The sequence below is a fragment of the Vidua macroura genome, chromosome 7, assembly GCF_024509145.1.
Source record: "Vidua macroura isolate BioBank_ID:100142 chromosome 7, ASM2450914v1, whole genome shotgun sequence".
Taxonomy (NCBI): domain Eukaryota; kingdom Metazoa; phylum Chordata; class Aves; order Passeriformes; family Viduidae; genus Vidua; species Vidua macroura.
In genome coordinates, this window is record NC_071577.1 from 26,649,459 (window position 1) to 26,792,906 (window position 143,448).

Consider the following 143,448-nt stretch of genomic DNA (forward strand, 5'->3'; position numbering starts at 1 on the left):
CTCCTGCATTTCAGTGACAGTTTGTGCTGTTGATATGGTATTCTGGTGATATAATATCCTTTGTGTGATTCCAGTTGGCCCATGTGTTCTACTGTAGCTATAGATGGGGATAAACTGGCCTGTCCATTTGAGTATATAATTATTTCTGATTTTTAAGATATTTTAATAAATAGTTAAAGGCTTCCAGAATTCTCAGAATATTTTCCAAAGGAAGCACATTATTCACTTGCCTGTTCCTTGCTGACTGATGATAATGAAAAAGTAAAAACAAAATAATTTCATATTTGCTAAATCCCTTCTTTTCCTGCACAATAGGGTACACAGAAATTTTGATAAGCTTCTTGGAAATATATTTGTGCAAAGCTTACAGACCATTGCCATTCTTTACTCACTTCATTTAATAGTGAAGGGTAGCTAATCTGTCACAAATTCGGGGCCAAAGATCACTTTGTAATGGCTAAATCCATTCAGGCAGAGAAAAAAAAAGTTGCATGCATGTGTATCAAGCACCCAAACAGGTATGTGGATGGAAAAGAAATACACTCTGAATTTTGAAATGATGAAAAATCTGCCAAAGTTTGGAGGTCCCAGTAAGGCACATCATGAGCACCACATAATTCCCTAGAATTCAAGCAAGCTTGCAATCACAGGACAGTTTTCAATGAGACATGAGACAAAGTTTTAATGTCATTTTATTTCCTGCCTCTCCCTGTTTCTGAACAGGTGAGTCTGGACTAGATGGGCAAAGCTCTCAGCTTTGGAGCCTTCCCAGTGCTATAGTATTAGGTTTTTTGGCCTTTTTTGGGGGTGTTTAGAGCACAAGAAGAGTAACTTGGGTATCATCTTCTGTTTCCCATAAAAGATAATGGAGAGATTCAACAGGAATTGAGTGTCTGAGAGGTGTGGGAGAGAACACCTTCAGACACTATTTTTAAATCAAAGTTCTTTCATGTCGCTCTTGTTTTAAAGGACAAGCAAGTTCTTAACTATTATTTTTATGACAGAAACTTCCTGATTCTTCCCTGCACCTTTCTTTTGGAGAACAAAAGGAGAGTTTGCAAGAGAATATAGTCAGTCAGAAAGGAATTCTAAGGCAAACTGGATAATGGTGAAGTTGATAACCAAATTATCCTTGACAATGTTATCAGGTTAAAAGAAAAGACAGAAGTCACCTTTGCAAGCTCTTCTGGAATGCTGTCCCAGAAGAATGCATGATCTGCAATGGAAAGAAAAAGGTGGGCAAGGTTGGAGTTAGAACTTGATTAGATTTTGCTACATACTATATTTAGTGCAATTTGTTGTTTTCAAGATGTTGGATTTAATGTCTCAAGTTAGTCCTTCCACTGACATCACTAAAGCCAGAGAGTGGTGCTGGCAGGGAGTGAGGCCAACTGACCTGTAGTGCCAGAGTTAGAACAAAACTACAGATCCAAACAACGAAGTTGTTTAATATCTGAACTTCAGCTTTGAATACTACAAGAAACTGTGATTGAAATAGACCCATTTTGCATCATATGAGTACTTGGGGTAAAGGGCTTTAGAGTTCTTCAAATAGTTTACTGCAAATATTATTTAGTATAAATATAAGAATTTAAAGAGTTCCATAATGAGATATTTCTATTTTCCATAAACATTTAATTAATTGAACTCTACTAAATATTTTCTAAAAACTGTAATTATACACTTAAAATCAGAACTCCTTCCGAAAAGAAACAAAACTCAATTTAACTGGCTTTTAATCTTCTTTGTAACTGCAACAGAGAATATATACTTCTAGTTCCATGAATAATAGAATCCACTACTGCTGTAATTTTAGAATTATTTTATTTAAATTAATTGTATTATGAAAGATTCTGCCATGAGTAGCAGGGAAGATTTTGATTATCACAGCTTGTAGTTTTAAACACATAAACTACAATTAAAAGGTTAAAGTCAGAAAAAAAAATAAAAAACAGGTGAATGGATACATTGCTGAAATCACTCTTCTAATCATGAAGAAAACATCCTGCTCCCATATGGACAAAACTGGCAAAACAGGAATACTAATAATAATGAAAAAAAGAGCTGGAAAAACAATTTGTGCAATGAAGGGAATAAATTGTACCTAAGCTACAAAATAATAGACTCCAAGCCAGTGAGCATTTAAGCATATGTTTAATTGTAAGCAGGTGAACAGTTCATCTTCCTTTAATGAGAAAACTGAGAAGTGAAATGCACTTATGGGGCTGGGGCCTAACATAGTTATTATTGACTAGAGCATTAATCAATTAAGAGAGCCATAAAAAAGCAATGGTGGGTATGTACATGCTAAATATGCCTGTTTGTGCTGGAGTGTTTGACAGATTTGCTTCTTCCCTCTGAACTGTGGCAATGAGTCATCCTGTCACCAGGGAGATGGACTACAGGTGGGTTTCATAACCCATCTGGTTTTCTTAACTTCAGCTATCTAAGCTATCCCGCTAATCTCCCTCTGTAGCTCAGGGGGAAGTTTTTTTCTTTCTGGTTTACCCTTCCTCACCTTTGGAGATATGGATTTCTCTTTTGATTATAAAAGGAGCCAAGGTGACTCAGCTGAAATTAAATATGTTTAGCTGGCTACAGTCGGGCAAAATGAAGTGCTCTGGGGTCCAGTTTTAGAATAGATTAGACAGCTATGCACATATTGAACTTAATGTTGTTGCAGGTAATACTCATAAGCATTAAGTTTGATTTCTTTTAACTTCAGTTGTGCAGAATCTGTCAGTAATGGTTTCCAAAAGGCTTGACATCTCTGTCACACGATGACACAAAGCATAAACAAATATAAAAGCATTAAGTTACTAGCCTGTATATTTCTAACTACATAATTGCACTGCAGTCTAATTGAAATTATTTACATTTATAACCCTGTAAAGCACAGTAAGCTTGAGATCAGAACAATGGTGGATAGATATGAGACTGAAGCCTTTCTTGTTCACAAAGGCACAACCTCCTGTATATATTACCTGGCTGAAATGGCTTACATGGTCATTCAGTTGCGTGGCCACTCATAATATGTGGGTCATGCCAGGGGAATACCTTTTGCAGCATACCTGGAGCCCAGCAAATGCTTTGCAGCTTTGGTGCTGATCCAATCAAGTACAGAAATAACTGGGAAATGACTCATGCTGAGAGGTGGATACTTGCTGTTAATCCCAGCTTTTAAAGTGTACACAATTTGTCATCATTTTTCATTGTGGTGAGCATGTGTGTCTGGCTGCTTTTGTTTCACAATTGTCTGATGTTTGCTGTGAGCTCTCTTCTCAGCTAATTTGCTTTTCACTTGAAAGGACGTAATCAGACAAAAATCCCCTCAAAACCAGTTCCACTGAAGAAAAGACCTAAGCGGGAGAAGCAAATATATGAGGTAGGGTAGAGAGGAATGTGTTCTGACCCTGAAACATCTGCTCTTTTAAACGTGATGTTACAAATGTTTAACCACATGTGCATCTTTCAACCTTAAAAGCTCAGCTAAGACGGGGGAGGTGGGGGTGACAGAAAAATTACAGATGATACCCAAGAAGAAAAGTAGTAAGAAAATAACTAGTAAGGATGAAATTATGGAAAAAATCACATGCATTTGGAACAAATACTACAGAAAATGAATACTAAATTAATACTAAATGCAAATCATACAGATAGATGAATATTAAATGTAAAACCAGGAAGGAATTGAATAAGTTTGCAGTTTGCAATACAGATTGGCATCATGAGTAGTCACACACTGAGTACGTCCAGTATCACTGCACTTTTCTTATACAGACTTGGAACATGTGCCCTAGTATTTTTTTAAATGGGAATAGTATGTCTACTAACATACTTGAAGTATACCATGGATTTAAACTAGATTCTGAATGGAGACTTTGTCATTAAAAAAAGCCATTGTCAAAGCAGGCAAGAAATGCAGAGGCACTGTCTCATGAAGCCTTACAAAGAGGTGTTGACAGCTTCTCTGCTTACAGTTTCTAAGGGCTCTGGCAAGAAAATTGTTTTTATTTTAATTGTTTTTATTTTTATTTTCTCTTCTGAATGAACAGAAATAGTACTGAAGCAGAAATGGGAAACCATAAATGACATATATGTTGGAAGACCTGGCCTAGCTCTCTTAAGTTATACCTTCGACATTTATCTGTTGCTTTACACTGCAGTAGTGTGTGCTACACTATTCCTGTGTGTGTGAAACTGGAGATAACAGTCTTCATCTGGAAAAATAATGTCTGTGTGAAATGGTCCAGGGACACATAGAGCTTTTGGTCCAATCATTGAATTAAAATAGATGTTTCCATATTAAATAAAGGTAAATGTATTGCTAATTGTTATATTCAATTGTTATATAAAAGGTAATTGTTATATGTCTCAATTTCCTGCAGAGCACTGGACTGGTTGGTACTGTACTGGGTATGGAGTGCACATAGTCCCAAGCTCCCACAAAGAACTGGGATGAGTGTGCAGAAGCAGGATAGGAAGGAAGGAAGCTTCCACACCACTCACCCAGGCCCTGGTGTGCGGTACTGAGGGAAGCTTGGGGGCTAAGTATTAGGATGTGAATAACAGCACTGAGGTGGCTTCCTGTATTCCAGGAAACAGAACTCTGTCCTGACATGTAAAGAAATAAAGTTTCACAAAAGGTATTTGCCCAGTAGGTCTAGCAAAGCAAAACCAAAGCCAGGTGGCCAGGAAGGCCAATGGCGTTGCGCTTAATGGCATCAGAAATTGAATCAGTGTGGCCACCAGGACCTGGGCAGTGATCATCTCCTTGTACCTGGCACTGGTGAGGCCACACCCCCAATCCTGTGTTCAGTTTTGTGGCTGCACAATTCGGGAAAGACATTGAAGTGCTGGAGTGGGTCCACAGAAGGGGAATAAAGCTAGTGAAAGGTCTGGAGCACAAGTCCCATGAGGAACAGCTGAGGGAGCTGGGAGGATTCTGCCTGGATGAAAGGAGTCTCAGGGGAGACCTCATAATGTAGGTACAGAGTTTGTGGTAATTGGAGTGGGGCTGTGGCCCAGCTTCGTCCCCAGTGGGTCCAGCTGTGAGAAGCAGGTGAGCAGCACTGACAGCAATGAGCCATGGAGTGCCCAGGGGCACTGACCAACCACCAAAGGAACAGAGGGCACGCGGGTGTAAAGCATGTCAGATGAAGAATAGAAAAGGTTGGGCTAAAGAACAAGGAGGGCAGATGCTTGGAGCCTTCTGATGAGGTAAGGTCTTACTCTGTATGGGTTGAAGCCTTCTGAAATTGTATGGTGATACTCTGTGTATCGTAGTTGTCTCAACTGTGACATTATAATTCTCTGTACTCACCTGAAAAGATATTGCAGCAAGGTGGAGGTTGTTCTCTTTTCCCAGGTAACAGCTGGCAGAACTGGCTTCAGGATGTGCTGTAGGAGGTTTAGATTGGATATTGGGAAAAAATTTCTTCACTGAAACGGTGGTTAGGCATTAGAATATGCTGCCCAGGGATATGGTGAAATCACCATCCCTAGAAGTGTTCAAAGAGTGGGAATGTGGCACTTGGCAGTATGGTTTAGTGGTGAACACAATGATGATGAGGTAATGGTTGGATTCAATTACATGAGAGGTCTTTTCCAACCTTAATAATTCCATGATTAAAGGTTGGAATCTTCTGAAATTTCATGTCACCTTTTAAAATCAGGGGTTTGAGTCACTTCCAGGTGCCCTTCCTTAAGGAATTAAACTTCCCCTTTGTGCTTGTGAAGATCCAGGAGTAATTTGAGACGTACCTTTGTCCTATGAATTTGAACAATCGGCGATAACAATTAGTGGTACAGATCTCTTAAAACAAGAGTGTCGTTTTGCTGCGGGATGAAAGACGGCAGCAAACTCATTCCACCACCTAAGATGAATCCCTTGCGATGCTTCCCAGACTTTCCCACCCTGTTGGCTTCTTCTGGGACAGGCGGCGGCTGGGACGTGCAGGAGGCAGGCTGGGTTGGGGAAATCCGTCCAAAACCTGCCCCCATCCCCGTCCCTTTAAGGCAGCACTATCCCTTTAAAAGGCGGCCGGCGGGCGGGCGGCGGCGGTGACGGCCGGGGCCATCGCCTGCCCGCCGGGTTTTCCCCCCCTTCCTGCCGGTCCGTCGCTCGCAGCCCGTTAAAAAGAGGAGGCAAGATGGCCGAGCTGGGCAGCAAGGGGGTCACAGCTGGGAAAATCGCCAGCAACGTCCAGAAGAAGCTGACCCGGGCGCAGGAGAAGGTAGGGGAGACGGGGGGCATCCCCGGGATGCGGGGCCGGGAGGGGGGGACGCGGGTGCCGGGGATGACAGCCCTCCCCGGAGCAGGGATGCGTCTCGCAGTGGGTGCTTGCGGGGGGTGGCAGCTGCCTTCCCTGCCTGCGGAACTGGGGCCCCTTTGCATCCTGAGAATGCCGAGTATCCCTGTCGGAGCGGTGAGGGTTCACCGTCCGCCTGCGGAAACATGGCATCGGCTCGGCCGGGAGCGCCGGGGAGGACGGAGCGCCGCACGCTCGTGTTGGATCCGCAGATGCTTATTGTTTCAACAGGAGGAGACCTTTCCTCGTGGCTTTTAGGTTGTGCTTTATGCAGCATTTTCGAGAGCGGTTCTATATTTTGCCACAGCGCTAAATGCGTAACCTCAAAGATGGTGAGGGAAAGGAGCTGGATCCTTGCCCCTTATCTTCCAGCAGCATCGCGTGATAGTCGCTGCTTGCTGTACTGACCTTGAACTCCTCATTTTGGAATGGTGGCTCAGCCGAAGCCATACGGCCTTTAAAGATTGTGCCGATCTGCTGAGAGAGAGGGGGGGGATTTTTGAATCCCGGGAGCCCTTTCGCTGTTCTCCGCCCACCCGTGTGCCAGCAGAAGGTGCCAGGAATATGCAATGGATACTTTTCCTGTTCATCTCTCTGGCATGCTGCATCTGATGCCAGATGCTTGCTCTGTGTAGGGATTATCGGGCGTTTTACGCAGGGACATTGATCAGCTGCTTTTATTGCAGGCACGCTCGTCTTGGTTTTCAGTGGTTTGCTGTGAGATGGCATTGACTGAATAAGGACTGGCGCATCTTTGAGGGAGGGCGGGCGAGCAGATCTGCCCACTGCTGCTCGTGTTCCCTGGGAGTTATCTTTAGCAGCTAGATTTAATCTAGGAGGGTTGGGATTAAATGCGGTGCTAGCCTGAGCCTTGTACCCAATCTCTGACACTGCTCAAAAATGCTGCTGGGCCAGAATGGCAGCACAAACCACTTGCATTTGATTTTGCCCATGCTGCATCCACTACTTTTAGCTCACTTACTGAGACTAGGAGCATCCCTTGAACTTGTCCGACTGCTCGTAAAAAAACCCAATGACTACCAGATCCAGTATGGAACTGAAGCAGCAAGGTCCTGGCTTCACTCTGTACACAAGAGTGACCATGGCCACATCTGTGGCTACTGTTGTTCCAGAGGGGACAGGCCAGGGAATCTGGTCCACCTTGAACTCATCACAGATGCTAAACTTGATTCTGTGTTAGCCACCAGATGGCAACCATATTTGTAGTTAATATTAGGGGAGGTGGTAGAGGCTGAGCTCCTGGACTTGCTGAAGGAGTTATTGTATTTAGCAGCTTGGAACAAAGTGTGTCCTGCCAAGCCCTGCCCTGTCTCTTATCGAACATACACAGGTTCTTTTCCTAGGAAGGATTTTCCACAAATTTCTGTCAACTGTTGATCTAGTTCACTTCCTTGCTCACGCCCTGGTGGTGTTTGGGGACATGGGAATGACAATAATAATCGAGAGTTAGCTGTGTATTGCAGGCGATTTGCACGATCTGAGAACAGTTGTTTGTCTCTTTGGGAAGAGAAAAGCACAGCTTGGTTTCCTCTAAGGAGGAAAGGAAAACAACTCCAAAGCACTTGCTAAGGCAAATTTTAGACCCTTCAGCTGTTGTAACCCTGATGCAAACAATACAACTTTAATCTCTGGGCTCTCAGAAAAAGAAAAAAATGGCATTGCTTGCTTTGTCATCTGACTTGCTTCTTCATACTGTTACAGGATTGCTTGTAATTCTTTTGTGAAGCATTCAGTATTTTACCCATAAAGGACAGACTTTCACTGAGGAATATAAGTTAGTGTTAACTTTCAGGTTGTGAGGAGAGATACAGCTGAATATGAAGTGATGTGGAAGCACCAGTGGTTATGGCACTCTACACTTGTGGTATTTAGTTATAAACTGAGACACTGTGTTTAGCAGGAAAGGTGAACCGTGGGTTAGGAGATAAGGATCAGGTGTTAAATAATAGGTAAGCAGAAGTGTGCAGAGGTGGATCTGGTAACAACTTAAAAATGTGTTAGATTTCCGTGAATATATTTTGGCTAGGGTTGAACTTCTCCTTTTTGAGGCTTAGACAAACTGAATGTTCCTTTTCCATATCATATTTTGATTTGAATCAAGGATAAAAAAGTTCTTCCCTTGAGAATATTTCCCTCTCAGCTTGAGCCCTGAGGCTTTGACCTCAGCAGTTTTCTTCCTGGTGAATTTCAGCCTTGTGCTAAGCAAAGAATGATGTCTTTTTGTTCAGTGCAGAATTCACACTGAAACACTGTACACATCCTTTTTTCCCTTCTGAGATGCCTATTATGTAAACTATGTAAGATATTCTTTCAGAAGTGCTATTTGTTTTAAGCCTTTCAGCAAAACTGTTGGCTATTTTTGGAAGACACTTGAGCAATTCCACAGGAAATAAATGATGGAATGGTCCACTGTGCTTTTTACAAATGGGATGGACACCTGTTTAACCTCCATCTCTACTCAGAGGTAGCCTCAAGTAGAGTACTTGGCAATAACTTACCAGTTGTCCAGTGAAATGTATCGAATAAGTTGATGCTGCTATCCAGAGGAACACACCTTGCAGAAGGAACTCATGCAGCTGTTTCTAACTCATATCACCTTTTTCAACTGATAAGGATATTTAGACTGGAAATCCTCATCTATTCCTCCTAAATTTAGCTGAAGGATTTTCAGACTGAGATGTTGAGCTCTGGACTTTTCTTAATTCTAAACATCTTAAATATGAGTAAAAATGTAATGCCCCTAATGTCATGGTGTCTTAGAGGGAGCCTAGTGTTTGCAGCTCTTTTAAACTTTTCCAGTGAGGCTATGAAGTTTTTTTGTTCTTTATGTCTGTAATCCATTATCTTGGTTAAAGTTTGTGTTTTATCTTAACACTTTTTAAAATTTAAAAAATCTTCCCAGTTTCCACAATTCCCATTTTCCTCTAATAATGTCCTGTTTCTGCATGGGTCTACCTGCACGTTTCTGCTTTGAACAAATTCAAACAGCATCTTGGTGACTTGATGTTATCCTGGGGTGAGGGTAACTCCTCTGTGAGGTTCGAGCTGAGGGAGCTGAGCTTGGGAAGCAAATGAGTTGGGATTTAGCAGCTTGGCTGGCACTGAGGGTCCTTGTCACAGGATCAGACTCTTTGTTTCCTTCTGCATGTTAGGCAGAGGTTCAGTGTGTAAAGATGTTATTGGCTGCATGGGCACCAACTGTTGATTTAAGGTGCGTACAGATTGATAGCTTTGTCTGAGGAGATGAACTGTAAAATTGACATCCGAAAGAAAGATTTCTTTTTTTCCCTTGGGAGCTTCTTTTGTGGAGAGGCATAGAAATGAATGAGCTTATTTTTACTTAGACTGAGTGTGGGAAGTTCTTATCCTCTACTAGTGATGGTCTCTCACTCTCTTTTTGTTACAAAGCTGGGCAAAATGAGGAGTCTGTGTTCTGTGACATGAACAGACTGCTGTATTTTGTCACGGCTTTCTTCTGATGTACCAACAAACCAAGGCACCCCCTTTTCTCCTTTTCCATCCCTAACCAAAGGGGAAGGCTTTGTTTTCCACGTGGGACCTGGTAAAGTTTAGCTTGGAAATCCGAACTCCCTTGTGTTAGGGCATAGACTGCCGTTTATAGTCGCAGACTCTGGCTTGCCGTGTTGCCACGAAATGTCACTTCTGTTTTCTGTTCTTGGCTTTGTTAATTCCACCAATGTTTACCCACATGTTTGAAGTTTTCCTGGTTAAACCATCTGTCAGAGCAAAATTCTGCTCTCCTGTGGCTGCACAGTCCAAGGAGGTTGGGCTGTAGTCTTGGTGTCACAGATTGTGGTTTGGGTGGAACTGGGTTTGCAGGAGGCATGGTTTGCATTTTGAGTTTGCCCTGATAAGACATTTTTCCTCCTTCTAAGTCAAGCTCCAGTAGGTGGAGCATCACAGGAGAAAACACCTGGAATAAAATTTCAGCCTTATTGAAGCAGGTGAGAGTCCATATTAATGAGCAGTACCCAAGGACCTTAAAGCAAATTTAAATACAGCTGTTATCAGGATTCACCTGGCAGAGGCTCCCAGCTCTGTAGAAACTCTGCAGGTGGGGAGGGAGTCTTTCTATAAAAATGGTAGATGAAGGAATCTCTCTTATTGAGAAGTAATACATCTACCTACTTGAGAGAAGTTCCTTATTGGTTTTCCTTCGGGATCCTTCTGTCACTGCAAAGCTTCTCTGTTTTTTTCATGCCTTTGCATGGGGTAGGATGGTGTGGTGGCAGTCTGCCTTGTTGTGCCAGTGAAGAACAAACAGCCTGAAGAGCTACAAGTATTGTTTGCCTACTGATCCGGCAGGAAAATTGACTTTTTTTTTTTTTTTTCCTGGGGGACTCCCCAAATGACAAAGACAGGGCTTTTTACTTTATGGCTGTTAGCTTGCTTTAAGAATGCAGGGTTTAGGGGATGGGTAGAGTCTCAAAGGTACTTCATGCCTAAAGGTTGCTGGAAAACAGGCACTGGATACAGCAGGAAGATCTGAATTAATGCCTCTAACGTTCAGATGATTCCAGTATGAGCTCAGACTGTATTACTGGTATCAGATCATCTGCATGGTACAGGGAGGAGGTGAAATAGGAAACCAGGCTCCATATGTCTGCTTGCCCATGGAATGGTTTGATTGGCAGGGCACTTACAGTGCCATGCTGAAGGTGCCCTTCTGTCTGGCTATTGGCAAAAGATTTCTTATATGAAGCAGAATCTCATGGATGGATGCATTTTCTGATTGGAAAAGGCCCAACTCTATTCCTTGTCACTTTATCTTCCATGGAAGTTTTTGTCTTGCAAACAGTCCTCTTCAGTGCAGTTCTTGTGAGATCAAGTTTATGAAGCAGGATCTGGAAGATCTCTTTTCTCTGTGAACTTTTAAAGAAGCTCTAGGCCATAAAGAGTGTCACCGACCTCATCTCTCAGGGGGTGACATCAAAGCTTGGCTGGCCTCTCCCTCCATCCTGTGTGCTCTTAGGCAAGGTTTGTATTTCCAGGCACAGATGTTCGTTTTCTTTCCAACATCATGATTGCTCTTCACGTGTGATTAGCAAATGACATGGCTGTAGCCAAGCCATTGGGGAAAGCTGGGTGCAGCCTGAGATGTTCAGCATCTAACTGGACTGGGCCTTTGGGAATAACACACATTTTCCTTTGTTTGTGACTCTTTAGATAGAGATACAAGACCTTATTGCTTGGGTTCAGTGTATAATAAAGCTCTGGTTCTAGAAACATTTGGAATGACAAGAGGGTCCCTTAGGTTAACAGGTATTAGAATGGCTATTTTTTTCTGCTGTTGCACTGGTGACCAGACACCTGAGCTGCCCCTGGTACAAGTTCTGCAACTTTGCAAGGATCATCTTACAGTCCTGGCTGCCTACCTGTACATGGAGGGGTCAGCCTGTCTTCCCAGACGTTCTGTGCTGGCAACCTGACACGATCACAAAGCCAGACTCAATTTGCCAAGCAGAACAGGCAGGTCTGTCACCCTGAACTGGCCACAGCTCAGCCCCCTAAGTGATGCACTCAGGGTGTGCAGACCAGCAGCTTCTTATGGGGGAAAGACTGTATTAATGTTGACCAGGAGACTGTGCATTCTCTACCCCCAAGCAATGAGATGGGAATGAATGTTAAAATATGAATAAAGTTTCCTTGGAGCACTGCTGGCAGGTAGAATTGCAGAAAGAGGTCCATTCTGACTTCAGGCTGTGTTTTAGCCTTCTCTTGAGGGATTGTATATTTGGGTTTCTCTAGCAACTGCAATATTGAATGCATGAGTGCCAGCAAACCTGTACCATTCTGGCATCCCTAATGCTGAGCTAAAAGGGGACGTCTCTCACTGGAAGGGGTTGGGGGAGAGAAGAAAGTAATTTCATTGTCTCACTAGTCAAAATCTATTTTAAATATGGTATTAGTTGTGTACTTAATACTCTCAGAACAGGAGAGAGGAACCTCTGCAGATTTGCCCGAGCTATTGGCAGTGGCACAGGGGGTGCATAAATCTTGTCAGGTGTCTTCTCAGCAGGTGCATCCAAGTGGCTGGTGGACCTCAGACTGTTCAGGTTCCCCTGGGCACTTTCCTAGCCTCTGAAGCCATTTGATCTTCACGAGCTGGCAAGTACTGCAGGGTAGGTCCTGTGCCACGTTCCTGGAGAAAAACTTGAAGTGTATATATTAGCAGAAAATAGGGGGTTTTTTTGGTGGGTTTTTTTTTTGGTTATATTTTCATCATGCCAACATGCTTGCATAGTTTTGTTTCTTAGCTGCTACTCAGAAAGTACCTCTCTGTAGATTTTTCTCTTTAGATTGTGTAGATTTGTGATCTGAAGGAACAGAAGGGAATAGAAATTCTTCAACCTGCGGAAGTTGTACCAGTTGTTTAATTTATTTTTCTCCCTTTTTCTCTCTTTTTAATTTTTTTTTCTGGGTTTCTCCTTTATTATGTTGAGAGCTTGCATTCAGGAAGGGTTTGCCAGAGCAGGGAGTTGCATTTTGTGACGAACTTGGAACCCAGAGCTTGGGGCATTCACAGACCTGGACAGAGGTTTCACAGAATCACTATGAAGCAGCTTTATGAAATGAGAAATGGGTACTATGTTTGCTCAGATCTCTGCTAGTACACATGTGCAACATAGACTTTTCTACTGTTTAGGCTGGGTTAGAGTGAGCTTTACTCAGACCTGTGGCTAGGAGGTTGAAGTTTCTGAAAGTCAGCATTTCCACAGAAGTGCTGTTGGAGAGTCCTGAAAACCAGACAGTGTTGCCTTTCTTTGTCCCATTCTTTACGAGAAAGAAGTCTGGATGGCTCTGTGTTCTTAATATAGGCTGCCAGGCAGGATGGAGAGTGCAAACTTCACCAATAAGGAGAAAGCAGTGCTTAACAGCAGCTAATCCCTCTGTGAAAACCATGGGCTGTATTTAATCTCTTGATATGCAGAAGTGCTGCCCTCTCTGCAAGGATTTGACAGGTAGTTTCAGAAAGCTGGTAACCTGTTCTGAAATTCTTTGTTTTTTGGTAATTCTGCACTGATTGTATTTGGTTTGTTTATTTTAAATAGGTTTAGAACTTTTTGTTATACTTGGTTTAAGAGCTGCATTAGTTTCTCAGTTCTTTTCAAAGTTAGCTCTTCAGGAGGGAGATTAGAAGTTGATACAGCTGAAGTGCAAACATTTTTCACTTGGCAATTGCTAATACTCTGCTTTGGAACTGTATTAGACAGAGCTGAATGCTTGTTTGCCAGCAGGGATGGAAAGGGAACTTCAATGGTACAGAAACTGCAGTATTTGAAAACACAGCTAAAAGTGTTTACACTTTTTTTTTTTTCTCTGTACTACTTAGCTTGATTGCACATTTTATCAGGCCAGAAACAATAATGTGTAACTTAACTGACTCAGAACTGAGTTGGATGGTGTTTGCAGAGTGAAATAGCAATTCTTCCCATTGGATTTACTTGGAATGGTGCCAACAACAGATGCAAACTTATACTAAGGAGCTATAAAGACTGACATTTGAAGACAATGTAGATCTCTGCATCTCTTTATTGAACAGATATGCTGGTCTTGTAGCTCTCCAGTACTCTTGCAGGTGAGGTTAACCATTCCTGTAAGTTATAACTACTTGAGTTTTGAGTGTGGAAGGACCAACCTTATTTCCTTATTCCTGCTTCTACAGTCATTGTGGGGGAAAAATGGGGAAAACCTTGAGGAGGGAAAAAAGTATGCTTTAAAAAATACAGGGAATTCCTGTCCTGGAATTTGAACATTCAGCTCATTAATTTTGAATTTTCAGGCAGTAAAGTGTTGTCTTGGAGAGCGACTGTCTGTCCCCACTGTGGGTGCAACATGACCCCTTGGTCCAAGTGTTGAGTCTGTGTCATGAGGCACAAAAGGGGTTTGAGTAATTGTACTGAAGGACAGCATATTTCAAAGGTTGCTTGAAAATATGTTTTTGGAAAAATTCTGTTGAGAGAGATGGCAGCTTCCATAAGAGGAACAGTGCTCAAGGAGAGTGTAAAAACATTCAGACAGGAAATATACTTGGGTTCTGACTAAAACACTCCTTAAGGTACAGTTTCCTCAGCAGAGGAGTGAAATGGCCATTCTTCAGTGTATTGAACTGACCTCTGCAGTAGAAGGATACTAGGGATTTTTTCTTTTTTTTGGGTCTGTTTAGGCTGGACAAGGCCAAGCTTAATTGTGTGTTAATAAACTTGAGCTATTAAAAGGATGTACTCACTCTGATAATATTTCCTACGTCATGCATTCAGTCAGTATGATTATTTGTTAGTATCTGCAGTGTGATTGCATTATGTATTGCCAAAAAAGGCCATTCCCAATTCTGAAACAATTCCAATATAAATATGGGACAGTCTCAGTTAATAAAGATAATTCTGGTTTGTTTCAGTAAAAGTGTATTCCAAAAGACTTAAAAGGGTTTTCAGATATTTTTGCAGAAGTTTGATGTGAATTGTTTTGTAGGCAAAGGCTCAGGACTGTTTTTGAGCAGTAAGATTTTGTGGAAAAAGAGATTGTCTGTCTTTCTTTGGAGAGGAAGAACAGTTTATGTGCAGGGCTGGGACAGTAGGGTTTGGACACCTGACTGTGGTGGGAGTCAGAAGGTCAGAGGGGTGACGTGATCCATAAATCGTGGAGCTCTGGAATGGTGTGCTGCACCCAATTGCTCATGGTCTGGGACTTCTCTGTGATGGATATCAGAGTCAGTTGCCAGACTAGAACTTTTTGCCAAGCTGGAGGCTTTTGCTCTCCTTATTCCATGACCCTTGGTGGCCATAAATAATTCAGGGAGGAAGTGTGCGTTATCAGGGCTGGGTGCCCTTACCATGAGGCTGTGGATGTAGTAGGTTAAAAGAGGTGCTTTGTCATGCTGGATGAAGGTGACTTGGAGCTGGAATGTCTCCTGAGCTGGCAGTCTTGAGTGTCCAGTTGAGGCCTTCATTTTTGAGGATGCTCTTTGGGGAGCACTTTGTGGTGATTTTCCTCTCCAAAACCAGTGTGGCCCAGATTCTTAACAAGTGCTCTGGCAAAGAAGCTGATGGACTTTACACTCATTCACAGCCAGAGGACTTGCCCTATCAAGCCTGGTTCTCTAATTTGCTGTTCCTTGCCCTTCAGCTCTGCTGAAGGAAAAGCAATCCTCTTGGGTGAAAAGGAGAAGAGCTGTGCAAAAGCTGCTAGGGAAGAACCAAGAGCTGATCATCTGTTGATCCATATGTTCACACTTTGATGGGACAAACCACATTCTGTAACTCAGCCTGGCTCTGGAGGGCACTGTTCCTAAATCCCCCATGGCTGATCCCTTGCAGCTATCACCTTCCAGCTCAGAGAATTGTAATAGCTGATCCAGATGCCCATGTCTTTCCTGTGCCCCACATGTTCCAAATCTGTCCTGCACTTGAGAAACTCTCACTGTTGTTCAGCAAGGTGGTTGTGAACCTGTGAGGGAACTTTACTGGCCTCTTAAGGGCTCTGCATCCAGCCTGTCTCTTCTAGAGTCCTCCTCTAACATTGTTTTGCCTTGTAAGAGCTCTTTGGCCCCCTCCCTCTTAGCATGCACCTGCTCCTTTATGTCTTTCTCCAGCTCAGTCATGGCCTCAAATGCCTTTTATGTTTTTTCCTGATTTGGTTACTTCATTTTGCATCAGGGCTTGTGTAAAAATAAAAATACTTCTTGCAAAAGTATCAGCATTTAAAGTGAGTGCTGCAGAGGAGGAGGCAGAGGAATTGAGAAGGGGAATTCGTGCAAACAACGCTATTTATACTCTATTCCTCTTGCTAGTGTTACTGTTGGCTATAGATAGGGTTTAATTAAGCTATGTTAAATGCCTACCCAAATAATAGACATTGATGTTGTTGAAGTCCTGTTGCCTGGAATGTCACATTGATGCCAGCTGAATTAAATGATGCCGTTTGGCTTTATTAACTACAGAGCTGTGATGTAGTGACTCTCTAGCTCCACAGTTGTGACACTTTTTTTGGCCTCTATTTGGTGTCTGCTTAAGGCTGGGGCAGACAGAAGGGAGGGTGGAAATTTACCTGCTTTCTCGAGACTGAAATTTCCTCCTCTTTTATCTTCAGGATGTTGATAGATACATATTCTGTCCAGTTTTTGCTTTGTTGAATAGCATGAACTCAGGAATGCAGTGTTTTTGGCTGCCTGCTTTGAATAAGGTCAAACCAAGTAGAAAAAAAATGCCCCCAAAATTATGAATTAGGCAAACAACTGCATATGGTTCAGGTGGCCAGGTGTCACCAGCACACCTGAGAGCTGAGGGGTCACTGGTCTGTCTCTGGGGCAGTGAAGTGCCCCAGGCACAGAGTGGTACCTGTGTGTGGTTTGTGCAACCCAGACTTGACAGACTGAGGTTGGCTCTCACAGAGCCTGTGTCTCCTGGTGGAGCTGTGTTTTCAGCACCTCAGAAATTGGACCATCTGCTTAAGGTGTCAAGATTAAAGCAGTCAAAGTCTGAAAACTCTGGTGTAAGCTCTTAAGATTCTTTATCTCCCACACTTCTTGAGGCAGGTGCCTGATTCTGGCATTGGGTTTGTTCTGGTGGGAGAAGTGACCACTTCAGAATAGTTATCTTGCCCTGTCTTCTGCTGCTGGAGCACTTTCTTCGTCTCTCCATCTGCCTGCCTTAAATAAAGTCTTGCCTTTACAGACTGAAGTTTAAACTGACCCAGCTACTCCTGCTGGGGCAGCTGTTTCACATCACTCTCAAACCACCTCTGCCACTGAGATGTCTCATCTCTAGCTGCACCTTTTCCTCCTCTATTCTGCATTTTGCTGCTCCATTATCAACCCTCTGGTTGTGTTGCTTTACCTATTTTTCTTTCAAATCTTTCCTCTCATAGGTAGATTTGATGGTAAGTTCTGAGTGGGGAACTAGAGGGCAACAAAAAGTGTGGGAACAAGGAAAAACCTAGCAGTCCACAGAACCACAGGGCAGTGGGATGGTGCCTGAGCTGCTGCATTGGCCTCTGTCCCAGCTCAGCTCAACCAGACCTGTAGCTCAATCAGACCAACTTCTTAATTTTGTTTTCTCTTTAGCTTATTTTTGGCTCTCTGAAACCCCTGACTGAAGGCTATAAAATAGGTGAAGAAAAAATTGGAAGTGAAGTTTAAATCACATTTTTCAGGATTTGTTTTATTCTCAAAAGCCTGGGTGATGAAAAAGGAGGATATTTTCATGTCTTTAAAGATAAATGGAGAAGGGGGAGTGTGAAGAGTAAAGGATAGAAGAGGGAAATATCTATGTTTTTTTTTAATTGCTAAAATCTGTAGAGGAAAAGATAAATAAATAAAACCCAGCCAGTACTTTTTTCATAATAAGCTTTTATTTAGCAAGACAAGCTTGTTCATTTATAGAAGGGAAAAAAAGTCCACTAAATAACACAGTGAGTTAGACCTGGAGGCAACATGACCTATCAGCTGAATATTTGGGGATGGTTGGGGGGGATGGGAACATAGATATACTCAAGAAAGAAAAAAGCAAGAAATAACTCTTGTTTCAGTTTGTTATATAATGTTGGTTATAACTGAGATTTCATGCTAGAGTACAAACACAGTCCTTGGGCTGTACCTGCAAGGCAGACATAATGCAAAATGACCTAAAGCAATGAGAGAGAGAGGAGTAACAAGATAAATCAATTAATGTAGGAGGAGTCTTGAAAAGGAACCTGCTTTTGAAAGTGCTTGAGTGGCCTCGGGGTAGGCAGACACTGAACTGCATTGCAAGTGTGTAAGGGTAGCACAGTGTGACTGCAGAGACCAAGCATCCTGCCAGGGAGACAGGGAATTGCTTTTCCATACTGTCTGTCACAGCCCCACTCCTGCTGTAGCATCACTTAATTTAGACCTGACTGACGGTAGGAACTAAACTGCAAAAACTGTGGGTAAAGAGGGAGGGAAAAGCAACCTAAAATGTTGACCATAGTGAAGGGACAACAATCTTCATATAAGAAAATTCCTTGGATGTCAGGACTTGTCAGTACTAGATGCACACCAGCCAGTTCACCATCTCGAGGCTTGTCTTGTTTCTAAGTGCCTTCCGTGGGAGAGGAGATGCTTGGTTTGAGCCTGTGGTTATGTAGGTAAAAGAACCTTTCATCTTAACTGATTGGCCAGGTGCAAAGAGTGCTTGCAAAACATCTGGAGAACCGGGGGTTTATTTGTATCTTTCTGTAAACATGCTGTAGATTGCTTTGAGGAAAATAATTCTTGCATCCTGGAGATCTGTTCTTGTGTTTTCCTAAGCTGTCAGTATGGCTGTTTTCTAGAGAAAAGTGATCCTTATAAAGGCTGATATCAGACATATAGAAGGTGCATTAATTTTCTCTTATGACAGCAAATACAGACTTTAAGATAGATCTTTGCTTCTACTCAGGTTCAGTTTAGGTCAAACTACTACTGTTCACCTATTTCCAAGGCTGGCTTTTTGTTGCATGCTGTTGGGCCAGTCTCCCACTTGCATTGGCCTTTTTGTTGTTGTTGGAGCAGTTTCAGAGGTTAGTGCTACATCTCAGTCACTTCTGAAAGTCACTTGAGGTTTTTTTTGTGTAAGAAGCCACATCCTTAATGTTAATGTCATAACCTAATTTGTTTTGGTTTGTTTTTAATGTCAAATGACAGCAAAAAATCAATTTTTACTTTTGGGTGAAAAACTTTATCCTTGATTGTTGAATTCACTGAGTCTGAGCTTCTCAGGCTGGCAGGAATGGGTGAGAAACCTGCCCCCCTTCCAGGTTCATGAGTGTGGTGAGCTGACTGTGACTTACTGCGCAGAAGGGGGAATGAGGGATGAGGATACAACTGCCCTGATTGATGAAATCTGACTGGCTTTTTTCCTGGGACAAAAGAGTGAATTAAATGATGTTACAGTTCCCTGCCACCTTAATTCCAAGGTATTTGATAGGTGCTAGCAGCAGCTTTCCATTTCTGCTGGTTCATGGTGCACCAGTTTGGTTTCTCCTGCGATGGGTGCCAAAGCCTCCTTCTTTCAGTTCCTGATCCAAGGTCAGGGGGTCAGAAAAGCAGATTGTTGTGATGGTGAAGAGTCCCAGTGTCTTCTCCTTTGGTGTTCCAGTGCACTGACTTTTTGACAACTGCTGTATAGTGTGGCTGCTAATGACCTGGACAATTTACCAGGGAAGGAGGGGAAAATCGTGTTGCCAGCTCTTCTCAAGATGATTTTCTTTCACACAGACAGAAATGATTCATTCAATGTCACTCTTAAATTAGGTGAGATGTTGTCCAGGGTGGTTGGAGGAGGGGAGGGAACACTTTGTTTTAGGACTGCAGTAAGTTGCTGTTTAGCCAGGTGTATTTGAGTATGCCAAGAGACTCAGCAAAAGTGCCTTTTCTGCAGTAGTCATGTCCTGATCTGGGGGCCCCTCTCCACAAATGGATTACTGGGAGGCTCTGGAGCATAATATTCCCAATCACATTACCTGCAGGGTCACCATGCCCTCTAACACACCTTGCAGACAGAGAGTGGCTTTGCCCTGCGTTACGTGTTTAAAGAGCATTACTCTGATTATCCAGGAGGGTGGATTAATGGGAATTAATGGATACTTGAGGAAGGAAAGAAGGGAGAGGTGCTCAGGAGGTGAATTTGAGCTGGCAGACTTGTTAGCAAAACAGTGCAGTTCTGCTTGGGAAAAAGTCAACCAAAGAAGCAGCTCTGGGGCCCTGCTCTGCCCTGAAGAACTTGAGGAGACAGATATAAAGGTGCTTGTGTGGGAAGTTGTGTCATTAAAACTGTCACCAGTGAGTTGTGGTGATGTGTTTGAGGCACCCAGTAAAGTCTTCTGTAATAAAACAGGAGAAAAATAAAAGATCCTTCTGCCTTGCCGAATCTTGGAAACTATACTGGAATTGCTCTAAAACCTCTGTTTCCTAGCTCCAACCCTCTCCCATGGTGTAAGGAGCAGAGTCCTACGTGGTGGGACACCAGGATCTCTGATGGGAGGCGGTTGGATGCTCTGCCATCCATGGGTGGGCAGGCTCGGTGAGGAGCTGCCGGTGTCTGTGGTGGGCAGAAGGGGGTGAAGGAGTGGCCTGGCCATCAGAAACCTTTTGGTGCTCAGTGTCTGAGAGCAGCACACTGTGGTGGGAGTTGCACAGGCTGCTGAGGTAGGGAATGGAAATGTTCTCCTTGTCACAGGAGATCTGATTGTGTAAAAGGAGCAAATGTGTTTTAGGGAGCTGAATAGAAAAACAGTGGTCCAGCTGCACCAGGGGTAATGAAGAACAGGAGAGAGGGCTGGAGTGGGGCTTCCAGGGGAGGAAGTGAAGCTTTGTGCTTTAAGGGAAATGGCACTAGTGCCAGCTCTTAGCTAAAAAAGTGCTGCTTTCAGAAGGACAGGAAAGAAAAGGTTTGCCAAAGAAATCCCTAGAGTGTGATGATCTGCCTTGTTTTTCTGCAGCAGGTGTTGGTGGGGGCTGAGTCCTGCTCTTGAGCAGGTTCTTAACCCCACTGCTGCCCTGGCAGAGGCTGCCTGTGCAGTGTGCCCTGTGCCTGTCCTCAGAGCCCTGCAGACACAGATCCTGGGCCCCAGCAGCAAGGAACAGCAACACAGCTTGGTTGCCTGGGTGAGTTAAGGTTTCACCATCATGAATGGAGCTGTTAATGAAAACCAGGATGGGACAGTGGAGTGGCAGGCCTTGGAAATAAAGCCCTCCTTGAAAGCCTGCAGTGTCTGCCTGCCAGCCTGCAGTGATGGGAAGGAAAGGACAGCTGACCTGTGTTGAGGGAGGAACCCTGCAGCACATTCTTGGAGCCCAGGGATGGTGTGGGCCCGAAGCCAGTCATGCTCTAGGTATGGAAGGGTATCAAAAGCCTTGATGGATATTTTTAGCCAGAATGAGTAGTGGCAAGGGTTGAAGGGGCCAGAAATAAAAAGAATTATTCCTGTGTTTTTTTGTCTCCTGGTGCTGAGGAACCAGGTGTCCGTTTTAAGGAATGACTAATTCCTTGTTTCATGGAATGGAGAACAGAAAAAAAGCTTTTTTTTTTTTTTCTCATCAGGTGAAACAGGTACTTGTTTTTGGAGATGAAATTTTCATGTTTGGAACCTGCTGCCTTCAGAGCTTCCTCCTCTGCTCTTCCTTGAGCTGTTGGTGGATCTATGGCACTAAGACATGACTTTGTAACATAAAAATCAGCTCCCTCCCACATGGAAAATCAAAAGACTTGAGTAATATCCCTTTCTTTTTTTTAAAAAAAAAAAGTAGGGTTGGAGGGAAGGCTGTTCAAGCAAAGAGCATTGTTCATTTTGCTCTGGCCTGTTACTGTAGGGTTGGTTATTGGTGCTGGGCTGTTTGTAAGTCCTTCCTGTTCCCTCCCTCACCTGTCCCCCTTCACCCCTTTCCTTCCTCCCATCCCTTAAGATTTTTTTCTGTGCTGAAGCTATTGGGGAAGATGCAAAAAAGGGAAACCTGGATTCTGAAAGATGTGCAGACTCCTGTGCATTGCTTAAAGCACTCAACTGTAGAGAGTCTCTGGATAATGGGAGATTAAAATGTGGAAAACAGGCTGTATGTTGAGACAAAAAACTTGTCTTTAATTTCTTCCTCCTGCTGCCTCCCTTAGTTTTCTGACTATAGTAACCTTCTGATGATATTTTTATTCACAGGATATTGTCTCCAGTACTGATGGTAGCCCTGCTACTCTTAACCCCACGTGCCTGTACCAGCCCAGATGGATTTTTAGTGTGTTATCCTGAAACTGTGGCCAGGATAAGCAGGGATGTTAACAAGTGGTTGGAAACATGAGGAAAATGTATGAAAACAGAATCTGTTTTCGTGGTGACAGGCTGAGAGATGAAAATTCATGTGTAGTGCTTTCTGCTGCCTTTGCTGTCTGGCTCTACAGCTTCCTTACTAAAACCCATTGATCTGCTTTCTGTTTGTTGCTGTCATTCTCTCTAGTGTTCCTTCTAGTCATCAGTCATGCTTGGATTGATTTTGCCATTTTTGTAACGAAAAGAAAGGTACAAGTCAGGATATCCTTTGTTCAATCAACTGTGACTTCTCTGGGAGGATCTTGCAGGGCTGAGAAGAGGAGGAGGAGATGATGTGAGGTCAGTCAGTTCCCCTGTCCTTGTGCTTTGTCCTTGGGGCATGTTGCACCAGTGCAACTCCTTTCTTTGGGCTTCAGAACTAGTTCTTGCTACTAACATGTGGGTGCAGGAAAAAAAGAGAAGGGTTGGAGTAGCTGTGTTTATTTACCTGTGTCATTATATCTTGGGACCAATATCTGTGCATCCTGGATGCTTCAATCCTGTCTTGCCCAAGCAGGAAATCTCACTTTGAGAATGACCACTTGGGAATGTTCTTTTGAACCCTCTAGACTGGTTTTCACTTATTTTTACTTGATATCTTTGCTTTTTAGAAGGAAAAACCCCTCTGTGGCTGAGATGTAGCCTATGCAAAGCTGACTCAAGGTTGCAGAAGTAAACAGTTTTTTGTTCTGCCCTCACCATTACCCAGTGTTTAAAACCCGGAAGGCTGAAAGAGAGCCAGGAACATAATCAATATCTTTATCTCCTTCAGCAGGAGCTGAAGAAGCCAGCTAGGCTTGTCTACCTGACAGAAATCTTATCTTGCATGAGCTTAGTGCTACCATACACAATGGCCCCAGCAGTGGTAAGGGAAAATGCTTGGAATTCTTAAATTAAGCACCTGATTTTTTTTTTTTTTTTTAATATATCATGCTTCCTCAGAGGCTGTGTGAGAATACTGGCCCCCCTGTGACAGAAAGGAAAGGTAATGATGCAGAAGGGCATCATTGTACAAAACTAAACAGTGCATCTATGACAGAGGCAGTTTTCAGTGCAGATTTTCCTGGGTTTGAAGGGAACTGTGACAGTTTCTCCATTCCTTCTGTAATAAATGTTGCTGTTTGTTACTGACCTACATGTAATTTAGAGTTATTTTGTAGCACTGTTGTGTACTCCTTGTACAGCTCTGTTACTTGTACTTGTTCTCTAGAGGTCTCATTCTGACACCTTCAAATAATGGAGAGGAAGTGGTTCTGTGTTAGTGTGAAAAAGTCTTTGAGCACACGTGTGTGCCAAGCCTTCTCACGTAGCCTGCTCTCCTCCTGGCACTGCTGCTGTGGTGTGGGTGAGACTGCACTGCTCTCTGCAGCAGAAGTGTTCTGGATTTGTGTTGTCTGTGCTGGTGAAGATTGGCAGAGACAGACTGCCTGCTTTCAGCAAGCATCTTTGGTTTATTTGTGTCCCTGCTCTGAAGTCAGACATGAGAAAGAAAGTATTTTGTGCTTACTCTGGGGCAGTACCAGTGCTGTTGTGTGATGTGCTTGTTTATTTTGATAGAGAAGAAGGTTCTATGTTTGTTTCAGAGGAAGATGTCCAAGCATTTTATACTCACCTGCAGGTGCATGTGGAAAAAAAATAGCTGCAGCTGGATCCTCCCCTTCACAAGAAACTGGTGATCAGCTCTGATTCTGCATTTATTTCTTCTTTTCATCTGCTTAGCAAAGCACCTAAGGCCTAGATAGCATCAGCTGTGCATCGTTAAAGTTCCTGCTTCCAATCCCACCTTCCTTTCAATCCCATATGGTAATCCCCAGCCATCTCCATAGGTGGCAGACAGCCAAGTGCTTAAGGCCGGGATGCCCTCCTCAGCTAGGGAGAAGGGCTTTCCCCAGAGAGCTCCAAGGGAAGCCCTGGGAGCCTGTCTGTGCTCCCAGCTCCTTTTTGGTGTCAGAAAGAGTGCCCCTGCTTTGACTGTGTTTTCCTGCTCTTGGAAAACCTGAAGCTGTCATATCAAACAACTCCTCAGAGCTTTCTGTCCTCTAATCATAGACCAGCCAAAACACAGGCGACCCTTCTTCTTCCAAGTTAAGGCTTGTGTCTCGGGATCTGTGATGTTCCACACTAACATCTATTTACTTGTTGATCTGGATCCTCCTTGTTCTGTTTTTCCCTCTCTCTTCCCATCATCTTTAACCTTTGCCTGTGGCAGCTGTGCAATCAGACCAGAATCCAGATGGGGCTGCCTCTTTGATCCTAACCTGCATTTAATAATGGGGCTCTGGTTCTTACTGAAGAAATAACATTACAAGGTGCATTGGCTCTTCTTTAATTCAAAAGTTTAATTAGTGATTTGGGTAATATACAGTCATTTTAACCTCTTAACTGCTTTCCAGAGTTCATCCTGAGAGTAGCTACCACGATTGAAGAGTGGCCTCATCAGCCTGAGAAACTGTCTCAAAAAGCTACATAATTTTAAAAATAGATTTGATATAAAAATATTTTTGCAATAGTTTAGATGGTGTCTTTAAAGATCTGATAGTAATGAAGTCTTGGAAACCCAGCGCTCAGTTTCTTGGGAGGTTTGTCCTGACTGGACAGCAAGACCTACCCCAGAAATTACATGAACTGTGAAGATATGTGGTAAAGTTGGTTTGGAGCTTTACCATTACAGTTTTATCTCCATAATATTGGGTCATACTCTATTGCTTAGAACAGTAGATTCACACTTTTTTTTTTTTTTTAAACACTTGAATCTCAGCGAGAACTTCAAGTGTTACAGAAGATATGTAAGTGCTGAGGTTTGGAAATTTCTCTTGGTGAGCAAAGCCAAAGTTTTCAGTCAATAAACTAGTTCCTAAACCACTGAATTTGAATGAGTTTGTCTCAAATTGTGGCTGACTTATCTGCATCTCCCTTGTATAATTAAGAGTTTAAAGAAATTTGAAATGCTGAGACTGGAATTCAACATCTTATCTTGAAAAAAGAAAAAGGCTTGGCAGTGATTCTCCCTCTTTAGGAATGGGTGGGAAATGTTTAGTGTTGAAATGCAAGTTTATACAAGTTTAGCAAGTCTAAAGCTTGGTGTTTTCCAGAGTGATAAAACGGGATATTCTGCTGAAACAGCCCAGCCTTTCTAGTCCTTCAGCCCAAAATCCACCCTCACTGGTGTGATTTAGAGAAAACAATGGCCCAACAAGAGGGCATAAGTGCTGCAGTGCTACTTGGAAAATCAATTCCACCCCTTGTGAGCCAGGCTGAGACATTAGAAACCATTGGTTACTTTCAACCCGACCTATTGCTATTTTGAGTTGAGGTTTGCTTGTCAATCCTGTTTCAGCATTTAGCTCTCGCATTCTTGGGGAAGCACAAGGAGGGACAGTGATACAGAGGCAGGAGAGAGAGTGGGAAATGAGGCTTTTTCAGTGGCCTTCTTGGGAAAGCTTTTAAGTATTCATGAAACTATGGCCTCTGCAAAGACTCCTCTGTGCTTTGGGCATTTCCCCAGTCCAAAGCAGATTTTCTCTCTATCCCCTGAGCAGGATAGTTCCATTTTGGGAATGAGGTGGAGGGGATGCTGTATCCATCTGTGCTGGAGAATGAACTTCAAAGGAAGGTCCTATTGTTTCTTGCAGGAGATGAATTAAAGCAGAACTTTGACTCTGGAAACTGCTACCATCAGATGTCTTGCCTGGAAGTGATTAGGTGGCAGTACTTTTGAATGATTTGTGTATTTAAGCTGTTTACAGAAGATGGATCCTATGTCTTGTATCAAGTGTCTGAAGGCTTTTAGGATGGTACTCTTCTTAAAAGCCAGGTTCCTTTGATATGCAGCCCCCCCCCCCCCCCCCCCCCCCCCCGCCCCGCCCCAGTGCAAGTCAGAGGTGAGCAGAAGGTAGGAACAGCCCAGCCTATTTTTTCCTGCCCCATCCTGTTTCCTAGCGCTGCTGGAATCGATCCCTGTTGATTCTGGCACAGTCCTGTGAAAGCCACCAGGGGACAAAGGCTCCTTTTGTTGGGAGCTGCAGCCCGGGGCATGGACGTGCTTCTCAGCACTTGCCTCTTGCCGGGGCATCCCGCAGCGATTCCAGTGGGATCTCAGAGCCTCCTGGGATGCACGTGTGTCTTGGCTTGGAGTCACCACACTGACCAGAGAGTGTTTCCTATTGTATTCTGGGAGAGGAGAAAAAGCATGAGTTAGGTTGAGGTTTGCACAGGAGGAAGGTAAATATTGGGTGAATGTGACCCTTTGTGGCCAGGTGCAGGTAACAAACAGTGACTGGACAGTGACAAACAGACATTCCCTGTTCTCTTCTTCCTTCACTTTTTAAGATACTTTATGCTGCTAATCTCAGTTGTGTGTTTGTTTTGGGGTTTTGATTTGTTTTTCAGTAGTAGCATTTAACTTAGTAGTAACACTGTTCAGTAGTAGAATTTAACACCATTGAGAAACTCTGCAGGCTGCACATCATTGAAACTAAAGTGTGGTGGTTGGTGGGGAGAGGTGTTGGAGGATCAGGTTGGGACTTGGAATGAGCTGGGGAGCACCCACCTGTTAAGAGAAGTTCTCCTCCCTTCTCAGGTTTCTGTTCCCCTCCATGGGAGCACTCCAGTTCCTGTCCTTGCTTGGCTGTTGTCACGCAGAGCTGTTTAAGGAGTGGGAAGTGAAACCTGTGGCAGGATAGGATCTGGCAGGGAGGTTTTGTAACAGTGTCCTGTGCCCATCAGATATCTGCAGCATTGTCCAGTGTCGTGGGGAATGGAGCAGCTGCTGCCAGCAGCCTCAATGCCTACCCTCATTCTTGCAGGTGGCAGCGGAAGTATTTAGGTGATGGCACTTGCCTTGTGGGAAGGAAGGCACAGAGATGTGTGCACATTCTGTTTTTGTTTTCCTGAGCTACCAGTGTGGATAGCTGCAGCCATGGAATGCTTGCTGGTTGCTGTCATGACTCATTTTTATTAAAACCACGCTGAGCCAAAATTAGTGTGTAGGAGCTGGCCAGGAGGCTGGTGTGACTGTGCTGGAAGGACACCCGTGTGAGCCAGCTCGTGCTGGTGCCTGCAGCACCCAGGGCTGAGGTGCAGTGACCACAGCTGTGACACTGGTGTGGCTGGATGTGGCTGAGGCAGGAGCCTTACTGGATACCTGACTTAGGACAGCTGTACTGGCAGGCCTGGCATGGCTCTGTGTTTAAAGACCAAGAAAGAGATATTACTTAGTTCTCCTTTCTTCTGCTTGGGAATTACAGAAAACAGAGAAGACTTTATAAGGTTTTTTAGCAAGAAATCTTATCACTATGGTTATTTTGTTTCATACCCCACTCACTTCAGGTCTAAGTCTTTATTCATAATTGGAGCAGATTGTGTTGTGTTAGTCTTAATGAGGCTTTTTGGTTTTTTTTTTTCAGACACACCAGGTACTGGCTCCTGTTGGAGGGGTTAGACCTGGAAGACTGTGAGTTGTGTCTAAGGTGAAGGAGGTTTTTTTACCATTCCCGTAGCTGAGTTTTATGTGAATGTGTCAGTGGTATTGAAGGAGGTTCCCTTAAAACCATGGAGTGGAATGTACCTCATGAAAAAAAGTCTCATCCATGTTCTAGATGAGCTAGAGCAGGGCTTCAAACCTTTTCTTGGGTCATGGGGCCTTAATTTTCTTTTCCAGGGATTTGGCCTTCTCTGTAAATGCCAAATATACAGCTTGCTTTCCATAGTTGTTCTTCATTGGCCTTGAAGTCTGCAGACCACATGCTGAAAATCACGCGACATTCTTTTGTGTTTATTGCCAGATCTGTAATTTCAACCCAGGATCTTCTGGCTTTGCTGTCTAACTCCCTGTGCTGTTTACAGTTGGGGAAAAAAAAATTGAACCACCATCCCACAATCTAGCATGACTGCTGCAGAGTAAGCTCAGACATTTATTTTTTTCCTAACATGGTCTCCTGTATCTTGAATCCTGTGCTGATGTAACAGTTTGATTGTGGCAATGGTCTGAAAACTCAGTGGGGTTTTCTCCCCATTCTGAAGAAGCTGGATGAATGGCAGTGTACCTTCCATGTGTCCTTTGTATTCTTGGGGTACTTCTTAAGTAAACCCTGGCAACCCCTACCCATGCTGTGTTGAACCACTAGAAACACAGTATGTTGGTGAGAGGTGGACACTCCCATCCAAACATGAGCAAAGTAAAACTGCCTGCTCAGATCTGGCTCCCAGAGTGGTGAGATGGCTTTGCACTGAGTGCCTCCCTCGTTGATCCCCTTGTCTCTTCTGAGAAGGATGATTTTTGGTAATATATGGTGGAGGTTGTTTGGCTGATGCCTGTGTTTGCCTGGCTGTCACTGTTCATTGCACGTCCTGATGGACAATTGCTTTCATGGATAATCAGAGAAGGAGTAACTTCTACAGCAACTCCCATGTGGCTGCTTTCTGATGCTTCCTACAGTGCCAGATCATCTGTTGTGGTTTCTGCCTTACTTCATGTATTGAGCCTTTGCCCTTCCTGTTCCCCTTGAGCATAGATCTACACTCTCCTCTGCAGGGTTTGTTCTCTGGGAATTTCATTTTCTGGGTAGGTGAACAAAACCTTCAATCACTCTAGTCACTGAAATCTTAGTTCCCTTCTTTTGCTTGATTCTTGCTCTTCCCTCACCTCAGCAGCAGCAAGAACAGAAGCAGGCTCAGGAACCACCTGGATAAAGGGGGTGGGTCTATGTCAAAACACAAGTTTATCTTATGTTACCTATGGAAAAAATCTACTGCAAGGAGCTGGGCAAATGGAAAAGGCCTCTGTTGTATTTTGTGTGTGGGATTAAGAAGGGCAAAATCGCTTGCATGTAATTATCTGGAATAAAAATGCTTTAGATGTTGACTTTATAGTAAAGATTCAAACATGGCTCTATTCCAGAGACAAGCTTTTCAAAAAGCTGTTTGAGAGACTCATCATTACTACACAAAGTTGTACATGACTGTCTGGAGATGGTTAATTTTTAAATGAGTCAGGTTTTAGATAACTTGTCCTGCTTGTTGTAACAAAGCATTTAAATGTATCCTGTGGGACAGAAGCACAAAAGCTTGTTTGGTCCCTTCTTTTTATTTGTGCAGCAGAATGAGTTGAATGGAATGCTGTCATGTAAGTGTTCTTACAGTGATGAATCTACCTGAAGGTCACAGCTTGGTGCTTTTGTCACTGTGGTGGTGACCTGTACTGACAGTAACTCGGATCACAGCCTGACTGGTTACTGGACAGGGCTGTAATGAATCAAAGTATGAGTTAGAAAGTATACTATGCCGAGTTTTTTCTTGTTCCAGTGTGTGCAGCCAGCTTTTTGTCTTTTTTTACAGTGCCATTGAGTCTTGCAGCAGCATTGCATAGCCAGCACTGAACAGAAAAGGACTCTGGCCACTTTGCTCTGAGGGCATAGTTGCTGCAAGGCTGGGACATACGTGTCTGTACTGCTGCAGAGTTGAGTCCAGGACTAGAGATGTCTTAGGAGGTTCTTTGGTCCAACTTCTTAAGTAGATTGTGCACTCAAATCCTTCCTGGTCATCCAGCATAGCACAAGGGTGTCTACTGCGTGTCAATTCAACAAGTTGAATATGAAATGTAATGTAAGAGGATGTGAATGCTCTTAGATACTGGCAGGGGCTTCTTTGTTCTGTGTGTGTGACTTAAAAGTGTGTAAGGTGGGGTTTCAAGGGACTGGCTCTTGGTACTTCAAAGGCAATCCAGAAAAAGTTTGTGAAGTACAGAAATTTTGGCATAGAAGATTTAGTGACTTTAGACATAAAGATGTCCTGATGGTGTTCTTGCAGGCCATGTTGACTGTTAGGGGGGACTTTACAAAGTTGTGCAGTTGGTGGTGGCATAACTAAAGGTGAGCAGCAGTGAATGTGCATGAGATCTGAACAGGAGTGATGTGGTTAAATAGGCTTGCTGTGATCCAGAGACAACTTGAGTTGTATCTGGACTTGCTGGCTCCTGGTAACCCTTTACAAATAAACTCTTGGGCAAGAGAGATAAAAGCAACTAGATGAAGTTCCAGCCTTCCTTTTGTGAGTGCTGCTAGCAATGGAATAAGTGTGCTTTAACCACAGAAGGTCAGCGAGGCCTTTGGGCTCCAGACAGACATTATGATTTTATTGTTAGCCTGTATACCAAGATTAGCACCAAATGACTCACAGAACAAGCCAGGTGGTCTTTAATCTTCTGTATCTGGGTTGGTATGAAGACATTTTCATTACCATGACAGATGTTGTGGCTGAAAACTTTGACAAAATCAGGTCTTCAATGACAAGTGTTTTCTGTGGGAACTCTCAACTTTATTAAACACAAAACATTGAAAGATTGTTGGGTAGGTTTTTTTTTTGTGTGTGTTTGTTTGATTGTTTTTCTTTGTTTGTTGTTTTGTTGTGGGGTTTTTTTCTTCTTTTTTTTTCCCAAAAAATGTGAAAACCCATGGAGTTCTTAAAATTTTTGGTGGAAGAGGAACCTCTGTGGTGAATCCAGAGGTGGTGCTGAACTTCCTGACTGAGAGGGCAGTGGATATCACAGCTGAAGCTACAAGTTATGAGATTTCCTTCCGGAGTGCAGGTTCCTTTCTGATTGCTGGGATGTTTTCACTTGTGTACCCTCAGATTGCAAGCTCTTAGTGATAGCTCCAGCATGATGTAATGTTCATAGTATTAAAAATTAGGTGACTCTTCATAATAAATGAAGTTTATGCTAAATAAAGTTTATGCTAAATAAAGTTTATGCTTTAACAACTGAGATATTCCCTTTTGTATTAACTGTTCCTGTGATTGTGGCTGACCTTTATGCTGCAAGACCACAGGGCACAGCAGTTTGCACCATGCAGGAGTGAGCTTGGATCCAGACTAGACTATCTTTATTTTGTCTCCATTTCAAGCTTCCTGTCAACAGCACAATTGACAAAGTCAAAGGAATAAATCAGAACCATCCTGAAAATATCAGTTAATATGTCATGTTGAAACTATTCTGGCATTTTCCTTATGTTGAAATGAAGCTAATCCCATCTTTTTAAAATGAGAAACACCTTTGTAAATACTGGGTGTCTTTTGCTTATCAGATACTGTGATGGGAGTTGTATTTTAAAAGCTGAGATCTTGTGTTGGTAATGAAAATACAATTGGAGTTAATAATTTCTGGCAAGGTAACTTGTCCTCCTTGTAACTGTACATACTTCCCCTTTTGCTTATTATCTGGGCACAGCAACTTTATGGCTCTTCATTGTAATAGCTCAAGAGGTTTGCAAAGGACTTTGATTTGCACATTTTTTGTGGGAGTGAACAGAGAAACCCAGACTGACTCCTGAATTTCCAAGAGGACCCTGAAACGCTTTTTGAAAGTGTGCTGAGGGCGAAGTCAGCTGTACAGGAAGGCTGAGAACTGTGTGCTTGATTCCTCTTGCAGGAGTTGGTGCCATTTGGAGCTGTGGTGCCAGATGTATACAAAAAGCACGTGAAGATGCTGAACAGAAGAACACAAGCAAGAGGGAGGCCAGGACAGCGTAGCAGGGGGGCATCACTGGGCATGTGGGTGTCTTAGCAACCATTATGATTCTGACTGATATTTGTATCACTTCAGTTATGACAGAGGATTGAAGGAATGGTGATCACGTTTGTAGACATATACAGGTGCTTTTTAGTGGATAAACAGGAAGGTAAGTAATGTGGTGGGCAGGGGTGCTCAGGCACTGGTGGCTGTAGTTCCAGAGATATACATACCTAGGGACCAAGGTGAGGGATGTAACTCCCCTCCTTTAGGTATTGCCCAGCTTTGCTCCATGCAAAATGCCACAAATCATATCTTCCTTCTGGTTACTCTGCTTTTTCTATAGGTACTGTCTCTGCTCTGCTTTAAAAGGTCTGTATTGGAAATTTAAAGTCTGTTGTGTATAACAGGACATCCCCTTCTTTGCACTCATATCCTAGATGCAAAACAAAATGAGTGGACCTGGTTTTGTCCACAAGCACTGCCACAAAGCTGGCATCAAATAAAAATGAGGGGGTTTGCTCCCAGATTACCGAGTATTCACCAGTTTCCTAGAGAATCTTAGATTCTCAGTGAGCCCCTTTGGAGAGATGAGAGACTGTGAGTGCCAGTCTGCCTCCGTGTCACTCTGTAATAGGATGTGACTGGGATGGTGCAAAGCAAATGCTGGTTCTTTGTGACACGCCCCGAGTGATGATGCAGGTGAACTGAGCCTGTGCTTGGCTCAGTCCACTCATGTGTGCTGTTCTGTAAACCAGGGGCAGCTGCACTGATTCATATATAAAATGTTCTTGTTTTCTGTGAATCCACTTGAAATTTCAGGCCTTTCCAAGTGAGGCTGTAACATCAAGTGGAGGCATGTGGAGCTGGGCTTTGGGAGAGCTGCGGGTTGTTGACAGTTCCCTGGTTATTAATGGCCACAGCAAGGGCTCTCAGATTCTGAGAATAGACCCTGTGTTTGCTTTGGGGGAGACAGCTGACAATGGTGTTTGATACAGCAATATGTCTCTGCCTGGCTTTTGATTGACAGTAACACAAACTTGTTCTCCTCCCAGCCATGGCTTAAACCCAGTGACATTTACAGCAGAGTTAACTTCTCTGGTCTAAGTTTAGGCGGTGATTTTGTCTTTGTCTGCATGTGTGTGCTTAATAAGGTACAAAAAATGAAAGTGTAACGGGAATTTCAAACCATGGCTGAATGTGAAAGAGGGAGGTGTTAAACCTTCATGGATTTTCATGGACTAGTTGTCGTAGGTTCTCATTTAAGATACTGGAGTGTTGAAAGATTATTACCTATTTTGGGACTTTAGGTTTGCTCTCCTGAAGTGTGTGGTAAATAACTCTGAGGCTGTCAGTATGACTGTGTGGTTTTGGGTTTTCTGGGTAAGCTGAACTTAGAGTTGGCTGGTAGCTGTGGCGCCCCACCTGTGCACAGCTAATGATGTGTTTTGTGGGTGTGTGTCCATAAGCCATCTGGAAATAGCATGTGGTCTTAGCTGACTGCTGAGATTTCATTTCTTGCCTTGCATCCCTGTTACTCTTTCAGAAGAGTCTCCTGTTAATGAACCTTGTTGCCAGATAAAAATTCTCCTGCCTCCCACAGCAGGCTAGACCAAAAGAACAGAGGTGGCCTTGAAGGATGAGGACTATCAGGGGAAGCCTGGTCTGTTTGAATCTTCAAGCAAGTGGTAGCACAGGGAGAGAGGAGCAGATCCTTGGCCAGTGATGGCTGAGCCAGAAATGTCCTGAGCTAATGCATAGTTTGACACCATTAAATGATGCTTGGGTGAGAGCACCTGTTGGTCACTATTGCATAGAAGGCTGTTTCTTAGTCTTCCTTCCTTACCTTTGGTAAGCTTTCATTCTTTCAGGAACATGACTTTCTTCTGTTGCTGTCTTCTCCAAGGCCTGGTCTGGCAGCAGATGTTTAACCCAAATAGAAATATCTGTGTCTTCAACTAGGCCCTGATGCTCCATAACCTCCACTAGATGTGTGAAGGATTTGCACCAATGTTCCCCTGACATTGCGGTGAAAAATGTATTATAAAAGCTGGTGGAACTCCTTAACCCTTTGTGAACATCATGAACAACTTACTGGCCTTGTGTTTCTGGAGAGTTGACCTGTCACTTCAGACAGTGCTGACAGTTACTTGGGCGGAAGGGTGTGGTTTGGAGGGGTGTCCAGAGAAGCCATATGCATAAACCACGTGAACTGAGAACACCAGCATTTAGAGAAGTAATTTTGTCCGTTCTTTATAAGACAGGAAAGCTCCTGGGTTTGGCTCCTTTTTGTCTAAAATGAAGATGCAAATGTACAATCAGGGTAGAGGGACTGGGTTGCATCAACCCCCTCAGAACTGTCATGTTAGCAGTCCACACGTCTTTGTATCTACCTTACCTCACTTCTGTGCTCATGGTCAGAAACAATTGGATGCTTATGACAGGTGGGAAAAATTTATTGGAAAGGATTTCTTATAATTCCTTTTCCCCTCTGTTTCCACTTCTTTCAGTCCTTGTTCTACAAGTTTGGAAAACTACACATAAGCAGTGCTAGCAGTGTTATCCATTGTCACTTGATATTTGTGGAGTGAGCTGCATCTTTTGTCTGTAGGAGACTTGAGGATTTTCAGTTATGTATGCTTTGCAGCCCTTCTGCCCTTTGCTAAGCTGGACACATGGTCCAGTTTCATTCTTGTTAGTGTGATACTGCATTAGTACTGCAGCACTTCTGAAGAGTAAAGCTCCAGGGTCAGGATCCCACTATAAACAAATCTGGAACAAGAAAGGCCTTCTGCCTTGAGGTTGCATACGATGAATGATGATACTAAGCAGACCAAGGTTTTGCAGCTGTGCTGATGCTGTAATCAGTAATCCTGGTTGCCTGGATTTGGGATTTTCTGGCGCATGGAGTACCAGGGTGAGAGAGAAGAGTTGGTCCATCAACACTCCTGTGATTGAAAGGTACTGAGTTTTGCTGGTTGATGAATCTTGTTATTTCAGTAGCTATGTATGGGATAGTACCAAAATCCCTAGGCATTCTATGTGTAATCAATAAAGATATGAGTGAAAAATACCTACATCTATAGATACAGATATCTACGATATCTGTCTGTCTCTAAAGATATCTACAATTGGTACTGCCTTTCTTGGACAAAAAAAAAAAAAAAGGAAATACTTTTTCTTTCCACCACAGTTCATCAAATAAAGAGATGCTTTGAGCCATTTCTAGCTATGTAATGCTCTCCTTGAAGTACTTTGCAGCAGCTTTAATTTGTTGTTGCTATGTTGTTTCATGGACCTGTTTTAATATTGATGAATGTATGGTGCACAACAGGAATAAAAACAATCTGAGGATCTTTTAACAGACCCCCCCTCCAACTGATTTATAGTGACCAAATTTCCTCAGTGTGCCTTTTACTTCTCCTTAGGGAGTGACAGCTATGGTCCACTTGTTCATAATATATTCAGCATCTGTCGACACCCTTCCAGCATGAAGCTGAGCAGAGCCATCTTGTCCAGGGCTGGTAATTGAGCTCTGAGATTGCTGTCAAAAATAAAAGCTGCTGAGCTTGAACCAGATCTGGATATCTGAGAACTGGAAACTGTGAAGGACAGAAGTGACTGAGTTGATAACTCAGAGCACAGCATGCTTTGCCATGTACCATGTTTAAGGATTTAGCAAACAATTGCTGCTGCTTTAGCATAGGAAGGAGCCTTCTCTCTTTAAAAAACAGCAAAACAAAAAAAGCAGAAGCACCCTGAGGTGCCTCTCTCACTCTAGCTTCATTTGCCAAACTCACAAGATGCAGACACTCAGCAGTCCCTGCTGTCTGGTGCGGGTGTGACAGAACCTCAGCACAGCACCCTTGCTGCCCTGTGCAAATGTCAGCTGAGCTGGGATCTCTCAGCAGCTCTTGGTATCTTCTTCCGTGAAAGAAAGACACTTGAGAAGTCTGCACAGCTCTGTGTTGAGGACATAATTGTGATCCTTTGGGAAGAGGGGGCAGCTGAACTCATGTCGTTGCCTGCTCTGGGAACATACGTGACTGGTAGCATGGGGACAGCATCTCCTTCCACACTGCTGGAAAATCCATACCTGATGTAGGCAATGAAATGTGGAAGGGCCCTCTTCTCCCCAAATAGTGCAATCAAGAAATGTCATTTGTATTGTACCTGATACAGGTGTGGTGAATGTCCTTCACCTTGATTTGTGTGTTTGGGAGAAAACAGTGAAGCATTCTGGGTGCAGATGTGTTCACAGGAGCTGTTGCTGGAAGGAGGGAGCTTGTGCTTGGCAACCTTTTCTTAGATGGAAGAACATCTGGAGACTGGTCATATGACTTTAAAAACTTGCTAATTTGTTCAGAAATGTCTTTTCACTATTGACCACTGAGACAGTGTTACTTTAGGGTCTTGAATAAAAAAAATAAGGCTCCTACACTGTCAGTTTTAAAAATCCTTGCAAGCAAATTTTAAGCTTTTCCTAGGATAGCTAATAACAAATGCAGGACATGCTACTGTTAAGGGAGCAATTATATTTGTGGCTTTTTCCTTTTCTTTTTTAAAAAAATTACTTTGATTAACACTTTAGATGGAATAATGAGCTTGGGGTGGAGCTTTTAAATATATCTCAGTGACTGGGGAGCTTTTGAGTTTGTGGTTTTGGTTTTAGGTTTGTACTTTTTTTTTGTTTGTTTTGTTGTTGGTTTTTTTCTTTAGAACTGGAGCCATTCAAGAGAAATATGAACAATTTTTTTCCCACTGAAAGTGCTTGTCTGAAGTAAAAGCGGGGGAGTGCATATAGAGCTTGCCCATTTCTTCAAAGAGTTAGTTATTTATAGGCTTTTTGCCAAAGCTGATGCTGCAAAAAATTGACTGAGCCCCTGAGCTTTGTGTACACTTGAATGCCATCTTTATCTTTTTCCTTAATGAGTCTGTATGAGACTAGAATCAGCACAGATTAGCTGTACAGAATTTACTGTGCCTCTTGGTTTAGAGTTCTGACCTGAACAAGTCCCACTGCTGTGTTCTGGGAAGCCAAGGATTGACCCATCCCACGTAGATACTGTAGCCCAGTTCTGTGGGAATTAGCAGTGAGCCTTGCAATAATGTAAAGGACCATGAACAGTTTTTTCAAGTGTTGCACAGTTAGAGACAGTGTTAGCAGATAGTGAAGGCTTCCCAGAGTGGGAGTGGTATTGAGGCAGGGAAATGTCAAAGCCCATTTTAGCTAAGTGATTTGATCACAGCATGGAGGTTGAAAGTGATTGGTACCTGCTTCAGGAAAAACTGAGTATTGTCAGTAGGATGGGGATGGCCTGGGGAGAAACTGTTGTAGGTCCTACTCCAAAAACAAAGATGCTTTTAATGTGGGTCCTCAGGGACATTGGTCTTGCTGAGACAGAGAGTGGGGTCAGCAGGTTCTGAGAGCAGTAGAAAGAGGAGAAGAGGTAACCAGGGAAATGAAAATCATCCTGGACTTTTTCCTAGGGCAGAAAATTTACTGGGCTTCTGGGCCCATGTCCAAGAGGGCTTTTTATCTTGGGCACAGGGTTCTGCCTATGGATATAGCAATTTTGACCAGCCAGGCTGGTCAGGAGTTCTCCAACAATAGCATGGAGGACAGCGTCTTGGGCTCCAGGTGCAGGAACAGCCCGAGATCCACTAAACCCATGGAGGTAGTTGTGGGAGGAATGTCCAAAAACTGGGGTTAGACCTGGTTCTTCTCATTGTGGTCACCTATGATCTTTGCACACTCAGTGTCCTGGGTATTTTAAGATGCTGACTTCAGCCTGGTGAAACTTGTTGCCATGAACTTTCTCTTGAGACTATTATGGGGAAGCAGGTTTTCCAGGAAATAATTCTGAGTGAGAAAACTGGAACTTGAGTTTTTCCTATATTGACTGCAGAGTGAGAGAGGAGGATGAAGCATGAAAGACCACACTGAGTCATGTTAAACTTGAGAGGTGTGTCCTGAAGGTGCAGGTCATGGTGAGGCTGCTGTATAACAGATGTCAGAGGCAAATGCTTGAGATGAGCCTTCAAGGCAATGCAGCATGAACTGGCTCCTACAGAATTTTTTTAATATAGTGCTATTTAGGGAAGATGATGGTTCTTTGACACATACATGCAGTTTCTTTGGCTGTGCATGTTGTTCGTATCTAGTCACACTTGGGTTTATGTTACACTTCATGTTGTATGGAAGAAGGAATGAGATCTTTTTGAGTAGGATATTTGTTTGGAGATGAAGTGATTGACCTTCATTGAAGTTGTCATCTTCTGGATTTGGGAAAGAATAGCTTTGGAAGGGCCTTACAAGGTCTGATCCCTTTGTAGAGTGAGATCAATCTGGCTTAAATCACAATTGAGATGCTTGTCTTAAAGTCTTTCATTAGCAAAGGACTTTCATGCAATCTAGCCTAATGATTTAAATTCCTCACTGGTAACATATTTTTAGGGGATGTGTACAGAAAAGTGTCTTTTTAGTAATTTGTGTTTTAGAATATAGCTCGAAGCATGCAAATTCTCACATAGTTAAACTATAGGGACACCTCTGAAAATCAGCGTGCCTTGAGCTGAGCACTGAAAACTGGTCATCTCATTTCTCTGTTCCTCTTTCCCATTTGCCAGCTGGAAATGCTAGAGATAAATTTGGTGCCTCTGACATGCTGAGCAAACACTCCTTACAGCTGGATGGATGTGACATTAGACATGGCTTTTCCAGGTCATTCAGGAAGTCACTAACAAAATGCAGTATTGGACCCTCATTTCCCATCAGTTAGCTCTGTAGCAGAGGCAATGTCCTGTCTGTGGGATCTATTGAACCTTGTTAGCAAGTAAGAAGCAAACAAGTACTGCTCTGTCTGTGCCAAGTTTGACATTGCCCTTTCCCATCTTCCGGTGGTCCAAGGGCCTTGGTGATTGCTCAGCTATGGGAATAATTTCCTCAATTTAAAATTAAACATTAATATGTTTGGAGTTTCTTCCTCTCCACCCCCATCTTCCTTTGTCCAGTTGTTTGAAAGAAAGACTTGATTGTGTCAGGCTTGCATGAGGAAAGCCAGCTGTCCCCAAAACCAGCCTGGAGTCAGGCATGGAGGGCAGGAGGACATGCCCTTCTCCTGGAGAGGGCTGGAGGGGGAGTAGATTCCCACTGCTGCTCATGCTTTTCTCCCCAAATGTGAATGCAATAACCAAAGTATTCCATGAGCACAAATCTACTTAAGTGAACAAGTTACATTGCATCTGGGCATAGAAGAAAATGAGGCTTAAAAAAGCTTATGAAACTTCCTTTGTTTGTACCTTATTCAGTTACATGGCTTTGTGCTTTCCATCTGACTTGGACACTATTTTCTTCCTCTTCTGAGTAGAATGTCTTCCATGGAATAACAGGCAGCAGCCTGAGATCAAAGGTTTGTTTGTTCTGTTGCTAGTTGACCCATTGATATATGCCAATTTATTGCAATTCAAAATTAGTCACAGTAGTTACTGGCTGAGTGCCCATTTGGTACTTGGACACTATGCACTGGAGTTGGCAGACACAGCAACAGTCAGAGGTGTTGTTGATAAGGGGTGGAGAGGTCAGGAGATGGAGTGATTTGGGGGCAGTGGGCCTATGTCAGTATCATGTAAGTGCAGCCCCTCTCTGATACTGTGGGGGGAGTAAGATGTGGACTTGTAGGGCAGAAGTTCCCTGGCTGTGGGCTTAATGACTTCCCCTTCATCAGGGCTGGACCACTCTAAATCCAGATGTTTCAGAGCCAGATTTAGCTTTGTTTGAGATCTACAAAATGAATTTACTTTATAGCCTTCCTGCTCGTCACTTGTATTCCCTAAACTGGTATTTGGCCTGGGTGACCCATATGCCATGGAAGGTAGACTTTTACTTGGTTATTGGCTCACATAATGAGTCTACATGGGGTTTGTGGAGAATATTTGGGGTTTCAGGGCTTTTGTTGTGTTGTGGCATTGATATTTCAAAGGGAGTGAGGGAAGGTGCTGACTGAGAACTGTGGCTGCATTAAGCAGCTGGCATATATTTCTTTGTTAGAAAGCATAAATGTGGTTGCAGTTGCCTTTATGAACAAGGCAGAACTGCATTTCAGTTGGTCTGATACTTCTTGATGCTGACAGCTGCTGCACTGCCAGCAAGTATCTGTCCTCACTGGGGATTGCTGCTCTGTATCAGAATTTGGTGGTCACAGGGCTGATGTCCAGATCTCCATTCCCTTCCTGCCCAGTGCTTGAAGCAGAGCACTGGAGACCCTGTGCTAATCAGCACTGGGGGCTTGCCCTTCAGGAATGTTTCCACCTGTACAAACCTGGGAAAAAAAAAAAAAAAAGGGTAAACTGCAGCCATAAGATGATTTCTTTGGAGTTTTACAAAGTTGTGGTATTTAGGTAATGATCAGACATTGTGTGAATCTAATGGTCTTTGGGGAGAACCTGCAACTTGGATAGCTCAAAGCAAATTTTCAAATTTGCTAGGAACAGCTGCTGTTTTTAAAGGCTATTTTATGCCTTGACTTCTCTGACCATTGCTAGCAAATGCCACATCTCTGGTATGAGGGTTTTCATATTTCCCTTTTACTTCTTCTGTGTTACTTCTTGAAGTGTAGCAATTCCAAGTTTACTGCAGATGGTTCTGCCCACAACAGATTACAAACACATCTGTGATATGAAAGGAATGTGATTATTTACTGATCTGTTAATAGCATCTTGCCTTCTAGGTTCTTAAAGTGCTTTTGAGATTTCAGTTGAACTCTGAGTCTCCTTGTTTTGTTTGTTGCTTTTATTCAAATGCAGGAAAAACTGAGGCACCATGGGTGGAATTTGGCTCTCTTTGGAGATGCTACAGTAGCTGGTCTGTGACTGTTGGTCTTAGTGTATGCAGAGCATTTGCTGGTGTAGCTATAATTATTAGAAGAGACCTGGTTTCTGAGAAACACTGGGAAAGATACCTGGTGCCTGAGGCCAAAAACACTGGCTGGGATGACAGCCCCATCCTGTCGTAGTAAATCAAGACTGCAAATCAATAAATCATAGTAAACCAAATTACTACTGCCATAGTAAATCAAGACTGAAACCCACAGCAACACTAGAGCCTCCTCTGAAATCCCTTTCACAAGGTGTTCTGTGGGATTCATACAAAGTATTCCCTCCTTCACCTTATCTTGCACCATCTCGAAATGGTCCCTATCCTTATGCAGGGCCAGGACTCCTGAGGTCAAGGGCAGACCAAGGAGCCTAGCCATGGTTGCTGCTTCATCTTTTAAATGCCAGATCCATGCCCGCTTCTGGTGTGGTTTGCCGCCAGACAGCAGCTGACGCATCACACCATCTCTGATCCGCCCTGAGATCTGGGAGCTGCGGTGGAGTCCTGTCTCCTACCCTGGTAAATCTGCTCCATTAATAGCTATCAAAGAGCCTGAAGTTTCCATCCGAACTTTATCTGGCTTTGCAGTGAGCTGGAGGATTAAAAGCTGTCGCAGGGGAAGGGAGGGAGCAGCCGTGGCTCACCCGGAATAGGCTGACCTATGACGGCAGTACCAGCCCGGGGAGGGGAGTTGTCCTGTGAGCTCACGGGTTATTAGCAGTGAGCACAGACATATCTGCAGTCAGCAGCACACCCAGGGCCAGCTGCTCCATCCTCCCTGGTTCAGGGAGTCCAGAGGGATTTGTTAGTACGACTTGCCAGCACAGCTCTTTGATGGTGGAGCTGGGAGTAGGCTTGAGGGCCAGCATTGAGGAACTGTTCTCTGTGCCGCTCAGATGACTTGGGGTTTGACCTCTGGGCTGTTCATGTGGAGCAGATCTGTTATGAGGGAGAGCATTATGAGGAGATAAGCACTGTCCTGCTGCAGCCCAGGGCTGTTGTCTCTCTGCTGCATCATAGCAGGTAAAAAAAGGGATCATTGTATGGTGGGGCTTGCCCATAGGGTCAGCAGGCATGGGGCACAAGCCTTCATCTACCACATGGGGAGTAGTGTAGGAAGCAAGAACAGGTTTTTTTTTTGTCTAGCCAGGGATTCACGTCTCTCTTGTACCTGATTTTGTTTTCCTTGCTTAATTTCTCTGAAGGCATCCCCAAGTCATCTGTTCCACCCATCCCTTGTCACCACTGTGGAATCACGCAGGGCTTTTTCTTACTTCCTCCCTCCTCATTCAGAGCTGCTCCTCACCTGAGCTTTCCTGTTACAGCAGGAGCTTCTTCCTTAGAGATAGGCTGGGAGTTAGAGCCCTTTGCAGTGCCCAGTGTTTTACAGGGATTGTGCAGAGCACTTCAGCATAGTGGAACAAGATTTTCCCAGCTGGCCAGATGATCCCAGACTAAGTGTGCATGTTTCCCAAGGGGCAGTAGAACTGGAAATCAACTCCTTGGATATGATGAAAGCAGGCATGTGGCTCTATAATGAATAGTCTGTGAGTGCTGCTCAGTGTTTTACACCAGGAAGCACTGAGGCTCTTCTAAATCTTTGACCCTGGTGACATACTCCAGATTCCTCCCAGTCAAATGCTCTCCTTCCCTCCCCTCCAGGCCTGAAAGCATCACATCTTTTGAATAGCCAGACAGATGCATTGCCCTGTAAAAATCTCCTTTGTATCTCCAGTAATTCTCTTGATCTGCACATTGAGTGAGAATGTAATTCTTCTTTGGAATTTACAGCTTGCATACTTTATTGTTATCAGTGATGGGTGCTATTGGTGTGCCTTCTCTTTGGACCCCTAGGAAGTCACCCAGCAGGTAGGAAACCCCTGCTCCATAGATCTGACAGCCTAGGGGAGTGCAGCTGAACAATATCTGGAGGAGATACCACTTGATGAGAAAGATGAGGCCATACTGAATGCTTGTCTCCTGCTGGCATGGTGGAGGAGCATGTAACCTCAGCAGCAGTGTTGCTATGGGATGTGCTCCCCTTTGCTAGAGTGCATGGGCACAGGAGACACCAGTGTCTGGTGTACAGGGCTCTGCCAGTACAAACAACATTGCCTCTTCTCTCTCCAACAAGCTCTTATGTACCAAGGGTTTGTGAGGAAGAAGGGAATATTCATGCTGTCTATGTCCTGCTGTGTAGACAGATTTACCAAGCACATTAGGCATTTGTGGCTGCAGTGTTTGTTGCTGGTATTTGAGCTGTAGAAAGTTGTACTTAAAATTGTGGTGGTTTTTGATTCAGCTCTTGGATATAAAGAGGACACTCTTTGTGTGTCCTTTCCCCTCCTTTTGCTGACACTGGAATACCTCAGCAATTTCTGGAGGTGAAGAGAAGCTGTTGAACAGAGGGAGAATGAAAAACAGTGATTCCCTCCTAGACATTCTACACTCAGTTATTTGTGGTCATGGGTGAGATGGGAATATCCATTCATGTATGGGGGAGAGAGAAACTGAGATTAGCCAAATAGGCATAACAGGTGTTCTCCACCTCAACAGTATAAAATATAAAAAACAGTAAAAAAACACGAGAGTGGGCCAGTAGGTGCATGGCCAGTTGGACTAAATTATTGTTGTAGGTCACTTCAAACTGAAGTGCCCTTTCCAGAGAGGACTGCCTTGCTTGTTGAGGTGCTCCCTCAGCTCCCTTTCTAGCTCACCTCTGGCTCACCAAAACATCTTGTGGCTGAGGGCTGGGTGGGCTTTTCTCTGATTTCACTGTCCCTGTGAGACAGATGATATAGTCGGCCTTAACCAATTACAGAGTATATCCCATTCTCCCTGCAGCTGGAGTTGCTTGGGGCATGGCAAATAGCTGCTGCCCTCCTCCACAGGTTTGCCCAGACTTCTTGTGATGAATGTACCTGCCAGCCCAGAACATGAAATGCTGTGTTGTTCTGAGCCTGGGAGCAATCCACTTAGCTGCAGGGAGAGTGAACTAAGAGAGAAGGGTGATAAGAGAAGTAGTTTGATAAGGATTTTTTTACAGGCTGTGGGGAGCTGTGCTGTGCAGGGAGGTGGCTGCTGACACTCTCAAAAGTGACACTTGGACTGAGTGTCACACAGATTAATGGTGTAATGTTCCCAGTGGCTCTCAGCAGCCAGCTCTTGCCAAGCATGTGCATAGTGAGGAAAGATGGAAAGAAGGTGGGACTTTCACTGCTCCAGCCACTCCCCGCTCCTTGAAATCTCTGCACAGCTCTCTGTGTTTGAGGACCATCCAGCTGTTCTGTTTGCAGAACCCCACCCTGTCTGGACTAGACACTAGTGTTAAATCAGGAAAAGTGTAACTGCACAACATAAGGCATTTTAGGGATGTGGTTTGTGTCTTGCTGGTTCAGGAGATAACTGGATTGCTGTTGCCTTGTCTGCAAAAAACATTAGATCAGTGAAAGAGAAGCCTCAGTCATGCTCTTCAGTACAGCAGAATGTAAGAGGTTCAAGTTCTTCCTGACTCATCTGTAAATCTATTTTCAAACTATGATTGTGTGGAAAAATATTCTGAAAATCTTGAGCACAAGAATAAAGGTGACTTTTTAACTTTGGCCTCAGGACCAAAAATGTGCAACTGTTTCTTTCTCTGATGTATCTGTGTTTGAAGTCTCCTTTTTTCTCTCTCTCTCCAGGTCCTTCAGAAGCTTGGTAAAGCAGATGAAACAAAAGATGAGCAGTTTGAACAGTGTGTGCAAAACTTCAACAAACAGCTGGTAAGATAATTGTCAATATGTAATTGCACCCTGGGTTTAGTATTAGCCTCCAGTCATCTGCTGCAATGTATTTAAAAGCCATTAAATTAAACAATGGCACAGGCCTATTGAAGTGACCCATAACTCATAACTTCTGACTTACAAGAAATGACATTGTGACTTCCAGGGCCCCTTTCACGGAATCAATGAGACAATCATAGAGCGTGCTGAGTTGGAAGAGACCCATCAGGACTGTCAAGTCCAACTCCTGACCCTGTGCAGGACACCCCAAGAGTCACACCATGTGCCCAAGAGCATTGCCCAAACACTGCTCAAGCTCTGTCAGGCTTGGTGCTGTGAACACTTCCCTGGGGAGCCTGTCCCAGTGCCCAAACTCTCTTAGGGTGAAAACCCTTTTCTTCATACCCAACCTAAATCTCCCCTGCCTCAGCTTTATCCTGTTTCCTCAGTCCTGTCACTAGTCACAAGAGTGAGGAGATCAGTAAAAATAATACTTGTTCTAGACCCAATTTTAGAAAAAGAAATAGCTCAAGCAGAACACTTTCTGCAGTTAGCAGCTGCTTTGTAATGTAATTTTTGCTGCTCTGCTGGAAGTGGAGATATAAGAGCAACATTGTGTCCCTGAACGAGGGATAGGTTGGGAAACAGATTAGAAATAAAAAAATAAAATGGAACAAGGCAGTTTCAGTTTCCTAAGCACAGTGTAGGGCAGAAGAGACAAAGAAAGCAAATGATGAAAAGGGAACATCCTTCCATGGCTAAGACCTAAACCTGACTTCCTCCCCATACTTGCACAATCACTGTGTCAGGCCTGAGTCATTATTCTTCTGCATGTCTGCCTCATCCCCAATATTTTAGTGCACAGAAATATTTTAACAGTGTAGCAATTTTCTCCCACCCTCCTACTTCCACAGCAGTAGCTTTCCATCTTCCACTGGGCGTGTTTTGTTTTACTTTTTATCTAGAGCCTTCAGCCTCCCAGAAGGGAAAACACCAGTTACCTTGTGGATTTTGCTGGTGCTTGTTGTTAGGGGAAGCATTGCTTCTGTTTTGTGGCAGGAAATGTGTGCCACAGCATAGCTCAGGTGGTACTGAAGAAATCTGTTACCCTTTTGTGGCCTGACACGTTTAGGACCTTTTTCTAGATCTGTTAGTGGCAGCTGCATCGTGTCTGTTGAGACCCAGCAGATGTGGTTATGTGTCACAAAACCAGCTGAGTAGGGATTTGCCACAGCTGAATGTAATGAAAATCCTTCAGTCTGGCTTTGACTTATGTGTAACCAGAGCTGATTGCAGATTCCTGGACACCAGTGCTTGTTTTCTTGGCAGCAATAGTAGCTGTTGCTCCAGAAGTTCATGCAGCAAGTCTGTAGCATGTCCAGCAATGATATTCTCTTGTACACAGCAGAATACATTTTAACTGCTTTCTGAAAACATGACATTACCAGATGTGACTTTTTGGGTATAATTCTTAAGCAATTAAGAAATAACCTTTATGAATGAGAAATACAAAAAAACTCAAATCCAGATTTCTAGATGTGACTCTCTGGGATGGCTTTTTCAATTTCCAAAGCCATGAGTTCCAGTGATGCAGTGAGGAGCCTGTTAAAGAAGCACTGCATCTTGTATCCCTTACATCTGAATTTTTTCTCCTGTTTTGTGGAGCAGACAATGAACTAAATTCCCCAAAGAATTAATCAAAGAAGCTGGAGGCTGCTCTGCATTTGCTGTTTGGGGTCTGCTGATTTTGCTTAGGCCTTTGGTTTCCCTATGACTAAAATAAATGTAGACAATACCTGTTTCACAGGGAAAACCATGAGTGTGAGTTAGCTGGGTTCTTAGGATATCCAGAGATGAGGGGTAGGGGAATTAAAAAATCGGCTATATATACATATATACACACTTCTTTATAATTTTATATATATAAGGTGTGTGTAGTATAGTTATCTTTGATATTTCTGTGGCCTTTCATTACAAAGTCTGCTCCAGTGGGGAATGGAAGTCTGGAGGAAAGCTGACCTTTTGCTGCAGGCTGGTGACAACCCAGCACTGCTCTCTTGTGGAACTGTCTAGGGTGTGAGCAGGCAGTGACCTTGATCACTGGATGATTAGAGGCTCCTCTAACTCTAATGACTGTGTTGGACCACTTTGACATGTTTCTGTGTGTGGTCTGTTGAGGAATGGAGTGCAGGTCTAAAAATCAATCATTTTCAACCAAGGTATTTGTGGTTCTCTCAAATAATGGTTGAGTGTACATAAGGGAGGGCATTGCACTTCCTAACTCTCTGTCCATCAGGTTCATATAAGAGCATCACTCTGAGGTCCCTAAATGGTATGAACTTTTTGACTCAGACAGATTTGCTTTGTGGCAAAAGAGCTGGACACAGCCATGCAGGTGCAGGGCTTGCCTGTGTCTCCTGGAGGCTTGACAAGCAGCAGAACTGCCCCTCATTACTCCCTCATGGAGATTCTTTGGCTATTAACCTTCCCAGATGGCCATTTGAAGGTTCCCTCCCCATTCCCTTTCCCAGTGTCACTTGTATTCAGTCACTGGCATAAGGATCTGTCCCACATACTGTCCTTGCTAACCTGGGAGCAAGAGTCCTCTTGTAAAGGTGCAACTCAGCTACTGCCTGAGGTATGCCAGGCTTTGGCTTCTCTTGCCCTGTGCTGAAGTACTCGCTGAAGGGACAGTGTGAGGCTGGTAGCAGCTCTTACACCTGGCACCGTGTGTGTTTCTGCCTCACAGAGCAGCTGGGTTTTGATAACCTTCATGAGGTGCCACTTGTGTGGAAGTTCTGGGCTGGTTTACAGCCTTCCACACCAAGCACATGAGAGGGAAGCTGCTGCTGGCACAGGCTGCATCCACCTCTGCCTGCAGCACACTGTGTTGGGCACAGCCCCTGCTGCAGGGCAGGCAGTGAGGACTGCACCTTGGCTCTTGCAGAGTAGGTTCCCATTACAGTCAGTAGCTCAGAGAAGGTTTCTTCTCTGACAAGAACCCTTCACACCCAGCAGCTCCCATTTTAGCCCTATGTGGCAAAACAAGCTTAACAGCCTCCCTGTGGTACCCCAGGGTGGAGCTTCCCACCAGTTGTTCATGCTCTGTCTTAACAGTTCTAAAGTTTTGCTGAGTGGGGGCTTACCTGGAGCTGTTGTTTCAGTGCTTCCCCTCCCTGTAATTATGCAGTCTGCTCTTCCAGCCCTACATTAATCTAATCTGGAACAGGACATTACCTCCTGCTCCCTGAGATGTCAAACATCCCTGCTGATAATAAAATCCTTCCCACTAGATCTGCAAAACCAGAGAGGTTATGTAAAAGGGTTGCAGTCTAATACTAGGATGAAATAATTCTTTTTTAAGAATGGGGAAAAAGGGTTTTAGGAAACCTATCTACTACCAAGAGGCAGCTCTACAGAAAATCACATACTTAGCTAGGGCTTGGTTTTAAGATAAGAAAGCGCAGAAAGGAATCAAGCTACTTTTTTTCTTTTTTTACACAGCTGTAAGTAATAGGTGGTTCATTAAGTCTTTGGGAAGAGAGAGAGGTCTTCCAGCCTTCCAAGCATAGCACTTTTATTTTTAAATATCCATCTGTCCTTCATGTTATACCTTGTTGTGTTATAGGCTCATGGGCTTGAATTGCACTGTGATTGCAAGTGTGGCAGTATTTGCTCAAACAAGATGACACTTGTGTGTTTAAACATCTTCATATTGAGCAATACCTCTGTAGCTTCCCTCTGCACACCCTTCAGCTCTTTGATAACTGGAAAGTGGATTTGTCTTTCTAATTCCAGTTTGACTCTTTTCCCTACATTTTTTTACCATTCAGTTTAAGTGTGCAACTCAAGAGTGTTGAAAGTTTCTGGTTTGTATAGTACTTGACAGTGTCTAGCTGCATTGTGAGAGGTATTTTGGAGAGAGCATGGAACAGGCTTCCCAGAGAAGCCACCCCTGAAAGTATTGGGAAAACGCATACACGTGGCACTGGTTTTAGTGGGCATGGTGATATTTAGTCAAAGTTTGGCCTTGGGGATCTTGGAAGTCTTTTCCAGCCTTAATGATTGTCTGATTTATGCAGAATTGTGGCAGTACCTGACAGCTCACTGTAGGCCGCTCGAAGAAAGCAGATGCTGCATGCATAGACAGAAAGCAATGATCTCAAAGTTACTCAAAAGTTTTATGGGAAAGCATTAATGCTTAAAATAATTTTTAAAAAGTCCTTGTGGCAAGAGAGCTGCTTTACTGGTGGACAAGAAAAAATCAGCAGAAATGCCAGAGAGGGAACTGGACAGGAACCACAGGTACCCAGGGGAGCTGGGAAAACAGGTTATGTAAAGGGGCAAAACTCTGAACACAGGTCTCTCATTGAAAATCTTTCTGCTTGCAGATCTTACAGGCTGTAAAGTCTGTTCACTCTCGCTGTCAGGCTCAGTACTTTTAAGAGACTTAGGTAACTCCATAATGACAGAGATCAGCTGAGTTTAAACATCAGCAAGAGGTGACTGAGACCACTCCAGCTGCAGGAGGCAGCACCACATACTGGTGAGGATGCCTGGAGAGCACCGAAAGCTGGTTCTGCATTGCTGCAATTGCATGCTCCAGTTTTCAGCCCTGACTTGTAGGTTTTTCAGGTGATCTATATAAAAAATATTGATTAGACATTTAATTGTGGTGCCAGTTTTCTGCTCAGAGGATACTTTTGTCTCCGTGGCTCTAGAACTGGGTTTTGAGACTTGAAGAGTTCTGAGTTTGGCTTGTGTCATTTGCTGCTGTGGCAGGATTAGGGCAAGCATGGACACAATTTTAGAAGTGGCTTCTGATTTTAGGTGCTACAGTTTTGAATGTTACTGCTCCAGCCATTGCAGTGCCCAAGTGTGTAGTGGCAAGTTCTGCAGAGGACCTTCCCTGCTGACAGTTTTTGATAGCCTCCAAATTGTGAGTTCAAAATTAGTTATTCTTAAAAATGATACAGCTGCAGGATGATAATGTATCCATTGGTGGGACTTTGCATATCTTTTGCAAAACGAGAATGCAGAAAAGAGACCACTGCACCTCACAGCCTGCTGTCATTTTTCCTCCTTCCCAGTTTGTGCCCCATTGAGGGGGCACCCCAGCATAATGAATTTTGACAGCTGAAGCCAATTCCAGAGACAGGGATCTCACAGGACATCTTCAACAGCTGCCTCAGAGCTACTGACTTCAAAAGCAGATGTTTCCCATCAGCTCTCCCCACCACTCGGGCACCTCTTGTCTCAACTGAGCTCATGCTGAGGTCCTTTGTGCTCCCAGTGCAGCTGTGCTCTCTAAGCAGAGGCTAAGTCTGCCCAGCTGTTGAGGTGGCAGTGATAGCACAGCTTTGTGAGAAATCCATCTGTTTCCAGCAGCATGGCCCAAATTGTTTTCCATGCCTCGAAAGTTCTGGATGAGTTCACATTTGTTCTTTTCCTACTGCCATCAGCAAAGGAAATGAGGGATTGGAAAAAGCTGGCCAGTTTTACAAACAAAGTCTCCTAGTCTGGGGAAGCATTGGGAACTGACCCAAAGAGAGTACAAGAGGAAGGGAGTTATGATTACATTTGCTGCAAAAGTCCTAGAAGTTCCTAAAACACACAGAAAAAACCCACAAAAATATGATAGCTTGAAATTTCATGTGATCATAGGACTGGTGTGTAGCCTGTCTGTAAGACCAATTTAATTGGAAATGCTTGAGTGCTTTTACCCTCTCTTTAGCTGAGAGAATAACTGATGATCCCCTTATGTTCACAGTCTGAAGGCACGAGGCTGCAGAAGGACCTCCGAACTTACTTGGCTTCTGTCAAAGGTAAGGTCTGCATGAGCAGAGGTCTGTTCCCCTCTACTGCTTTCCTCCACAGTGGGGTTTCTGCAGCCCTGGTGTTTCCCCAGGCATCAGTTCAGGACAGGTCAGCTTTGTCAGGGGGGGAATCTTTCAGAATCCTTTGGGACCAGCTGGGAATGGGGTTGTGCTTTGATGCCAAACACGTGGTGCTGCCTTAGCAGATGGACCTTCACATGTTCTTCTAGGGGAGGAGGAACACAAAGGGCTTGATGCAACTGCACCCTTGGTTCCTTTCTCCCTCTGGTTGCCTTCAATCTCTGTGTCATCAAGGGTAAGAGATTTAGTAAGGAAGAGCTCAGCATCTGTTGTAATGCTCCTGTGCCTCCATTCCTCAGGATAAGGGTTAAACTGAGAGGAACACATTTTCTTCTTTGTCTGAACAGTTCCCTCTTCTTTCCTAGCTATGCATGAGGCCTCCAAGAAGCTGACAGAGTGTTTGCAGGAAGTTTATGAGCCAGATTGGCCTGGGAGAGATGACACAAATAAAATAGCAGAGGTAAGACTTTGTCCAGGATGTGGGGATGTCCAGACTTGCTCTGTCAGCAGAGATGAGCCTTGGAATCTGTGTCTGTGTACCACATTTCTTCAGGCATATGACTTTGCAGAAGAATTGGAGAGAAACTCAACAGTATGAAGAAAGGAAGGCTGAAAGGATGTGGCCTGTATTTTTTTAGGAGATTGTTGCCAGATGCTTGTACGTTGCACAGAACCATACACTTATGCCCAGAAGCTGTTTGTTCCCCCCAGAGTCGCTAAATGGGGACAGAGGATTCCAAAAGAAACTCAGTAAGGCCAGCTTGGGTGTACTTATGTTCTGTGCAAGAGAAAGGGGCAGATAAAACTATGGCTAAAGCAGTCAGAGCAGCCACTTGTGTAGCTGCAGCAGCCCCTCATGGCAGTACCACCAGCTGCCTTGTTTCAGTTGTTCCCTTGTGTGGCTGAGCCATGTGTCACCCAAACTGCTGGTGTTCTCATGCCTTGGTGAGGTGATGCCTGTGCAGCTTGCCCAGGTGTTTTCTGTGGAGCTCAGGCCACAGCCTGTCATTTGTCAGCCTGGATCCCCTTGGCCTGTGCCTGGGGTGGGTCCAGCTGGAGGCAGCACCCACTGCTCTCCTGCTCAGCTGTTCTGCTGAGCAGCAGCTGTGGCAGTTCAGCTCTGTGGATTCATTTGCCATGAGGCTGCAGGACTGGGCTTATCTGCAGCTGTCTGTGCCACTGGAGAAGCGGTGAAGGAGTAGACAGGAGAGCAGGAGGAGGATTCTTTCCTTCTCCTTTCCCCTGCAGAAAATCTCACCTGAAATAACATCTGTATCTTGCCCAGGAATTAATGACTTCAAAGCAGATAATTCAAACAAAATCTGAAGTTTCCAGGTCAATTTTTTCATTAACATGTGAACTTTGCATTAGGAAGTGCTGTTGCAATAAATAATGGAGTTGTATTTCAGTTGGTTTGACTTCACAGTCTCTGGCCTTGTTTTTTCCTGAGCCACTGTGGTGCCTCCTGAGAGATTGACCCTTCAGAAAATTTGAGCCAGAGAGATCAAAGGGGACATGAATCCTGAGAACTAACTGTAGATACCCTTTGGGTCTGCAAGAATATTTCCAGCTTTCTACCTTCCCCTTTAATTCCTTGTTTATATTTTGCTTGTGAAAAGACAGGTGAGAGAGATGAGTTATTCCTGCCAAATAGAAGGCATAAAGTGGGAATTTTTCCTGAATGTTTTAGCCAAAACCCTTTGTTCAAGTGGAAAAACAGGAGAGAGGGATAATTTTCACCTAAACCATGGTGTTGATAGGAAATTACTGTGCCTGAGCTAAGCTCAAGGATAGAGTGGGCACAGCTCAGGGTGCAAGCCTTGTCCTCCATTGGGCTGTGGAGGCAGGTGCTGTGAGGGCTGAAGACTGCTAGTGTAGCTTTCTGTTGTTCATGATTGTCCAGAAAGCTGTATTGTAATAAAAAACAGAAAATGGTGCCTTGTGATGTCAGGTGTCCCTTTTTGTAGCTGCTGGGAGGAGGAGGCAAGACCAGCCTGACAATCACCTTCCATTGTACAGACTTGAGTTTATCGTTGCAGGGGAAAGATAGGGCTTCAAAGGCATTTCGTCCTTGGAGAGGTCACCTGAATTAGCAGCAGCAGGCTTCCTCATTTCTGCCAACATCTGTTATCATTAGTTTTCCAAAGAATTTACTTTTTCTTAAGAGCTCTGAATGCCCAAGATTGTTTGCTGTAGCACTCACAGAGAAAAGCAGAGATGTGGAGCCCTGTGTTCTTAATAGTTAACTCATTACTTTTGTTTTTCAGAACAATGATCTCCTATGGACGGATTTCCATCAGAAGCTGGTGGATCAAGCACTTCTGACCATGGATACATACCTTGGCCAATTTCCAGATATTAAAGTAAGATTCTCTTTGAACTATTTGCTCTACAGAGTCACAGCAGATAAAAGCTCTGGAGATCAATTTCTTATATCCCCATCTGCTTTAGGAGAATGTATGCTGTGCTTCACCAAGGTCTTCTTTGAAAGCAGTCAAGATCTCTGCCAGCTCTGGCTTAATTGAAAATGTCTTGTTCTATTTTTGGGCCTAAAGTAAGAGTGAAGAATCCAGGGGAAAGATGCTGAAGAGAAAATATAAGTATGAAACAGAAGGATTCATTCATGAAATTCCCTATTGCATCATAGTGCAGGGGGGCAGTGTCAGCAACAGCTCAGACGGTCTCAATCTCTCTTTTTAGTCCTTTTGTCTTATAACTTCCTTGTAAGTAGAAAACATTGACAAAGCAGTTAGGGGCAAATGTACTTTATGAGTAGAAGCTGGTGTGGAAGGCAGATTTCTGTGAATCCTTGAGGTCCTGCTATGTGTGTAATCAGCTTTTTTCAGGGAAGAGGGAATGCTGGATAAGTGTCTTTTTGGGAGAGACTGTATCCAGGGGCCTGGGTTTGAATGCTGGCCTGTGACCTTCACTTCCCCCACAGTTATCTCCTCTCTGTTTCAAGGTTATGCAGGAAATGTCTTCACCATATGGGAGCACTGGTAATGATATCACCATATGGGAAGTATCAGCTTGGCTTCTTTCCAGTGAAAGCAGCCCTTTCCCCAACACGTCTCTTAAAACGTTTGTCAATATTTATTGCTTCAGGAGGATTGTGCTGTATCACATGGGGGCAGGTCACAGGCTTGTGAAATGAGCCCTGACCAGCAGTGGCCTTGTCTCCTGGGACTCCTTGTTTTTGCTTCATTTTTCCAGCCTCTTCTGCCCCTGGAAGTCTGGAGTGGGGAAGGGCTGTGGCTTTCCACCCACTGAGGGCTGTAGGGCTGATCTCTCTGGGGTGTGATGCCATGTGCCTCAGGCAGAAATGCAACCTCTGCTGCTTCTTCAGCAGGATGGCTTACTTTGGGCTTGCTGTAGATTTAGACTTTGGCACTGCTTTGGTCCAAATCGCATTTTACCAGTTGTTGAACATTGCTATGTCTGTACAGAAGTATAGCTAGGCCTCACATAAAGAATTAGAGTTCTTGAGATTTGCAGGCCAAAGAAAGCTCCAGTCTTATGTCACTTAGAGAATATTTGAGTTGTTTTTTGTTGTTGAGGTATTCATTTTCTGTTTTTTTTTTTTTTTTTTTCCCACAAAATGAAATTTTCTGCTTTTCCTGGAATTCTGGCATTAGTCTGGTAGAATAAGTTGATTAATGGAGAGAAGAGGATTTTAATTCCATTGGAAAAAGACCTGTTTTTATTAATGGTCCAGTAATTAAAATGTGTGATGAGTTAGATCATGCACACATTATTTTTTGTTACATTCTAACATGTTCTCAATCCATCTTTACTTGAGAGGCTGTAAAAATTCCTTTGGATTTTTTGGACTTGAAAAGGGATCCACAGCAGGAATGTGAAAACAGAGCATGCCTTTAAGTAAGGAATTTTTGTGTGTTAAAGAAAATAATTGGATATTCACCCCTGAACAAGGCCTCTCCATCTTCTCTAACTTGAAAAATGGGAATGCAAAAAGTACTTTAAACTTTCTTTGTAGGTCATGTCTGTACTTCTTGGGAGTAGGATTCTTCTTGCATAATCTTTGATATTTCTGAGTGAGTTTTGATTGGTTTTGCACAATTTGCCATAATAGTACGGGTCTCTGCAGTGAGGCCAGAGAAGATAAACTGCAGCCCAACTTCTGAATAGCTGTGGAATTGGGGATTTTCTGTCTTGCATTAAAACTGGTGCTCTACTAGCTGTAAAACCAAACAGCAGTAAAGAAGACTGTGGAGGGCAAAAGTTTTTTGTGATGGCTTGGGTTTGTTTGTTTGTTTTTTTTTAAGGAGGCTCAAATTAAGATGGATTTGTTGCAAAGTAGTAAAGTCTGCTGGAGTTCAGCTCTTGTATTTGGTGATGGTGGATACCTGCAGCTGTCCTAGAGTTATACAAGGGAGCCCTGAGCCTCCCAGGACTGGGCTAAATCCTACTGGTGCCATCACTGGCAGTGGTGTGCTCAGTGGTTACTCCAGGAGGGCTCACACCCTGTGGATCTGTACCTCGCAGCATTGCTGTGTACTCCAGTAGAAACATGGGGGTGGGAAAACATAGAGTTTGGGAGCTGCATAAATATGGAGGAGTGACTTTGTTTGAAAGATGGGTGACATTGAATCAGACTCCCTGGTGGGGTAGCTCAAACACCTGAAGTGGCTGTGTGGCCATGTCAGAGGTGGGGAAAACGCCAGCTGTCTCGACCAGGCTGACCTGGAGGCAAAATGGTATCTCATAAATCCCAGATGGGGCCGTGTTTCCTCTGGTGTGTTTGTAAGATGCATTAACTTGCATCTCAGATTGCTGTGCAGCCCCCTCCAATACCTTGTCTCCTGGCTGGCAGTGTAGAGTTTGGGAGGTGTCTTCTAGTGACCTTGACTGTGGGGTGGCTCAGCTTCTTCGTGATTCCTCTCTTGGAGTGAGCTGAGCATTTAGAGGAGAGTTTGGGTGTGCATGTGGCTGAGATCCTGCAGATCTGCTGTGCCTCACCCGGAGCTGCAGCGGCGTTTGCTGGAAGAGCAGAGGAGCCTGTGGGGGAGATGTGTGAGCTGCTCCAGCTGGTCTGGCAGAGATCAGCCCTGAGCATGGCTTTGCAGCGTATCTGCAGGAGCCTGGTGAGAGGAAACCACAGCTCCCTGCCAAGGCAGGAGAGAAGGGGATTCTGCTTCTGCGAGTAAATCCCAGTGCCGATTCCTCATTCTGCACAATGTCCCTGGGTTTTGTGGTTAATTAGAAATCCTCCTGTCTCTTTGCCATGCCTTTTTACTCTCTTATCCAGCTTGTCTCTGGACTGCTGATTACTGATGCTGGTCCAGGCTCTCTGATCTAGGGGGGAAGTGTTATGGTAAGGCTGGGAAGGTGTGTGCTCCAACCCAGATAGTCTGGGGTGTTTGCAGACAGTGTGGGAGGCAGGGGTTTGAGGGGATGGATAGTTCCTAAAACAGGGAAACCCAGTGGGCCAGAGCCTCAACAAAGTGCAATTCTGCTGAGAGAGAAAGCCGTAGGCTCCTCAGTTCAGGAAGGGTAACACAGACCTGTCTGTCCTGGATTCTCAGCTGTGGATTTGTCAAGATTCCATTCCTGAATCTACGTCTGGTGCACAGCTCCGTCCTTGTATTTTTTTGCCTTCAGTGTTGCATGTTGGTGACCCAGTGCTGCAGGTTTTCCCTTGCACTTCCCTTGCTTGAATGCTGGTGACAGCCAGACCTCTGCCTGTGGCTGCAGTCACTACTGCCTGCAGCTTCTGTCACAGGGTCCAAAAGGCTGCCCATGGCCTATCCTGAGCTGTGGATTGTGTGCTTTTGCTGTGCTGGCAGCAGAAATGCCTTCCTTTATTGAACTTAATCTCTCAGGCTTCCACACAGACTGGTGAGCTGGTTAGTTAGAGACTGGCTGCAGCCCTCAGGAAGCCCTGAAAATAATGAGGGATGTAGGATGCAGGCACATTGTGGGGCTTAGGAAGCAGTGGAGCTCAAGTTCTGAAAACACACGTGTCACCCAGAGGTGGGGCCTGTTGGCTGGATCCCTTCACCTTCCCTTGATGGCTCCTCTCTCCTCCTGAGGTGCTCCCTCTGAAATGGTGCTTGCCACATGTGGCTCCCAGGGCCTCCTCCCTGGGCAGCCTGTATGAACAGAGTGTGGGGTGTTCTGGAAGTTGAGAGGGTTTTTTCCTGGGAGGTTTTGCAGTTTTGGCTGCTGGGGAAGATTGGTGTGACTCTTTTCTCTGTCTCTCTAGTCTCGTATCGCAAAGCGAGGAAGGAAGCTTGTGGATTATGACAGTGCCAGACACCACTTTGAAGCCCTGCAAACTGCAAAGAAGAAGGATGAAACCAAAATTGCAAAGGTAAAGCAATCAGGAGGGCATGCAGCCTTCCTTTCTTTTTCGGAGCTCTGCATTTGCCAGCTGAGCAGCTTTTAAGTTCACCTGTACCTCTTCATTGTGTTTTCATAGAATTCATTCATATTGGAAAGGACCTTTAAGATCATTGAGGTCTTGTGAACTGCTGAGGTTTTGCTAGGTATTTGCTTCTCATTTGTTTAGTTTTCCTGGAAGGCAGGATGGCCTCTGTTGGGTTGGTTCAGACCCACCATCATCAATCTGCATGTCTTGGTGGCCAGATGCTTGGGCATGGGTTCATCACATGAACAGGACCAGTAACCTCTGGCAGAAAAGCCTGTGTGCCCCTTGGGGAAGCAAAATCTTGCAGTGCTCCAGAAAAATGTTACAGTTTGTCTGCTTCTTTGTGACTCTGTCCCCATCCTAAAGCAGTGGTAAGAATGTTAGTTTGTTTCAACCAACTTGAAGTTGGTTGTGTTTGTGAAGTTCTCTGATATCCTAGGAGAGGGACCCTTAGGAGTGTGAATTACAAGTACACAGATGGAAATGCACTCTGTGCACACTTGATGAATGTATTCTATTGTCTGTTGGTCGCAATTACTAGATAATAAATATGACTGAAAGCATAAAAATAAGAGTTTTTTCTTGTCAGGTTTCTTTCCTGCCTCTGAATAGCTTGCCCAATATTCAAGTGAAGGATTTTATTTTTAATGATATTTATTTTAATTAAAAATAAAGTTTACCTTTTTTTTAATGTAGCAGAAGAAAGGTAATAGAAATTTTGTTCTAGTGTAGGTGCATGGATTGAATACTGCCCCTAAAATGAGTTATGAATTCCTCTTGTACCCTAAGTGTTTTTGAACCCATGTGCTTCCCTTCACAGGACACTTCTTGACACAACAGAATAGTCCAGGGCTGGGGAGACATCTTTTATTCTCTTCATGGTAAATTGTGACTCTTCAGGGTAGAAGTAGTACAGGAAAGAAAGACCCTGGATATGTATCTTTTAACCAGGCTGACAAGAGATGTCATTCTTTGCTTAGGGTTATTTCTGGTAGGGGAGAATATGAGTTATGTAAGAGATGCTGGTGTTTTTCCTGCATAGAAAAAATTAAGATGCATTTCTACCCCAAGTGAAAATATGTGTGTTTAGTGGCTACATGCTTTTATTGTTAAGCTACAAGTCATCAGTCATCTACAGTGCACTGTGATTAACCTTGACAGACAAAAGGGGAGAGAGATTGATGGCCCAAGTGTCATTGCATCACTTGTGTGGCAAAGCAAGTCTTGATTCTGTATGCAAGGCATGCGGCCCAGCTGGTTGTGCCTTCAGTTCAAAGCAGTAATTCATTGTGTTTGGGGTAGGAGCAGAATTTCCCTGGGGCATGTTATTTTATTGGTGCATGCCAGTGGGATCTTCGCTGCAGTGGAAATGGTTTTTGTAGGAATTGATCTACTCAGGTTGGTACCTGGTGCTCTGCAGCAGAGGTTGGCTGCCTTTATCACCGCTGCACTCACTGTTGCCCCAAATGTTCAGCTAAGATGATTCAACAGGTATGGAAAAAAGCGCAGTTTGAAGAGTGAAATGTTGAGAGTTAGGAATTGGTGCTCTAGTCATGATTTAGCCTGTGAAAGGGTCTCTGAGTACCTGATCAAACTGTTCTTGTTAGCCATAGTGTGCACTGGATCAGATTATTCCACCCTCTGTAATTTAGGCCATAAGCTCACATGCAGGATAATACGTGACACATTGCACTGTCCTGATCCTGCAAAGATGGGAGCAGCAAGTCCCAGGGAATTATGTATGCATGGCCTTCCCAAGTGGGCAGTTCTCACTGCCCAGCCTGGGATCTGGCATTTGCAGTCACTCAGCTCTGCAGGGCTGTGGGCAGCAGCCAGGGCTCAGCAGGCACTCAGTTGCTGGAGGTAGTTCACCTCTCTGTTTCTGTGCCTGGAGTTTTGCTCCTGTGACCTTTGAAGTAAGGTTGTTCCAGTGTAAGTTACTTTGGAATGTGATGACAGACCCCTAGGAAAGAGAAATCATGTTTCTGACACAGGATATAAGTGGGAACTGACTCGATTAAGGTTTCATGGTATAGTAACAGAAACAGCAGTGCAAATACTTCTTGGCACTAAATGGTCTCTTTTATTCTTCTCTACTATATGGATGTTCTTTTCCCACCCAAGATCCCTGCCCCTTATTGCTAAACTTACATCCTGCTATTAAAAGAAATCACTGTGGACTTTCAGCTGTTGCATGCAAATAATTATGGTGGTTAATTAATCCTGATCTCTCTTTAAGGAGCTCCAACTTCACAGGCATGCCTTGGAGTAGGGCTGTCTGTGTGCTAGGTCACTAACAACTGTATCTGTTGCTCTTACAGCTGCCTGGCTGGTCTGCAGTATCCAGCCCACATGGGAACATTAATTACTGCTAAACTTGGCATGCTTCAAAGGATTCATAACTGATCAGTCCCAGGATGTTTGTTTTTTTTCTCTCGCCTTGGTGATACTGGTTTGGCCCAGCCTCTAAATACACTCTCTGTTGTGATTTTAATTTTTTTATCCTAAAAGGTATATGTTTGTGTCTCTCTTGTTCTCTGTTTATTTGTTTTTCTTTTTTTTTCCCACTCAAACATGCTCCCTCCCCCAGCCTGTTTCGCTGCTTGAGAAAGCTGCGCCTCAGTGGTGTCAAGGGAAGCTACAAGCTCACCTCGTTGCACAAACTAATCTGCTCCGAAATCAGGTGACTGCTGATCTACCTGGCTCTAACCCTGCATGCGCTATTTTGGGCTCTAGATTGTACCATGCCAGTAATCTCTAGGCAACGTTCACTCTAGTCCTGTCTGATAAGTGTGTCCTTGACACACCTTAGCCACAGTGGGCACATGGAAGTTGCTGACCAGTGAATGAATCTGTGCCTGCCCGATTGATTTCTAGTCAGGTGTGTTAATACTGGACAGTTGTTTTCTCCCCATGTAATGAAATGTGGATGAAGAAAGGCTGTGGAATAACTTGGAGGCAGAGGGTGATGTAGTACACAGTTCATCCAATTACTGCTTCCATTTTGCTCTAAGAGAAGCAGTCCATTTTTATTGTTGCTGTTTCAAAAAAAAAGAAAAAAAGGAAATGCTGAAAAATTGGCCTATGGATTCAGGTCATTGAGTAAAGTCACAAAAAAAACCCAAAAACATTGTGATTTCTGTGGCTGCTGAGTTAGCTTGCAGCATTCTCCTGTGATATTCCCAAATGAACACTATCCTGGCTGTTGTGGTTTAAAAGAGCCATTTTTAGATAAAATTTCGATCTGCACAGGAGAAGAGATGGGCCTAGATCAGACAATTTGTACCCTGTGTGACATATTTGACCAGGCTAAGATCAAGGTGGTATCATCTGGCAGAACTTAGGTTATAGCATCTTGAGAGACATGAGCAGCTCAGAGGAACTTCAGGGAATAAAAACTTCAGTCCTACTTGCATAGAAGTGTGACTTCCTGATGAAATCTTGATCAGTGTTTCTGTTGGAAGACCTTAAGGGATAAGAGGGAGTTGTCAGAAGACAGTGAGAAGAAAATGCTTTCAGTGAGCAAGGGATAATAAATCCTTACCCAGACTGGGAAAGCACCAGTCACCTGCTCAGAAGTTCCTGGTGAGCTCATCTGTTCTCATTCAAATGCCCCCATGTCTTTGCATTCCTTGTCCAGGGAATGAATTGCAGTTTAGAAATGCCTCTCACCTTATGAAGGCCCTGGGTTTTTCCCAGTCACTTTATGACTTTGGGTCAGGTAAAAGACTCAGTAAAAGTATCACATCAGTAAATCTTGGGGAAAGAACAGCTGTTAGCAGCCCTGGTTAAGATGCTGAGCAAAGGGAGGAAATTCATTCTTGATTGAAAGGAGAAGGACACATGGCAGGCTGCCGGGCGCTTTTCCTGTGCCTCTAGTGACCCTGCTGAGAACTACCTGCACAGTTGTGGTTCTTGACTGGTCTGTTTGACTGGTGGTTTTCCTGGAGGACTAGAAAACAGGTATGGGAAGTTTCTCAAGTCACAAATAAATATATAAATCTATCAGCTCTTGGACATTTTTCCTCTTCTCAGACTTGGCTGTGGTGACTGCTATAATAGCAGCATGCACAGGCTGCCCAGAGAGGCAGTACCTATGAGTGTCCCCTCATCCATTGCCTGTGGATCTTAGACAGGATACCAAGAGTCACTCCATAATTTCACTGTACTGGGTCACTTTGCTCAGCATGTGCAAGGGACTGTGTAATCTTTCCACCCACTGTGGTGCGGGGGCGTTAATCTCCCAGTACATGCCATTAATATATTTGGTGACCACAGATATTTTCAAAACACTCCCTTTTATTTAAGTAATGCTATTGCTGACCCTAATTTTTTGTTTCTATCTGTGTTAAGTATTTGGGGTTTTTTTCTTTGCTTTTTTCTTTATTTTAATTTTACTTTTGGTTGGAGACTAATAACAACAAAAAAAAAAACCCTAACAAAGAACATTAGTTGTATTCTGAACCAGTAGGTTTTCCAGCTTGCCTTCACAAACATTAGTAGGTAGACAAAAAAAGGCTTCAGTATTTACATTTGTGTGATTTCAAGACTGAAGGTGTTCATGACAGCCCTAAATCTCATTAACCTCTTGATAAAACTGGGAGGGCTGATGTCACTGGATTTATTGAGAAGCTTAGAATGTTAAGCCTAAAAAAAGTCTCCTTTTACCAGCAGCTGTGTTGCTATCTCTTCTTGCCTGATACTTTTACAGCCTCCATGCAAAAATGGGGTCAGTGAGATCTGGTGTTTCTATTGTAAAGCAAAGTCCTTCCCTCCAGTGTGCAAGCTTCTGGCTCTTTAGGCTTTTAGCAGATAAAAACAAAAACGACACAGTGGGGATTTTTTGTGAAGTCTGCTGTGGGAGTTGCTATTGCACACTCCTAGTTAGAAATGTCAGTGACCGTGCTTTTTGAAACAAAGAGGAAAATGGCTTAGAGCAGCAAATTCTTGCCTTTTGACTAAGCTCTGCTGACATGTTTAATGCAGACTAAAAAGCAATGTCCTTGGTGCTGCAGTGATAACAGAACAATATCTCTGTCTGTAGGAAAAAGTCAGCAAGTTGAGTCCTTCTGAGAGGCAGGTCTCGTTGGGACTGGTGGGACTTGAGCCTGGAGAGAGTTTTCCTGCTCTCTTCCTTATCCCTGCCTCTTGGATATCTAAGCTATTTACTGAGCAGTGCCTAATTACCACAGTTCACAACACAGTCTTTGAAGTGATATGATCACCAGACTGCCTGAAAGCACCAGGCTGGACATAACCAGACACTCAGGAGGGATGTGTCGTAGTAGCAGAAACAGAGTGGACAAATTGTCCCCTGTCACAACTGAACTGGTTGTGCTTGGCACTGTGAGCTCTGGCTAGGTGGGAGCTCAGGAAAGTATTTGTTGTCCATCTCCTGTTCAGACCTTCCCCCTTTCAGGCAGGGAGAGGAGAGAAAGATTTTCTGAGATCCAATATCATGGGTGTGGGCATTAAGTCCTTCTGCCTCAGTTTCCCCTCAGAGTGGCAAGGATGGCAGCTGAAACAGAAAGTGCACAGATGTGGCAGTGGGCTCTGCCCTGGATCCTGTCTCTGCCTGTCCCCACCTCACTCCCTGAGCTGGCTTTTTCTCTAGAAGGGCTTGTGACCAGGCTGATGTCTGGCTTTAGCTCTGGCTGGAAGCAGTCAGGGCTATCAAGTGCCAGGATTCTGGCTTCCAAGCAAAATAAATCCCACTTGTGAGAAGGTCCCTGGGCAGACTAAGGACTGAAGAATTATTTCAATGCTCTACCTGGGGATGAGAGCACTAGCTGAGCCACAGGCCCTGCTCGATGGATCCCTGATTCCTACAACTACTTTAGAGTGAACGTTGCCTGTTATTGGCTTTGCTGTTGCCTTAGGATGTAACAATATTCATGCATTGCTTTCTGGGTTCTTTGACCTTATAAACAAGTAAATGAGAGAGGGAAAAAATGTTAATGATATTCATCACATCTGAAAAGCTAACAGCATTCAATGATGCCTCATCTCCCAGCTTTCACATTTCCTGGGTTGATTCTGGTTCCAGTATAGTTCAGAAGTTAGAATAAGATAAAGCCAAAGGGTGGACTTTTTTTTTTCCCCCTTTCACTCCCTTTAAAATGGTTGCATTAGAAACATTCACTCATAAAGGTGTTTTAAGGCAGAATGAGTCTCTATGAGGATTGTCTTTCATTCAGCATAAACTGTGTCTCTGTTTAAAAGACTTTTTGTTTGTTTTGTGCAGACCCTCTTGAAATGTTGAGTTTTTCAGTGAGTATAGCAGCGAAACAGGGGTTTCTGGGTGGAAGCATCATGACCCCTTCTCCCCTTGCCTGTTCCTCACCAGGACTTCTTAATTTCTGAATTAACCTCCCAGATGTGTCGTTGTATGGAGGAATCTTTTTCCCCTGGTCTTGAGTACAGAGCCTTACCCTTGCCTCTGGTAGCAATGAGCAATCCTTTGACAGGTGAAGTTAGCTGGAAAGTAGGAGCTCCTGTGGTTTGCTCTTGAGTCAGGAGAGAAATGGAGAGTGAAAGAATCCTACCCTATATAATGGAGAGTGATTCCTTTGAAGAACAAGATTCAGAACTGCAGAATACTTTTAAGCCCTTTCTCCCATCATTCCTGTCACTATATAACTGTCACTAAGGAGGAGTAAGCTGGATTTCTTTAATAAAGCTGATACAAAGAAGATCAAATTTGATTTCATAGAAGGTGCAGGAATATGACTGCAGGCTGGTAGGGAGATCCAGCTTCCACAGCTTGTGGCCTCTTTGCAGAGGCCTGTGGTGTTGTGAAATTCCTGCTGTTGTCACAAATATAGACACTTGTGCTGACCTTCCAAATTGCTCATGCAGGGTTTTTTTTTCCATTCTACATCCTACTGCGTGGCAGAATGCTGTGCTGCTGTAGATTACAAGATAGAAACATTTTAATTAGAAAACTTTAAGTCAGGGCACTGAAAAGAGAAAGAGGCAACCTAGGACAGATGTAGGAAAGGGCATGTGCTTGTTGCTGGTTTCTGCTGTCAGCAACAGAAACCAGGAGCATCCTTTTTGTCACTGAAACCTGACAGAATTGTCCTTCAGTGTTGGGATCTCTGTGTCTACGTCCAATGAACAGATCAAATTTAAACTCTCATCTGGGAGAAGGAGTTCCATTCTGGAGTTGGGGCCGACAGGCAGTCAGGGATTGCGCTTGTGTGAGACCACAGAAACCAAGACGTGCTGCTGAAGCCCTGCAGCCTGGCCTCCCTCTGGCACAACTCATGCTTTGCATACCCTTCCTTGCTTCTCCAGTCAGCTTTGTGGGAGAACCATATCGGCCAAGGATGTAGACCTCCTCTCTTCCTCATAGGAGACGGGGCTTTGGCATGACCTTACCTCAGCAGAGAGTTCCCGAGAGGGAGGATTCTTCTCTAACGCCATCTGGGATGGATTTCAACTCTTTCTGAGATCTGGCAAGGGACAGAGATCCCTATTTACCTTCATCTTTATCCAAGTTGGAGGCTGAACTGCCTGACCAACTCCATTCAGTTTTTGAAGCCAGGGAAATTTAAAGAACTTGAAAAACATTAGTGGTTGTTTGAATTACTTGTGAGTGTATAAATGGTAAAATCCATTGAGAGAACCTGAGAGGAACACATTCAAACTAAAGGGTCACCTATGGTGCAACCCTGGTTCCTGGGAGACTCATTTGGGATGCTGGTTACTTCATGCCAGAATTTTGCCTGGTCTCCCAAAGAAGTCAGAAGAGTCACAGTTGTTCCAGCCCTGCAGGGTACTTGTCTGTTCTGGAGCTGACAATCTGCCTTCTCTGTTGCTAAGGCTGAAGAGGAGTTAGTAAAGGCTCAGAAGGTGTTTGAAGAGATGAATGTTGATCTGCAGGAGGAACTGCCTTCACTATGGAATAGGTGAGTGCTGGAAATTTTCCCAAGGGCTGGTTGGAAGGAAATTAATATCCAAGCTCTTGGATCACAATTCTTCTTAGCTTAGACTGTGTGTCTGCTCTTTTTTTTTTTTTTCTGGATATCTCTGTCTGCCCTAGGATTCCCCCCAGCCACAGGTTCACTCTTATGCATTACTTCATGATTTTCCTGAAAAACAAGATTTTACCACAAAGAGAAACTGTATTTCTCTGCTTTGTCTGCTTAATCCCTTTGCCCTACCAACTCTGCTCAACTTTCTTGAAAGACTTGAGAGACCATGGGTTTGCCATACTAGTGATTGTGGTGATGAAAAGGGAGGTGAAATAAAGACCAATATTTAGCTTGGGGGATGAACTGTAGGGCAGCAGAAGCTGATTTATGGGGACACCACAGTGGAAAACTGGCAAAATCTTCCTAGCAGTGTCCCAGTTTCTTATTTTTAAATGTGGTGGTCATTTCCAGGTTGACAGTGCTGGTCTGTGGGGATTGAGAAAGTGGGCAGCAGTGGGGTGGGAAAGCAAAGTGCTGATGTCTGCCTTCACTCCCCTTTCCAACAGCCTGAGTCAGGGCTCTTTGCTCACAGCAGCCTGCAGGCCTGGCTGGGGAAGGAGCTGGGGGGGACAGAGCCATCTGGGTGGTTCCCTGTGCAGAGCCCTGGTGCTGCTGGCCTTGGACAGCCTCTCCCTCCTCTGTTGCCCCTTCGGCTGGGTGCTGGTAGAGCACTCTCTGTTGGCAGCTGGCAGGCTGGTTACAGGCAGCTGCTGGCATTTTGAAGCGCCACAGGTTTTTCACAGGCTCCTGCTTTCCAGCTGATCCTTCTGCTTCCCTGTTGCTCTCTGTACTATCCTTTGCTTTCTTACTCTTTCTGCCGTGAAGCAAACAGTTCATGCTTTTTTTGATTCCCTGGTGCTAAGGGACTTCTGGATGAATTAGTATCTGTCCCCCTGCTAATTCTCCCAGCTCTGTCTGCATCACAGCCTCTATCCTTTTTTTTTTTCCCATCTTACTACTGCTGGTGCTTCTCCCCTCCCCCCACCTTCTTTTGTATTTTTTATTTTTTTTCCTCCCCACCCTATACCTCCCTCTCCCTTTACCCAGCATAAATTCAGATCCTGTCCTGCTCGGTCACTTCTTTCCTCTGGACTTGTCTGGCCTTTGCTCATTGTTCCATTTCCTTGCAACCCTCTCTTCTCACATGTACCATATCTGACAGAGTTGAGTTTGCATGGGAATGGTGGGTGGGAGGTAGCAGAAAGGGCAGGATTGAAAGATTTTGAGAGAGCACTGTGTCCATTAAGTTCTTCTGTCTTGTTTTTCATTTGGCAGTCGTGTTGGTTTCTATGTCAACACATTCCAGAGTATAGCTGGCCTAGAAGAGAACTTCCATAAAGAAATGAGCAAGGTAAGGCAACCAACAGCTTATCCTACTTACTGTCTCTTCACTGTTAATAAAAGAAAAACAAAACCCAAGATCCAGCAAAGAAACAAAACTCAAACAAAACCAAAGAAAAAACAAACAAAAAAACCCAAACCAATCGAAAACCCCCCAAAACCTCAAGCTGAAAAACAGGTGTAGAAAATGTCCCTATGTTGGAGCATAATATAAACCCTTAGCTGTTTTCTGAGCCACCTGGGACAAAGGCAGTCTGACATAGTAATGTAAAGGGATGGAGCACAGGGAAGAGACCACAGGGCTATGGGCAGCAGTGGGGAGTTCATGTCGCTTGACAGCACTCATTTCCAGATCCACAGAGGAAAGGGAAGCCACTCTTAGACCTATCTCTTGCTGCCATTTTTAGTTCACCTGTATTATGAATCTGTGACCTATAACCTGGTCAGGCTAAGCATGTTTTCCTCCCCCTCTGCTGCCTGGCAGCCAGTTGCTGTGTACCCTCATTGTACCCAGGTGTGGGGTTAAAACCAACAGGGAGTCTGCAAGTCGTCTGAAGGCTGAGACATGCCTCACTCCAGTCCCTCAAAAAGGCTCTCCCCCACAGTACCTCTGTGCTTCGGCTTCTTTCCTGCCCTGTGACCCAAAAGAAGGCATTTAATTACTTAGTGTGGGCTTTGTATGGGCTACCAGTGTGCCTTGAGTTGGGAATCACAACAGAAAGCAGTGCTGGCAAGCCAGATCCTGGTGCTGTGTGGCAGCACCCACAGGAGACCTCAGCACCAGTCTGTGGGAAAGGCCCCCATTGCCACTGTCATTTACAAATATGTTCTTATTCTTTTGGTTAAGAGCTAGAGAAATCCTGAATTCCTTAGGTCTGTATGCTGCTTGAAAAAGTAAATGTAGCACTAATCCTGAGGTGGGACTGAGAGCCCAGCTGGAAAACCCTTATATCCCCTCTGCTCCCTAATATCATCCTGACAACAAAACAGCCACTAAGCAACAGGAAACATTATAGTCCTTCAACTCCCAGCAGTCAGGGGCCCTCTGCCGTGGTGTAACACATCAGTTTTGAACCCTGCTGACATTTTATGGGGTATTTTCCAGTCAATAGCCTGCTCTTCTCCATTGAGGGATGAGCTAAGTGTTAAGAATAGGAGGATTGTTATAATTACTAGTTTGTTGCTGCTAACTTACATTCGACAAAACATGGGAAAGATGCTTGTTAGACAGGAATTCTCTTGTATGATTTTTCTTGTCAGGATATTTTCTTTCTTGAGAAATTTTGTATGAGGGCAGGGCTTTTGCTTTGTTCCATAAGAACCATCTGTTTCTTATTACTGCTACAGCACCCAGTTAATTGCTGGTGTTGCCTGCACAGTGCCTCCAACCTTGATTCCATGGGATCCCTCCTCCTAGCAGTGATAAATCCGGTGTCTTGTCTTGTTCATGGATTGGCAGTTTTGGAGTAGGAGTGTCTGGAGTGACTGTTGCAGCCTTCAGTGCCAGGGAGAGTTTAACCCCTGGTGTTGCATTTCTGCAAAGACATCCAGGTTCTGCCCAAGCCTAGATAGCCCAGGCAGCTGGTGAAGTTAAGGGTTGTTCAGCTGAAGGCCAGCTGCCTTTGGCTCCACAGTGGAAATGGCCATGTCCCAAGCTTTGGTGAGCAGGCCTGAGAAACAGCTTTTGGCTACAAATCCCGAGTGAAGCTCCAGCTGAAGCATACAGATCTTAGGTAAACAATCAGCCTGCTTCTGCAGTGGTACCTGGCAGCACACTGGTGGGCCCAGGTGATAGGGAAGCAAAGAGGATGATCTGTAAGGAAGACAGAGCATTCCCAGAAATGCCAGCAGCTCTTTGACAGCTCAAGTGCTGTAGCACTGCATAGCCCACAGAGAAGTGGAAACAGATTTAGAGTTGTCCTCTCTTGGGATAGCTGAGGAACTGTGAATGTCCTGCCACAAGCTTGTGTTTGGTCAGTCTGTGCAGGCCAGCCCAGGCTCTCTTCTGCCATCCAAGCTTCTTTCTCATACTTTTTCTGTCTTTTGTTTTTGTATTTTGCAGTTGAACCAAAATCTTCATGATGTCCTGCTGGGTCTAGACAAGCAGTACTCAGGCAACGCCTTCCCTGTTAAAGCACAGCCCAGGTCAGTAACTGTGGGTAGTGTCTTTCCCTCAGCAGGGGAGGTGGGACAGGGATATCTCTACCTGCCCAGGGGTATTGAAACCTCCAAGCTGTCAGTTGCAAGTGATTTGCCCACCTGCCAGTGCCCTCCTGAGGCTTCCTAGAGCCATGCCCAAGATTACACTTGGCACTGCATGATGTAATCCAATACCTCTTACCTTTCTAGGATAGCATTTGGAGGCCTATACGTTCACTAGGTCCTGATATTTAGGCAACTGACTCTCAGCTCTGCTTTTAAAATCTAATTCCAGCTACTGAGCTGCCCTTCTTTCTGGGTCCAGTTGCCCAGTCCTGTTCTTTCCCTCAGAAGCTCCCACCATGTACCTGCAGTTTGTCAGCTTGAGCACCAAGAGCCCATTTCCCCAGCCCCTTCTTTGGCCCTCCAAACTTGGAATCACCATTCTGCCAAAGCCTTATGCCCATCCTGTTTACCCAGCTGCAGTGAGTTTCTCCTTCCTGTGTGTTGTGGAAGTAGCTGCAGCATCACTAATACGAGGCTTCCTGAACTCAGAGCACTTCCAGTCCGTGTGTGTGCAAGGAGTGAGTGTCCTCTGGGCCTTCAGTTTTCTTTGCTCAGCTGGGTTCTGTCTTGTATGTGTAAGTGCAACTCTGCACATTCCCTAGCACTGAGAAGGGAGGGAGGGGTTGGGCTCTGGATTAGGCTGACTGGCTCCCATCCAAGTGCACGAGTGATGAAATAGTGTTGGGCTCTGGCTTCCAGCTGCTGCTAATCCCACATGCTGGGTGAGCAGGAGCACAGCCCAGGTCCTCAACTGGTGTGTTGATGGAGGGATGTGGTGAAGTCAGCATGAAGTAAGGGCAGGCTGTGGTCTGAGTGCATTGGTTTAGGAGTAGATCAGCTGTTGAGACCTCTGTGCTCCCTTGTGTCTCCTCCCAGTTTAACCTGTTGCAGTCATGCATAGATGACTTCCATGTCGTCTCCCAGCAATTCTTCCTGTGTGGTGTTTGCCAACTCTAAAAAGAGAGGAGGTTTGAGTTGAATTTTGGCCCCTGAATTCTGGATTGCTAACAGCAGATTTGAGTAATGTGAGTTGGAATGCTACTTGTGAAAATGATGTCTTCTTCCCAAGTTACCATGTGGTGTCTGTTGGTCATCACAACCCAACCAGACTGAAGCCTTGTGAGTTGGTTGTGGTGCTCATCCTCTTGCTGCCATGGGCTTTGTTGTCTCTGTTAGCAGCATCCTCCAGGAGCCTTGGAGGAGGATGAGGTAACAGGACCAATGAAGCTGTAGCTATTGCTTTGCCCAGCTTCTTTTTCCTCCTTTCTCTCTTCCTTGAAGAACTGATTGTAGGCAGTAGTAGCAACCTGGCCCATCTCTGTACAATTTCTGCCCCCCCACCCCCACACTGATAGCTTCCTCTGGGGCTGTAACAATTGTCTCAGCTGCAGTTCTGTGCCCTTTGGCTGGCTAGGAGACCACGTGGCCCTAAAACCCAAAGCTGAGTGCATTTACAGTGGTCCCTGTGTGGGCAGCAGTCTGGGTGCTGCTGCTTCATCACCTGCATCTCACCTTCATCTCACCTGAGGTGCCAGACCTGCCCCAGAGTGAATCTCTTCCTCCTGAGCACAGTGGAGCAGGGTGTTGTAGGAGGATACAGCAAAGATTTGCTGGGGTAGTTCTGCAGTGACCAGGAAATGCTGTGAGGCACTTCTGTGTCTGCTGCACATCTGGCCTCTCATTGTGGTGCAGGGCTGAGATGAGAGTGTGCAGGAGGAAATAACCCTCACTCCTCTGATTGTGATCTCACTCATCTGTTGTGGTCTGCAGTAGGAGCAGATGCTTCCCTGACCCTTTTCTACTGGGAAGGGGATTGGAGATTGATACAATGGCAGGAAATAAATGAGGAGGTGTGAGAAGAGAGGCAGTTATCTGTGCACATCATTATGGCATTCATGTGAGGCCCTACAGAAATACTACTGTGGCTGATATATCTGCAGCTGGCAGTGTAGCACAGTAGCTGGTGTATTTCTGGGAACCTCAGATGAATATTTGGGATTCGCTTCTGAAAGAGTTCGAACTCTGAAAAGCCTCTGAGTTCAGGGCTCAGATGCTTAAAAGACTGAGGAGATCTGTGGGATTATCCTGGTATGATTGGGCAAACTGGAAAAAGATGTGATAGGAAAGCTGCTGAGTTGGTTCCATGTATAAGACTGCACAGACTACATAAGAAAAGAAGAATGCGGAGCTTGTTTCTTTTGCAGCAATATTCACAGGGGAGAGTGAGGAGCTGTGAAAGGACATTAACAGTACTCTGGTGGTCTGTACAGTTTCCTTTTCTTTCTTCTCCATTTGCACCCTGGCTCCATATTCCAAAGTGCAGGGAACATTCTAGTTTGCTTATATGTATATATATATATATATATATATATCTTTGGCAGGCATAAAGAACCTTCTTCTACTTTCTCCAAACCAGACCATAGCTTTCTAGTAATGAGGGGAAGTGTGTTTGTGTGTGTGTGAGAGAGGGAGAAGAGATCCTGTCATCTTAATTACAGTGAGTTTTGTGGCACCAACTAAATGGGTACTTGGAAGCTTAACTTTTCCTCCCTGGTTTGACTGTGCCATCCTGTAACTGAAATGATTTGCGTGCCATCCTCAACAGAAAGAAAACTAAACTGTTCGCCAGGCTGAGGAAAAAGATGAGCAGGTACCGGTATGGAGAGCAGCATTTCGATACATGTTTCATTTAGTTCCTAAAACTGGAGAGGCTGTTGCTGGACTCTAACAGCCTGGCACGTGTTAACCCTGTGGTGGGAGAGGGGTCCTTTGCATGATATGATGTGTTTGTGGCCTGCTGGGTCCTGCTGAGATCTCTCTGTGTCTGGATAATCCCATTAACTGCTTGTGTGCCTGGTTTGAATCCTTGCTTCTTTTCCTATCTAAGAAGGCAGTGTGAAAACTCAGGCATTGTCTGTCCAGTTGTTTTTGTGTGATGGAAAATGCAGTGCTGGGTTTTCCATGGGAAGTATAATCTATTTTGGTGTTTTAACAGCTTCTAGTTTTACCTAGTGGGTTTGTCCTTTTGAACAGGTCTGAAATGCTGCATTCTCATCCCCTGCCTAGCCAGGGAGGACCAGTAGGCAGGTCTTTCACACTCAGAAGTCCTATCCTATCTACCTGTTGCAACTGGGAGAATGATGAGGTGGAAGAAAGATACTTCCAGCTTTGCTCCTTACTTGCTCTGTTGTTGAGAATCCTCACTATCTTGCTCTGTCCATTTAAAATTTTGGGCAGGATTGGAGGAAAAGGAAGCCTTTTGGCTTGTATAAAGACTAATGTCTGCATCTTGCCTTCAAAACAGTGATGGCATTGATTAACTGGATTGCTACAATGCCTGGAGTTACCATAGGTCAAGGACTCTGACAAGAACATGCTCTGGAGCAAAGTAGGAACTGCTGCATATTGGCATGGGAAATTCCTCTGATTTTTTTCTTACTTTTTGTGTTGGTACTTCCTCCATAGGATCCTTACAGGGAGAAAAAAAAATTATTATCATCAAGATGGTGTCCTGCCAGCAATAAAAGAAAGTGCTGGTGGATTGGGATCCTTGTTTTTCTTGATCTGGTTTCCCACTGACTAGGGCAAGTCATGCAGCTCTTCTCTTTGTGTCTGCTGTGCATACTTTGTAAAGTGGGAAGTTGGAGAGTGAAGAGTGGTAATTTCACAAGGAAGCTGATGGGCAAACTTAGATATTTATATCTTCAAATGCAAGTAGTAAAGCACTATATTGTGTTGGTACTATTCTGAGGTTTCCTACTGTAGGAAAAAGAGGATTCACTGGAGTACTTCTCTGGATGTCTGTCTCTGGTCTTGGTTGGACTGGTGTTGTATCTGTACCAGACAGGAGGTCTAAGATTTCCAGTCACTGAGAGTGGATGGATTATACACCAGAAGGAACTAGTAAATCTCCCCCTGATGAGTTCTACTCACAATGGGCTCCTGCTCTGCCTTGGTAAAGTCTAACTGCCCCAGTAGTTAAGGTGCCTCACCTGGGCTCTGCTGGGGGTTTCTGCTGTCAGAGCAGCTGCTGGGGTCACAGAGAAATGTGCAATCCCTAGTGCAGGGAAGGAGGATCTGGAACTCGGTCAGTCTTTGATCTGCAGCAAGAATGTACATTTGTGCCACCATATGTTTGGGTATGTAGGTTCTTTTTTCCTTCTTTCTCCAACCAGCTCCTTTTAATTTTTTTTTTTTTTTTTTTTTTTTTTTTTTTTTTAGTTCTAAGTAATTCTCCAGTATGCTCTGGTGGTAAAAAATTAATTACCTTTGGCTAAAAGGCCCAGTGTGAGCCTTAACTGAGATGCCAGCCTTTTTTTTCTTTTTTAACTTGAGAACTTGACAGGACATGACTGATCTGTTTTTACCATATTGGAAAGTAGGTTTATCCTCTGATGTAGGATTGTTACAAGTGCAAGGGAAACTCATCTGCAGATGTTACTCTGCCCTTCCAGAACAAATGAGGCAGCACCATGGGAGCTCAGTAGCACTAAAAGAGGCTGGGGGATTTTGACTTTCCCTTCAGCTGTATTAGATCCAGCTCTCTTTCCAGCTCTCTGTTTGCAGAAGAAAGTTGACACCCCTTTCCTTTCGTTGCCCGATATTCCTGGAATTGGCATCGCTTCCCATTTGCTCATGGGAAGGAAAAAGACAGAGCAGTGACCTTCTTGTTTTGGCTTGCTTTTACTGTGGTGCTCGTGTTTGGTCAGTAGGTAGACCCCACACTCTTGCTTTTTCCTGTGTTTCCTGGAGCAAGTAGTTATCTGGAGACCAGACTTTGCTCTGTGTGGGCAGTGTGTGCTCCCTGGGGACGTGTGAAGGACAGAGGATCCTGGTGACCATCTCACTTGATGCTGGTTGCACTGGCTAAATTCAGCAAAGTTGCAAAGCAACAAGTGCAGGAATGAAGGTGCTGCTCAGGGGCTGAAAAAGGCTCAGCCAAAATTAGCACTGGCATTTTCCTAGGGGGACTGGCCAGCACATCAAACAAGCTGTAAATAGTAGTGACTTAATGAAGGCTTTAGTGTTGGGCCTTCACAGCCCAATGCTTCCCCTCATCCTACAGGGGCTGACTCACATGGGAGTCTTTTACCAATATATCTCCAAGTTAAGTCACTGCCAGGCACTGGAAATAAGTCACTGCAAAACTGTTCCATGGCCTTTAGAAAATAACCCTGAACTCCTTTCTCACTGGGAGAACTGGCCTTTTAAAGTCCCTAGAAGGAAAAGTCTACCCTTGTCTTGGGAGGCCAGCTGATAGGCAGTAGTCCCAGTATTCCCAGTGTAGTCTGGGCATTTGGGAAGTTGTGGCACTCTAGATGTAGATCACTGTGTCCCCCATTTTCTCCAAAGTGCTTTCAACTCCAAGGGAGGTAACATGTACTTGTTTTTCCCTCAACTCTGGCATTAGAGGATGTTCTTTGATGTTTCCTGGTGACTCCTGTTTAGATCAGGACTTTACCTTCACCCTCCAACAATTACTACTTTCAATCTGTAGCACAATTTCATAAATTTCTTTACAGACCCCAGGTATTGAAGTGATTTCTGAGAACTTCTGAGGAAGGACACTGCTCAATCAGACTTAAGAGCTGCAGGGGTTGGCATACATGTTCTTTAGTCTCTCCTCCTCTCTTTTCCTTCTTCATGTCCCTCTTTCTCCCTTGGTGTGTGTGCCCCTGGTTGAGAGCTGCTGGCAGAGAATGTCATTGGTTTTGTTGCATCATGTTGGTGTGCTGCTGGCATCAGTGTCATCAGAAGTATCCAACCTGCATGTGGACCTGAGAAAAAGTGCTTTGTGGGGAAATGTGTGTGTGGGGTGTGGATATGGGGGGAGAAAGTTGGGGGAATGGGTGAGGGCAAACTGAATGAAGAGGGAATGGGATGGGGAGCTTGAAAGCTGGAATGCTGAGCAGGGTGAGATGCTTGCTTGTGAGAGGAGTTTGTTGAAATGCCTTGCTATCCCTTCTTCCTCTTGCTATCCCCCACTTGCAAACAAATGTTTAGGAATGAGGCCATCATGCATGTTGGCCAGTGACCACCACAACTCAGGCATCCAAGTGTGAGTGGGTGTACATGTCTGAGGCTCTGGGCTCTCCTGGGACAGAGCAAAGTAATAAATTACTTGATCTCCCTGCAGGATCTGCCTTGCTTTAGTGCTGACTCTATGCCAGGATTTAGTGTCTCAAGTTGTAGGAAAGGGTCTGTTTCTTTCAGCTTCTCTCAAGGCCTTGAATTTCACAGGAACTGTGACTTTAAGTGGAGTCAAATATAACTCCCTGTAGATGAGGTTGCACAGCCCTTTTGCAATATGCTATGATATTATATTTTCATCTGTGTATGATTTTGCCAAACTGTAATCACTTCTGCTAAATTATTCTCCAGCAGTGAATTTTCCCTGTTGAAATTCTCTGGTAACCAACTTTTTACTAAATTTCTCATGATTCTGTATTTTGAAGCAGAGACTTGACACCCAGCCAGGGCACGCCTGTAGGGAAAGGCATGTGCCTCTTGCCATTCCTTTGAAAAATCTGGCCAAATCTGTCCAAGCTGTGAACCAACAAATGCCAGTGGCATATGCTTCTTGCATCTTAATTTCCTGAAGAATCCCTCTTGACTGTGTGTCAGAAACAGTCTTGGAATAAAGACCAGCTAGGGAGACCTTTCCTAATAGAGAAATCTCTATTAGTAGGCAGAGCCTCACTGTTCCTTTGCTGTCTGGAATGATCTCCAAAACCTCTGGCTACTTTGCCTCTCTACTAGCTTATTTAGTTCAGAAAACATCAAGGAATAAGGTATTCTGTGATTACAGCCTTACTTCAGGTGTTGTGAATCTATTAGTCATAACCCATGCAGACATTATTAAACCACCACACAGAAAAATTCTAATCTGTGGCATTTAAAACTAAATGAGCAGCACTGAACTCCTTTCCCCATCTGCTTCCCCAGTATTAAAGATTATAATTTAATGTCAGGCACTTATATGAAAATCTAGCAAAATTAAGGATGCCTGGTTGTTTTGTTTTTCTGTGTTTGAGGCAAGTATATAAATTCTGTAGGCATTTAGTGAGTAGCCTGCTGCGAAGTAATGCTGCTGCAGTGTGTTGGACTGCAAGTGACTCAACAAAGATGCTTCTCAGGAGCTCCAAATGTCTTCATTGCGTATCTGGGCAGCAAACCAAAGAGATAATGGAAGCCACTGATCTGTGCTGGTTAGCACAGCTCCTCCTAGGCCTGGCTCAGACTTCTCTTTTTCTTCCCCTCTCTCCCCCTGTCTCCCCCTTTCTCTCTCCACTTCCTTCAGTGACAGCACCCCAGCGAAAGCAAATAAAAGCCCCTCGCCTCCACCAGATGGAACTCCCATCACCAGCCCTGAGACCAAGACTGTCAACCATGAGCTGGAACCATCCACTTTGGAAGCACCTGGGGCAAGCATCCCAAAGTCACCATCTCAGGTAGTGTCCCCATGATATTGACCATGTCTCTGCTGATGGCACAAACTCTGTGAGTCAAAGACATCCATCAGTTGTTTTTTTAGACCTCATCTTGCTGCTGAGCACACAGAATATCACATGATTGTTGTTCTCTTCCACTGGTTCCTGAGAAAGTTCCTAAGAATGCAAGTTGCTTATTTGCCATCTTTCTATTATAAGAGCTGAGTGTCTTTGAATGGTTTCACAGGGGGAAAGCCAGTGATACTTTTTGCTGTCTGATAGGATGGCCAAGAAGATCCAGGGAGGAAGGAGTTGTAGCTAGGTGAGGAGGTTTGTTCTTTACATTTGAATTAACCTGTGGAGTTCAGTGGTCCAGTTTCTTCTCAAGAACTTCTGTAGTTGAGAGAAAGATTAAAATGAAAAAGCCTAATATTATGAGAAGAACATCTGTACATTGGATGATGTTTCACTTTGCTATCAAGTTGCAATATTATGCTAAAAAAAAAAAAAATTATATTTTTATGCTAGGAAGAAATTAGGTGGGTTCCAGGAAGAAGATAATCCATTGTATGGAGTCTGAACCTTCCATATGGCCTTCATTAGGCCTTTCCTTGCATAGGAAATATCCAGCAGCATGTTCAAAATAGTAGATACAGCTACTCAGCATATCATCTATGTGTTTTACTTTGGGAAGATAAAACATTTACTTCATCTTCTTGTCCCTCTGTTGCTGAGTGGGGGAAAAGCATAGTAGGGAAAAGCAGTAACTAGGTTAAATTTACGTTGTATTCCAATCCTTGTATCTCGGTAAGTGGGACCCTAGGAGAAGTCTTCCAGGAAGAATTAAAGCTAAGAGGGGTTCTGGCCAAACTGGTAAGAAAACCCACTGCCTCTGAAAAGAGATGGGTGCAACCCAGAACTTCCTTGGTGTTCCCATGCATAGCAGTGTGATTCCAAATCCAAGCCTGTGGGGTAGTTTTTCTCCTGTTTCTAGACAGCCTCTCACTATATTGTTCTTTCCACTGCATATTTGATTTTTAGGATTATTGAGGGACAGGAAGAGGATTGTGTGGCAAAATTTCTTTTCCAGCCCTGTAAGATGTGTGGATGCCTGGCAGTGTATTTTCCGGACTTCTCCAGGGTCTCTGGACAGCTTGGCAGTGCAGAGCCTAACCATGGCTTCAGCACCAACCTGGTTAGAACCTGTGGAGTAGGCTGTGTGTATGGGGGAGAGAAGATAGGATATCCAGAATTGCCCTTCTGTTGCAGGTTTCTGGTTTTTTTTTCTTTTTTTTTTTCTTTTTTTTCATTTTCCCCCCAGAAATTTCCAGAACTTGACTAAAATTTGGAGTGAGAAGTCATATAGAGATTTATGAAGCTGTTCACAATAGTCTTCACTCACCCTGCCTGTGGACTCATCTTGCTGAGTTTGGTTTCTTCCCTTTCCTTTAAATAGCACACATAACCCTTTTTTTTGCCAGCCTGCAAGTGCTTTCTCCTTCACTTGCTGCCTGCCTGCCTGCCTGCAGGAATGGGGCCGGAGGCACCCCTTGAGGAGCAAGCAGGATACTCCAGCACAGCCCTGGCATGGATGGGCCACGGGCAAGACTGAAATGACATTTGCAGCGAATGCTGCCACCGCCCGGCAGCTCTTTCCCAGTTGTGTTTAATTCATCCCCCAGGCGTCTTGAAGAGAAGAGCTCCACTCCATATTCACAGTAGCTGCTAAGAGCTGGAGCTGGCTCCAGAGGCAGGGAAGACAAAGGCAGGAGTTTCACTCTCAGAGCCGAGCCTGGTGTCTATATGGATAAAGTCTAGAAACCAAGTGTGTGTCAGCTTGCCAGGCAGCTGGGAACAGTGTCTGCTCTCTCAACAGTGCCCAACTTTAACACTGAAATCTTCACAGGTGGCATTACTTTTGACCTATGGGTAAGTGATTTGTTCAGTGGTCCTCCAAGGGAGGCTGAGGGGCCTCACCCTCTTTGGGAGGATGGAGCACAAAGCAACAAACAAGAACAATTCTCTGGCCTCTTTGTGTCTGAAATATCAATGCAGAGTGTAAGCAAAGGCTGTGGAGAGAAAGACAAGACCAGGAGTGGTTAAATAAATACTAACTAAATTTCGAACTGTTCCCTATACAACCCAAAACAACCTCAAACACTTTTACTGTCATTTAATTTTAAAAAACCATTTATTTCTGTCTTTTGGAAGAAGTGAATGCTCTCAGCTCTCTGCAGAATAATTTGATGATGCTGCAAGACTTCAGGGGATCTGGGAAACTTAAAAGGTTGGACTTCTGCTCTCAGTTACACCACTGAAACTCTGTAATGAGACACTTGAAATCAGTGCAACTGTGTGGAATTTGAGCAGATAAAGCTGTGTGAGATCCAAGTCAGCAGAATAATTTTAGAGGATTTGTTCTATTCTAGGCAACAAAGTTGTTAGTGCATGATGAATTTATGAGTATAACCCAATGTCAATATACAATCATCTTGTCTTTGAAATGTGGTTTTACATTACTGTTGGAAGTAATGCTGGACAGTGTGGAAGTGGCCATTTCCAAGACACTGTTGTATTGGAATGAAGGAGACTGACTGTCCATATTAGGGGAATAAATAGTAGAAGAGTTGTGATATTTTTGACTTGAGAGTTAGCAATTGGAGCCTTCCATTTCTGCAGAGGGTGGTTTTGTTCTGAGAACAGCATTTCCCTGAAATTTCTGGTCCCATTTTGCAACTGGCAGGCAGGAGGTTTTCAGGAAGGGATTGTTCTCAGGGAATGTGGACACACCACCTTCTGCAAACAGTGAAAAGTTGGAAGTGAATACACTTACTTCCATTATTTCCCCTAGCGAGCTATTCGGGGGGAGAAAAGTGTGCTTTCATACACAGTCACTCTCTAAAGTAGGTTAATCCTGTAGAAAACTGGGCATGTCCTTAGAAATCTGAATAAAGGCTGTGTAGAACTCAGTTATGTGCTGGATGAGTGTGAACACAGGCCTAGGAGTAATGGATTTCTGTGTTTCAGATCTGGTCTTAACACTGATGCACTGGGTGCATATTGTCAGGTCTCTGGGTCTTCCTGCCTTGGATGCAGTAAGAAGATCAAGTAGCTGGAGAACTTCATTGTAAATGGAAGGCATTGTCATTGCTGAGCACTGATGTGGTGCTGGGAATTCGTATGGCTGATTTATTCCAACACAGCAGCAGTTCCTCAGAGTCTGATTTGATCTAGAAGTTATCATTAAGCCCTGTTCACAGCAAAATATGAAAAGTATGGATGGGTTGATCTAGGCAGGACCTACCATAACTTCCATGGGGTTGTGGATGCAGTGTCAGGCTGAATCTTTAGCATGATGAGGGGTAATAGAATGGTTAGAGTTACAGGGTTGAGGTGGTTTTATGTATTCACTGGGATCTCCATTTGGAAACATGACTTCATTACTGTCAATGCTCACTGGTGAAACTGAGAGCAGAGTTGGGCTTACAGCAGTCATGGCTTCTCAGGGGTTTGAGTTGTTCTTGCCTAAAGCCGAGATGCCATCAAGAGCTCCTGCAGACCTTTCTTCCAGCACACTGAAAACCAGTGCACCAGGGAGCCAGTAGTGGGCAGGTCAGTCTGTCCTCATGGCCACCTGTCCATTGTGCGACAAATGTTCTCTCATTCCCTTAGGTACGGTAAGTATGCAGAGGGAGGCAGTGCTGGCCTGTTCTGTTGGATCATGTTCTCAGTAATTGATCTGCTCCCTTCCCAGTGGTTCTTTTGAAGGTTGCACATGCTTTAATTATGTATGCATGTCCTGTCAATGCATATTAATTGTGTTACGCTTCTCCTCTGCAGAGGGAAACTTGCCCACGGCTGAAGTGTAACTAATGATGCCAAACCTTCTCTGGAGGCGTGTGGTTATTTATTTTGTTTTGTTTCAGTTCAGCCCTTCACCCCTTCCCCTCTCTCTTCAGATGGACTTGACTGGACCCTGCTCTGTGCCAGTGATTGTGATTTCCCTCACCTTCAGTTTTTGTGACTAACCTGGTTCCTGTCTTTGGTTTTTTTGGGTGTCGCCGTCTGTGCTGTGGCCATGTGCTCACTTGCATGCAGTTGAGGAAAGGGCCTCCGGTGCCTCCGCCTCCAAAAGTCACCCCCTCCAAGGAGATCAAGCAGGAGAACATCATCAGTCTGTTTGATGACAATTTTGTCCCCGAGATAAGTGTGACAACCCCTTCGCAGGTTAGCTGCTATGCCCTGCCTAATTTTTCTCTGCCTCTGAACTCTTCCTTCAGACCATTCTTCTCTTTGGAGGTGTCAAGCCATGAAACCTGGTCAGGTGAAGAAGGCAGGCAAGCTCAGCATTGGACCTCAGAAGACAAAGGATTACTTAGGTGCTGACTTAAAGGGGAGAGTACCTAAAAGGCAGTAACAGGTTGCCCTTTGAGAGCTTTCATTCATAGAAGAAACAGGAGAAATGCACCTGGTCAAGATACCAGAAAGTAATTTCTGCATTTGTTCAGCAGCAGTGCACGTAGATTATGACTCTCTTCATATCCTGTAGTGTGCTATGCTTTCTCCAAACCCACTAATCCTGAGTGTGGATGAAACATTTTTTTTTCTGCTCATGTACATCCCTAACTGCTGACCTTGGCATCTCTGCCAGTTCTTGGAGAAGACAATTTTGTGCTCTCTGTGCCTTCACCCACAGGCTTTGTAGTTTAAAGCCCATGTCTGCACAGGAAAGGCCAAAAGGAATTGCCAAAGTTCTCTGTGCAGTTAGATGGGCAAGACTGTGCCTGTAGTTAAGTCTGCTGACACAGTCTGTCAGTATTGTCAAGTGGCACCTTCTGAAGCCCTGAAAAAGGTAAAAAAGTTTTAAAATTATGGATTTTCCTCTTCAGTTTATCTTTGATTTATGTCACTACTAGAGAAGCTGTCCAGGTGGGAGTTCTCTGTTGGATCTAGGAGAATGGCAGTCCTTATGTATATAGGAGCCTGACCAGATTTCTGGCTGTATCATGAGATACCTGCATCTGCTTTATTTAAATATATATATATATACACATGTGTATATATATTTTCCCTAAATGCTTGTTAAAGCACAGATCATATCTCTATCAGTGCTCATCTGTGACTCATTCCCTAATTTCTTCTTGCATCACGCTGCTCCATTGCCTGTGGTTTGCCACCTTCCACCCAGCTGCTGTGGGGCAGAGATGAAGTGGGGAGGGAAGGAAGTCCATGTTAGATTTGGCATGGCAATAGATAAAACTTGCAGAGTGGAGAGATGATTTGACATCAGTGTTGGAAGGCGGGGACTGCAGGCAGCTGAGCAACTCCTTATCATCATCTGTGCTTCCTTCTCCTGTTATTGTAATGGACAGCTCTGTCTGCCCCATGGTCTCTATCATGTGTTTTCATGTGAATGCCAGCCCTTCGGCATATTCTGCACCTGATCAGTGCTCTGAGCCAGGATGGGATCTGCTGTGACTTTTGACCAGATGGGAGTTCTGAGGGGGGACTGGTTTCCAGAACAATCTTCACTGAAGGGCCCAGCAGCCCCTGGCACTAAATGTGTTGCCCAGGGCTATTCCTGTCAGATGTCTTAGTTCCAGTGAGCTGTCTTGTGGAAGATTTGGGTAAAGGCAAGGAGTGTTAGCCCTTGCATTCAATGAGACAGGTAAGACTATTCTATGGCTGCGGCCTTTGAGGTCTCACTACTAAACAAAGCTAAAGATTGGGGTTGTAACCTCTCTGATGGTGGCTTGGATGTGCTGGAAGAGCATACTAGAATGCTAGTTGGTTTTTGCATGCTGGTCAGGACTCATAATTGTGAGATGAGAGAGCTTGGTTCCTTGTCCTCATCCTTGTGGGTCTCAAGAAGACATGATCATAAGGCAGAGAAAAATCTGTAAGAAAATTGGGGTAAGAGAAAATTAGAAGAGGTGAAAATGGTGTTGATGTCGGTGGTATTCAGAGGACTTACTTTAAATGGTGGCGCTTGCTACTTTACAGAAGCTTTTCCATTGTGGGATTTTCATATAACTGTGGAGTTATATGAACAACTAATTTTTTGTTATTGAAAAGGTAGCTGAAGCAGTAGGGCCTACTTCAGCAGGGAGGTGGGAACGTCATAGGAAACAGGGGCTGGGAGGTCATAGGAAACAGGGGCAAATCTTCCTGACTTCCTGGAGACAGCAGCTTCCTCTGAAGCTGAGTAGAAAGCAGTATATTGTGTTTAGATTAAATCTAAACCACCAAAGTGATAGTCCAGTATTAAATGCTAATAACTTGTGTCCTTTGTAGTGACTTCTTATTAATGGTAATCAGCAAATGTTGGATCATTGTCTCTAGGTAGAGCATTATTCACTCAAAGGGAGTTATTCTGATGACTTTGAATAAAGTAGCAAAGCTTCTCAAATGTATGCTTTTTAGAAGACTTATGTGTGTAAGTTTATGGGATGCCTAGAAATGAAAACTATTGAAAATAGCATTTTTGAGTTCGGGGGGATTCAAATCCCTTAGCTAGGATGAGCTGCCATATTTTGTGTTTCTGACTCAGAAGGCAGGAGGGAATTAGCAGCTTTGGGAATTAGCTCTGCAGTCTCTCAGACTTCCCTTCCAGCAGTTTGAGTGGTATTCTGCCTGGGTTTTTGCTCCTGAGATGGATTGTATGGATGGGAGGTCTTTTATGTGTAGGTGAGGAAGATGGTCTGTCAGTGTAAAGGCAGCTGTGGGGAATAGAGGAGCAGCCCTTCTCACTCATCAGTGGCCATGATCCCTTTGACCACAGCAGATCAGGTGCTCACACCATGTCAGCTCATTTGGCTGGGTGGGAAGATGAATGAGTGCTGTGGAAAAAGCTCAGATTTGTTTTGCAGGGCCCTCATGTGAGCTGCCTGTGATTGTGGGCACCAGGCAGTCAGGACTCACATCCAGTGTTTGCGCTGCCACCATTTCTTCTGCGCTTGCAGCCTCAGCTCTGGGATATCACACACCCTCCCTCCACCATGCACACGCGCGTGTCTAATGTTCATACTACTTTTCTCCCTCACTGCTGCCAAGTTTGATGCCCCTGGGCCCTTCCAGGAGGGAGCCAGCCTGTTGGATCTGGATTTTGATCCCATTAAACCAGATGCCACTGTGGGGAAGACCCCCACACCCGCCTCCCAGGTTGGTTCATATTGCCATTCCTTCTCCCTTCATAACTGACTTGTGACCACCTGAATGATAGCATGGACCTGAGCTGTGGGTGGCTGGGCCTTGGGTGTGGGTGCCCAGGATGAGGACCTTGGTCTTCTCTGCTGGATGTGCAAGTCCAGGAAGAATCAGGTGGCTGCTGGCCTGGCCGCAGTCAGGCACGAGGTGTTTGTGGGGTGCTTGGGCTTTGCTCTGATGATCCACTTAATGTATGTCCCTCCCTGGAGCAGCATCCTCTGTATGCTGTATGTATTTAAGTTGTTGCTCTGTGATGGGAATTCATCCTGAGCTCTGTGCTCCTGGTCTAAATTGCTCTCAAATGGATTTTTAATTAACAAGACACTGATAATCTGCAGTTACGTAAGATGAATAAGACTGTAAATGGATATTCAAACAATGTGAAGCCCTTCTTTTTCTGTGTATGACACAGCCTGCATTCATAGTTGAGAAGCAGCTTCCTGCCTGTCACAGTGTGGTATCAAGAAGGAAGATGCCTAATTCTGTTCTGGCCTGTACCTGGTCCTGTCCTCTGTCAGAGGCAGGTGGACTGTGCCTCATGCTATGTCTACATGACCGGAGGCTTTGAAGTGCATCCAGGATATGGTTGTTGTCCTCACTGCAATTTTTCCATTTTATATGTATGAACTGGCTATTTTTTGCCTGTGGATGCCACTAAAGTTTGTAATAAACATAACTGGGTTGTTTATAGTACATCTCCAGTATCATCATGGTGAGTAGGTCTGTATGGCACAGATTTTTGTAGGAATAAGACCTCTTTTGTCAGGGTGATCAAACATTCGGCATTTGATTCCTCTAAATTAAAATACTGTATCTGCAACATACTAGTTATTATCATAATTTGATACAGATCAATATGGCAAAGCTATCCTTTTTTGGAACTTTATGTGGGTACATGGGTATTGTGTCTACTTGCCTTCAGGACAAGCTGCATATCAGGATAAGCTTTTTTTAAAAAAAAAAAATTACTTTTTTTTTTCTGAATCACCAGTTAGAACTCAGATAGTTGGCTATACTGACATAGGATACAAGTATAAATTTGACTTAAAATGGAATTGTTATCCTTCCAGCAGCAACAAATATTACAGTAGGTAGGTTTTTCAAAAGTGCTCAGCAATAGCATATTTAGTGTTCTAATATAATAATTATTAGCTTCAGAAGTCATTAAAAGAGAGTCAAAAATCAATAATTTCTACCTAGTTATCAAAACAATCAGATTTATTTCTTATAAGGTGGGCAGCATAGCAAAGTGGTTAAGGTATTTTACTACTAATCCAAAGACACCACAGAATCATAGAGCGTTAAGGGGTTGTAACAGACCTTAAAGATCTTCTATTCCCAGGGATGTATAAATTCATGTAGTAACAGATATTTTCAAAACATGCAGAGATAAGTGCTGTTGAATGTGTATGTCTGCTTCAGTCTGATCAGTGTCTGTAATGTTTGTACTCACTGAAATAATCATGTATAAACATGTTTTATTTTTGTTGCTCTTTGACATGCTTAGTCTTTACCTTGGGATTTATGGGAGGTAAGAAATTCATACGGCTTTTGTCTCTCATCATGTACTGTTCACGTGCCTGTCTCCTTTCCTTCACTGCTTCTCCTTCCTGCACACCCTAGACCAAAGTTGCTCTGTGTGCTGCTGGACCCACTTATGCACCTTGTATGAAGCCCCAGGGCCAACCACATGTTTGCAAGTCAGTCTGGCACTCTAAGACTTACAATTCTACACTGTACATGCCCATTGCCTTTCCTGCTAACCCACTCATCCTTCCCTTGGCATAATGCTGTGACCTTCACCTCATACTTAATACCACTGTGGCATCATCCTCACTCTCCACAACACAGCATTTCCTAAACTCTCTACATCCTGTTGGTCTTGTGTGCAGTGCATAAATATCTCAGCTATCATAAATGTATCATCATTACTGCCTGTACCATTAGATATGTACACATCTGGAATTGTCTATGGTTGCTGTTCATCAACCATCGCTCTCAGAAAGGCTGATGTGAATTTGCTCACCCTGTGTCGACACTGGAAGTTAACTGCAGGCCCAAGACTTGCCTGGCATCTGCCTCAACCTCAGCTTTGGAGCTTGCTAACAGGGAGACCCTGCACATGCCCTGCATCTGAACAAACACCTGACCCTCATTTATGCCCTCTCTACATGTGTGGCCTGGGCAAGTCTCAGGTTGCTGCAGATCAGCCCCTTGAGAGATATTTCAAGCACAACTACTTTTGAGTCCCTCTGGACTGGCAGCCAGCAATGTGGACAGAAAATCCTTGGTCTGGGTACTCAGGCCTGCTGCTGGAACTGGTTGTATTCACCGAGTAAGCTCGTGGCAGAGGAATTGAGTCCCAAGGGCCAGATCACCCCCTAGAATAAGTCTTGGAAGGACACAACTTAGCCCTGGCCTAAGGACTCACTGTGGTCACTACTCTCCTTCACATGAGCTTGGGTGATGTCAAGGAAAAAAGTTTCCCCTATGTGTTTTATCAGCCACCAGTGTTTAACATCTGTCGTTCCCCTGTATGTGCATTGGTGCATTGTCAATCTGTCATAGGGAAGAAGAGACTGGTTTAGCTAGGAAAAATCTCATTCCTTTCAGGTAAATGGGCAGGGATATGACTGTATCTGATTGAGCTGTGCTTATAGTCTTGGCAGTAAAAAGTGTTTTGGAGCATTTCTTTCATCCTGCAAACTGATTTTACCCAAAAGATAACCTGCTCAACCAGGAAATGCTACTAGTCAAGGTGTTCTCACTGTACCAATTCTCACATTGGCATACCATACACAAAGAGCAGAGCTTCCTAAAGCTGGGGAATCTTCCTCTTTAAGTCTTCTGAAGTGTTTTTATTATAAATGTTCTTAGCTGTTGATGAGAGGAGACTTTTTTTGTGTTAACCATGAGGTTAACAACTGCATAGAAAGTTGAGTGCAGCAGAGCTGGCTTAGTTCTGCAGACTGGGAAATGTGCATTTGGTGTGCATGATACTGCTGTTGGAATAAGCAAAGCTTTTAAACCTGGTAACAGCAGTGAGCAATTTTTCCTCTCCCTGTACTATCTATCCATGACTGTAAATGCCTTTATAGGCCTCGGGATGCCCCACAGGTATAGAAAAATTAATAGTTGACATGGAAATGCCATTTGTTGAAATTCAGGGGATTATTTTAGATCCAGTTTCTCTGATTATTCCATACTATTTTTGCAAATTAGCTGCTTAAAAAAAAAAAAAACAAACCCTCACATTGAGCTCCTTTTCACTTGTCCATATAAAACTCATACTTGGTCAGATAGAGCTGACCTGACATTTGTCCCAGTTCCAGTTTCACTGAACCCAAATGAAAACCTGGGAGTGAATCCAATTAAAGAGGAGAATCCTTTGTAGCATTTCATATGTATATATTTACCTTAGCTCTACCAAAGCTGCTGAGGGAATCCTCTGTAGGATGGGAACAGCTCTGCTCTTGTAATATCTTCTGGCAGTGTAGGCCTGTGGACATGGTGATTGGGAGACATGAGGAAGGATGTGATAGGGGAGGAAAGCATGTGTTAGATGACACCACTGGAGCAGCTGAAGGTAAAGTAATGGATTTTTATTAAATCAAGGATTTATTTCTTTGTTATTGCTGTTGTTATTAGAATGCTGCTTGGAGCATTGTGCTAGTGCATGGCTAGTAGCCAGATGGGTGTACATTTAAGGTTTACCATGGTGATTGCTTTACTTGGGTTTTGGGTTTTTTAAGGTTGGGACTTTTGCTTGGGTTTTGTAAGGTTGGGACTATGAGAACTGCAAAATTAAGGAATCTGGACAATGCCTTGTTTTGAATATGATTGTATGCAGGGCTGTATGTGTCTTGATTTAACTCCAACTGGCAGTGAAACACCACACAACCACTCACTCGTTTCCCTCCCATTGGTGGGATGGAGGAGAAAGTTGGAAGGATAAAAGTAATAAAACTTGTGGGTTGAGATGAGACCATCTTAATTCAAGCAAAATAATAATAATTGTGAATAATAATAAAAAGGAAAATAACAGAGATAAATGAAACCCAGAAAAATCCAAGTGAGGCAAATGAAAAACAGTTGCTCAACGCCAGCTGACTGACGCCCAGCTCATTCCTGAGCAGTGGTGCCTGATCAGCTTTTCCCATAGTTTATGCACTGAGCATGATGGCATTTGGGATATCTCTGTGGTCAGTTGGGATCAGCTGTCCTGGCTGTGCCCCCTCCTGTCCTTGTGCCCTCCGGCTTCCTTGCTGGCAGGGCAGCATGAGAACCTGAAAAGTCCTTGACTTGGTGTAAGCACTGCTCAACACCAACTGCATCATCAGTGCTGGCAACATGATTCTCATCCTAAATCCAAAACATTCCTGTACCAGCTATTAGGAAGAAAATCAACTATCCCAGCTGAAGCAGGACAGCACATTATCAAATGTGTGAGGCATGTAGGCATGTTGAAGCTGGGTATTGCCATGTATTAAAAATGGCAAATCTTGGGAATCTTCCCAGATGCTGCCTGGCTAGTCTCCCAAGGGTCTGATTTGCAGCCTTGGTGCTACCAGATCCAATGTACTTCCTGCATTGTTGCAATTTCTGGGAGGGGCAAATGAATATCTTTAATTTTGTGTTAAAAAGAGTTAATCTGACTCCAGACAAAGGAGAATAAAAATTTGAACCACTGGAAGCCTGTCATAGGAGTTTGGTTGGTCTTTTGTTGTGCACAGAAACCCCTGTCCCCAGGCTTTTTAGAATAGTCTTTGCCAGACAGTGATTTGTGGGTGATACTGAATCTCCTTGGTGGTGGCAGCTTTTGTGCAGTAGAAACTTTCCATCAACACAAATGTGTTACATACCCCAACTGGAATAGTCATAGAAAATTCTTAATAATAGAATATTCACAACAGAATCCAAATTCTCAACTCTTTGGGCCTGTCCAAAATCGAAGGGAGTGAAAGTTAGCACAGTGTCCTGTTTGATTCAGTCCTAATGCCATGTTGATGCTGGGTCTGGACTAAATGCCATATCTGGACACATTATTACCATGCTCTTTTGTTTCTGAGAGTAGGCGAGTACTTAAATATTCTGTGATTGTTGATCCTTGGAAGTAGACTGTGGAGAGATCCTTGTTCTTTGGCGTGCAAGAGAACTTGCATTCTCATACAAGTGTGCAGTCTAGGTGTAATAATAGATACTATGTGTAAAGTGGCTCTGCAGTTTGGATTGTGAAGAGAAAGAAGCACACAGAACTTTTGGTGTTTCATTGATTTCCTCTGAATTACTGCCTACTGCATGGCTGGAGTTGAGGGTTTCTGACTTTGTTGTGATTTCCATGAGTTGCAGAGAAAGGGGGAGACAGAAATGCAGCCAGACCCTACAGTGTCTCACCTGTTAGTCAGCAGACGGCTCAGGCAGTGGCACAGAGCACTTGGACAGGCTGGGCTGCACTTTGCTGCACACTCGTGTAGCTGGAATGAGAGTAACTTCCCATTGGGATGACTTTTGTATTGCAGCCTGCAGAAGCAGCCCGTGCAGGAGCTGAAGCAGCTGGATCAGAAGAAGCAGCTGGAGCTGAAGCATCTAAAACTGAAGCTGACTCAGGATCGGTAAACAGCTCAAGGGACAGCAATCCCTTTTCTCCATCCCTTTGTTACACAGCACATGTGGGAGGCTGGACTGGAAAAGAGCTGTGTAGCTGCTTGGAAAAAAACATTCCTGCTACTGGAGTTACAGTGCTCTTATTCAGGGACCAGACTTAGCTGTTGCATTTTATCTGTGTAATGCTTATGGAGAAGTTCTGCTGGAAAAGTCAGTAAAATAATTGTCCCTTCACCCATGTTTTGAAGTCAGCCCACAGCCCATGCTGTCCTAAGCTGTGTTGTCAGCTGGATTCCCCCTTGCTTGCCATTTACTTTACCTATCCTGTCCTGTGGGCTCTGGGTGTGTCTCCTGAATATCTAGGCTTACTCTCTTTTTGGTGATACTACTGCCCTTTTAGGGGACAGGGATAGGTCTCATGTTATGGCAGCTTTGTTCCTATAGGCTGTCACATTTGAACTGTCTGTTTCAGGAGGGCTCTAAGAGATTGCATTGTGACCACAGCAACTGGGAAATGCCAGGCATTATGGTCTCAGGAAACCTACAACCCATCCCTGCCTTTCTGCAGCCTTAGACAGAGAGACAGCAGTCACCAATCCTGCCTTCTTGATGCTGCCTCTGCTGTGCCTTGGGGTGTTCTTGTTGCTGACTGGTGTGCTGGGAGAATCCACTGAAGCCATGGGATGGTTGGGGTCTGGATCCTCCAGGGTGGACTTGGAGCTTCAGTTTTGGATTATCTTTTCTCAATGGCTTTTTTCTTTTCCTCCCTTGGCTGCCACTGCCTACCAGAGCTCTCTGCCTGCTGTTGTTGTGGAGACTTTCCCTGCAACTGTCAATGGCACTGTGGAAGGAGGTGCTTCATCTGAGAGAGCTGACATGCCCCCAGGATTTCTGTTCAAGGTGAGTGTGTGCTTGTGTGGCATTGATTTGGGAGCACCAGCAGGAACAGAGGACTCTGTGTTCGGGGAAGTTGGAAAGCCTGGATTAACAGAGAAAAGTACAGGACTAGACAGGGAAGTTGGGTGGGTATTCTGAATATGCCAAAGATCACTTGCAGCAAAGGCATGAAGGAAGGAGTGATTTTGGGTGAGGATAAGCCACAAATTTAATGTGCATAAGGGAGTGTGGTAGCCAGAAGGCACTTTCTCCTGAAAGTGAGAATTTACAGCATCTTACTATAGGAACACTTCTCTGTTTTAGTCATTCCCATTTTTTTTGTGTGAGTTCTGCTGAAAGCAGAAGAATAGAAAAGCCCTGAAGAATAACAGGAGGCTCATAACATTTAGGGTGGTTTCAGGTGGCATTATAGGTTTTACTGCTCAAAGTGCTCCTCTCCTGTCCCTGCAGGTCCAGGCCATGCACGATTACACGGCCACCGACACTGACGAGCTGCAGCTGAAGGCCGGGGATGTGGTGCTTGTGATTCCATTTGAGAACCCTGAGGAGCAGGTGAGTGGGGGAGGCAAGGTGTGAGCCTGGGCCAGGTGGAGCCAAGGGGGTTTCCTGAGCTGCTTCTTTCTTCACTAACAGTTGGCTGGCTGAATCCTGAGCCGTTAGTTTGTGGCTGGGAGCTGGCAAGAGAGCCGGTTGGCCTTGAGCTTGAGATTGGCTTCTTGCAACAGAGGGGAGGACTCTGCTTTTTACTGGAAAGTGGAGACATTATCCTGCATAAAGCATGTGGAGTAGCCATGGGTTCTTGTCCCTATCAAAACATTTGAGCCAATACAGTGGCTCTCTTGATCAGGGAGCCCAACAGAGCCCATACTTTGCCTCCTCACTGCCCCTAAACTTGATGCACATTCCCTATGACCACTACAGTACAGACTGTGGCATTGAAAGAAGTGACTCATACTTTATGATGTTTTCTTCTTTTTTGAGCAATGTTGGAGCTCTGAGAAAGCAGCTGGTGGTGGATGATGGCTTGCACTTAAGCACAGCAGTGGCTGTTTCCAAATGACTGTGTTTGGTCAGGAGATGGCAGCAGAATCAAAGGCTAGAACAGGTCTCAGCTCTAGAGAACAAGTCTTGCTGCCCATCTTCAACCTGAATTTACTTGGTCATGTTTTTCTTTCATTTGAGCTATTTCTAGAAGCCTTGAGTAAGTCCTCCTCACTTTGTGTTTGAGGGCACCCAGCTGACAATCTGCAACAGTTTTACTACTTTGAGAGAGGTGGTGAGTTTATAAAATTAATGCTCATGTCTCTGGGTTTCTGTTTGGAAAAGAAAGAGAATTCTCCAAATTGATTGAGCAGTCATCAGCTCTTTGGGTGTGGCCAAGTTCAGATAAAATCTGGATTCCACAAGGGGTAAAAGGAAGGTGATGTAGTTCACTAACTGAGAAAATGTGGATCCTCTTTGTGGCCCAGCTGTTGGCTTTGTGAATTATGGAGGCATATCATGCTGATGCTTGTGAAATGGAGCCATAAAATGCCAAGAGTTCCCACACAGCTAGGGGAGGAAAGGTTTTTGGGAAACATGCACTAATTCCTCCTGGAGACATGACTCCCCACTGGGTGGGACTGCCTTGCACAGGCATTTGTGAACATTTCTTTCTCAGAAAGCTTTCTGGATGGGAAATGAGTGTCAGATTCCCCAGTTTTTGTGGTAGGAGATGGTGTTTATGGAGCAGATGGCGTTTTTGGATCAGTTTTTCAACGCCCTGTGTTTGCACTTTAGCTGGATGTGGGTGCAACAGCCATGAACTCAAGACTCTCCAAGCTGCAGAGGGTGAGCTCTGAGTGTTGCTAACATGACTCTGTAGCTGCACTGAAGCCCTCTAACCCTTCTACAGTGTATCCTGTGCTATAGCTCATTTCCCTAACCTCAACCATACCCAGCCAGGCATTGCTGGCTGCTAACATGTGCATGAACTGTGCACGTGACTGGAGGGAGCTTAGGATACTAGACTGATTCCCATCCCTACCTTGCAGCTTAGGTGTCAGTTTGTGGGTACATCCAGGCCTGGATTCATCTCTCTTGATAGAAAAAAGGGTTGAGGGCAGCAACACTTCTAAGCTGGCACTTCAAGTGATGTGGTTTAAATTTTTTAAGGCCCCATCTGGATCCTTGTGTCTAATCCCTACAGCCGAGGAGACCCTTCGTAGCAGGATGTGTTGGGAGTGATGCATGTCTGCTCTATATACCACAGCACTATGTGCAAGTGGATGAGCTTTTGTGCTTGACGTGCTGTGGGCTGGAAGCTGCCTTCTAGACACTTGGGCCCAGTGTCTTCTGCCTCGTTGTTTGTCTTCCTGATTTATGGCATGTCAATCCTTCCGCAGCCCCTGCAGCTGGCTGCTGCGGATGGGCTCCCATCTTGTGTCATTCCCATGACATCTCCTGAATGTTCCAATCTAAGGCAGCAGTCAGGGCTAAGTGGGAGCTGTGCAGCTCTTGTGCCTTATGCTGCATGCTAAACCCATGGGCTGCCCCACTGCAAATGAGTGGGGTATGTGCATGGAAGGGGAGCTTCCATGGTGGCAGCCTCAAAGCATGCAGAGAATAGAGTGGTTGTACACCTGAGCTGCAAGCTCAGTGCAGCTCTCCCACCTTGAATATATTGAATATCTCCCTCATGTGCCTAGGTTGGAGCGGAAATCTCAATGCCAGACAGCCTGCAGACAGAGGGTGGGAAGTCTGGTTCTGCTCATGAGCAGGTTCTACCAAGCAGGGTTCCTTTTGCCTGAGTGAAAATTCAACTGTGTTTATAGATGTATAGGTTGGAGGCTAGGGAAGACCTTATTGAGAAATCTAAATCATATGTAGCCAAAATTTGGGCATTTTGCTAACCTCACCTTACATCAAACCAAACAGACCGCTGAGTTTTGGGAAGATGGGTTGGGTTCCTCAGCTCCCAGTTCCCATATATCAGGATTTCAGCACAGCAAATAAGGCCCATTTTGCCTGTACCACCTCTAAAATGCCAATCATCTGGGTGCTCTGGCTGGAGCAGGGATGAGCACCTCCTGAGGCTGATTCATCCTTTCCAAAGACTTGTGCCTGGGATGAATGGGGTGAATTACACGCTGGAGGTGCCTGTCTCTTTTTATGGCTATGGAGAATGCTGGACCCATCATGTTTGCGTTGTGAAGGGTGAGATAGGTGATTCCCATCCTGTAGCTCTGGAGTCTCTTTTGGCAGAATTTCTCCTGTGTCAGTGGGTGTAAATTATGACATGTTTCTGTTACACTTGCTTATTTTTCACTGTGTCTTCACAGCCTGGGTCACATGGGAGCTTTGGTATGAACTCTGGTGGGATGTAACCTTTTCTCTGTATAAAAGGAAACAAAAGCATTTTTTCCTTCTCCCCCATACTCCTCCTGGATTGTCTCCAAGCCAAATAAGAGCATGGCTTTGGTAATGTCTTGACACCTCCTTGGCCTGCACTGTGTAAGAAAAATCCCTGCTCGCATCTGTCCCTTAGCATCTGATCTCTGTCTTCTCCTCCAGGACGAAGGATGGCTGATGGGTGTGAAGGAGTCTGACTGGATCCAGCATAAGGAACTTGACCAATGCCGAGGGGTTTTCCCTGAGAATTTCACAGAACGGGTGCAGTGAAAGTCCAAGCCCACCAGCTGCATTTCTGCTGGAAGAAAGCAAGTTTTCTGGTAGATAACTGAAAAAGAACAACAAAAGGAAATGAAGAGAGAATTATGAAGGAATAGAAGCCTGAAAAAAAGTCAACTTTTAAGTTGACACACCTTTAAGGGTGTGATCTTCTCAAAGGGCGAGGTTTCAGAAGTTAATTGAAATTCGAAGTGTTATTGAAATATATACATATTAATAATAATAATAATAAGGCAATTCAGATACCCTCTTCCCCTTTGGTTTAAACAGCATTTGGATTCAAAGGACTGATGCAGAAGCAACTCAATGAGGTTCTTCATGTACTGCATTGACTGAATTGTCAGATGTCAGTCTGATTCCTGGAAAGGCAGTATTTGTCAAATGGCTTGAAAGTAGAAGCTGCATTTGCTCTTGGGTGGGTTAATCTGTTTTGTCTTGAAGGTGGCTTGCATGGCAACCATAAAAAATCAGCCTTCCTTACATCTTCAACATACAGTAGGCCAAACTTTGTTATGCTGTTGAAAAAAAATTTAGTGTATAGTGTTCACCACTACAGTGTATGTGTGTGTGTGTGTGTGTATTTTATTTTCTTCCTTTAAAACAATGTTACATAAACTGTGATTTCATACATGTAAAGATAGAAGAAACTACATGGAAAGGGCATGAAGAAGGTGAAATGTGTGAAGCTGTGCTCAGTCCAAAGTTCTTTCAAATGCGGATACCTAAATCCTCACAGTAGTGTTGGCCTTTGAAATCCAAAGGGGAATGGAGAAATCCAAGAGGTGAAACAAGACAAAACAAACAGATGCCATTTGGATGTCTCTGAAATTTAGGAGAGGGAATCCTCTAGTACACACATCCCCATCCCCTACCCCTCCAGAAAAACCTCAAACCTATTGGTGGTTTCGGAAAAGCTTAGATTCATGTAGATGGAAAATAGCTCTAAAATCTACTGGATAGAAAATTTGCTTTTAAAGACAGAGATAAGGGAAGAATTTTTTTTTTCTGTAAGAATATCAAAGAGAAAACACTGATAAAAAACAAATTACTTTCCATGCTTTTCATTGGCGTTGTTTTTTTGTGGAATTGTATTACTTATTTTCCTCTGAAGAGTTCTGTAAGTGAAATATCGTTAGATCAGCTTTCTCCAGTGCTGTGCTGATGATCAAGTTAACCTCCATGAAAACTGAACTCTTGAAATGCTTGTTTAAAATGGCTGTGTGACTTCATGCTATTGTAATGCATTAGAAAGGAAGGCAAGAATATCAAAGTGTCAGTGTCAAGAAGACACGCTGCAGTCTAATACTGATGCTGAGTCCTTTCCTTTACCTTTCCTTTGCTTCTGTTTGTTTTTGAATTTTGTTTTGGGTTTTTTTTTTTTTTTTTTTTAGTTTAGACAAGCAGATGACAAGGCATATTCTAAGTGCATATTACACTTGTTAATATAAGCCAGTCTGGCTATCCAAGACTCTAAAGTCCCACAAAGGTACTTTATAAACTTTACTTGAATACTGCTGCAGCTGGCAAGCAAGTCAGGCTATTTTAATTTTTTACAGCTTCCCCTCTTCCCCCATGATCATTTTGCCCTGAAGGGATTTTTAACAGTGAGGTTACGCCATGCTCAGGATCACTCTGAAATAATCTTCCAAACTGGTAGGAGTTGGCTTTTGTCAAAGCTGCACAAAATGCTGACAGAGTACTGAAAATCTCACCTTTTCCAGTCTGTTTGGATTATTTATAGAACAACAGAAAAACATTGTAGGGCAAAAATTGTGCTTAAAAAAAAAAACACAACAACTTAGTTTGGAGGAACAGATCTGATTTTGATTAGAAAATCTATTCTTATAGATGCAAGCAATGTTGGAGTTCCTCCTGCTTTCAGCTGGGGAGATGATCCATGCTAGTTATTTACAGCAATGTAACAAGCATTAAATCTGTCCTATATACCCAAATCCCTTCTCTTTTTTAAAAGAAAAAATGTGCAGGTATTTATTTTGCATCACTGTTAGAAACCCCAATAGTATTTAGGAGTAACTGCTCACAATACAGAAGGACTGGACTCCACAAATTATAGTATGGTGAGCTGTTGCTTTAGAATACTGACTGGTTTGACTTTTTTTTCCTTTTTCATCAGGGTTGTCTTTATTATTACTCTTTTTTGTTTTTCAAAATATCTATTTTTATGCATTTGTGACTCCCATTACTCCTTTAAAGATTATTCATATAAAAATATACATTTAAATATACATAGAAATATATATATATAAAAAAGCGGGTTGATCCAATTAACATAATGCTGTCAGCTTGAAATGTTTATTTTTATGCAAAACCTGTGGATAATAGCTTTGTTTTTTTTTAAAAAAAGGACAAGATTCTAAGTTACCAGAGCTGTGATTTTTGTCTTGTAGTAACTGTTCTAGACCATTTAGAAAGCTGTGCTGATACCTAATTTATTGTGGGTTTTTTTTTGCTGTTGTTGTCCTCTGCTGTGCTTGAACCAGATGACTGTCCCAACAAAGATCCTTGTAAGGCCTTTTCATTTTATTGAGCTTGCAGAGCAACTATCCAGTACTGTATTGTCCCTGCAGAAGTGGTAGCACTTCGCAAAAAAGGGATGTTGTTTTCAGGTCACGTGAGTGATGCTCCAGTGTTGCTGGTGGGGAGAGTGTTGTGTCTCTTTCCATTTGCTTCCCCTGACCCCAAAACCCCCAAGCCCCCTGGCTTAGAGCAGGTTAGGGTGGGTTACCTGGATCTTGCATTGCTCACAATGAGTGGTGTTAGCACATCTCAGTCAGGTTCTGAAAATGCGGGATCAGACCCACAGTTTATAAATTGCCTTATGTGAAGGTAGGATGGCAGAGCAGGAAACTCGTAGATGGCAGTGTTCTTTAGAGCCAGGAGATCTGTCTCCTGGGTCGTTCAGCCCCTTGTAAACAGCCATGGCTCCTCCCATTTTCAGTGTTTTTACATCTCCTAAATACCTTGATTCTGGTTGGTATTACCTGGTGAAATGAACTTCCCCTTTGGTTTAGATCTGATTCAAATAGAAAGAGGGACAGTAAACTCCCAAGTAGGCTGTGCCCTTCTGGCTTTTCAGTTTGCAGGCTGAACTGAAAAAAACTGAGAAAAAGTGTAAGGGTCACCTGAGACAATTTTTTTTTTCCATTTTCTCAGTGGAATGAAAAAGGGAAAAATTGAAACAAACAAATCCTTTCATACCAAAATGAAAAATTAATTTATAGGCTTGCATTTTAACAAATGGTATGTCTTGGGCTGTAACAAGTTGCTTTGAAGCAAAAATGTGAAAACTTCTGTTTTGAAAATGCTGAAAGAAAATGTTTTAATGTTAATAGTCCTTTTGCCTTTGCCTTTTTTCTTAATCTGATGACTGGTTTCAGTTAACTCTAAACTGTATTTTTTTGCAAACACATTATCCAGTGAAGAGAACCCAAAGAAGCCCAGTTCTGCTCCACTGACAGATACACTGGACACATTTCAGGGATTACTTGGTATCTGGCCCATCAAAGCTGCTGTTTTCCCCATTTAATAATCTTCCACTTGATTGTTCTACTGGGTGACAAATAAAAGCATCTCTCATCCCGTGCCATTGACTGGTTTTGTAGCTGAACTTAAAAAGACATTCTTGCTCTGTTGGCTTCAGTTTGGTTACAGATTTATGATACTACTCCAGTTTAAGCCTAATCCTAATATGAAGTGGGAATTAATATTTACCCAACTGATGAGAAAGAAATAAGGCATTGTTTCTTATCTCTTTTTCTATCTTAGCACTGTCAGTAATGTATCTGTTAGAATTAAGGAAAAGTCCCAGGGTGTGGTGTTCCAGGTGAGACTCCCACAGACTCTGTGCTATTTTCCATGGGAATTCCTCAGCTGTCTGCTTTTATCACCTTTGTTTTGCTTGGCTGTTGAGGTGAGGCAGTAAATGGGGTTGTGCAGGTTCATTTCCAGCTGCTCCAAGCTGGTACTGCTTTGTGTGAATTGTGCCACAATCCTTGAAGCTTTGTTCACTGTTGCAGAACCCTTTCCTGTCCCACTATCCTAAGACTGTGGCCAAGGCAGAGAGCCCCAGGTCAAAGGGAACTTGGAGTAGGAATGAGGACTCCAAATTGGGATGCCAGTTCAATTAGGTTTTGCAGTAGCCTCTTGGAGGGAAAAGGCCCAAGGCTGAGGAGGATGGAGGGATGATTAATTATCTTCATTTTGGTTTGATGCACTGACTCCCTCACCTCTTAGTTCCAGGGAGAAACTCTGTAGGGCTGAGAACAAAATATGAATAGCCAGGATGTGTATGTTCAATCTGATAACAGGTGCTTCTTGCCTGCCAGTGGCAGTGAGTTCAGAGCTTCCTGTTTCCTGCCCTGTGCCAGACAGATGCAATGCTCTTCCAGAGATATTTTGGATGCTGTGCAGTCAATGCCCCAAAAGACTGAACGTCCTTGTCTGAAGGAGGCAGAGGTGTCTCTCAGCCTTTCTAGGAAGACCTATGGATCTCCCACAGACAAGGCCTGTGTGCATCTAGCACAGCTGCCTCTGATTTGAGCACTGGCCCCATTCTCCAGCTCCTCTCACTTCCCAGCCTCTTTCATGCTCTTATGGATGATGGCAGCATTGGGCATGTCCCACCAGCAAAAAAAGTGCAAAGCTAGAAGATGCACAAACGTGTCCATTAGCAAATCCTACACGATGCAGCTTGATAGTGCTGATATCAGGAAAATAAGCAACAGCTTTTCTTCTCTGGGCCACCAAAGGGAATCTACTCATTGCCACACAGGTATTGTCACACCCGGTACTGGTGCAGACACCTCTCTGCTTGCATGCTCTGGTTCACGCCTTTTTGCATAACTTCTGATGGAAGGGAGTCCTGGGTGGTGCCCAGAGCTGGATTGTGTCACCAGCCCTCACAAACCATCAGGTCTAGTTGACACATGGGGGCTAAGGATTAGAAGACTCTTTTGGAAATTTTGCTTATGAAATGAAATAAACTACAGCTGTGAAGACTGGTCTGTATAAGCTTGTACTTTGATGTGTCCTATGGCTATAATTCCTTCACCTCCTTTTGCAACTTATTCTGCTATTGTGACCCTAGTCTGCATTTCATGTAGAAGGTCCCTACTTGAAACTTGCCAGATGCAGTCCTGGGCTTATTGCTTCTCTTTAGCTGAATTAAGTGGGAATGACTTTGGCAGTGTATTAGCAATCTCTTTTCCTTCTGTTAATTCAGTCTCTGAGTTTAATCACAATGACCTGAAACATGTTTGGGGGTTGAGTTGTTTTTTTTAATTAATATTTGTTTCATTTAATCAAAGCTGAACAATTCCCACTGTATTTAGAGCTGTGATACCCAGTTCCACAAGTACTAGATGAATTTGTCCCATCTTGTTTCTTGGTGATGTTCAGAAATATAATTTGTGTCATCCTAAATCCTGTGTCAGTTTCTCTCTCTATTTTTTTCCTGCCTTTATACTAAGCTGAAACAATTCAGGACATTTTTTTCTCTCAGCAGAGGTGAGTAGCTTCATAGATGTTTGGTGTCCAGGCACCTTTAACATTGGGAATTCTTACAAATACATGGGATGGAGCAGGTGATGCTGGTGCATACAACAGCAGGGTAAGTAAGCTGTTGTAGCAGCTGTCTCTGTTCCAGTTGATTGTGACGCCAAATGAATGTAGTGTAAAGAAGGATTTGAGATCTTTCCTTTTTATTAGCTACTGACCCCAAAGTGATGTGACCTTCATCCTCTAAGGTCTGTTGGTGGTTATGACACTGCAAGGGCACTCTGTGCCACCTGGCCAAACTTTTCTCAGCTCCCTCTGGCCTGCTGCCGCACCTGTGTGAGCTCAGTTCCCAGGCTGGTTTTGGGTTCTGCTCTTTAAATTGGACATTTCCTTTGTAGGTAGAAAGGGGCTGTTTGTGCCTGTCAGCCACAGGGACTGAGGGACAGACAGGTTTAGAGGGATTCACAGTTCATAGCTGACTGGCTTTGGGGCCTTTCCCTTGGATGCCTGATTCCAGACAGGTTTGGCACAGCTGTAAATTGGTGCCAGTTAGCACTTGGATGGACTGCCAGAGTCCACTGCTTTAGGATGCAGCTCCACAAGCCCTGGAGCCAGCTCAGGGAGCTGTCTAGGCTGTGCTTGCACCATTCCTTTACTTCCAGACAGCCTGGAGGGTTTTGTGCCTTTTAGCCTCACCTCTATGGCATTGGGATGGACATGAGTCACTTCTTGTGGCAGTGGGAGAGCAAGAGGCAGGCTGTGCCCCTGGAGCTATCACTGCAGTTTGTGACTCAGGCTCTGCCTTGGTGTGGTGGCTCCTGAGCTGGGCCAGCCCTGCTGCAGATGGAAGCTCACAGGGCAGGAGCAAGACCCAGAGGCACCCTGTGCATGCCTTCTGCTTGTCCTGCCTCACACAGTTTCATTCCCATCACCCAGAAATGCGAAGGAAATGGGAGGGGAGAAGACATCCGTGGGACGACAGTGGGAGCAGTGAAGAATTCATTGTCAGAGTCTCTGCTCAGCTGCATAATTCATTCCCAGTGATGTTTTGTTGCTCCAAACAAGCAGCAGTTGGTGTCATTAGCCATGTGCAGGCTGTGGCCACGTAAGTCCTGGCAGCACATCTGGATCACACCCAAGGGGCCATGGTCCAACCTCAGTGGACCTCATCACACTGAGGGAAGACTGGGCTTCCCTCTGGGAGCACAGCTGGAGAAGGAAGCCTCTAAGATGGAGGAGACACATGTGGCACCAGGTGAGACTGGAGTCTCTGGGAGTGGCAAGGTGGAAGCCAGGGCATTCTGTGCTGCAATGGACTGGCAGTGACTGGTGTCAGTCACTCCACAACATGCCCACATGAAGGGACAAGTTGGTACCAGAGCTGTCCTTCAGTAGGAGCCCATGCCACCATGCCCCATGACAGGAAAATTGAGCCCCTGTGGGCAGCTGGGAGTCAGTCCACAGCAGTGAGGAGGAGAAGATGGGAGTTTGGGGCAGCATTCAGCAATTTCTCCTGTTTGCTGGCTGGGTGAAGCTGGTGCCCTTTGCAGAGCAGAATTGCTGCTTCAGCACGTGGAGGAGCCTCTGCTGCGCAGCCCAATCCACAGAACCATTAATAACAGTGCGGGAACAGGAATTCAGCAAGTGCCCATGATTAATTAGCTCATCACAGGCAGTTAATGGCCAGGCTGCTCTCCTTGGCCCTGTGGTGCAGGTAATGGAACAGGCATGGCTTCCCACTGGACAAGGCGTAGCCCCCTGCCAGGAGCAATGGGCAGACTCTGTGAGCTGTTCTGATCTGCTGCTGAGAGGTTTTGGGTGAGATTGTTTCTTTGGATGCTGGGGAAATAGATCTGTAAGGGAACTTGTTAGTTATCAAAGTCAGGTAGGCAACTCTGGCACAGCCCCAACCTAATATCAGCTTTTTTTTCCTAGCACTGATATTACCTCACGTCCTGCTTGTGCTCCCTCTTACTGAGGCTGACTTCTTCACATGTACTGTGCTTGTCTCAGCACTTCCTCATGAATTAATATCTAGAAATTAAGGTGCCACCTATGCTGCATCAGGCACTGGAGATGACAGAGCCGTGCTGTAACAAGGACATGAAAGCAAGTCTGCTTTTTGAAGTCCAAGTGATGAGGAAGCAATCTTTTCCACTAGTGACCCTGTCAGGGAGAGGGCTGAGCTCCACCAAGTGCAAGTGATTGCCTCTGTCTCAGCTGCTTAGTAATAAGATAGGAGAAAGAAAAGCTCTAGCTGGCGTACAAGGTATAGAAATTAAATTGCACGTGTTTTCATCATTTGAGCAACATGATACAGCCCAAGGTGTGAAATGAATGTGATGGGACCGAGACTGCTGCTGTGCTGCCAGTAAGGAGTGCAAGCCTTGCTCTCCGTCCCAAAGGAACATGATCATGTGCCCCTTTAGAGCACATTCTCTGACAGTCACAATGATGCCTATTACAGCAGAAGTGAAGCATGTCTAGAAACCCCTGTGCCACAGACTGTAATTTCTCCTATCTCCAATTCAGAGACCTGTGAGAGCCTCCTGGAGTGACCTCTCCTCTCTAATGTCCAGGATTGCCTCTGTGCATCTCTATTAGAGGCCTCCAGGAGAGAGCTGACTATTGATTTTGCACCAAGTGCTGTATTTGCTGTTGAGGGCGATGCTGCTTTAGGAGTGAGCTGGCCACACGGAGGCACTCGTGACATCCATGAGCTCCCTGTCTCAGTATGAAATATCCCAACGGTCTAAAAAACACTTTCTGTATGCCAGACTTCTGGTTGGCTCCCCAGGGGAAATCTGAGAAAAGCTCAAACTGAAAAAAGCTTATCTGTGCTGGGAGCACAGTGTGTTAGTGGCTGGGCCATGGCATTGTGCTTGATGGTCACATTAACCAGAGATGCTTCTAGCCCTCTAAGAACTTTCCCCATAACACACAGCAGAAGCTGGCTTTGTTCTTCTGTGACAAGTGGTCACCTTCCTAAATCCTCAGCAAGTTTCACCTGGAGCCATCCATCTCCTGCTTGCTAAGCCCTCCTTCCTGGAGGAGGCACATCAGGGAAGGCTGTGCCTCTTGCCCCACAGAGGCAGTGATGTACCATACCAGGAGGACAGGTATTTAATTTGCCTTGCTCTGCCCTATCTGGCAGCTCCCAGCATTGCTCTCTGTGTCTCAGGCTTGCTGTTGTGGCTCTGGCAAATTGTTGGTCTTTCCCATTCAATACAGATGTTTTTGCAGGACTGTAAATTACTCCCATCCAATAACTCTTTTATGAAGCACTTTTTCTCCACACAGTAAAGAAAAATGCAACTGAAGAGGTAATTAAATGTTTACTGTTAAGTACTTTATGTAATATATACTGTAGCTCATTCCATCCATTAAGCAATCCATTGAACTCCCTTTAACAGCATTATTGTCTATTATTAGGTTAATCAGCATTCACATCCTCTAACTCTGCATTTCTATCTAATTAGCCCTTCTTTCTTACTTCATATTTCTGTTTAATTAAGCTCAGCATCAGAACTGAATTCCCTGTGCTCAGCACTAGCAGAGGATTTGATCCTTTCAATGTGTGAGGGTCCAAGGGCCACCAATTTTTAAGCAGCCTCCTTGGATATGTGCTAAAGTTTTCAGCTGAAATTTTCCAGAGTCAGTCCCTGCTTAACTCCTGAGAAATTTGTGTTGGTGTAAGAAGCTGTAGGTTTGTGACCTTCTCAGTTATCTCAGGTTATCAAAGAGGTCCCATAGGTGTGGTGGCTGCCGCTGGTGTGTCTGCAATGACCGCGTGCAGCATGCAGGCACTGCACGTGCCTGGTCATGCATTTCCTTTACTTCCTGACTGGGAAGGCAGGGAGTCTGTGTTGTGAGGGGCTTGCACTTCACTCTGGATGTTGGGGTAAGTAAGGATCAGCACTGGGAATAGCTCATTTCTTACCTGACCAGGGCAAAAATGTTCATGCTGGTGCTGTTGCACCTGCGCTGGGCTCTGGGGGTGGCGGGGCAGGACACAGTACCTGCCTGTGATGGGGATTGTCAGTGTGCACCAGCTTTAGGTGTAACTCTACAGGCCCCATTTGACAAACCTCTGCAGAGCTGCTCACACTTTGATCTGCAGAGGGGTGCACTTGGAAGAGGTGAGTTTGTGGGCTGGTGGCCCTGACCCATGGGATGTGTGGGTGTGAGGAGGCTGTGACACGGCACGAGGCTGCCTGGGGCTGCTGCGTGTTGGAGCACTGCTGGGACCTGAGCTCACATCATGCCTGCTGATAACACACTCTTTGGCACAAACACCTGCTCTGCTCTCTCAATCCCCAAGCCCTGGACTCTGCTACAGGAGGCTGTCAGTTATAATCTCTCCCCCTCAAACGTTTTTGGGGATACCCAAGGCACACACTGTGACAGCATCACTGAAAAGCAGATTAAATAGCAGACAGGGAACACCTTGCTTGTCACCACTTAGCATCCAAGCTGCAATAGCTTTGAGGAATTGTCTGGGCCCTTCCAGAGTCCCTGAGCAGCTCTTTTTCCTAGTACCAGTCCAGAACAATCAGCAAATTGAGTTCTTTTTATTAACTTTAAAAGAAGACATTAGCCTCAGCCAGGAGAATAAAACCAATTTATGAGGCAATTAACTCTGCAAAAACATTTCAGTCTCTCCAGAGCAGCCATCTGAGGAGCATCTTATTCCAGCTGCACAGCTTCTTCCGGCCTTGGGTTTACAGCACACTTCATTTATCATAAATAATAATAATAATAATGAATAAACAAATAGCTTCCTGATGAGTGTGTGAGACAGCCAGGAAAGTCTTCTCTGCCTGAAATTAGACTATGTTTTTGACTTCCTCCTTCCAGGTGTCATTCTTGTGGCCTGTTGCTTGCTTGTGATTAATTTTGATACTCAAGCTCTTTACAAGCAGTATTATCTTATGTGGGCTTCTAGTGGGATCTGTAGCAGGGTTAGGTACAATTCAAAGGACCTGGACTACACAAAGGTGCCATAGCAGCAGACTCAGAGAGCTCTGTGTGTGTTTTCCAAGTCCCTTTGTAGAAATTGCAGCTTTCTCAAGAACTGCCTATTAATGCTGGAAATTTGGGCAAAAGCCAGGAATGGGGTCTCCCTCTGCCATTATTGTTCTGCTACAATAAGTTCTGGGTGAAGAAGGTGATGTAGGAATGAATGTGGATTGGAATTAAAACAAGTTTGATTTTCTATTTCTGGGCTAGCCTGAGACTTTCAAATTTGCCTTAAAAGCAAATTGAGATTAAAAGTTAAAGCTCAGTTTCAGCGAGCTGATGCATAATACCAGTCTGCCAAACACAGAACTCCTATTTTCTGCATTTTCCTGTTCCAATTTTTCCATTTTTATTATAAACATCTATTTCCTGATTTTAATTACACACTGCTATTGTAGAAGTGAAAAGTAGAAAATCTAAACATTAGAACATGATATTCCTACTACAAATATTCTACAAATTTTACAATTTTATTAATTAAGCTTTTTCTTTTTTTTTTGGTGTAAGGTGAGGCAACTGTTGACCAGCTTTGCTTAGCTTAGATATGGAGCACTCCCAAGCAGAGCCCTTGGCTTGCACTATTTTTATCTCCAGCAGCAGGAGGGAATCCTGTAGATCTTAGTGTGTGTTAAGAAACATCTTCTTAACACATCCAGAAAAAGAATGAGCTAAATCCCAAGCTTTTCAACAGGAATTGAGATGCCCAAAAGAAAATTTCCTATGGAGGTTTCTCAGGTGTTAAAGTTGGGTTGTCTGTACCTCTGTTTCTTTCTGAGCTCTGTTTCTGAATCTCAAGAAATATGTATCCAGGCCAGAAATGCAACACTCCCTACAGTTATTAGGCTAAAGAGCAAGAAAGGACAGGGGAAATTGATGAAAGCCAATGTTCAGAGTCACAACCGGCAGCAGTCCTGTTGCTGTGACTCTGGATGCAGCTGTGGATACAGCACAGGATACAGCAGGAACACCTTTGGATTAAAGACCTTCTGGGACGTCTGCCTCAGACATTGAGGCTGCGAGCCCTCGAGAGGTGAGCTGCTTGGGAGGAGGCAGTGTGAGGGATCCAGTGTGCTCAAGCCTTCTGCAGCAACTTCCCGTGCAGTTCCCAGTTGTGCATTTGCCTCATGCTCCACAATGAAGATGGGATTTACAGCCACTCAGCAGTGCTGCTATCAGTAGCTTGACCAGCTCAAGTCTATCAGGCTTTAAAGGAATTTTTTTTCTTTATTCTTAAAAATCCTTTCCTGCTCCACTTCTTTCTCCATCATTGAGTTAAAAGTCTGTTAGAATCTCCTTTGGAATAATTCTGCCTTTAAATTTTGATGAGTCAGTGAGTCCATGCAAAGCTTTTTAAAAGCTTTTAATTCTAAGCTTTGGGGGTTTTACACAGCCAGTTAAATCTGTAATGACTTTTTTTCGTTTCCACTTGAACTTTCTGCTGTTCTGGTGCTCTTTAACTCCTGCAAGGCCTCATTTATGTTCTCTTGAAACACTTGCACTGGGAGATGAATGGCTCTTCCAATACCCCCTTTTTATTAATGTGTAGGTTTGTAAGTGAAGGAATTAAATGTAGCTCGAAGAAGACCTAACCCCCTAAGGTGCTTGCTGTTGTGGCTGCACCATTCTTTGGGGTGTCTGTAGCAACTGAGCTGCAGCCTGTGTGTGTGTGTGTAACACAGTATGTGTGCACAGCACTGAAGCCATTCCTGCATCTCCCCTCCCTATGCACAGTAATGTTCATCCAAGCAGTTTTTGCATCTTAGGGACATGGATGCTACAACAACCCATGACAGCCTTCCAGGAAGGACCAGACCTAGCTTGGTTTTTAAAACTGAGGAGTAGGTTTTGTGCTAAGGGATGGTGCCAGCCATCACACTTGCTGAGCAGAAAGATCTTGAGCTGCAGAAAACAAAATTGGGCTTTCCATGGCTAAAGGTGAAGGGACACATTGGCACAAGAGTAGCAAAAAGAGCAATGTTTCAGTGGCCCTTCTCTGCAGGACAGGTAGCCAGGTCAAGCCTTTGTGACACATGGAATGTCTCACAGCAGCAGCACTCCTAAAGCACCTCTGCTTCACCTGTCTTCAGGTGTGAGGTAGTCACTAGGCAGCTGCTTGAGTGGAAAAAAATGGGAAAATAAGCAAAGAAAATGAGGGGGAAAAGGGTTATTTGTGTTGTACTTTGAAACCATCTTCTGTTATCTGTGCTGTAATATGTCTCAGCTTTGATAGCTGCTTACTTATCTTCTGGCCAAATGTGATGATGTACAAAAGCTGTCCCCCTTTGATACTCACTCACACAAACATAGGCACTGTAGTGGAAGCAGCTGTCAGCTGGGAAATTGCACGGAGGCTGCTGGGTTTTCATGTCAATTATGTAACTATTCAGACATCCTAGTGGGAGGCTACAGTGTGATGTTTGGGCTGGATTTTCTACAGTGTTTAGGTGCTGGAAAATTCAGATAAATACTTCTGGGGACTGACTGAGAAGCCTCCATGCCTACATCCTGTTGAAATCATGGGTGTTTTGCTTTCAGAGGTACCAAGACACTTTTGAGAAATCCCATTTTCAAGAATGTTGGTCACATGTCACAGAGAGCTGGCGGCTACAGAAATACCCAGAGCCAAGGCAGAGTAAACAAGATAAATGTACAATTTGGTGTTCTTGCCATTGATAAAGGATTGTCACTGGAACATCAAAGATCATCTCTAAATAAGGGTAGGTGGGTCAGGAAAGGAAGCTCAACTGCAATGGGTTTCAGGAGGGCTGGCCTTGGTCCTTGCACTGTCCCAGATTTGCTGCATAATCACAGGAGGTCATGGAGTTCCAGGCTCTTAAGAGCACAGCAGCTGAGCCTGGTTTATAGGTCTCTCACCCCACGTCCTGTTCCCTAAACAGGTTTTGATGGCCACTGTGTTCAGGTTCTGTCAGAAATCACTAACATATTGGGCTTCCTATGGAATGAGATAGACTTCTTCTAATCTCCAGAAGTACTATTATTCATGTTTTCTCAGCAGAAAACCTGTCACAAGAGTCCAGTATCATGGATGGCTAGCATGATATGTCTCCTAGGGGCTGATTTTCCTTTTGGGACAGCCTGGAAGGAACATGTCTGTCTTATAACAGCCATTGCAGAGGGGACAAAGTGTCTTTCAGTGTTTCTAGGGACAGCACTATATGACTTTGCTTCTTCAAATTCAAGTTTACATGGCAACAGTCTACCAGCTGTGGGGTATGAGAACAAGTAATGCCCTCCTCTTATGGCTTCTTCCAGACTCAATTCTTCCTTATGACATTCAGATCTTACTTTCCCACTACAGCCAGGATCCTGGCTGGCTCAGGAGCTGGCTTTGACAGCAGTGAGTCCTTGCTTGCAAACCATTTCTCTACAGCCCTTGTAGAATGTGTCACTGTGGCATTTGAGGTTTTTGCCATGATCCTGCCACCATGCAGCTGTTTCTGCTGAGGAAAAGCATTGCTGTTTCAGCAGAAATAGCTCACAAAGACCTCAGCCCTGTGGTGTTGCAGCCTAGCTCTGAGTTTAGGGGGAAAAAATCGGAGTGGGATGGAGGCTGTGGAGCCCCAGCAGGAAGCATGCTTCTTGCATCCTGTCTCCTGCTGTGGCTGGAAATTGTCTTGCCGGTGTCACTGGTCCATGGGATGGGATGGAAGAAAAAGATAACAGGCCCCATCTCAGCTGGGGAAAAGAGTTTTGTAATTAGGATAAAGCCCTACAGCTGCCAGAGTTGTTATTGCTTTCTTACTTGGGAGCAAGTTGCATCACCCACTCTTCAGAGGATAAAAGTTCTGTTGTCTGAGGATGGATCACACCCAGGAGTGTGGGCTAGCCATCAGATGGAGAAGGGCAGAGCATAATGGCAGCTGGGCAGATCTTTCAGCAGCAAATAGAAGATAAGGCCAACTTCTCTGATGAGCTGGGGTGTGTGTTAAAGTTATTAACATGATCTTTAAAAGAATCAGCAACTCCCTGTGTTTTTTAAAGTCCAGTCAATAGCACTTAATAGCCCTGGCTCTCTGCAGAACTCCCTCAGCCTGTTTGCAGTCACTCCCAGCAGTAAGACTGGTAGATTTATATGATTTCACAGGGTACAGAAGACTTGCTTTGCAGCACAGCACCATTTCCCCTTAATGGACTCTGCGACAAAGCAAATTTTGGTGATGTAAAAGTGCCTGGGCTGCTGGACCAAAGTACTTCATTTGCAACACCCTGTGGTGAGTGAAAGCCACAGGACTGCTTATAGCCACACTGAAAGGCTGTGAAAGCACTGATCACACCAGGCACTTATAAAAGCCAGATTTATAGCACTGACCTGTGCATTATAAAGAGCAGCATACCTTTTTCTCCTCAATTCAGGCTAATGTTAAAGAGTTGGTGTGCTGAGTGTTGCACAGAGCGTTGCAGACAGGGTATCTCCATGAACACTTCAGGGAACTGCTGTGTGTTACTGACATGCTTGTGCAAAGGGCACATTTCTTCCTTCAAGGTGGCTCAGCTCCTGTGAGGAAGCAAAAGAGTCCCTGTGAGGTGGACAGGTCCCCTGGGAGCAGCACGACCCCTCAGCCTTTGGAAGGTTGTAGGAGGCAGGTTGTGAGCAAGGAAGGATACTTGAAGGGTGGCCCTGGCTGAAGAGGAATTTCACTGTGGGGAGAGAGAGGAGATCCTACAGTCAGGGTTGAGACACTGCCACAGTTTGCAGATAAATGTCCAGGTATGGGACTTTGTATCATGATGCCAAGCAAAGTCTCTGTCCTTCAAACCCTCCATGTTGTGTTTTTTTTGCTTTTTTTTTAAACTGCAGCATTCCTCCCACTGAGGAAGGCTGGGAGGCTCAGCAATGGCTCTGTCACAGGGAATCTGGACTGAGGGATTGGTGTCACAGCTGACACCTGACAGGCTTTTATCAGGACAGCACAGCCATGAGTGCCATGCCTGGTTAACATATTACTTGGGCTTTAGGAACGAGATACAGCTATTCCACTTTGGGAACTTGTCTGGCTGAAGCCAAAAGCAGTTTGAGATCTTTCTTCAAGGCTGTGGGAGCTCCTGCCTAAACCAGGCAGCTGAACTTCTTGCTGCCTTGCTGCTGTGCAGCTTCGTAGGAGCAGCTCAGGGTGGCAGTGTTGCTCTGTGATTTGCACTGTTCCCTGTGCTCATTCCATTTTCTTGCTGACACACGGGGAATTGTATCCCCAGCAGGAGCATCGGGGGTTTCATACAAAATAGTCCACAGATGCAAACTGCAGAAGTCTGTGTCCTGCCATGCTGGGTTTAGTTAAGGGCACTCTGGAAAAGTCCCTGTTTTGTAACATCTCTCTTTCTCCATTCACACTGTGTTGGAATTCAAGTGGCTTTATGGCAAGACTGAGTTTGGGCTCACATCTGGCAATATTAAATCACTGCCATGTAGAAAGAGAAGGTTATTTCTATTTTCTCTATGTTTTGCAGTTCAAGTGACCATGTATGCCAAACACACATTTCTGTTGTAAGTGGTAGAAAGCGTGTAACCTCTGTAGGAATTTACTGGAAAGGAGCACTATAAAATGCCACCCCATTGATCATTAGCACTGTCTAGTCCCAAAGGAAAGTGTTGCCTTTGAGTGACAGCTCTTCATCCTGCCATCGGCTGGCTGAGAGGGAGCAGTGGCACATGAATCTGGAACAGACACAGCCTCGTGGTGTGCTAGTTGCTGTTTCATTTGTGCTCTCAGCACTGACCTATCTCCTGGGGATGATTGACAGAATTTCATGGGTTTGAGGAACTTCAAGCAGCTGATAAATGGCTGTAAAATCTACCTACTTGGTATGTTTCCTGTACAATTTATTATCTGTCAAATCTATTTATCCCATATAACCTACGTACCTACCTAATTAGACACAGTTGTATAAATAAATATAAAGGCAATGGAACATTATATTTTCTCCTAGGCATTTTATTGACAAAAATCGTTGTTCAGTTTGATGTTAAGAATTTTACTTGTTTTTCCTGGATTTCCAGTGTAGTCTGACATAAGGTACCTAAGCTGTACTGTTATCTTTTCCCTGACAACATATCTGCTGTGTGGATGCTCTTTGCTTTTTACGTGAAACCTGTGGCCCATGTGCTTAAGAGCATGTATATGTGTCCAGGGGCTCCCAGACAGAAATAAGGCAGCCCTCATGATGTATAAAGAGATTCAGAAATACATTTACATGTCTATATATGAATCATGAATCCACCCACTGCTATTCACAGTGTTTTTCTGTCAGCTTTGGAGGGGAGAATTTCAGGAGCCCTGGCAGGGTGGTGTTCTGTCACAGGCATCCTGCTGGGTGGCACAGCATACAGGTGAGTACATGTGTATATCTCCATGCTTCTTCTCTGTAACACATCACTCAGGGTTATTCCAGCCTCAGAGGTAACATCCCATCCTGGTGAAGTGGCAGGTTTAAGGCCTGAAATATCCTTGAAGCTTTGGTGATTTGGGAATCAAAGAGTCTCCACTTGTTCTAGACAGCATCGGGGCTTCCCCTGAGCTTTGGTATTGCCCAGGGCAGCTAGCTAGATTTGGAATAATTATTTCTTCTCCTCATCCAGCTGGAGGCTTCTCTCACCAGCTCCTTTCCCCGTGCTGTGCTTTGGGTCTGCTCCTTGTACAGTGAAGAAGTAACTCTGAGCCATACATGAGCTTGAGCTGGTCGTGCTGATACAGCAGAGTGTCAGCAGTGCTTGGGCACAGCAGGTCACAGTGGTGGACACATCTCCACTCGTTCCCAGATCTGGTTTCTGTATCTCTATGGCTATGTGGAATCAAATCCTGAGTTGCCTAAGGGGAAACAGCTCCATCAGAAAGAAGATTTGCTTTATGGTCCTGTGTTTGTTTCCCCAAAGCATAAACAGCAGGGGTGTTTTACTGAGGCTATAGAGACTCTTTGGCTGGAACTAGGAAAAGGCAAAGCACAAAAAATAAAGAGAAGTAGTGATATGTAAAATGGAGCTAAATACAGTTTTCCAAGATTGGTAAACCCTGCTAAATCCAGGCAGGGCATTTTATCCCTAAGAACAAGGACAGCAGTTGTTTTTTGGAGGATGAGATATTCTGTTGCCTGTCTATAGCACAGGTCTCTGCTGCTGTGTCTCTCCTGCTGCCCCTAGAAAGGGAGCACAAAGGCTCCTGCTTAGTAGATATGGCCAAGAATTTCTCCAAAGCATCAGATGTCAAATCAGCCAACATTTTCAATCTCTTCTCTCAGCCTGAGTTACTTTTCCTTCATGTTCTTTTCACTGTTCCTCTCCTTCTAAATCCTCCCCCTCCTTCTCACTGATCAAACCCTTTCTCTCATGGCAAACATCATTACTTTAGCAGGTGAGATGAAAGATGCCTCAGTCTACCTCAATCCCAGTGCAGACAGAAAACCAGGAGAGAAGGGCAAAGAACAGCAAATAAGGAGGTTTGCAGAATGCCAACACAGCAATGACAGTGAGAAATACAAGACAAAGCAGTTAACCACACAAGGAAATAAATGCTCCTGTGGGAAAAATCATACACTAATGCCTATTAGCTTAATGGTCCTGTGGTTTAGGCAGAGGGCTTGGAGACAGGGGGTCTGGGCTCTGTGTGCTGCAGCCTGGCTGTCACTTGGGAGGCTGGATCCTCGCTCTGCCCTTGGTCATTTTGCTTTCAGCTTTGCCACTTTCCAGTGTAAAACAGAACCCAGTTTCTCATGGGGCTGTCGGACACTGGCAGAGGCCAGGAGCACTGGAGGAACCTCAGCTGCTGGATGAAGGATTTCACCAGACGTGTGCATACGCTTGTGCAAGGGACAGGTCTGTCCCCATGTGTGGTTCCTCATCTCATTCTCTGTCCAGAAGTTGGAGATGAGTGAAGGTCTCCAGCACTTGTCTTCAGAGACTTCACACAGTGAGCCCAGTCCAAACCCCTGGTGCTCTGGTGTTTTTTTATTGGTTGTTGGGACTTTGGGGGCTGAACCTCAGAGCAAAAAGGTCAAGGCAAAAAAACCCACATTGAATGGAAACAAATGGCAGAGCCAGTCCAACAGAGAGCAGGAGATAATCAGCAGTACCAGTTTACTAGGAAGGTTTATGAGGGAAGGAGAGCAAAGATTCCCTTGGAGAAAAGATAAAGAAGCAGATTATGATATACTTTACTTCATAGTGCTTCCTGAAATGGAGCTGAGGGCATTGTTTTCTGCTTTAATATATTGTGTTAAACATTAAAGGAATGAAGGCAGGGAGTCTGAGTAGCAATGAGTTAATCTGAAAAGCAGACATATTTTAGGCTGGGGAGTAGAGGAAAGAAGAGGAACTTTATTGGTTATTATTAGACTTTTCAGCTCACAATGGACAAGTCAATATTTTTTCTTTTGACTGCTGCTGTTTCCTCCTTTGATTGTTAAATCCCCTCTCTGCCTAGAAGTACCCTGCTTTGAACAGAGTCTGCTTGTATTTAGCAAATGGCCTGAGAACGCTGAGCATTGAGTCCATGGGGCACATGACTCAGTCTGAGCACTGCAGAAGCAAGATTTGGGGAGGTATTGGGTTAATAAGAGATAATACCCCTGATCTAGATCTCAGCATGAGGATTTGGGGCAGGCATGTATCAGCTCCCAGCATCTTTTTGTTGTGGGAAGAATGGCCTTAGAGAGGATAAATAATGGGATAAGATTCTGTGTTATGGGTTATGAATATTCTGGACAAGAAATTTTAAAGAAAAGTGGTTGAATGTAGGTCCTACTACTAGTAAGTTGAGGTATGAGATCTTTCTCACTCTTTAGCCTTCTAAGACTGCCAGGAGTTGACACAAAAAATAGTTGTTGGACAGTGAATAGATGGTGATGCTTAAACACCCCAGGGGGAAGAGAGGTCTCTAATGATGATGATGTTGCCAAATACTGCAAAAGGTTTCATCAAGACAAATATTACAATTAACTGTTGTTAACTACTGCTCCTTACATTTCTTAAGAAGAAAGGACAAGGTTCCCTATACCTGGAAACTTCTACAGGCATGGGGATGAATTTTGATTAGGTATTTAAAAAGAAGGTGAAACATTACATGTTTCCTCTTATGACCATGCCATGTCAGATTTACTGCCTTGCAGCGGCTGGCAAGAAACTTATTAGGAACTAATACTGCTATCTCAGAGCTGGGATATTAATTTTTAATCAATTACTTCTTTGTGATGATGATAAAAGTGAAATATCAAAGATGGGTGAATAGTGTAGCACATGCTCTTGCTGTTCTGGAAGCACATGCTAAGCCCCCAGCTGTTTTTAAGGCTTTCCTTTCCCAGCTGGCCAAAATAAGATGTGCCAGCCTTCTCCTGCATCCTGCTAGCTTGTGAGCATCTCCCAGGCTCTAATGCATTCTTTATCACTGTGCCACCACAGGTGACAGATGGGGAAGCAAGGGCAGGAGGAAGGGTTAAACCTTTTGGTCCCAGCAGGAATGAATCACTGAAAGATGGTTTATGATATTGATGAAAATGAATAGAAATGCCCTGGCAGAGGAAGGACGCAGAATTTGCATCACTCCATGATCTGAAGGGGACTACCAAAGCATGGCACAGGACACTGTGTTTTGGCAGGTAACTGCTCTGTGCAAGTACCACCAGAGATGCACCAGCAGGGGACCCTGGCTCCTGCCATGATTGCTGCACTGGCAGCCCAGTGCCGCTCACTTGTGCATGTCACCAAGATCCAGCTCTTCAGTTTGAGTGTCTTTGGGCTTTCCTGTGAGCTGGGTACCCAAGGCTTTAACCAGCTCCAAACAAATGCTCCCCCAAAGACTCTGGTTGGAAAAGCAGCTCTTTCTCCCAGGCTGTCTTCTCTACCTGCAAAACATGTTATTCACTGTAAAGCAAAGCATCAGTTGCCTACACATGGTAAGACTGAAAAGCCAGCATCTGAGGATAAAATAGGAATGGAAAAAAATTTCTCCAGTTGCAGCTGCTAGTGGAGAGCAGCATGGAGTCAGGGAGGCTGAGAACCAGCAGGGGAACACCAGCCCTCAGGCCCTCTCTGGGTAAGGTTCTGGTAAACCATGCTTGCCACAATTGCCTTGCTTTTCAATATTCCACCCAAGGAAATGGCCCCTCTATGCCCCCATCCCCTAAAGCTGCAATAATTTGGCCACTAATGTGAATCATGAATGCAATGATTCACATTAGTGGCCAAATTATTGCAGCAAATTAACACAGCAAAGCTGTGGTTCTCCTTAGAAACTTCATGAAGCAGTTTTGAAGCAACAAACTTTGGCTTTCAAAGAGCAGGTGCAATCAGAGCTTCTGGTGGTGGGAGGATGTCCATGTGCATGCATACATGCACAGATGTTATTTACAAACAAATTAGGGCTTCTTTTCCAAAAGGACTTAGCTCCTGATTTTGGTGTGTTTGGCTTTGTAAACCTCACAAATCTTTCTAAGGTAGCAAATTCCTCCCAAAAGCTTTCAATCCCCCTTAATCTGACTTTGTTATCTCAGCTGCATAACAGCTCAGTGCAGCATGGGCTGAGGGACATGGTTTTCAGCCTTCTCTGAAAAACACAGGCAAAAGAGCTCATTGCAGCTGACAGATACTGATATTTTGTGAGTGTGTGTGTGCATCCATGTACATTTCAGCCTCAGAAAACATAGATCTGCCACCTGCTTGGAAGCCTGCTTTGAAGCCTCAATAGCAAAGCAAGCAACAATGGGAAATGTGAAACAAATTTTTCCCTTTTTTCTCTTTTGGCCTTTCTGATTCATAAAGAAATTCCCCAGTGAACACTCTTGAATTTGTAGAAGCTTAACAAGGAAAGGACAAGTTAGAAGTAATGCAGTGAGTTGCTGTTGGAAGCTTGTTTCTATTCCTGATGGTTCTTTGCAGTACCCTGGATTGCATGAACACAGTGTGTTTCACACAGGCTCACACTGCAATCTTTCTCCCTCAAAGGCAAGTGTTGGAGCTCAAAGAAATCACAAATCCAGCTCTGCTCCCATATTGCAGATGTGCCTTCAAGGGTCACAGATGGAGGAGAAGGTTAGAGGTAAGTGTGCTTTCAGCCCCTGCTTCCACTGGGCTCAGAGCGAGCACTAACCCAGGCTATGGCTCCTTGCCTGTTACGCAAAGCAAATATCCGTGCATCCTAAATTCTGTGCAGTCACAGACCCCAGCTTCAAAAACTCCTAATGGGGCTTGTGATTTAGCACAGGCTAAAGGTCACAGCTGGGGAAAAGTCCTCTGGGAAGGGTCCACCAGATTAGGTTCCACCTGAAAAGGGACTCTCCAGGAAGAAGAAGCAACTTGTCACTTTCTGCTTTCAAGAAACACAGAGATGGAAAAGGCTTCCCTGTTCTCATCAGTCTTACGTCTTCACTTGACTGCTAGGTGCTTGTTGAGGGACTTAAGCAACAGTGTGGACCACCTGGCTCCAGTGGGAGCTGGATTTGCCTGCTCTGGCTTAGTTGAGTTAGAATTTTTCTTCTAGAAACTATCAGAGGGCATCATCCATTACTGTCATGTTTGGGTTTGGATCGATAAGCATCATCTCTGCCCCCAGGGACAAAGCTGTCACTGGTCAGCCTAGACCAGGAGAGAAAAGAAATCTTCTGTGATTTCAGAGAAAGGAATACTTACTGTTTGGAAACTAAGTGTGCTAGGCTCTTCAAAAAGTAGCAAAGTAGCTTTTTTTACTGATCCATCTTTCTCTAAAGGATAAAAATCAATTCAAGAACAAGAAAGAGGGAAAATAGAACTAGGACTTATAAGCAAAAGGAGTCTATTGTGTAGCAAGACTGAACCCATCCTCAGGTTTACATTTCCCTGCTCACCTTGGGGCAAAATTCAATCCTGAGGTTTGCCTTCTCCTCTGTACTGAACAGAGTGATTATGTTCATCCTATTCAGATTTCAGACTCAATTTTCCTTTTTCAAAGGCCTGTGCTGTTATTTTCTATCCATCCATTCTACAAGTTAGAAAACATACATTTTAGAGCCTGACTTGGTTTGCTCTGTTTGCTCTTTCCCTTGGGGAATAATAGATGTCATGCTGTTCAGAAAAACGAAAAGGAAAAAGCCCTTTCCAAGCACCAAAGGGTGTGGGGAGAAAACCCTATTAAAAATCTGCATTCTAAATACTGTTATCTAAAGCTGATAAAGAGGGTCACAGACTTATTTTCCTCTTCAGGCTCAACCTTCCTTTAACCAATACAAAAATTTCTTGTAGCTCCTGTCTCTCCAGGGAGTTTGACCATCATTATCTCAAGCTGTGCTTTCCTCACTATTAATAGGTAACAATTGTGTAAGCTGTGACTCTTTTTGTTAATATTCTAACAAAACAGATTTTCCAAACAACCACAACTCTTTTGTCCCTTTCAGTCCTGTCTGATACCTCATTGTAGGTGCCAGTGAAAGGCAAATAGACATCTGTGGAATCTAAAGAGGAGATCTGGCAATTTTACAGTCCCCTACTGCCTGCCTCTATAACCTGACAATAAAATTGGATTTTTGGTATCTCTTTAACACTCCAAAAAGTAAACCCCTTTCATAACATGTATCATTTTCCAAGGTAATTTGAAGAGAATACCTTTCACTTTCAAATTGCCCTTTGGCAGCTTTGAAACCACTGTTGTTTTGTGAAAGCTCTTGGCATTTAAAACTGCTTTGTAAGGAGGAGGAGGAATAATAACAAAAAAAAAAAGTTCCCAACCCTGGCTACTTCACGTTCGTTCTGCTCTGTCCAGAGCTTTTCAAGTGAATGGGAACACGCCGACAAATGCATTCTGAAGAAAATCTCATTTTGACCCTAAATGCTTCTTCACAATTTCCAATTCCCGCTGTTGCCGTTTTTGCAGGAGTTGATGGCTGCCATTGTTATCAGAGCTGACAGGCCCTGGGTAGGTTGCACAATCAGCGCAACCTGCTCGAGCCTTTCATTATTCCCAAGTGGCAGGTTCTCATGATATCTCTCTTTTATAGGCATTGCTCATTTCTATTTTGCATTTGACAGGGCTGCCCCACTCGCTTGCTGCTGGGGTGCCCAGATAAAATGGCTCCTCTGAAGTTAAAGGAACAAAGCTCCCACATGTGCCCAAAGTGGTTGGCAGCTCCTGTCCTTCCAGCACATTCCAGATCAGAGGCTGTTTGTGCAAATTAGCAGTTGGGTAATTGCCCAGCATGTGGGTCCATTCTGCTCAGCTCTGGTGTTCCAGCAGTGCTTTGCAGACATGCAAGTGTCCTCTAAAAGCAAATCCAAATCAAAGGTTTGGGGAGCTTTTGTGTTTACAAAAATAAAGAGGACAGTGTTTTTGTTGAGCTGTTTTTTCCCCTAAAAGTCTCTCTTTATCTCAGCTGGAAGAACCTGAAAGTGTGCTGAAACATTCCCCAAATGACCAAACTGGCTGTCAGACTGTGAAACAGGACAAGTGGGAAAAGGGTGACCAGCTCCCCAGAAGCATGAAGGAGCTGAATGGAAGATAAAGCTCCCAGCAGCCAAGAGCTGTCTGCCTGCATGAGCACAATTCAAGCAACCTTAAAGGGTGCTATCCCCCTCCCTTGCACATTTTCTAATCTGTAAAACTCCAGCTAGTGGTTCTGCTCAAGCCTGTACAGGGCCTGGGATCGCATGAGTTTGTTGTGTGACAGAGACAGCACTAAAGGGCAAAAAAAAAAAAAAAAATAAAGACCTTTTGACTACACCTTGATAAACCTAATCTTTCAGAATTTTACTCTGTAAGATTTGCATAATGTCAAATAGGTGATTCCTGGTGGATCTGATCGGAGATCCTCCTTTATTATCCCAAGGGCTTTGTGTTTGTCCCTACCAGATTCTCATAGAATTCTTATCTTACCTTTGCCTTTAGCCCCAGCTGTGCTTTCAGCCTGATTTTGATTTTTTTTTTTGTTTTTAGTTTTTTTTATTTTAAATTATTTAGCCTGAAATTTAACTTTGAAGTTGTTCTTTATGAAGCTAACTCTCTGTGAGGAGACCACTGTGGCTGCCAGCTGTGTCTGTCCTGCTCAGAAGTGCAGGATCTGATCTGCAGTGGGCTTCTCCCCACTGCTGGACCTCGGGTCAGCTCTCTGAAGGTGGGAGCCACCAAGTGGTGTGTGGGACCAGCTGTATAAATGTAGTTCTGCAGCTGTTCTGTGTTTGCACTTGCACAATTTAGAGGGAATGTGAGGAAGAGGGATCTCGTCTTCTGCACCAGCTCTGGCTTCTCTAGATTTAGTTAAGTTTAACCCAGCCTCCGGTAAGTGTTGTAAGTTGAAATCCCTAGGAAATCACATTTCTCCATAGGAGAGTGCCCAGTGAGAGATGTGGGTGGTTGCAGCAGTCAGTGAACACCACAGGGATGCAAGGAAAATGGGGCACAGACCCACAAAAACTACTGTAGCAGAAAAAGCAAAAGAAATATGTCCCCCATCTTCTGGCCTTACATCATGAAGGCGGCCAAAAACCAAGGCTTTTATGGTGTGAGCCTTCTTTCTTGTTTCTGGTGCTTGGAAACACTGTCATAAAAAAAAGATGTACTGCTAAATAGATCTTAAAAGAAAAAGGAAAAATCAGCCTTGCAGGTAAATAAAAAAAAAATATTATGAACATATAAATTAGTGAGCATATATTGACAGATAAGTAACTCTACAGCCCCTAGTAACATAATCACCATAAATATTTGAGATAAAATCGGCAGTCAGGGATAATATATTTTCTTATTAGCTCAAGAGCCATATCTAGAAAAAAATTAAATACTGAAGGAACTGGTGGGCACAACAGACTTTCTTTGGGCCTAAAGCACAAGCAGCCAACTTCCAGGTAAATAAATGCTGGGGACAATTGTCATACTTTGATTTAATTACACTCATCATGAAACAATTAGAGCGAAAAGGGTTGCTAAAATTTCAGAAACAGGTGGGAACATTCAGGTTTGATTTCCCAAGTCAAGCATTCCTGATGATACTGAGTCAGGCATTCAAACCTTTCCTTTCTCTTTCTCTTCCTGGTCTTACATTTGTTGCACAGACAGCACTGTCTGTGAAAAGGCACTGGAACAGGAGCAGAAAACAGAGGGAATTAAAAAACAATTAATGAAAAAAGAATTAAGCTTTTTTTTTTTTTTCTTTTAGGTCAAGGACAGCTGTAGAGATAGAAGGAAAAGACAGTCCTTACGAAAAATTTCAACCCCCACTGCTTCCAGAACTACTGCTATGAACAGCTGATGTCTATTTGGCTCAGCTGGACCTGGCATCACTAGAAATTAGCAGGTAGTGGGAAAGGGTTGTCTGGCCACTGTCAATGCATGGACGCACAGTGTTGTGGCATGCTGTCCAAAGGCTGTTTGTCATGTGAGCTGGAACTTAAACTCTGCCCTAGAGAGAGCCTGAAGACAGGGGGACTTTTAATGATGGATGGTAGAGAAATAGATACATTTGGTATGTGTGGGTAGGGTTTATGATAGACTGTTACTATTTGCTTCCTCAGAGTTGAATAATGCCCCCCTCATGCAATCCTGAGACACTCAATTTTAATAAATGGTTTTGATATCACTGGAGGCCAGATATGCTATGAGGATAAAGGGCTCTTACCATATTGCAGCAGCTTTGATATACCAGATCTTGCTCTCCTGCTAAAACTCAGAAGAAAACACATTCCTGATGAAGGAAGACATTGGATAAGTTTCCTTCTTAAGCACCAATGAAAAATCCAGCATGGGAGGGGTTCACACTATTTCTCACCTGGCAGGAAGGCATGTGGGCAGCAGCAGCAGCCACAGGCTCAGGGTCTATAAACAAACCAGGTGAGCAGACAGCTCTACACCTGTATCCTCCGCCTGGTTCTCATCTCTGGAAATTCTTGCTTGTAAATTTCCAAGGGACATGCTGGAGTCTCATAGCCTGACAGAAAACTGGTAGAGAGTGCTAGTTGCAGCCTCCAGCTACCCAGGGCACTCTACTCACATCCATGTTCCCTACAGTTTCTGCTGGGAGGCAGCATCAGTGATGAATTTCACACTGTTCACCATCACAGAACAAAGTGACAGCTCCTTATTTGATGCATAAATTATCCTCTTTCATGATGTTGGATGCTTAAATACGCTGTTCAAAGCTGCGTTCTTCTTTGTTTTAAGAGGTTTCACTATTTTTAATGTGACAGAGAAGCTTATTCAGAGGATAAATCTCTTGTTTAGAGGATAAATCCCTGCAATGCACAGTTATCTGGAAATGAGAGAAAATATTTTTTCATGGCCATTTATCCAAAAGTTCCCAAAGGCTATGGACACACATCCAATGTGGTTCCAGTCCATGCACCAGGAGTAAAACACAGTGGCCAGAAATCTATTGCTTTCATGGACATTTCACAGCAGCCACAGCTGTTGTTTGCCCTATAACTTTTGGGGAAAGGAAAACCTCTGTGCTTTGTGCTTTTGACCTAGCCCAGTTTTTATCTTTAATTCATTTGTTGTGCTGTTGAGATGAGGAAAGTCTTCCATGTCAGAATTTAGTTCTTGTTTCACTGAAGCCTTCTGCTCTGTGGGAAGCATTATTTAGATGAGTGACCAAAGGTGATTCAATGGCAGGCATTTATCAGCTGTTAGGGGTAAGGACTTGAACAAGCTGGTGCCGTGTATCCCTCCTCCTGCACAGCTGGTCCCTGCCTCATTCCTGAGGATTTGCTGTCATTTCCACTTGTCTTTGCTGCTTCCTCTCACTGTTAGTGGGACTGATGGGCCGTATATGGAGCCTCTTATATCTTCCTGCAGTTTAAGCAGTATAAGTTCTAGGCTGAAATCACCATTAAGTGATTTTTTTGAAGGAGTGTAATTTATATTGTGTTAGAGGCAAAGTGCACCATGCCTTGCTGTCTGCCCTCTCCCTGATCCTGATCCAAAATAATTCTTGGTTTGCCATCAAATACCAGAGTTTTAATGGCACTTGTTGAAAAGTGAAGTTTTATTGGATGAAGTAGTTAGAACTACAAAGTAGTTAGAGCTACAAAGTGTCATTCTCAACACTCAGGTTGTCCCTATGAGTCTGTTTGGTTCTTTTTCCAAAGCAGACTGGAGTACATTTAAATAATTTCCAGCATGATTCTGTGATGTCCTTATAGCTCCCTGGGACTTTACCTTTTTTTATCTACCAATACTGAAAGCTCCTAATACTGGTCATGGCTACACAAGAAATCCTGCCTTTCATGTGCAGATCCAAGTTTGGACAAGGTACATTTGAAATATTTTGGCCTTGAACAGAGCTCTTAAGGCCATATACCCTTGGGCTTGCAGCCAGTCATGCTGACAAAGGGGCTGTACTTGACTTTGTGTGAAATCCAAGAGCTGGAACATTAACAACTCACATAAGTCTAGCCCATATCCTGCCTGATTTGATATTTTGGGGAATGTCTGAATGAGAAGTGACTTCTAAGCTTCCTTCAGATACTTTTAGACCAACCCAAGAGGTGTTTTTGGAAGATGCTAAATAGCACACATTAGCAGTACTACTGTGTCAGTAGATTACAAATATTAGCCCTTTGTAGTTAGTATCTTCAAAGTGACAACAAATGAGCCAGATTGGCACATCTATAAGTCATTTGCATTTTGTGTTATTTTTTGTACAATTATGTGTTTGAAGAGAGAATTATTTTTTTCTTCTTTTATTTTTTTTACCCTCCCCTTCCAAAACTCCCTTAATTACTTTCAGTTCAGGTTGACTTACCATCTTATTCTAGGTAATGAAAGTCAGGTGGGAAATAGTGAAACTTAGTCTAAAGTCAAGCAGTCTGTTAAGCTGAATACAAAATGCACTTGTGGTTAATTCATTCTTGGTAGGGAAAAAGAGATGCTGACAATCCAGTGAACACCTAGAGAAGAAATGAAAAAAAAAAAATCATTAAAGCAAATAACAACACTGCAGATAGGAGAAGGAACAAACGCAAGGCACTCTCTGTCTCTGAAGTGCTGCTGCATTACAGAAACATGGGAAATAGTTCACATGAATTTCAGAAGTTTCTATCTTTTCTTTTTGTTTTCTTGCCTCCTCCCCCAGAAGCTCCATCAGCCCAGATTATATGTGACACAAAGAAACGGTACTGTCATTGCAATTTGCATATTCCTGTGCATGAGGCTAAAGTGAGGTCCCCATGACTAAACCTTTCTAGAGCTGTGGAGCACCCTTGGAAGGGAAATGCTTTTGTGGGGGGGATTCAGCTCTATCTCCTCTAGCACAAAGACAGAGCTGGGAGAGGTTGTGATATTTTGGGCTGTTGAGAAAAACCTGTGTGTTCTTGTGCTTTCAAGCTCTCTTCTCTACCCAGAGGGCTGTAATTGATTGATAGAGGTCTCGGGCAGAGGCTGGAAGCTGCAGCTGGACCTCAGCAGCTTGTCAGGCTGTTCTCACCACCGGCACGTTCCTGCTTTTGGCAGACAATTTTCTAGGATACTCCTGTCTCCCAGCTCCCTGACGAAGCAGCATGGGCTAGTGGAACTGCAGATTCTGCCTCTTCAACCCTGATCAAATCAACACCTGTGTGTATATTCTTCCTAGAGCTGGGACTCACAAGACAACAATTCTAGTGCCACTGTGCCTTTCCTTCTGTGCTTCACTTTCCTCTGCTGTAAGATGAGGGAAAGATTTCCAAACTTGTGCAAGCAGGTAGTTCTGGACCAGCTGCATGTGGAGTGCCACAATGAGGTTAATTGTGCACTGGCTTCCCTAACTTTCTCAACTCCTTAGCTGTAAAGATCTGTCTAAGCAGAGAAATTCTCATTTTCAATTCACAGCCTGAACATTAAAGCTCCAGCAAACCTTCCAAGGTAGGGTGACATATGTAAAGTATTGTAACTGCTGATTTCTCTCTGGCTTGCAGGTGTTGGGTTTGTTTTCGGCTCATTGGCATTAATTGGAATGAATTTTAATGAGTTCATGTGGCTTAGAATTGAGGCAGTTATAACTAATTCCATGTGTACATGCCAGATATATGTGTATGAGAAATCTCATGATCAAATAATTATTTCCTTGCAGGAACAAGAGCTGACAGTGCCAGCAGCTACCTAGTACCAGCCTGGATTATGCAGCCTGAATTAATCTGAGGCCTCAAAACCATCTCCAGTTGCTTCTAATCCCTGGGACCACAGGCAAAGTCCCTCACCATGATACACTTCAGTTTGCCCTCTCTGCAAGGATGTCAGTGCCAGGAACCACCTTTCAAAAAGATTTTTGAGATCATTTAATGAACAGTGCAATGTGACCAAATACAGCTATAGAACAGTTTAGGTTAGAAGTCCAGTCATTATCCTAACACTGCCAACCATGTCCTTAAGTGCCACACATAGGCAAAGTAAGTGGAAATCACTCCAGGAAAGGGATGACAGCTTAGCTTTCCATTACTCTCATTTAGTGGCATCTGTGAGAGGCAGAGCATGAATGAAAATTGCACATCTCAGCATCTCTCACAACTGAGGGCTCCATTTACAGTCCTGATAGAACATCCTTTCCTCATATGAAAAGACAGGGGTGGGAAGGTGGCCCTGTGTTAATTTTTCAGGCTTCTTCTGCCCTTTCCTTGTGCTTGATTTTTTTTTTTTTTTTCAGATGCAGGGCTTTGTGCTGCTGATGATTAAAATGTCTGTGCAACCTTCCATGGTGCAGGCATAGAACAAGTCAGTCGCTGTCAGTATGGCTCTGGCTTTCCTCATTGTGCCCATTGTGCCAACAGGGGTCTCTCATGGTCTCACAGGGAAGAAGATGGGTGGCTGCTTGAAATGCCCCATTTGTCTCAGTAGGCAGAAGGTGTGAGAGGCTCCTGGATGGCTACAGCACACACATATTCTTATAGGAGCTCAAAGTTAAACATCCCTTTTAAGAAGGATGAGACACTTACATTTACATAAGTGTCAGCCTTAATGGATTTCAAAATGTATAAAACAGCCCAGGGATCACTCCTGTACAATTGGAGAGGCTGGTGAGATGGGCTGAGAGAAGTGCTGCATGTGTCCCTGTCATGGAGGGTAATGCTTGTGATCTTCCCCAGCACCTGCACAGGAACCTTAACAACCTGTGCACTATAACAGACCACAAATCAGCCCTAAGCTACACAGCCTAACATGACAACAGCCTCCAGCATGCATATTAAAAGAAATACCATGAAATATGGGGCTTAGACAGTTTTCCAAATTAAACTTGCTCAGTATGTCACTGGGAGGCAGTTGGGCACTGCTGACTGTCCCTCCGTTCACATGGCTTTAATCAGAGACTGGAGCAGCATGATGTAACCTTTCCTTTTCCTGGGGATAAGCCATGCTGCGTTATCTGGGATGCTACCAAGGCTAAGGAGGAGTACAGTTAATGTAGCCCAGCTGCTGTGCAATAATACACTGATCATCAACATGATGTTCTGCTCCAGCCTGATTGTGAGCCTGAGCTTTGAGTGTGATTCAGTCTGAGTGTCCCCTGGGTGGGTTCACTGCTCGCTGTATTTTACTTAAGCTTTGGGAGGACTTTCTAAGACATATCTGTTTTCTTGCTGCCCTGACTCTGTGCTGTCTTTTTCCAAACTGGAGGATGTGAGAGCCTGCAGGAAGGCCATGCTGGCTTTGACATGATGAACCAAGACAGGTCTCAGCAGGAATGACATAGCTGAACTCCGTGTTGGTCCCATGGCAATCCAGTATAGGAGTTTCTCTGAGAATATGAGAAAGTGAGTATCCACTGATGGCCAACAGGAAAGGGTCTTAATGAGATGTTTACCTAGTTTATCTTAGGAAAGTGTTCTCACAGACCTGCCACAATCCCTGACTGGACACTGACAGAAACCTGCCTTTTCTCCCCATGGCTACAGCTGCTCTGACCTACCACAACCCTTCTTTGGGGATCTCAGCAGGACTTGCTAATTCTGGCTCACCACTGAGCTAAAGCAGAAATACAGTTACTAAAAGGTTCCAGTAAATCAGGGTGGCCAGGGGGCTTGGATCCAATCCAGCTGTCAGTGTAGACACAGTAAATAATATATTGACTGAACTTGTCCATGTCCCTTTGCAGAGATCAGATCCTGGTTCCTGCTTCACAACTACTAACACTGCTCTGACAGAAGTGACTGATGCCTTTAGATCCCAGAGTCACAGTTCAGCTCATGTGCATGACCTAGCCAATGGACTGCAGCATGGTTTTGCAGAAAACTATTTCATTGCAGTATAGATTTGGTTTCAGACTCTTACATGGGAATGCCAGTGCCTCAGAAAAGCTATTTTGTAGCTGCCTTTATTTTTGTCAAAGGAGCTGTTTGTTTTTTTTTTTTTTTTCATTGGATCTGCTCTGTAACAGCTATGATTATAAATCATATTTGATATAATTTTCCAATGCCTTAAAATTCTGCTAATCTGGCCCTTGGTTTAGCAAGCTTTGATCCCACAACACCCCTAATCCCTTTTCTTGATGTCAGCAGTAGCCCCATTAGAGCTGGAGTCCAAAAGGTTAATTGACTAAACCATAATTATTGACTTTCTTCTCTCTGGTGTGAGCTGGGGACATCCCACGCTAGTGATAAGTGAGTCCTCAGAAAAGAAAGCTGGGTAGCAGGGAGATAGCTTGCTCATTGACCTGGTAGCCCTGTGTGAGGTGATAGATTCCTAGTTCTGTAAATGTTTTCAGGTTCAGCAGCCTGAATACTGCCACAGTATAATCCAGCCCTGTCTAGCTGCCCTGCACACAACTCTATCTTGCAGACAACCTGATTCCTTCTGCAAACCTGGGAGAAACTTTGTGTTGATACCTAGTGGGTCCCTGAGGCAAGACCTGGGAGGACTGTCCAGCTTGGGAGTGCAGGTGGTCACTGTGCTCCTCTAACCCTGGGTGTTTCTCTGGAGCAGCTCTGAAGGAGCACGTGGAGTCGTGGTGTGATTTAGGATGTATGGATTAGGAGCCCAGGCACCATGAGAGGTTTCCCAGAGAGGTTTCCAAAGAGTCAACAACTGGTCCTGGTGCATAGTGCACTGGACTCTGTGATCCTGAAATGAAAGTGTCTTTGTAACCTCTCTTCTTCAGTGACAAGGAGAAAAATATGGTGTGATGCTACCCTGGGATTTGTCCCCAGCTACTGCAGAGGGAAACAGAGGTAACACCTTAAGCTCTGCAGCCTTTCCATGTGGAAGGGAAAGGCTGCAGAGTGAGGCTTGGAGGCTGCTGGTTGTAGGACAGATGCTGTCTTCCTGCTGTGAAATCTTGGTCAGAAGTGGAAACACGTGCCTTTTAAAAGAGAGTCTGTAGAGCGGGGAAAAAAAAAGGAGCAAAAGAACTCTCTCTGTCTTTCTCTCTCTCTCTTTTTTTTTTTTTTTTTTTTTTTTTTCCTAAGAAGATAAAAACAGCTGTCTCAGCCCAGTAAGGTACATTTGAAATGATTTTGAAAGGCACTGTGGGGAGCTGGACTTCTTCTCTTTAACAAATTTCTGCAGCTAAATAAGAAAAAGTAACAAAACCTGAAACAACGGCGAGGAAGTCCAGAGGCTTCTGACAAAGTTTGCTGGTGAAAGACAAGCTTTCCCGGTGACTGAGAGGGTAACTGCTGGCCAGAACAATCATTCAAGCATCTGAGCAAAGACAGAAGCATATGTGTATATGTGCATGTGTGAATCCCTTGGACAGCTCTGAGTGAGGAAAAAAGCCTCACTGAAAGAGGCAGGAGGCAGTGTAGGAGTCAGCATCATCAAATGCTCCCCCTTCTTTCTTTGAAAAATCACACCAGGCTATGTACTTCCCTCACAGATTAGAATGAAAACAATGGGTTTTCTAGTGAAGCCCACATGTGATGAGGGAGGCATTTTCTATTCATACATGCATATTTTTATACATAAGTACACAGTGATTACATATATAAATATAGTCATATATGTATACATGTATGTATAAGAAATTTTAGACCATCTATTTAGTGGTTTATTTTTGATCCTATATTTCCCCGTGCTTCTTTATGCTGTGTTTTATGTTTTTGTTGCTCACTGACACATTTTCTATCTTTTCCCCAAGTCAGAGCCTGTGTGGCCAGGTCCTGTCTTTCTGCAACCAGCCCACTCATAGCCAGAGGTAAAGAAACCCAGGGCTTTGTGTATTGTGAAAGATTTTCTTATTTTCCTGGATAACTGACATTAAATAGTGATTAGATTAAAACAAACAACTGTGCACTCCTATACCAAACTACTGAGACTGGACCTGAGAAATGGAGGAGATTGCTGGTGTGGGGCTGTAGTAATCATAGCTTGGAATGATGGAGCACCCTTCAGGCAGAGGAAATAGACCCCCAGCTTGCTGCGTGTTTTATTGTTCCGATCCTGTGGCGCTGTGTTGATTTACCACAGCAGAAGCTGTGTGTTTCAGACGGTGTTAGCAAAATCAATTTCCCCGCTCTGGAGCGCGGGCTGGTGCAGCTGAGCACAGCAGGGGCTCCATGCCCTGGCAGCAGGAGGATGCTCAGGACAGCGTGACAGAGATGGAGGAGGCAAACACATGAGGGTGGTGGAACTCGGGATGTAACCAGGCAAGTAGGAAACCTCTGCAGTGGTTCTGGGGATGGCCATTCCCCCGGCTCCTTGCCCACCTGATGAAGATCAAAAGCTGCCTTCTACATGCTGCTGTCCCTCAAAACAGCCTGCTCTGACAGGCTTCTTGTGGGGAGCACATTATACTGACCTTTGGAGCTCAGTGTTGTAATGGGGGTTTCTTGCTGATAAACAAATTCAAAGACATTCAAGATGAAGGGTCCCCAGCTCCTGTCTCGTGAGGTAATGGCAGGAAAGGCATCAGAAACCAAGGTGATTGGAGGAAGCTGGGAGTGGGTAATCTGAATAAATAAGAAATTCTGTGAGCAATGAAGTGATTGAAATGTTCTCGATCATCTCTTTCCCCCTTTCTTATAACACTGCAATCTGAGCAGACTTTCAAATATCTCCTTCCACACAATAGTGCTATGGGGCAAGGAAAAATTCAGCATATTACTTGAAGCATTAACAAGTGTGGAGAGAGAGCTTTCCTGAGATGGGACCAGTGGAGTTTGCAAGTTAGCTGAAAACACAATGAAAAATGCACCACTTAGGGAATGTATAAATAATTCCATACATTATTCTATAGCACATCAAAACACAGAGCCAGCCTCACACGCTTCAGCAGTTTTTGCTTCTGAGTGTTTTAAATGAGCTCGAAACCCTCTCAGATGCTTTTCTTCATAGGTGAATGGCTATCCAATGTACCAAAAGCAAAAATGTAATTAAACTTTAAACTCTTAAAATGCCAAGTACCACTGGGATAACACAGGGGTAAAACACAGTAATTGTTTATATTTACGTCTAGTTACCGTTTCTTTTCAGGTGTCTGCCAGAACTGCTACTTGGGAAAGGCAAAAAATGTAACAATCAGTATGTCTTTGTAAAGTCAGAACTTCAAAGTCTTCATTGACTTTCAATGTGGTGTGATCTCATTACGTGCCTGCTGAGAACAGTGTTCTGCTTGATGTTGGTAATGCAGGGGGGCTTATTTCCCAGATATTTCAAAGTCCTCCCCTTCCTCTAAAGCCCTGGTAGCACTGCATCCCATCTCAGAGCACCTGAGCATGCTGTGTGCCAGGCCTTGAGACTGCACTTTTGAAAGAGAAGAATGAGTCTCTGCCCTCTTTCTCTCAAGTCCTTTCCCAATTTCCCATGGCCATGGCCTCTTCAGAGGCATTGGAAACTCCCGTGTCCTGGCGTCAGGATAACATCTCTGGTCTATGTTGTCTGCTTAGTAGGAAGTAAGGAATAAAGTTGTTACAGGAATAAGGACAAAAGACAAGGTTTATATTACACAACAAGGATTTTTTTTGCTGCCAGGTCACATGACAAATCATGTTTAAAGTGTTACAATCAAGTGTGAGGCCCTGTGTCTCAAGTGTTATGATATAGATGCACATACAAGACCCAAATAATCCTAGTAAAATTTAAGGGACTTGTTTGAATTTATGAACTGACTTTGACAATATTCTCAAATCTCTGCTCAGTTTGAGAAGAGATGTTTGTTACATTTCCAGTTCTGATTTTAATATGTTAACTGTAAAAAAAGATGCAGGAGAGAAAAGCAAATATGAACTAAAGCCTACATTTCTTGAGCCTTGGCTTAAGAGAAGGTAGAAAATTTTTTGTTATTTGAAGGAGTTACTGTGTGTGTAACTGGCAGAGGCTGTGCAGGGACTTTGAGGAGGGAATTTTTCTCTTTTTATTTCTTTCCTACTGCAAAATGGACTTTACCAATAAGCCTTGGTTTCTAACCAGAGGTGTAATGCACACAATGCCTTTTCAACTTGGCCCCAGCCTGCTTTTGAGCAAATGTGAGTGAGTCTAATTTTCATACTAATGGGTGTGTTGAGCTTTTAAGACTTTCAATAGAAAACTGTGATAAACCATCTTAGTAGTAATTCTCAGTCTGTGTTTTGCCAGGCTGCTCCAGGTTACTGACAGGTCAGGTGGTCCTACGAGCTCCCAAAAGATCTGTCTTTGCAGAGCAAGTTCTGCTAATGCTCAGATATTTCACATTGAGTACATTGGAGACTGCCACAGGATTGTATCTTTCTTTGTTTAGAGGCAGTGAAAAGCTTGTATAACAATCCAATTTAAAGATCAGACTTGCAGTGCATTTCTGCAAAAAAGATTTCTGGAGTGATCAAAAAACTGGAAAAGGCTTTTGGAAAGTTTCTGAACTTCTGCAGAGGTTTGATTAGCTCTCAAGGTGGAAGATCCCCTTCTGTGTATCTACATTCCCTCCCCTCAATGTTTACTCTAGATCACCTCAAAGAGCTGATCACCTGGCCAAGGAAATTAAACCAAAAATAATCCTCTGGCTCCCACCCCCCTTTATAAAATTGCTTGTGGTAAAGTCTTGCAGTGGAATCAGCACTATAATGATCATAAGAGTTAATTCCAAAGAGTTTTGTGTGGGTTTTTATTTGTTTGTTTGTGGTATTTCTTTGGTTTAGTTGCTGGTGTTTTGTTTTGTTTGCTTGTTTTGTTTGTTCATTTTGCAGTTACTGGAGCTCATTTAGCCACCCAGACTGCAGACATCTACATCAGCCTATTTGTTCTCCCTTAGCAGTGAGATGGTAAGAGATACTTCCAAGGGGTCATTCATGCTTTAGAGAGTGCTGCTGGTGGGAGGGATTAAACCAGCTCTGTTCCCTCAGGACCTTCTGTATGAAATATAAATGATAAAACCACAAGGCTTTTAGCTGTGTGGTCTGGGTACCTTAGTTTAAATTTGGTAGCAGTTTGCCTCTAGACACAGTCTGCACACACTGCAGAGGCTGGAGAATATATATCAGTAGTCCCTTGGCTTGATCATAGCAAACTTGTGGCAATTACTATTTCTAGGTGTAATCTCAGTGTATCCATGGGGAATGGGAAGCCAATTGCTTTGGAAACCTTAGTTGAATGCTGTGGCCCAGTCTTTAATTTCCAGCTTGTCTAGATAGAGATGAAAGACCCGTGTGCAAGAACAGGCTCATTCAGTCTGTGAACACTGTGCAGCAGGGCAGCCAAAAAGTCAGCTGAAAACCAACCTGCAGAAAGGTGGTCAGACAGGCCAGAGAGAATTCTTTCCTTTGAACACCAGGGAGTCTGCAGGCTTCCCATCCAGTGCTGTTTGCTATTAACAGCCAGACAGAAGAATCTCTGCCCTCTCTCCAGGCTGGGGGATGTTGATGGATGGGTGCGAGGAGCTTGGTTTGGGGTGAGGTGAAAGGTGAGCAATGTGAACATATCCACCAGGCTTGTTCCTGCCAGCTGCTCTGAGCCAGGCAAAGTGATATAATCACAGAGAAGGCAAACCAGGCCGATCTGAGGAGTCATGGGTTTACCCAGCTCTGTGCATCTTAATGCCTGTTTCTACTTTTTTCTCTAGGGTTATGGATGAAGCAAAGGCAGAACCTCTTCTCTAAAGCCAGAACCAAAAATGAGCTAAGGTGTGAATGCCTCAGCATGCTCTCTTGGCTTTCCCAAAGGATCACATCTCCAGGGATGTAATAAATGTCTTTTCTTTGCACCTATTTCTTTGTTTCTTTCAGCTCTTCTGTGACTTTCTACTGGAATTCACTTCCCCTGTCTCTTTTCAAATTTTTCAATCCTTCTTCTCTTGCCCTTCTATTGGCTTTCTCAGGCTTTCTCTACCAACTATACACTTCAACCATTCTTGTCCCTTTCTTTGAATACCTGCTTTCTCCTCTCATCCCCACAACTTCTTTTTTCTATCTTCAGTTCAGTCTGTTGGAAATCCTTTTTCACTTTGCCCATGTCCTGGTCAGCCTTAAGCCTGCCTATATAGTTTTATTCACCTCACAGATGATGACTCTTCCTCATTTCTCTTTAATTTTAGGATTTCTCTCCTGCACTTTTGAATTCTGTCAGATTCTGAGTTCATCTTTCCTATATTGCTTTATTGCAGGGAGGTTTTGTAGATTCTTTATTGACCAGCTTAGCCTTATCTTCTCAACTTCTCTGTTATAGGGGCTAAATATATTCTGTGTGTAATGTGGGTTGGGTTTTGTATTACAATGCTGCTAAAATGCTGCAGCCATCTCAGGCTCAATAAAGGTATACAGCATTATACTGTATTATGGCTTTACAATATAATCGTGTTACCCAGCAGAAAGGCTGCAAAAATATAAGATTTTACTTCTTCCTACTAGGTGGTGAATTGTGATTAGAGAACCCCACAGAAAAACTGGGTTGCTCCATTTAGTCCTGGTCTCAATTCATCAGCCTGAGAGTTAATCGCTTGCCTGCAGCCACGGCAGACTGAAATAGCACCATTTGTTCTGGCAAGTGGGCAGAGAGGACAAGGCTAACCTGCTGAGCTTCTCTCTGCCAACTGGCTGCTGTTTGGAGACGTGGCCTGAAGTGAAGATTTGCTTGTCTGTGCTTTGAATCTAATTGTGTTTGTTGACCTTCTGACTTCTTCTGTTGTGAATCAGTTCTAAACCTGGAAGCAAAGTGCTATTTTAGTATTCAGGCAAAAAGGGCTGCTTAGGTCCTACCTGTGTCTTTGTGTGTCTGGGAGTAATGATGAATGCTTTATTTTCATGAAATCAAGAATGAGAATTAGCTCAAGAGGGGCATGAAATGCTTTTAGAAACATATCTTGAAGTAGATAGCATGGTATTTGGCTCTTAATTAGTTTTTGATCAGGTTTCTATAATGCAAGGCAGCAAAGATCGATGTTTCAGGATTGTTAACATGATAGTTTATTTCATGAGGTGAAAAGGGGAGTATCCCACTTTCTCTGTTTCTCCAGCACCTTACATTCATTGCTGTGTAGTCTTTATTCTATTATATAGAAGGGTTACTCACCTGGCTTCTAAGTATCATCCTGGTTACATCAGAAACCCGCCAAGCGACAAATGGTATCTGGATACCCAACTTCCCAGTAGCTTTTGTGCTTTCTTTTACACTCCAAAGTCTTTTAATCAGGGATGAAACCCTGAGTTGTGCCTCTCTGTTTCTCTGTGGTTTGCTTACTATTAGGTTTGAGTGAAGTAACAATAGAACAGAGCTATGCCATGCTGTTAAAATTCAGTGTAACCCTTTCAGTTTAATACTGAACTTTTATGGGGGTAAATGGAAAAAGGTTCAGACACTTGATCTGCATCACATTTATACCTTCTCTTTCTATATCCTGGAAATACTGTCTTTGTTCTGCTTTTCATCACACATGAATTTGGTACACTTCAAGCTGTCTGTTGTTCTATATTTTCAAACCATTGCTAGTAAGAAATTATCTTATAGTACGTTCTGTTTCAGTGAACTATGTTTCAGAGACAGATAAAGAACTCCTGACTGTCAGTTGAAGAGATACTAATGTACAAATGTGAATAAATACATGAATACATATAGGTAAGTACATATAGGCACATATATGCAAAATCAGAATTCCCATTTTCAATTCCTAATAGTATTGCTCTAATGAATACTGCTTCTGCCACACAGTTAAAAGCACAGTGGTTATTTCTGCAATTTTCCCCCCTCCCTGATTTTTTTTTAATTCTTGTTTTCTAATTGGTCTTAGTAGTTCTAGTTTGTTTCTCGTAAACAGTTTCATTTTTTCTTAGGACAGCCCCTCTAATTTTTTCCAATAGTGCAGCAGGAGATAACAGAAAACTAGCTATTCTCAGTTGGAATTTGATTTCTTGCAATGTTGTGGACAGAACAGTAATTTAACAACACTTGCTGGCTCAGAAAACTAAAAACAAAGTACCAGGACAACGGGTCCATGCAGTGCCTGAACACAGCATTAAGGTACTTGTCTTCAAGACAATGGCTTCCAGGAGGTGAGAGTGCAATACCTGTTTTTGCTGATGATGAATGTAGGCACCAAATGATTAATTGACTTCCTAAAGACACAGGAGGAAGAGTCACAAACTAAACTTAGGTCCCTTAGCTGCTGAACCTTTATCAATAAGATCAAATTCCTATCAATAACTCATGTATTCTATATTCAGATTTAACAGGTCCTCTCATTTCTGTTTGTGTGTTCATCTGATACTGCTGGCTATGATTTTGGTGTAACATCTTTTGACAACAGTAAAGAGGAGGAATGTCAACTTCTAAAGGTCCTACCTGTTCAGGAATTTAGTTGTTTGGCATTACAGAAATAGGAATCAGCTACTTTTAGCCAAATGCTTTTCCTCCAAAATGAAAATGATATCTGTTGTCCATGGCTTTGGGCTTACATATTCTGTTAATTTGTTCAAATGGAATATTTTAGAGGATGGCAGCAGGATGAGAAAAATCTTGTTGAGATAGTTGGAGCCTAGTTGTTTAGACAAGTTTTTTGTAAGATATTAATAGATCAAGTAGTTATAAAAAGCTTGGGAAAACATTTAAAAAAGACATTGCGACCTTAATGATCCTAAAATCATATGCTGTTAATGTAGGTTAATTTTTAACAAGTGCATGAAGAACCTTCATATATATCTAAAAATATAATGAACTAGTGCTTTATGGAAACTACTTGGTCTAAGCTCTGAAAGGGCATGTGTAAGAAGTGGTTCTTTGGGTTTTTCTTAGTATTAGATTTCTTTAATAACAACAGCTCATCTGCTAGGGTAAGTATTCTGTGAATATGAAAAGACTAACAAGGTGCTTGTAAGATTTTTGTATTATCAGATTATAATTTTTAAAATATGATCTATTTTTAAAGTAAAGGTCATTAAGAAGGCTCATCAGTTTGGGACTGGGACTTTCTACAATGAACTGACAGAATCAAAGCTAACCAAAATAACAAGTGTTAATTAAGTTCTGACTAATGTCATGCAGTATGATTGTTGCAACTCTATTTTATTCTCTCCTCATTTTTTCCCTCATTCAAGCCCAGACATTGAGCATATTGGATGCTCCTTCCTCACAAGTCCCAGCTAGAGTCAGGCCATAAATTAATCTATTTTATGTGAGAAAGGCACAAAGACATGAAACCATTTGACAGAGATCTAAAAAACAAAGTGGAGAAGTGAACAGCTCTGCCCACAAATCTCAGTCTCCCAAGCAGAATACAGAACATGGATGTTTGGGTAGTGTTTTTATACTGCTTCAAATTTGGAGCTATTCCATTCACTGAACACTGTAAGCTTTCAGGGGTGCTGGTTTCAGGTTCTAAAGACCGTGTGCCCTTCATTAGTCTAAGCTGCAATTCATCACTGTCTTACTAGAAAACAAACAAACCCAAACTGTGTGGTGAACTGACAGTCCGGAGCATTTCCCTTTTTTTGCTAGTTTTCCTTTTCATATCACAAATTACCAGCATTAACAGATGATGCTGAGACTTCTGATACTGGTCTGCTGGAAAGATGTTTGCTTTCTCCCACTTTCTTTGTAAGAAAGTGGCAGTTAATGAACAAGGTGTGCTTGGTCTCAAGCCACGAAGATCAGGTGCAGGTGAAAGCAGTGCTAGACCTACCATGGCTCAACAAGTGGTCACTGCCCAGCTGATCTGCAGCACAGGGCTCTGAGTCCTGAGCTCAGTACAGTTCCAAGCCATCCTGCTGGTTGGTTATTAACACTTTTAGCTGTGCCCCTGGAAGAAGCTCACAAACAGGAAGGTGATGGGAGGAGAGACAGTAATGCATGGAGGGGCTGTAACACAGTCAGGTAATCCACTCACGAGGCAAGGTTCCCTTTTCAGAACCAGTGTGAGTTTCTACCATTCCAAAATCAAACGGGACAAGCTGGTGCAACCACATGGGTATGGTCTTGCCCTATAATGCCATCATATCTCTGGTTTATTCCTAAAATATTAACTATTGCTTATCAGCAGCAATTTCTAAAAATGTCATAGTCTGCAGCAATCTGGTATCATGCTACAATGAGACTTGTGTCTAAATAGACCTTAATTTCCTGCTGAAGGGGCACTGTGACTACCTGCTCTTCTGTCCTGTTGTGTCTCTGGTAAGGACACTATACATTTTTGGAAGCTGTAGCCCAGATGCAGTCATTAATTCAGACAGCAGTTGCAAGTGAGAACTGGTGGACAGCAAAAACAGGCAGTTTCAGTGACTAGAATGTCAGGAAAACTACAGGTGGGTGAGCAGTGGTGGTGGTTGTGTGTGTACTGCTTTTGTATTCATGACAACCTACTCATTTGCAAAGAGCACAGAAAATCAATCAAAATCTATACCAAACAAAGAAATTATAAATTAATCAATAAAGCCACAGGCTAATCAAATGGTACCCTCCTTGACAACTCTAATAGAAAAAGAACAATTGCTGGTTCTGGCTCCTGATTTAGAATGACAGTATTTGCAAACAAGCACTGATTCAGGCTTTAGTTAATTAAGTCAAGTGAGCTGTATGGAACAGGATTCCACTTCAGGTTTTTTTCTCAGTTAATGAGATAAATGGATACAATTTCTCAATTTCATACACCTTTCCCAAAGACTGAATAAGAGTGCATTCGTTTATACACAGCTGTACATTGTGAAGGTACAACTACAGGTCACAGAAGAGCTCTGGTCCACTGCAGAAACTTAAGTTTTTACACTATATAATCCCTGACATACATCAACATTCAACTTCAAACCCAATAATCTCTATTTGTCTTGTTCCTCTATCTAGAAATTGTCCCCTCCATCTTCTAGAGATAATTCCTAGCTTCCAGATTAACTGTGTCTAAACTACCTTGTACTTAGTTTGTTCCAAATACTCATTTCTTTCCAAAAGCTGAGTGTCTGTGCTTGGGTTATTGTCACTTGTGTCTGATGCATAGTTGGGGATGTAATGGTGGGCATTGTATCACAGACAGAATCCACCTTGTCTGTCAAAGAGCAGGCTTTGGTCACTTTCTGGTCCAAATCTTTCTCAATTTACATGTGATACTCGGAAGCAATACTACTCTGTTCAGCTGCCATAGTTATTCCCTTGTTCACTGTTCAACTTTTAGTACAAAAGCATTGAGAAAATTCTTATTCCATTGGAGTTGGGGAGGAAGGGGTTGTAAAAGGAAACTATATAGGTTTAGTCTTGGGCCATTACAATAATTTAAGGAAGGATTTTTGAGTTTAGGTACATGGGTGATCATACAAATTTCTTTGGTCTTCATCCTCCCTGAGGAGGCAGAGCAAGGGATTTGATTCCTCCAGAAAAAGACCCTGAGGGCTGGAATACTGCCTGCCAGGCCTGGGCTTGTGTATTCCATGGGGATAGGTCACTGCAGAGGTGCTGTTTTGGTTCTGCAACAGATTGTGCTTTTATATCCTTTGAGCTCTTGGGATCCTTTCAAACACGCAATGAGTGCTTTTACAAACAGAGTCATCATTGGTGGTGCTGCACCAGACTAATAGAAAGTGTTTCCTATTGTCTCCTCTTGTTCTGGAAGAATCTAAGACTGGGAACCAGAAGCAGTATTTGCCTTTAATGTTGTCCAGAAACTTTGCTTCCACAAAGTTTTCCATGAGTTTTTCAGTTTTAATTTTTTTTTCTTTTCTATGAGAGTGAACCTTGAGTGAAGATAACGAGCTTCATGCATTCAAATCAGTGCTTGAGTGTTAATTAGGTCACTCTTACTAGGATGATTTATTGACCTATATTCAGTATTAGCAGCCCTAAGTTTTCCTACATAGAGGATCAGTGAAAATTACATTCATCATTCTTTAAGACATTGATAATCTTATTTTTTCCTCTATTTTAGGTTTGCAGGGCAGATTAATAAATAATGTAATCTGAGGGTCTGATTGAGTAGTTTTTCAAGATGTTGAGAGGCCTCAAAAGAAAAAATAAGCCTTGATTTTTAGGTTTTCAAAGCAGATTAACAAAGATCAGCTTTTGGAGCCTGATTAACTATTTTGAGCTGAACTGGAGGGCTTCCACTGATTGCAGTAGTCACTGGATAATATTAATATATTGTACATAGAGAAGATGGCCCAGCTACTTATATGGGAAAAGAGCTTATAAAAGTCTCTAAAACCAGAATCAAATATCTTTGATGTTTCACAGTGTGATGGATAGCTTGTAGAAAGAGACTTTAGACTGAGAACTTTTATTCCTATACTTTTTCTGTTCTGGGTTTCAGGGTTTTTTCCCAGAAGTCTTGACATGAGGGATGTCAAGTACTAGCAGCCTTCAGATTTGTGTGTGTTTGAACATCTAACGTGACTAGTGAGATTCTGATGTTGGTCTCTGGAGTAGCCTACAGGCCAGGTACTTTCTTGTACAGACCGGAGATATTTGTTTGATTTCTTTTTTTTTTAATCTAATGAAATACAACACCATGCCTTTTTCAATATGGGGGCATAAAGCTGTCATGGTGCAGTCTTAGAAAAAACAGAAGGAAGTCATCTTCACAAAATGTATCCTCAGGCTGTGGAGTTCCTTGCTGCAGTTGCTGTAGATGCTAGAAGTTTCCATGTATGTAAAATATAAATGAGCAAATTTATTGGGAAAAAAAAAATCCTTTGATGGGTATCCCCTTTGGTTTGGGAAAACCTTTAACAGGATTTCCTGGAGGCTGACAAAAGACTTGAAGTATCATTGAATGCTTGCCATGTTCTAATAGGTTTCCTCAAATAGCTGGCATTGATCAGCATTGAAGGAAAATCTTGGATCAACCAATCCTCTATTGTGCTGTCCTTGGCTTATGTGACCATGCTTCCTGTGTCTACGTAGGCATGTGTGTTCATCTTCTACCTGCATGAATTTTTTTAGAGGGTTGAATTGTCACCAAATTTGGCAGAGGGTAGAGATCTCAAATATACCCAGCTTCTACGTATTTTGTAAAAAGAAGAGACTTGAAAGAGGTTAAGGAGAATTTTTCTGTGCTAGTGCATGACCGCAGCTTTTGCTACACAGTAGAGTCCACATAAGGCTACACTGCTATTATTGCCTAGACTTGGGAAAAGGCTTCAGAACTCACAATCTATTAGACATCAGAAAATTCAGCCAAAGACAAAGCCAACCAAACAACTCATTTAACTACCTTCCATCTCAGTGTTTTCTCTGCAGAATCAAACCTGCAGAAATTTCCCTGAAAGAAAATTGCCATATTTTTCTTTGGACCTGATCCAAATGGCAAAAATGGACTCTTGGGAGTAGTGAGGTCCTCTCTCTTCCTCATGAATTTAAGGATCATTAAGGACTCTTAGCAATGATCAAGGATTGGTCTCTGCAGAATCTCCACACCTTAATTGTTGTATAGTTAAATTCTTTCTAGTCTGTAGGAAAGGCTTGCAGAGAGCAATCAAGCCTGAAGTCCTTGCAATGGAATACCCGAATCAATAGGAAAATTTGAAAGCTTGTTCCAGCCTATGGGTAGGAATAACAAATACATGCAAAACCAGGTTCTACATCCTTTGCAGCTTCTTATTTAGCAGGTTCTTAGTCTGGAGTCCAGCTGAGTGCAGTGGAATCAGGAGGGACAGAAGCAGCTCCGTAATGGATTGGCTAAAAGGAGGCAAACTGACTGCTGTCCTGGGACCCAAACCCAGGCTTGCTGGTACTCCAGGCCCTCAACAAACCAAGCTGAGAGGACATTCTTGTGCTAAGAGCCCCTCCTGGAACTGGTGCTGCCACACTCTGTGAGCAGGGCTTGAAAGCCACGCAGGATTTCTGCATGGGAACAGGAACTTGACAATGTGTATATATAATTTTTTTTCTAATGAAATCCACCATTGCCAGCATTTTATCTCCCTTCGCATCCTAGTCCCACAGTTTCCATTCTAATAAGACCAAAAGGGCATCTAAAAGTAATAAAAGCTTTTTTCCTCCCATAGTGAGCTTTCTTCTCCAGCATGTTGATTCTCCTGATAACTGATCATGCCTTCTTATTTATTCATGAGAGTGATTCTGACCTACAGATGCACACAGCTGATAGTGAGCAGCTCACTCCGGAGACATGACTGGACAAGAACAACTCAGTGTTACATGAGGCTGGGAACATTTGCAGTGAAAACACTTCTCTGGGGAGGTTGGAAATGGTGAGAAATGTTATCTGCTCAGGATCTCTGTATAAGTGCATATGGATTGGCATTTAGTTAAATGAGAACAGGGAAGAGGGCACTTGGCTCTTTCAACACCAGTGCAGATTAGCACCAACTAGTTATCATAAAGTAACACGGAATTTGAGCTTCATGAACTATATGTGATTAGTTATTACATGCAAGTGTTAATCAACACAAAGAAAATGCTAATGACTGCTAATGACTGCTAATGATTCATGGAGAAAAGGAGTGCCTGGGGGAAAGTTTTGTATAAGCTCTCTTGACCTCTTGTGCTGTGGAAGCATATTGGGCTGGACCTTTTTTTTTAACCCAGATTGAGTGTTCTTAAGTTCTCATATAACATAACAGATAATAACTTTGACTAGGAAAAAAAAAATCTATTTTCCTTTCATACATTTATGTAACAAAGAAGGGAGAGAACGAGATGGATTGGAAAATGTGCATCACAAAAGTGCCCAAAATGTGGAAGGGTTTTGGCTCTCTTCTTGAGTTGGAGATGGAGTAATTTGATTTTGTTGATGCATTTCTTGCTTTTTGGCCTTTAAAAAAGTTTCTAATAAAAATCAAATCCCCAAAAGAGAGCAGCAATTTCTCAGAGGTGGAAAATAACATCAAAGTAGAAATGATTTTTAGAGCTGGCATTTCTGGGATGTTTAATGATAAGTCAAACTTGCCAGAACAGAGAAAAGCTGAGCTAATGCACAACAGTCAGAGATTTTTTTCCCTTGACTACCACAGCTAAAATTATCAACAAACCTGCATATTCCCTGCAAAGAGCAGATGGGAAAGCATCAGTTAATGACCATATATACAAGCTTGGGAATCTCTCTTTTGCAAAAATGCAGACAATTCAGGTGAAAATTTTTGTTCATATATATACTTATGAGTAACTATTAAGTGAAGGTCAAATTCATTGGAGGCAACCCTTCCCTTCTTCCCAGTTTGGAGCTACTCAAACAGCTGAGTCATGATGGATGCAAAAATCTGGTGCTGTAATGAGTCATCAGGAGAAAGAAATCTGAATCAAGAGATGTAGGATTATCTGGGACAGGTGTGGCTCACTGGTGGATAGCAAGGGATGACTTGCAGTTGGACCTGGTACTGCTTGTATTCTGTTGACCAACTGGGAGTCCTGTTGGGCACTTAGGTTCATTGTCAAATTTTGGAGAATGATGGCTAAAATCCTGCTGATCCCTCTAGTGCTGCACCCACAGAAGTGAGCAGCCACTAGAGTTCAGCTCCCCAAAGACTTTAAATGAGAAGCAGAATGAGAATAAGCACAGAAAGAAAGGAAATTGCAAGCATGAAATGGAGGAGTTGCAGAAGGACTTCTCTGAACACATTATTTTAATGTAGGGTCTGAACTGGTCCTCATATCTAGCGAAGGGGTCTGTGCAGGCTCACAGCAACTCTATGCAGGAAAGGGCCAGATCAAAAAGAATATTATGTAGATATTTGGTTTTAGTCCAATGACTAGCAGAGACCTACCTCCTGAACCCCTCTCAAGAAGCTTGTTCCCCATCCTCACATGGACATTCTGCTTGCTAAAAAAGGTAACATCTTTTAAAAGAGAAACCCACACAGTAAAATGAGAATATGGAAAGGCCAGTAGTAAACTTGAAACAGAGATTTGAGGGAAACAGATTATTTTTGGTCTTGCCATTAAGAGTGGTTTTAAGATTTCCTGTCAGTATTGGGATATGGCATTTATTAAATTAGCAACTGCTTCTGGTTTGTGTGGAAGACATACTGCTGGGCTGAGAAGCTCATTAGCAATATTTGTTGAATTCATATTTATTCCCAAAATCAATACTTGTAACATACTAATTAAATCATCTGTTTAGGACAGCCCCATGCTGTACCAGAGCGAGTCTGTTCCCATCATGACACATGCAATACAACATTTAGTTCCCATTATTATTAATGAGCACTGCAGGCTTTAATTCCTGACGTGAGTCTCTGAGCAGGCATGCACAGCCTCATCCGTCTGCTGTTTCAAGCAGGGCTTTTTCCAGCACTCAGGATGCATTAACCCTTCTGGTGCCTTTGCTCTGGGGTTCTGAATGGACTTCAACAGAGACTCCAGAACCACTGAAGCGCCCTTCAGTATCTTGGTGAACTTCGAAAGAGGGCACAGGGGCCTTTGCAAGGAATTCAAGGGACAAGTTGGATATGGCAGACCCATGGAACTGCATGGAAGAGCAAGAGTATTCAGATTTTCTCTCACTCCTGGAGGTCAAGTCATTGTAAGAGGAAGATAGTGCTTCTGACTATTGGTTATCTTGGCTTTATGTTAAAATAATAATGTTTTAAATGATTCTTTGTTGTATCATGAAGTATTTTATGACTTTAATTTCTTCAATTGCACTAGAATACAACTTTCTGCCCTAGAATTTAGCTGCTGAGCTCAGACTTTCCTCAAGGGAAGAAGATGTGCACTTGGCACTGGTGTCTTAGAGTCCCAGCTTGCAGCTGCACTTCCCTTTCAGGCCAGAGATTTCTGCAGCACTTCTGCCAAACCCTGACCAGCAGTTGCAAGAAATGGGTTTGACTTTCAGAGGTTATTAATTAATCAGCCCCAATGGTCCCCTTGCTGAAAATCAGGAAGCAGAGCCAAGTCTCTGCTGTACTTGGCAGAGGTTGGGTGTGTGTGGGAATTGCTGTTGACCTCGTGCTTTCTTCTCCCACTGCAATTCCTTGCTCCCTTTTTGCCTTTGTCAGAGTGGTAGGGGGGAGTATCTCTTCTTTATTTGGATTTCATAGCTGAAAATTACTGCAGCAGGGATAAGTGGCCTCTTGCTCCAGGATTTGTGGCAGCTTCAAGCTTTTACTCATTATTGCAGAAATATAAATTCCTCTGCCATGACTAGACTATGATTGACAGTGGGACAATTTATGTTAGAAAAGAAAATGCACGTGGTTTTCATTTTGCTCATTAATCCCACTTCTCCATCACTCTTTTGTTTCTCTCAAATGTTCAAACAGGCTCTTTGGGGCTTCCCTTACTCTGGGACTTTCTGGAAATGGCTGAAGCTCTGTGTGTCTGGCAGATACATTCCTTTGAGCTCAGGAGAAACCATATACTGCTGGAGGTGCTTGGCCCAGGCAGCAAGTCTGAGCTGCACAGATGTGGAAGTGGGTGCCCAGAAAGCCAAAGGATGGCACTTTAATGGTCACAACATGTATGAGAATACTGACTGGGATGATGGTGGTGCTGCACTGCAAGTGTGGGAGATGTAGACATGGGGGATTGGCTAGAGGAGGAGATGTGTGGCTCACAGGGCCCAAGAAATGGTGAATTTCTGCTTGGACTAAGCACAGTGCAGGCAAGATTTCTCCATTGTTATCACAGGCATGCAGTTTCTGTTCTCCAGTTGGCCCACTTTAAATCAAGACTTTAGGGAACATAGGATGGGCTGTGCTGATGTACCAATTGCAAAATCCATGACTTTAAAATGATGGGTTAACAAGGAAAATTCAGAGTTTTCATCCTCTCTTTGCGAAAACTGGGGAAAACAGAAACTCAGCCAGAAGGGGTACAAATACTCTGGGATTTGTTTGTTCTGGCTTGTGCAGTGCCTTTGTTCGGGGATGTTTGTGTGTGTGCCCCCAAACCCATTGTGTGTTAAACCCAGACCCTGCTGTTCTCTGGGGAATTAGACCACTGCCTTTGATTAACCAGTGTGACTATCTGTCATGAGGCCAGCAAAGGAGCTAAGGCCACCTGGCCAAATTCTTTCCTGGGATTGCTGGGATTTCTGTGAAGTTCATCCTGAAGACCTCATTTCACTATGATGAAGGCATATGAGGGAAGGAGTGTATTTTTTGCCTCTTTTACTTTGCCTTTCAAAGCTTTTTCAAATTCCATCCTATTCTTCCTCTTTCTTTCTGTTCATATAATTCTTAATATTAAAAAAAACCCAAGCTAGCCCTGCCTAATACAATTTGAGGCAAGACTAGCACATTTTATTAAGCACTGCAAAACACTTAGCGGCACGAGGGTTTTCATGCGTAATCAGATGCAGCAATTGGCTTGATTGCAATTGCTTCTGGGTCTGTTGCACAGAAGCACCTGATTAGATTTTAGCAGGGCTGCCAATTCCAGAGGAGCTTTCAGCCTCACGCACCGTGAAGGGGCCTGGGGGAAATCATTTCTCTCATCCTTAGTGCTGCCACCTGGAGAAGGGAGAGAAACTGCTGGGTGAGAAAAGCAATTTCCAAAAAGCAGGAAAAAGAATTTCCAGCTCATCTGCCTGCCAGTTTAACACTGGGAATTGTTTCCTTGTTCTTCCTTCAGTTTCCCCGTGGTTTTGGAGAACTTTATGCCAGGCACCCCCTCCTTGACCGCTATGCACTGTTGCATAGTGTCTCTGCTCTGCTGTCACACCCACACCTTGGAGAGGTGGATGAGCACTGCCAGACAGGGCAGGCCCTTCTGACTCTCTCCCTTTGTGTGGATGGGCAGCAGCGCTCAGCTGAATGGAGAAGCAAGCAGAGGTGGCAGCGTGGTGGTGTCAGGGAGTGGTCA

General features: G+C 43.8%; 1 protein-coding gene across 7 annotated transcripts; it reads left to right on the forward strand.

The window, feature by feature from the left end:
- Positions 1-6,082: 6,082 nt before the first annotated feature.
- Positions 6,083-96,516, forward strand: BIN1 (bridging integrator 1). 7 transcript variants are annotated; one of them, XM_053982404.1, is made up of 19 exons: positions 6,083-6,236; positions 44,212-44,292; positions 50,063-50,117; positions 50,555-50,649; positions 52,457-52,552; positions 56,416-56,523; positions 59,171-59,263; positions 64,408-64,493; positions 65,835-65,910; positions 67,963-68,045; positions 70,711-70,761; positions 75,406-75,556; positions 79,634-79,762; positions 82,589-82,696; positions 84,249-84,272; positions 88,261-88,353; positions 89,135-89,245; positions 89,693-89,794; positions 92,795-96,516. In XM_053982404.1, the coding sequence occupies exons 1-19, from the start codon at positions 6,153-6,155 to the stop codon at positions 92,900-92,902; spliced, it is 1,734 nt and encodes a 577-aa protein (XP_053838379.1). In that variant the 5' UTR covers positions 6,083-6,152; the 3' UTR covers positions 92,903-96,516. The 7 variants fall into 7 exon arrangements, with proteins under 7 accessions (XP_053838379.1, XP_053838380.1, XP_053838381.1 ...); XM_053982405.1 differs by having other exon boundaries at positions 70,711-70,755; XM_053982406.1 differs by lacking the exon at positions 70,711-70,761.
- The last annotated feature ends 46,932 nt before the right edge of the window (positions 96,517-143,448 follow it).

Excerpts from the sequence above, each read along its gene's own strand:
- BIN1 (XM_053982404.1), top strand. The coding sequence starts at position 6,153 with ATGGCCGAGCTGGGCAGCAAGGGGGTCACAGCTGGGAAAATCGCCAGC. Across the intron at positions 88,354-89,134 it reads CTGAAGCTGACTCAGGATCG|AGCTCTCTGCCTGCTGTTGT; the intron begins GTAAACAGCTCA and ends ACTGCCTACCAG. Across the intron at positions 89,795-92,794 it reads TTGAGAACCCTGAGGAGCAG|GACGAAGGATGGCTGATGGG; the intron begins GTGAGTGGGGGA and ends CTTCTCCTCCAG.